Here is a 118,612-nt window from a genome sequence, read left to right as displayed (position 1 = left end):
GCTGTCCCTATTGGTGCTTTCAAACAGGGACGTGGCACGGCATCGCGACAAACCCATCGACCCAACCTGAACAACATACATGAGAAGAACAACAATCTCATATACTAACCTACAAACTGATCATTACCTAGTTTTTTAAAATCTCTATTCATGAGTAGACGAATGCATACAGTGGGAAATGTTATTGAAAACAATGTAATGTAACATAATGTTGTTTTCTGCATTTCTGCTACAGCTGAGAAAATATTGAGACCAGCCAATCGTGGCAAATCAGTGAAATCATTACAATAAAGTTTATAAGGCCTATTTAAAAATAAACAGTGATGAAAAATATGTATAAATATTGTTTTCATTTAGGCTATTGTAAAATACATATATCAAATATTCAAAGTCAGGCTTACTGCCTGTTTTATTACGGCATCTTTAATAACTTATTATGAGAGTGCCATTGGCAGAAGCCTGAATAACGTTGGATGAACTCTCCACTATGCACCGATTTCAGATCAGTTTGTATTTTTACACATTAGAAACAAGTTAGGTTTAAACTGATTCGGGGTCTGTCTTTACAGAACTGCTTGCCGTCGAGTTTTAAAACCCGGAAACCGTTGTGGCTAGATCCGGAAGTTTACCCCAAGTGAAAACAGAAAAACATGGCGGGGGACACTTTAACGGAGCTTCTTTTTCTGGATACGTTCAAACATCAAAGTGCAGAGGTAGTTAAATATGTTAATACCACTTGCTATTTTATCCCAGGAGTGTACTTTGCTGAGATTCCAGTTAGCTAGCTAACTACAGCTTCTGATCCCCCCGTTCCCCTAGGCTAATGCTAACACAGTGGCCACCTTGCATAATAACTAACTCGTCCTTCCAAACTAAGTGTGATGCATTGTTTCCTAACAAGGTATTACGTTTTTAAGTAGGTTACGGGTTCTTATATTCAGTGGTCTCTTCTACAGTTGCAGCGGGGATAGGGATACGCGAAACTAGCTAGCCATAACGGATAACGACAGTCGGCAACGGCGTGTACGCAGATTGTTTACCCGCTTGCTAGTCACACAGCTAACGTGTGTGTTTACTTGCTAGTTAGCGACTCACACTGTTTACGTTACACAGACAGTTTTCATACTGTTCATCTTTACAGATATAGCCTACAGTTACTGTCTGCAGATGTATACACGAAATTCCCAGTTGTCCCTTTTTGTTTTTGTATGGCACAAAAAGTGCTGACTGTTTCTGTTGTGCACTAACATGGTCTAAATAAAAATCTAATCACATTTTATTGTTCACATACGCTGAATACAACGGATGTGGTAGGCCTTACAGTGAAATTATTAAAATGTGTTCTGTCTGTAGCTGACCAATGTGGATGTGGTGCGGTTCCCGTATGGGGTCCTGATCACAGAGGTGCGCGTCATTCCCCCTGGAATTAAAGCACACACCAGCCTGCCAGACAACCGGGCATTCGGGTAAGAAACCATCATTCAAGGTGTATAAGGGAGAGCTAAATAAATATATACTACTAGCTATGTGACATCTGAGACTGGGATGTGTGTGAGGGGAACTTCAGGGGCCTCAAACAATCATGCATAGGCACAAATATGTGCGTAAACCATGCGTGGGATCATTTCCGCGCAAAGTGTGCGATTTATCAATATGAACATTTGCCATGACCGTGCTCACACAGTGCCAAGTGGTGGAATAATGCCTTGATTACACCTACAGCCTCATTGCGCAAAATGGTACGCAGCATCATCTGGATATGTGTTCAACGAAAGTTCAACATTCACCTTCTGCTACCATTAATGTCAAACCGTCTACCATACAATTTGATGCATAAATTCAATAAATCCAATGTATGCACCACATAGAACAAACTGTAACGCAATTCTGCAAGGCAAACACAGCGTTCCATTGGGAATGTACTTCTAGTGTACCAAACGCAGCGTTCCATTGGGAATGTACTTCTAGTGTACCAAATGCAGCGTTCCATTGGGAATGTACTTCTAGTGTACCAAATGCAGCGTTCCATTGGGAATGTACTTCTAGTGTACCAAATGCAGCGTTCCATTGGGAATGTACTTCTAGTGTACCAAACGCAGCATTCCATTTGGGAATGTACTTCTAGTGTACCAAATGCAGCGTTCCATTGGGAATGTACTTCTAGTGTACCAAACGCAGCATTCCATTGGGAATGTACTTCTAGTGTACCAAACGCAGCATTCCATTGGGAATGTACTTCTAGTGTACCAAATGCAGCATTCCATTGGGAATGTACTTCTAGTGTACCAAACGCAGCGTTCCATTGGGAATGTACTTCTAGTGTACCAAACGCAGCATTCCATTGGGAATGTACTTCTAGTGTACCAAACGCAGCGTTCCATTGGGAATGTACTTCTAGTGTACCAAACGCAGCGTTCCATTGAGAATGTACTTTCTAGTGTACCAAACGCAGCATTCCATTGGGAATGTACTTCTAGTGTACCAAACGCAGCGTTCCATTGGGAATGTACTTCTAGTGTACCAAACGCAGCGTTCCATTGAGAATGTACTTTCTAGTGTACCAAACGCAGCGTTCCATTGGGAATGTACTTCTAGTGTACCAAACGCAGCGTTCCATTGAGAATGTACTTTCTAGTGTACCAAACGCAGCGTTCCATTGGGAATGTACTTCTAGTGTACCAAATGCAGCATTCCATTGGGAATGTACTTCTAGTGTACCAAACGCAGCGTTCCATTGGGAATGTACTTCTAGTGTACCAAACGCAGCGTTCCATTGAGAATGTACTTTCTAGTGTACCAAACGCAGCATTCCATTGGGAATGTACTTCTAGTGTACCAAACGCAGAATTCCATTGGGAATGTACTTCTAGTGTACCAAACGCAGCATTCCATTTGGGAATGTACTTCTAGTGTACCAAACGCAGCATTCCATTTGGGAATGTACTTCTAGTGTACCAAACGCAGCGTTCCATTTGGGAATGTACTTCTAGTGTACCAAATGCAGCATTCCATTTGGGAATGTACTTCTAGTGTACCAAACGCAGCATTCCATTGGGAATGTACTTCTAGTGTACCAAACGCAGCATTCCATTGGGAATGTACTTCTAGTGTACCAAATGCAGCGTTCCATTGGGAATGTACTTCTAGTGTACCAAATGCAGCGTTCCATTGGGAATGTACTTCTAGTGTACCAAATGCAGCGTTCCATTGGGAATGTACTTCTAGTGTACCAAATGCAGTTTTCCATTGGGAATGTACTTCTAGTGTACCAAACGCAGCGTTCCATTTGGGAATGTACTTCTAGTGTACCAAATGCAGCATTCCATTTGGGAATGTACTTCTAGTGTACCAAACGCAGCATTCCATTGGGAATGTACTTCTAGTGTACCAAACGCAGCATTCCATTGGGAATGTACTTCTAGTGTACCAAATGCAGCGTTCCATTGGGAATGTACTTCTAGTGTACCAAATGCAGCATTCCATTTGGGAATGTACTTCTAGTGTACCAAACGCAGCATTCCATTGGGAATGTACTTCTAGTGTACCAAACGCAGCGTTCCATTTGGGAATGTACTTCTAGTGTACCAAATGCAGCATTCCATTTGGGAATGTACTTCTAGTGTACCAAACGCAGCATTCCATTGGGAATGTACTTCTAGTGTACCAAATGCAGCGTTCCATTTGGGAATGTACTTCTAGTGTACCAAATGCAGCGTTCCATTGGGAATGTACTTCTAGTGTACCAAATGCAGCATTCCATTGGGAATGTACTTCTAGTGTACCAAACGCAGCGTTCCATTGGGAATGTACTTCTAGTGTACCAAATGCAGCGTTCCATTTGGGAATGTACTTCTAGTGTACCAAACGTAATGACGCTGTCGGTGTGATCGAGGTGTAAGGGAACTGTCAAGCGTAGAATGGGGGGGAAATATATGTTGAAAATGTCTGAAATTGTGATGGAGTAATAATTCAATCATTTTTGATGTCATTGTATTTCCATTGTGAATTCATGCAACATATCTTGACAGGCATATCATTTGAGCACCAGTGCATTTGTTACTATAATAATTCACACAAAGTACAGTCATTTGTTATTTTTTTTCAATTTAAACTTTATTTAACTAGGCAAGTCAGTTAAGAACAAATTCTTATTTACAATGACGGCCTACCCCGGCCAAACCCAGACGATGCTGGGCCAATTGTGCGCCACCCTATGGGACGCCCAATCACGGCAGGATGTGATTCGAACCAGGGACTGTAGTGATGCCTCTTGTACTGAGATGCAGTGCCTTAGACGCTGCGCAACTCGGGAGCCCAAAGTTAGAGGCGCGTGTGAAAGTGAAACCATTGTTGAAATATGATAAAAGACTTGAGATAATGGGAAATTGAATGAGAGGTTGATCAAATTTTACACATATTTAACAGATGTTATTGCAGGTGTAGCGAAATGCTTGTGTTCGTAGCTCCAACAGTGCAGTAGTATCTGTGCAGTAGTAGGATCTTTCTCAGAAAGTAACGATTGGTTTTGGAAAATGATATGTGATGAGCCAAAGATTTCTGTGAGGACTTAAGACTTACTTTAAAAAGGCAACCACATGCCATTCCGGTGCACATCCAAGTGCTGTCCACCCTCAGGTTTTGGCATCGGGAGCTTGCCGATTGGCATCTCACAACTTCGATGAGACAGTGTGTTGGATGCAATCATCAGTAAAACAAACTGTAACGTACAATTTCCTTACACCGTCGCCCAACAGGTTGAAGTCAAGAGGGGTTTCTTTGCCATCAATGGGTTCCCAAATACGAACGGAGCAATAGACGGCACCCACATCGCCATAAAAGCATCATCCCAAAACGAGTTGAACTATGTGGACGTAAAAGGCTTCCACTCTTAATGTGCAGGTGATCATTTATGTGACGGGCAGAAGACGCTGCTGAATGTGGTGGCCAATGTTGGCCTATAGCCTACAGGAAGTAGCTGTTGAGGATGGATGGCTTATTCCTGACTGTTGTCTACTCATTTGAAGTAGATTTACCATTGCTAACGCAACTCATAGTCTTAATGGTTTTACTGGTCAAGCCACAACTGAGAGACAAATAAACCCTTTTGGTTGTACTCAATCTCTGACACTAGCACCTCCTATTTTCTTAGCTTTCTTTGGTTGCAACGTTGTATATCCTGGTACGGTGTGGTATATTCCCCACGGGCTTTAAAGGGATGATTTTGTATGATTAATTGGGGGCATTTCAAAATGCAAATAGCCAAGGTCGTGCACGAGCACTGGGGCTGAGAACATTTGGTATTTATCAACGATTATCTCCTACCGGTGTACGCATGAAGCTCGTAGGATTGTTTGATAAATCACACTTTTTCTATGTTTACGAACATTCTAAAATAACTATTTAATAGAAGTTTCTACACAATATTGATAAATGAGGCCCCAGAGCTGTAATGTTCAGTTTGGCCTCATTCTCACCGGGGTAGTTGGGTGATTTGTGAGGTAATCGTAGCCTGACAGACGGGATCTCTCATGTGGCTGAAAGGGGGGCTGAGTGGTGATGTCATATCCTGTTCCTGTCTGTGTTTCCAGGGAGACATCGCCTCATTCCTTCCAGCTGGAGCTTTTCTTCAACAACCTCACTAAACCCAGCAACGCCTGCTTCCACAGACTGGGCAGGTCAGTAACACTTTGTACCTTCTATTTGAATTGAATGTATTTGTGTAAAAGACATACACAACAGAAATTTACAATGTGGACCCAGAGGATAGCACTTAAAAGTATTAATTAAAGCACTTGTTTCCAAAGAGGGGTTCTCGAATATACCTCTACTTCTCTCAAGCTCTGTATCCATCTCTCTCTACCTCTTCCTCTCTCTGTCTGTATCCCTCTCTCTCTACCTCTTCCTCTCTCTGTCTGTATCCCTCTCTCTCTACCTCTTCCTCTCTCTGTCTGTATCCATCTCTCTCTACCTCTTCCTCTCTCTGTCTGTATCCATCTCTCTCTACCTCTTCCTCTCTCTGTCTGTATCCATCTCTCTCTACCTCTTCCTCTCTCTGTCTGTATCCCTCTCTCTCTACCTCTTCCTCTCTCTGTCTGTATCCCTCTCTCTCTACCTCTTCCTCTCTCTGTCTGTATCCCTCTCTCTCTACCTCTTCCTCTCTCTACCTCTTCCTCTCTCTGTCTGTATCCCTCTCTCTCTACCTCTTCCTCTCTCTGTCTGTATCCCTCTCTCTCTACCTCTTCCTCTGTCTCTCGCTGTCGCTCCTGCCCTCCCAGTATCTGTCTATTTCTCTCTCCCCGCCCCTCCCTTTTTTTCACTTCCCAGAATGTGTCTATAAAAGTATTTGAGAGCTCAAGTCTCACCTGTAGAACCTGTCAGGGCAGAGACCAATCTGTGACGACTGTCTTAGTCCTTGTTCACTCCGAGACGGGTCGCCAGAAACTTAGCCCTGTTGCTGCACCTGCAGAATCACACACAACAGAATGTAGAACCCAGAATGCCACATCGATCATTCCAACAGCGAACACAGGCACAACCTAATGTTAGTCAAGAGCTCACAGGCCGTTGTTGTTCACCTGAGAGAGAACTTGCAGTACATCAGCCCCTCTACTGTAGCCTGCTCCACTACTAATGGAAATGTGATAATTCTGTCTCTCTTTCTCTCGCTGTCTCGTCCTTACAGTTTTGAATATGACGAAAACAAGTCCATCGTTTTCAGGCCCAATGGAAAGGTAAAGACTCCTCCCCCTCTGTCTGTAGAAAGGTCACTGTTCTCTCTACAGGTGAACTGTGTTGTGTGTGTCGCTGTGTGTTTGTAATGGTGAGTGTGTGTGTTGTGTAGGTGAACACAGATGGACTGGTGCTGCGTGGATGGTACACCAGTCTGACGGTGGCGGTGTACGGTACAGCAGAAAGGTCACATGGTCACGACCGGGACTCTCCCCCACCTCCCCCTCCCCCACCCCCCCAACAACAGACTGGCCTCAAGAGGATCATCAAACAAGGTGGGTAAAGACTCATACTAGGGTTGCCAGGATACCACTATCACAATACTATCATACTTTCCATGGCAAAAGGGAAAACACAAGGTGGACTAAACTGTGTGTGTCTCAGAGTGGGATAAGGAGGAGCAGTATAATGTCAGTCCCCCCAGACCAGCTCCCAGAGGCCCCCGCACCCCTCCTGGACCGCCCCCACCAGATGATGATGATGAGGAGCCGGTTCCAGTGACCGGTAACACACATACACACACTTCTCTGCATCTCTATGTTCATCTCACAGGGACAGATTTCATACTGTATATTCAACTAGCTAACCTTGCCAAAAGAAACATTTCCATGTATTTGTGCAAGCTTGTATCCGTGTATACCTGATGCCCTCTTTGGTTGCCGTGATAACCGACTGTGGTGTCCATGGTGACTGTCCCAGTTGGAGTGGCCAAGGCGGAGCCGACTGAAAGAGGGGAGGACTACCTGGAGGCGGTCTCACCTGAGCGCAGCTCACTGCCTGCCGACGACCCCTACTCAGACGCCGAGCCTGAGGAAGAGGGGGAGGGGGAAGAGGATGAAGAGCCGGAAGAAGAGGACGATGCACGGACAGAGTGTAGCGCCCCTGAGGAGGAGGAAGAGGAGGAGGATGAGGGTGAGGAGGAGGAAGAGATGGAGGAAGGTAGGGGGGCTCCTGTGTGACGGCAGGACAGACAGTGTGTGTGTGCTCTGGCATGCTGTTCAGACCCCTCAACCCTACACCCTGCTCAGACCCCTCAACCCTACACCCTGCTCAGACCCCTACACCCTGCTCAGACCCCTCAACCCTAACCCTACACCCTGCTCAGACCCCTCAACCCTAACCCTACACCCTGCTCAGACCCCTCAATCCTACACCCTGCTCAGACCCCTCAATCCTATACCCTGCTCAGACCCCTCAACCCTACACCCTGCTCAGACCCCTCAATCCTATACCCTGCTCAGACCCCTCAACCCTACACCCTGCTCAGACCCCTCAACCCTACACCCTGCTCAGACCCCTCAACCCTACACCCTGCTCAGACCCCTCAACCCTAACCCTACACCCTGCTCAGACCCCTCAATCCTACACCCTGCTCAGACCCCTCAACCCTACACCCTGCTCAGACCCCTCAACCCTACACCCTGCTCAGACCCCTCAACCCTACACCCTGCTCAGACCCCTCCATCCTACACCCTGCTCAGACCCCTCAATCCTACACCCTGCTCAGACCCCTCAACCCTACACCCTGCTCAGACCCCTCCATCCTACACCGTGCTCAGACCCCTCAACCCTACACCCTGCTCAGACCCCTCAACCCTACACCCTGCTCAGACCCCTCAACCCTACACCCTGCTCAGACCCCTCAATCCTACACCCTGCTCAGACCCCTCAACCCTACACCCTGCTCAGACCCCTCAACCCTACACCCTGCTCAGACCCCTCAACCCTAACCCTACACCGTGCTCAGACCCCTCAACCCTACACCCTGCTCAGACCCATAAACCCTACACCCTGCTCAGACCCCTCAATCCTACACCCTGCTCAGACCCCTCCACCCTACACCCTGCTCAGACCCCTCCACCCTGCTCAGACCCCTCAACCCTACACCCTGCTCAGACCCCTCAACACTACACCCTGCTCAGACCCCTCAACCCTACACCCTGCTCAAACCTCCACCCAGCTCAGACCCCTCAACCCTACACCCTGTTCAGACCCCTCCACCCTAACCCTACACCCTGCTCAGACCCCTACACCCTGCTCAGACCCCTCAACCCTAACCCTACACCCTGCTCAGACCCATAAACCCTACACCCTGCTCAGACCCCTCAACCCTACACCCTGCTCAGACCCCTCAAACCTACACCCAGCTCAGACCCCTCAACCCTACACCCTGTTCAGACCCCTCCACCCTAACCCTACACCCTGCTCAGACCCCTCCACCCTACACCCTGCTCAGACCCCTCAACCCTAACCCTACACCCAGCTCAGACCCCTCAACCCTACACCCTGTTCAGACCCCTCCACCCTAACCCTACACCCTGCTCAGACCCCTCCACCCTACACCCTGCTCAGACCCCTCAACCCTAACCCTACACCCTGCTCAGACCCCTCCACCCTACACCCTGTTCAGACCCCTCCACCCTAACCCTACACCCTGCTCAGACCCCTCAACCCTAACCCTACACCCTGCTCAGACCCCTAAACCCTACACCCAGCTCAGACCCCTCAACCCTACACCCTGTTCAGACCCCTCCACCCTAACCCTACACCGTGCTCAGACCCCTCCACCCTACACCCTCCTCTGTGCTGTTATAACCAGCCTAACCAGTTGTAATAATAAGGCTTAGAGCCATGGCTGTTGCTGCTGTAGTATCAGATCCTCTTGCATGACAAACTAACTGTGCTGTGGTTCCCTAACATTCTTAACTCTTGGTTGAGTGAACTGTAATTTCATCATGTTATTAATGTTTTACAACTTATGAGAGTGTTGTGAGTGAGGCCTTTTCTTTTGCTGTGTTTGTGTTTTTGTTGTTTTACAATATTTCTCCCTCCTCACCCTCCCTCCTCACCCTCCCTCCTCTCTCCAGGTGATGGTTATGAGGAGATCAGTAGTGATGAGGATGACTTGGACAATGGGAGTTTTAAGCTGGCCAGTTTTGACATTGACTACACCCCTGAAGACCTGGCCTCTGTGCCCCCAGTCCAGTACGACCCCTACGAAAGAGAGCTACGCCCACTGCTCTACTTCACCCCTCCCTACAAGACCCGCTTCGACTCCCAGCTGGAGAGGGCTAGGGGGGCTGTGTGTGTTGGTCCAGAGGGGCCTGGAGGTGGAGAAGGGGCAGAGGCTGAGGTTGTTGCCCAGATGAGAGAGCTCCTGGCTGGGATAGGAGAGGACCGTGACTCCCGCTGGGTCACGGCCCTAGAGCAGGCATCAGGGCTGCTCGCTAGAGGGCTGGGCTTTCTGATTGGACAGGGGGAATGGGAGGGGCCTATTAGAGCTCTGGTCCAATGGGCTCTTCAGGGTCTTAGTATGGAGATAGCTCTGACCCAACCCATTGCTCTAAACCTCAGGCAGCTGAAAGCTGGAGCTAAGCTGGCTTCCTGCTTGGCCGAGTGCCCACAGGGCCTCACTGCGCTGCTGCACGAGGGAGCACTGGAGCTCCTACTAGAGCTGCTCCAGGTGGACCATGTGTCGTCCACGCTGAAGCTGTGTATCCTGAGGGCTCTGGATGCTCTGACCAGTGCCCCCGCTGGTGTGGAGGCCTTCCTACAGGAGGGGGAGATGGAGAGGAGTGGATACCAGGTGAGAGGGGCCATAGACATACATGAAGACCTTATAATAGAGAGGCTGCGTGTGTTTCTAACTGAGGTTGTGTGTATGTGTGTGTGTGTGTGTCGCCTGCAGCGGTTGGTGCAGCTGTTCCTGGGGGAGGAAACCGTGCGGGTGGTAACCGCGGGCAACGCCATTCTGCAGAAAAGCCACGCCTATGAGGTTATGACTGATCTGCAGAGGACAGCGGCAGCCTGGAGCGAACCTCTGCAGGTAAGCACACACTGACTGGAGATCTGCGTTTTAAGAACAGTTATTTGGGTCTGATAAAGTTTCCCATTTCATAACCAGTTCCCAGTTCAGTGTGGAACTCTGGGGTTTCTATGACTGAGGTTCTACTGTCCACATAATTACTACAGAATATCAGTATATAAGAATTATCAGTGTTATATTTCAGGATGAGGGGGAGGAGCCTGACATAGCCATGGAGGAGGAGACATCATTAGGCCCCTCCCCTGTCAGCGAGGCTGAGCTGGATAGGTTGGCTGGGGTTCTAGAAGAGTTACATCACCTTCTAGAGACCGCCCCCCACACCATGGTCCAGCCCCCTGGAAAGGCCTTCCCTACAACCGCACGCATTACGGGTCCACAGGAGAGAGACGACCCCTACCCTACACTGTACAGGTAGGTACAACACCAAACACACACACACACACACACACACACACACACACACACACACACACACACACAGTCATTTGTACTAATAACTCTTCCCCCCCACCCCACAGGTACATGCATGCATGTCACTTCCTGGAGAGCTCGGCGGTGGCGTTGTCAGCAGCAGTGGCGGCGGGGCATACAGGTGTCACTCACGCCGTCAGGGAAGTCCTGCACTTTCTGTCTCTCACCCAATCAGGACTGCTTTTCATGCTGGCCCAGCCCACGCCTACCAACCTGCTGCTCCGCCTCCTAGCAACCGTCGCCGAGGTTGAGGGAGAGGAGCCTATGGTCACTGGGGGCGACGGCGGGTTCTGGGGCCCCGGGTTGGGTGAAGAGGGTTTGGGGGTGTGGCTGATGCAGGCGCTGCATGCCCTCCAGAGCGTGTCTGAGCTGATGAGTCACGTGACTGCCGGGGGGGAGGGAGGGGTGGGGCTAGAGGAGGGGGACAGTGCAGAGGTACTGAGCATGCTCCATGCCCTCTACCTCATCACCTTCACACAGACTGGGAGGAGCGCTGTGGCCCACGTCTTCAGCCTGGAGAACAACCTCTCCTGTCTGGTTACGCTGCTGCAGCACCACAGCAAGGACGGACACGGGGAGGCCAAGGCCCGGAAGGCGGTGACCTATAACTATGCGTGTATGCTGGTGCTGATGGTGGTTCAGAACTCCAGTGATCTCCGTACCATGGAACAACACGCTGCTCCTCTACTCATCCTGGCCAAGGCTGATGACACCAACGCTAAACTACAGGGTGCGTAGCTCCTGACCCCTGACTATAACAATGCTAGGTTGGTATCCAACCTTAACCCCTAACCTCTGACCTATAACTCCAAACCAACCTTATCAACAGTGGGTGAACTAGTAGTCCCTTAACCTTCATCTTAAAAATACTTCTACACCCACCTCTATCATTGTAATGACATAGCCCTACCCATCACCCCTTAGAAATGTGTTGAAGGCCTCCCGAGTGGTGCAGCGGTCTATGGCACTGCATCGACGGATTCGATCCCAGGCTGTGTCACAGTCGGCCGTGACCGGGAGACCCATGAGGCGGCGCACAATTGGCCCAGCGTCGTCCGGGTTAGGGGAGGGTTTGGCCGGCTGGGATTTCCTTGTCCTATCGCGCTCTAGCGACTCCTTGTGGCGGGCCGGGTGCCTGCAAGCTGACTCCGGTCGCCAGCTGGACGGTGTTTCCTCCGACATGATGCGGCTGGCTTCCGGGTTAAGCGAGCGGTGTTTCAAGAAGCAGTGCGGCTTGGCGGGTCGTGTTTCGGAGGACACATGGCTCTCAACCTTCGCCTCTCCCGAGTCCGCAGGGGAGTTGCAGCGATCGGACAAGACTGTTACTATCAATTGGATATTACGAAATTGGGGAGAAAAGTACCCCCCAAAAAACAACAAAAAACATGTGTTAAACTATATTCAGAATTCCTTGCAAAGGTGAACTGCAACACTAAGTGATCCTCTCAGTGTTGGTGTTGTGTTCCAGAGCTGAGTCAGTGGCTGGAACCTCTGGACAAGGTGAAGTTGGAGATGGGCAGCATCCCCAGCCTCATAGACTACATCAAACAGGTGAGCCGTTACACTACATGTCCTCAAGGACTGATAACCTGTTGTTGCTGTTTGTTTAATCCTTCATAATGATGACTTGGCTGCAGGCCTTCAGCTCCCTACGCGCGCGCGCGCACGCACACGCACACACACCGACTTGCTTTGATATAACTTGCTGACTAAACTCCACTCCATGGTGAAGGAAGTTTCTGATGAAATCCACCAACGAGTGAAGCAGAGATTAGGCTTTGTGGAATTCAGCAGCGACTACATTGATTCGCCCAAGGTCTATACTTAAAAAAATATATATTATAATTATGAAACGCTTAACTTGTACCTGTGTTTGTCCTCTGTAGTTGCGTGCCTTTCTTTGTTAGCTGAAATCCATACTTTTTCAATAAACGTTATTCAAAAACATCCTGTTTCCTTGTTGAGATTCAATTGACAAATGCTAATTTGCGCTGAGTTGCCAACTTAGAGCAACAGCAACGGGCAAACTGTCGGAAAGAAAGGCACGCAACTAAAGAACAAACATAGGTACACGGTAAGCGTTTCATAATACATTTTATTCATATAGTCGGACCTGAATTCTACAAAGCATGGTCTCTGCACCACTCCTTTGGTGGATTTCAGCAGAGACGTCCTTCATCATGGAGTCAGCTAGTTTGATTTGAATTATTAGGATCTTCAATGGCGACAGCTAGTCTTACTGGGTGTGACTGGGGTCCAACTGGGGTTCCGACTGGGGTCTTACTGGGGTTCCAACTGGGGTCTTACTGGGGTTCCAACTGGGGTCTTACTGGGGTTCCAACTGGGGTCTTACTGGGGTTCCAACTGGGGTCTTACTGGGGTTCCAACTGGGGTCTTACTGGGGTTCCGACTGGGGTCTTACTGGGGTTCCGACTGGGGTCTTACTGGGGTTCCAACTGGGGTTCCGACTGGGGTCTTACTGGGTGTGACTGGGGTCCGACTGGGGTCTTACTGGGGTTCCAACTGGGGTCTTACTGGGGTTCCAACTGGGGTCTTACTGGGGTTCCGACTGGGGTCTTACTGGGGTTCCGACTGGGGTCTTACTGGGGTTCCAACTGGGGTTCCGACTGGGGTCTTACTGGGTGTGACTGGGGTCTTACTGGGGTTCCAACTGGGGTCTTACTGGGGTTCCAACTGGGGTCTTACTGGGGTTCCGACTGGGGTCTTACTGGGGTTCCGACTGGGGTCTTACTGGGTTCCGACTGGGGTCTTACTGGGGTTCCGACTGGGGTCTTACTGGGGTTCCGACTGGGGTCTTACTGGGGTTCCAACTGGGGTCTTACTGGGGTTCCGACTGGGGTCTTACTGGGGTTCCAACTGGGGTCTTACTGGGGTTCCGACTGGGGTCTTACTGGGGTTCCGACTGGGGTCTTACTGGGGTTCCAACTGGGTTCCAACTGGGGTCTTACTGGGGTTCCGACTGGGGTCTTACTTGTGTTCCGACTGGGGTTCCGACAGGTTTTACTGGGGTTCCGACTGGGGTCTTACTGGGATTTCGACTGGGGTTTCGACTGGGGTTTCGACTGGGGTTCCGACTGGGGTTCCGACTGAGGTCTGACTGGTGTCTGACTGGGGTCTGACTGGGGTACGACACATAACAAAAAATACATTTGAGACAAAAGACTTGACAATTTAAAAACATTAACGTGTCTGTGTGTGCGCACATCGATCGGTTATACATACATGTCAGTACATATGCACAACAAGTAGGTCACATGCGGGAGACGGTTATACATACATGTCAGTACATATGCACAACAAGTAGGTCACATGCGGGAGACGGTTATACATACATGTCAGTACATATGCACAACAAGTAGGTCACATGCGGGAGAGGCCTTGTGAGGTGTTGGTTTATTTGTTTTTTTAAACCAGGTTTGCGGTTCACTTGTGCTATATAAGATGGAAGGGAGTTCTATGCGGTTATGGCTCTGTATAATACTGTACACTTCCTTGAATTTGTTTTGGACCTGGGGACTGTGAAAAGACCCCTTGTGGCATGTCTGGTGGGGTGTGTGATTGTGTGTCTGTGTGTAAGTTGACTATGCAAACAATTTGGAATTTCCAACACATTGCGTCACTTCTTGTTTTTATAAGAAACAGTCAGTCTTTCCTCAACTCTTAGCCAAGAGAGACTGGCATGCATAGTGTTAATATTAGCCCTCTGATTACAATGAAGAGCAAGACGTGCCGCTCTGTTCTGGGCCAGCTGGAGCTTAACTAGGTCTTTCTTTGCAGCACTTGACCATATGACTGGACAATAATCAAGATAAGATACAACTAGAGCCTGTGGAGTGTGGTGTCAAAAAAGCATCTTTCCAACCATTGAATCTATATGTTTTGACCATGACAGTTTACAATCTAAGGTAACATCAAGTAATTTAGTCTCTTCAACTTGTTCAACAGCCACAACAGTCATTACCAGATTCAGCTGAGGTCTAGAACTTAGGGAATGATGTGTACCAAGTACAATGCTGTTAGTTTTAGAGATGTTCAGGACCAATTTATTACTGGCCACCCACTCCAATACAGACTGCAACTCTTTGTTAAGGATTCAGTGACTTCATTAGCTGTGGTTGCTGATGCGTATACGGTTTAATCATCAGCATACATGGACACACATGCTTTGTGTAATACCAGTGGCAGGTCATTGGTAAAAAAAGAAAACAGTAGAGGGCTTAGAGAGCTGCCCTGCGGTACATGCAAATAGTTGTGACAGTGGCTGACCCAGATCTTGGAGGGAGAGAGAGAGAGAGAGCGCGTGCGTCTTTGGAAAGTATTCAGACCCCTTGAATTTTTCTGCATTTTTTAAAACGTTACCGCCTTATTCATCCTGTTTCCATTGATCATCCTTGATGTTTCTACAACTTGATTGGAGTCCACCTGTGGTAAATTAAATTGATTGGACATGATTTGGAAAGGCCCACACCTGTCTATATAAGGTCCCACAGTTGACAGTGCATGTCAGAGCAAAAACCAAGCCATGAGGTCGAATAAATTATTCCTAGAGCTCCGAGACAAGACTGTGTTGAGGCACAGATCTGGGGAAGGGTACCAAAACATTTCTGCAGCAGTGAGGTCCCCAAGAACACAGTGGCCTCCATCATTCTTAAATGGAAGAAGTTTGGAACCACCAAGACTCTTCCTAGAGCTGGCCTCCCGGCCAAACTGAGCAATCGGGGAAGAAGGGCCTTGGTCAGGGAGGTAACCAAGAACCCGATGGTCACTCTGATAGAGCTCTGATAGAGCTACAGAGTTCTTCTGTGGAGATGGGAGAACCTTCCAGAAGGACAACCATCTCTGCAGCACTCCACCAATCAGTTCTTTATGGTAGAGTGGCCAGACGGAAGCCACTCCTCAGTAAAAGGCACATGACAGCCCGCTTGGAATTTGCCAATTTGACTCTCAGACCATGAGAAACAAGATTCTCTGCTCTAGATTAAACTCTGTGGCCTGAATGCCAAGCGTCACGTCTGGAGGAAACCTGGCACCATCTCTACTGTGAAGCATGGTGGTGGCGGCAGCATCATGCTGTGGGGATGTTTTTCAGCGACCGGGACTGAGAGACTAGTCAGGATCGAGGGAAAGATGAACAGAGCAAAGTACAGAGAGATCCTTGATGAAAACCTGCTCCAGAGCACTCAGGACCTCAGACTGTGGAGAAGGTTCACCTTCCTACATGACAACAACCCTAAGCACACAGCCAAGACAATGCAGGAGTGGCTTCGGGACAAGTCTCTGAATGTTCTTGAGTGGCCCAGCCAGAGTCCGGACGTGAACCCGATTGAACATCTCTGGAGAGACCGAAAAATAGCTGTGCAGCAATGCTCCCAATTCAACCTGCAGAGCTTGAGAGGATCTGCAGAGAAGAATGGGAGAAACTCTCCAAATACAGGTCTGCCAAGCTTGTAGTGTCATACCCAAGAAGATCCAAGGCTGTAATCTCTGCAAAAGGTGCCTCAATAAAGTATTGAATAAAGGGTCTGAATACTTATGTAAATGTGATATTTAATTAATATATTTTTTTATATATATTTGCAATGTTTATTTTTTTTAAACTGTTTTTGCTTCGTCATTATGGGTTATTGTGCATAGATAGAGGGGGGACAACAATTTAATACATTTTAGAATAAGGCTGTAAAGTAACAAATGTGGAAAAAGTCAAGGGGTCTGAATACTTTCCGAATGCACTGTGTGTGGCTGATGTAAATAAAATACTTACTGTATGTACATGTGTATTATTGGTCATATTACTAACAGAAAACCCATTCTGTCCTGTGTGTCCCGTGTGTGTCCCTGTAGAACGTCCAGAACGTGTTGACTCTAGAGGGAAGTGGACTGATGTCTGCTCTGAGGGTCCTCTGCCAGATCGCCTGTCCCCCTCCCGCCGTAGAGGCTCAGCAGAGAGATCTGAAGTGGAGTCTAGCGGGAGTGCAGTTGTTTTCTGGGGAGGGCTTGGACACGTGTGTTTGTGTGCTCCAGAAGCTGTGTAGCGTGCTGCTGCCTGCCTGGCGTGTGCACGGACACATGGGACCTACCCCACAGCGCTGTATGATCCTTGGCGTGTGCGCTAACACGCTAAGGCTGCTGCGGACCATGCTGACAGAGCTGCTGCGCAGCGGGGCCTTCCAGTTCAGGGACACACGTGTGGCGAGCACGTTGGTGACGCTACACATGGTCGTGTGTTCAGCCCCGTCCTCTGGACGTCTAGACTGGGAGGAGACCAAGGTTCAGGCCCTCATCGTAGATGTGCTGCTCACCTTCACACAGGGAGTCAGCGAACAGGTAGAGCTCTTTTCTGATTGACCTTTAACATAATGTTGTGTTGTGTGTGTGTGTTGCGTGCGTGCGTGTAATAAATTGGGTATCATTTCCCCTGTAGATGACCCACACAGAGGAGACTCTGCTCAGTAACACATGGTCTCTGATGCTGAAGGAGGTGTTGGGCTCTCTACTGAAAGCACCAGAGGGACTCTTCTCTGGCCTCACCCTGCTGTCTGAACTGCTGCCACTTCCCCTGCCCATGCAGAGCACGCAGGTACACACACACACGCCTGCTGCTTCTCATGTTGCTACAGCCATCATCAGCAACAGTCTGGAGGTCGTCGGATGGACACTTAACAAACTAATCAATTCATGAGGATTGAAAGCTGTAGGACTTTCATGTTGGAAACATCCAAACCGAAGGGAAACCGATTTCTAGTTGTGTGTTGTGCCGGTCCCCCTCCAGGTGATCTCTGTCCAGGACGTGGCTGTAGCGTTGAACACCAGGAAGTTGTGGAGCATGCACCTGCGGGTGCAGTGGGGTGTGTTTGCGGACGCCCTCGGGTGTGTGTGTGGAACTAGCTGTCCTCCGCTGCTGGCCATGCTGCGACGTGTGTGTGTCCAGCTGGCTGACCTCTCCTCTCCCACCGCCACCCTCATCATGAAGACCCTGCTGGAATTCCTGCTGGGGGAACTACAGCCGTAAGACAGTCGCAAACACACCCTTATGCACCTCTTGAACAAAGATGGCAAGCCAAATAAATCCCAAATTGGCTCTGTATATTATTTCACCACCATGCTACCTTCTCTGATGTGTATGTTTTTGATTTCGATATGTGTGGTTGGGTTTTTGATTTCGGTATGCGTGGTTGTGTTTTTGATTTCGGTATGCGTGGTTGGGTTTTTGATTTCGGTATGCGTGGTTGTGTTTTTGATTTCGATATGTGGTTGGGTTTTTGATTTCGGTATGTGTGGTTGGGTTTTTGATTTCGGTATGTGTGGTTGTGTTTTTGATTTCGGTATGTGTGGTTGTGTTTTTGATTTCGGTATGTGTGGTTGCGTTTTTGATTTCGGAATGTGTGGTTGTGTTTTTGATTTTAGTATGTGTGGTTGTGTTTTTGATTTCGGTATGTGTGGGTGTATTTTTGATTTCGGTATGTGTGGTTGTGTTTTTGATTTTGGTATGTGTGGTTGTGTTTTTGATTTCGGTATGTGTGGTTGTGTTTTTGATTTCGGAATGTGTGGTTGTGTTTTTGATTTTGGTATGTGTGGTTGTGTTTTTGATTTTGGTATGTGTGGTTGTGTTTTTGATTTTGGTATGTGTGGTTGTGTTTTTGATTTTGGTATGTGTGGTTGTGTTTTTGATTTTAGTATGTGTGGTTGTGTTTTTGATTTCGGAATGTGTGGTTGTGTTTTTGATTTCGGTATGTGTGGTTGTGTTTTTGATTTTGGTATGTGTGGTTGTGTTTTTGATTTCGGAATGTGTGGTTGTGTTTTTGATTTCGGTATGTGTGGTTGTGTTTTTGATTTCGGTATGTGTGGTTGTGTTTTTGATTTCGGTATGCGTAGTTGGGTTTTTGATTTCGGTATGCGTGGTTGTGTTTTTGATTTCGATATGTGGTTGGGTTTTTGATTTCGGTATGTGTGGTTGGGTTTTTGATTTCGGTATGTGTGGTTGTGTTTTTGATTTCGGTATGTGTGGTTGTGTTTTTGATTTCGGTATGTGTGGTTGTGTTTTTGATTTCGGTATGTGTGGTTGTGTTTTTGATTTCGGAATGTGTGGTTGTGTTTTTGATTTTAGTATGTGTGGTTGTGTTTTTGATTTCGATATGTGGTTGGGTTTTTGATTTCGGTATGTGTGGTTGGGTTTTTGATTTCGGTATGTGTGGTTGTGTTTTTGATTTCGGTATGTGTGGTTGTGTTTTTGATTTCGGTATGTGTGGTTGTGTTTTTGATTTCGGAATGTGTGGTTGTGTTTTTGATTTTAGTATGTGTGGTTGTGTTTTTGATTTCGGTATGTGTGGGTGTATTTTTGATTTCGGTATGTGTGGTTGTGTTTTTGATTTTGGTATGTGTGGTTGTGTTTTTGATTTCGGTATGTGTGGTTGTGTTTTTGATTTCGGAATGTGTGGTTGTGTTTTTGATTTTGGTATGTGTGGTTGTGTTTTTGATTTTGGTATGTGTGGTTGTGTTTTTGATTTTGGTATGTGTGGTTGTGTTTTTGATTTTGGTATGTGTGGTTGTGTTTTTGATTTTGGTATGTGTGGTTGTGTTTTTGATTTCGGTATGTGTGGTTGTGTTTTTGATTTCGGTATGTGTGGTTGTGTTTTTGATTTCGGTATGTGTGGTTGTGTTTTTCAGTGTTGAGGGTAAGAGTCCCGGTTGGGGGCAGGTCCTGCGTCTCCTCTCTCTATTCGACACCCTGGTTTCCCAGAGAGCCTGTAAGATCGCAACGTTACACCTGCTCTCTGGCTCCGCCCCTGGAGACGAGCCATTGGCTGATGTCTTCCCCCTGCTACTGTCCCTATTGGTTCCCGCTGCTGACCACGCCCTGCCACAACAGCACTGTGCAGAGCTGGTGGGAACTGTCCTGCAGTCACTGTGTGACCAGGTAACACACGAAGCACCTGGTATTGTATGAAGCTAATGCACTTCATCCACTAGCTGTTGTCTTTCCTCCAGCTATAACAATGGAGAGGTATGGGGTGAATTGGTGCGTGTTATGTTCATAGACATGTAGGTCTTTTTGGATGCTCTTTAGTCTGAACTATGTGTCAGACTAGCAGGGGGTCGTATATCAGGCTGAGCCAGGTAAGAGGGAGCGGTAGAGGGATAGAGAAAGGTGTTTAACCCCATCAGTCCCAAGACATGTATCTGACTTTCATTTATCTGCATGTCCAGCCGTTATATTTAGTTTCACAATGAAGTGTTTTACCATGTTCTTTTCAGGACAACCAGGGCTACAAGTAGAACACCTAACTATTTGACATAAACAGTTGCATTCATGAGTTTTATTGACAGAGCAAAAACCCGATAGAAATGTAGTTATAAGAATGCTCTAAGTACAGAAATGGTTTGCTCACTGGAAAATGAATATCTAACCTGTCAGTGACAACTGTTCAGAGTTTATAACAGCAACTATGTGAGCTTATCACAGTGTTATAGACACTATGTCCTGGGATTTACTATGGTCTTCTATGTAGAAGAACCCCTTACAGTGTTATAGACACTATGTGCTGGGATTTACTATGGTCTTCTATGTAGAAGAACCCCTTACAGTGTTATAGACACTATGTACTGGGATTTACTATGGTCTTCTATGTAGAAGAACCCCTTACCTTCTAACGATTCTTGTGTAGTTTATGAGCATCATAGAGACGAAACATGTTACGTGTTTGTGTTCCTGACAGTCAGCGTTTGCCAAGCATCTCAAATCATTCTGACTCTACAGACGTTTTTGTAAACGGTGGGACTCATTGGGTTAACTCTGCTGTGTGTGTGTTAGGACATCTCTCTGGTGGTGCCCCACCCAGCCGAGGGGTGTGTGTCAGAGGCCGAGCAACTGGCCAATGCCCTGCCAGGACGGGAAATGATCTCATCAGTGTGCGACTCTCTGATGGAGGTTTTGGGGAATGGAGAGAGCAGTGCCGCTCTGCTCCTCACCTGTCTCAGAACACTCATGTTCCTCACAGAACATGACTATGGACTCTACCACCTCAAAGGGTACACACACACTCCTCATTGCCAGGAGTTTAGATCAATGCAAGTGTAGCATGTGTATAGAGACAACAGTAGTGGTTAAAGCACTGAACCCTGTGGAACACCGAATTCAACTTTAGAGATGTGTGTTTTTAGGGCTCTGAAGAAGCACAGTGCCAGTGTGTGTGCTCTGTTGAAGAGACAGGTGTTCTCCTTCAGGAAAGACTCGGCTGAACTCCTCTCTGCTCTGCTGGACTTCCTACGACAGATCCTCAACACTGACCCTCTGGTAAAACCACAAACAAGTCCATATTAACATGATCAACCATTATCTGCCGATGTGAAGGCCGATCCGCCCGTATATCATTAATCATTGTCTCTGTCGCTCTCTCTTCTCATACCCAGGGTTGCTGTGGGGAGGAGAGTGGAGGGGAAGAGTCCGGGCTGGTCCCGCCCCCAAGGTCTGTGGCTCTGACTGGCTCAGAGATGAAGGCTCTGCTGCAGTGGGAGGAGACTGACACACACCCTCTAAACACACTAGAGAAACACATCACGGTACACACACACACACACACTTTGTGCATAGTAATGATTATAAATGCAAGTACAGATCTCCGGTCGGAAATAGTGGAAGTAACTGTCATGTGTGTGTGTTTGTAGAAGCTGTGCAAGGAGGAGGATTCATTGGAGACCCTGTTGGAAAATGTGATTGGTCTACGACAGACGCTGGAGACCACTATGGACGCATCTTCTCCCCCTGAGACGGAGCCCACTCTACCCAACCCTGACACGCTATTGGCCCAGTTCAACCACAGGTACCGCCCACTGACACTGTTGGCCCAATAGATACCGTTAAAGCTGCAATATGTAACTTTTTGTGCAAGTGGAACAAATTCACATAGAAATGTGAGTTATAGATCTGTCATTCTCACTGAACGCACGTCTAGAAGCGGTAGGTCTGTTATATGTGCGCTATTTTTATGCTTCCAGTTCTTAAATTTCATTTTTGCATCTTTTACTTTCTGTTTTGCACACCAGCTTCAAACAGCAGAAACAGTCATGGAAGATATATTTCACTTAAGCAATACGGCCCGAGGGGGTGTGCTATATGGCCAATATCAAATCAAAGTTTATTTGTCATGTGCGCCGAATACAACAGGCGTAGACCTTACAGTGAAATGCTTACTTAGGCTCTAACCAATAGTGTGTGTGTGTGTGTGTGTGTGTGTGTGTGTGTGTGTGTGTGTGTGTGTGTGTGTGTGTGTGTGTGTGTGTGTGTGTGTGTGTGTGTGTGTGTGTGTGTGTGTGTGTGTGGGTGGGTAAGTAAAGAAATAAAACAACAGTAAAAAGACATGAAAATAACAGTAGCAAGGCTATATACAGACACCGGTTAGTCAGGCTTATTGAGGTAGTATGTACATGTAGGTATGGTTAAAGTGACTATGCATATATGATGAACAGAGAGTAGCAGTAGCGTAAAAAAAGGGGTTGGCGGGTGGTGGGACACAATGCAGATAGCCCGGTTAGCCAATGTGCGGGAGCACTGGTTGGTCGGGTCAATTGAGGTAGTATGTACATGAATGTATAGTTAAAATGACTATGCATATATGATAAACAGAGTAGCAGCAGCGTAAAAGAGGGGTTGGTGGTGGGGGCCACACAAAGAAAATAGTCTGGGTAACCATTTGGTTTACCTGTTCAGGAGTCTTATGGTTTGGGGGTAAAAACTGTTGAGAATCCTTTTTGTCCTAGACTTGGCACTCCGGTACCGCTTGCCATGCGGTAGTAGAGAGAACAGTCTATGGCTGACGTCTTTGACAATTTTTAGGGCCTTCCTTTGACATCGCATGGTGTAGAGGTCCTGGATGGCAGGCAGCTTTGCCCCAGTGATGTACTGGGCCGTACGCACTACCCTCTGAAGTGCCTTGCGGTCGGAGGCCGAGCAATTGCCGTACCAGGCAGTGATGCAACCAGTCAGGATGCTCTCGATTTTGCAGCTGTAGAACCTTTTGAGGATCTCAGGACCCATGCCAAATCTTTTTAGTTTCCTGAGGGGGAATAGGCTTTGTCGTGCCCTCTTCACGACTGTCTTGGTGTGTTTGGACCATTCTAGTTTGTTGTTGATGTGGACACCAAGGTACTTGAAGCTCTCAACCTGCTCCACTACAGCCCCGTCGATGAGAAGGGGGGTGTGCTCGGTCCTCCTTTTCCTGTAGTCCACAATCATCTCCTTAGTCTTGGTTACGTTGAGGGATAGGTTGTTATTCTGGCACCACCCGGCCAGGTCTCTGACCTCCTCCCTATAGGCTGTCTCGTCGTTGTCGGTGATCAGGCCTACCACTGTTGTGTCGTATGCAAACTTAATGATGGTGTTGGAGTCGTGCCTGACCATGCAGTCGTGGGTGAACAGGGAGTACAGGAGGGGACTGAGCACGCACCCCTGGGGTGCTCCAGTGTTGAGGATCAGCGTGGCAGATGTGTTGCTACCTACCCTCACCACCTGGGGGCGGCCCGTCAGGAAGTCCAGGATCCAGTTGCAGAGGGAGGTGTTTAGTCCCAGGTTCCTTAGCTTAGTGATGAGCTTTGAGGGTACTATGGTGTTGAACGCTGAGCTGTAGTCAATGAATAGAATTCTCACATAGGTGTTCCTTTTGTCCAGGTGGGAAAGGGCAGTGTGGAGTGCAATAGAAATTGCATAATCTGTGGATCTGTTTGGGCGGTATGCAAATTGGAGTGGGTCTAGGGTTTCTGGGATAATGGTGTTGATGTGAAACATGTTGGTATTACAGACTCAATCAGGGACATGTTGAAAATGTCAGTGAAGACACCTGCCAGTTGGTCAGCACATGCCCGGAGCACACGTCCTGGTAATCCGTCTGGCCCCGCAGCCTTGTGTATGTTGACCTGTTTAAAGGTCTAACTCACGTCGGCTACGGAGAGCGTGATCACACAGTCGTCCGGAACAGCTGATGCTCTCATGCATGCCTCAGTGTTGCTTGCCTCGAAGCGAGCATAGACGTGATTTAGCTCGTCTGGTATGCTCGTGTCACTGGGTAGCTCGCGGCTGTGCTTCCCTTTGTAGTCTGTAATAGTTTGCAAGCCCTGCCACATCTGACGAGCGTCGGAACCGGTGTAGTATGATTCAATCTTAGCCCTGTATTGACGCTTTGCCTGTTTGATGGTTGGTCGCAGGGCATAGTGGGATTTCTTGTAAACTTCAGGGTTAGAGTCCCGCACCTTGAAAGCGGCAGCTCTACCCTTTAGCTCAGTGTGAATGTTGCCTGTAATCCATGGCTTCTGGTTGGGGTATGTACGTACAGTCACTGCGGGGATGACGTCCTCGATGCACTTATTGATAAAGCCAGTGACTGATGTGGTGTACTCCTCAATGCCATCGGAAGAATCCCGGAACATGTTCCAGTCTTTGATAGCAAAACAGTCCTGTACTTTAGAACGGCTAAGGGCTGTTCTTACGCACAACGCAACACGGATGCCGAGTGCCTGGACACAGCCCTTAGCCGTGGTATATTGGCCATATCACAAACCCCCGTGGTGCCTTATTGCTATTATAAACTGGTTACCAACGTAATTAGAGCAGTATAAATAAGTGTTTGTCATATTCTGATGTACTACGGCTGTCAGCCAATCAGCATTCAGGGCTCAAACCACCCAGTTTATAATGCGGTTTAGATCGTACAATGATTCTCTACACGATACTTGCCTGTTTTGTCACATAAACTGAAATTAGGCAAACTATTAGAATTTTATTAACCAGGAAATGACAGAGCGATTTCTGCATAGTGCACCTTTAACAAAAGTGCAATTTTATTCAACTGTTTTTTAAATTATGCGCCTGTATGAACTCAATCTGTTTGGGGAATTTGGCTTGTCTTGAATGCTATGGACCCAGTTTTGACTCGAAGCTGTGTGGGTCCTGTTCTGACTGTGTGTGTGTGTTCTCTCCTGCAGGACGGTGTTTGTGTTGTCGGAGGTGTTGGATGAGCAGCTGAAGGCTCTGTGGTTCTCCCCCTTCCACACTGATGACATGGAGGCTGAACTAGACATGGTGAGACACCTGTGTGTTGTTTGAATGTGTGTGTGTCTTTCTGTCAGTGTGTGTGTGTGTGAGTAAACCTCTCTGTCCCTAGGTGAAGGTGGACCTGCTAGGCCTGGCCCAGGAGTGTTGTCCAGAGTTGGACCTGAAGTCAGAGCTGGAACGCTCCTTCCTGTCTGAGCCCTTGTCTCCCAGTCATACCAAAACTAACAAGGGCTTCAGGCTGGGCAAGCACAAACACGAGACCTTCATCACCAGGTACACACACACACACACACTTTTATCACCTTCAGGTACATAATGTGATTGTATGTGACCCACATGTTAACAAAGATGCCTGTGTCGTCCTCTTCCTCCCTGCAGTGGTAAGTCAGACTACATCGAGCCAGCTAAGAGAGCCCACATGATGGCTGCTCCTCGCGGTCGAGGTAGAGGCGGCTTCGGGGGACAGCTCTGTCGCCCCCACGACATCTTCCGCCAGCGCAAACAGAACACTTCGCGCCCTCCCAGCATGCACGTGGATGACTTTGTGGCGGCGGAGTTTAAAGACGTTGGGACTCCCCTGGGCCTGTTGCCCCCCAAGCGACCCCCTAAGAGCTCCCCCAAACCCCCCACCAGAGGCCTGTTCACTGGGAACAGAGGCAGGGCTGCCTTCCACAGCCAGCAGACACGCTTTTTCACCCCACCGCAGCCTAAAGGAGTGCTGCTGTCTGGTATGTTGACACACACACACACACACACACACACACACACACACACACCGACATTGTTGTAAACTAACAAGTGGGTCTGTTGTCTTTCAAAGAACCTTTGACTAACATGTCTTCCCATCCCCCTCCCTTCTAGGTAACTATAATGCCCGCCGTGAGGGTGGGCGAGGTGGCACGTCGTGGAGTGGTCCGTTGCCACCGGTTACCCACAGAGGAACGTACAGTGATGCCAGGGGCGGGCAGAGCAACTTCACACGCGGCCCCCTGCCCTCACGCCAGCAGCCTGCAGGTACACACACACACACATACCCGTTTGCACACGTACATACTGTATAAACACACACACATACATATTCAGAGAACAACATGAATACAAGATAATACTTTCATGCACAATTACTGATGGTCACTGTTGTTCTTCTCGCTCCCTCTCCCTCTCTTCCAGGTGCATATCGCCTGGCTCCGCGGGACCGCGCCCCTCGAGGTCGTGGGGGTACAGGCCTGTCGTGGCTGAGTCAGGGAGGAGGAGGGGGGAGGGGGTCCCAGGGGGGGAAGTTTAGCGGTGGGGGAGGCAGCGGAGGGGGGAGGGGACGACACGTTCGCTCCTTCACCAGGTAAACAAACCTGGCCAATGACTGCAGCCCGTCACGGCTCTTAACGGACCAATCAGGAATAATGAGTACATAATCTCCATGGAAACGTGTCCTCTGTGTGATTCTATTGATGATGATGTGTGGAATTTGTTGTATTTTGTTTTAGTTCTTTTACATTGTTGTTCAGACTCAATAAAGTTCTGTGATTGAGAACGCTGTCTGGAGTAGTGTGTTAGTGTTCCTCACTGTGGTATGTTAGTATGGATGGATGGATGGTTGGATTGACAGACGGATCGATGCATGGGGTATATGCAATGTAAGAAATGCATGATGAGCTGTATATAATTCCAATCCATTAGAGTAGATGGAGTAAGACTATTGTACCTTAAGAGGACCAGATATCAGAGGTGTTTCAGCAGACTTTATTTAGGATCTCAGCAGGCTGGTTTTCTCTGAGTTGAAGCAATGTCACAGGTACCTGCCAATCATCAAGGGTGCGTTCAGGAGATGCCACACCAGATAAAAATGTTTTGAGACGGTTAAATGAAGGAATTGAGGAAGTTAATTAAAGCATTTTCTCTCATTTGCGCCTACTGAACATAACCCAGTGCTGAACATAACCCAGTAACATTAGGAATGGCCCCTCAGATGACGGTGACCTCTCTGCTCTTGATGCAGTCGAGGGTAAGGCTGCGGGGGCAGGCCTTTCGTGACCCCTCCCCTAGCTGTGGGGAGGTAGGCGGGTATAAGGCTGGAGTGGGCAAAGCCGAGGGTAGTGATTGGGTAGAAGCCTGTGTTGGCCCCGCCCTCAGCAGGCCCCTGGTTGGGTGTTCCACTTGATGCTGGCTACTAATTGTCACGTCTTCTTGATACAGTCCTCTGATTGGCTCGTCTCTGTTCCGCTGGCACCTGCATGGCTGCAGGCTCCGGAGCATCTCCAGTAGCTCCCTCTTCTCTAGCTCCGCTTCTGCCAGCTCCTGTCTCCGCAGGCGCTCTGCCCCCAAGAGAGCCCGCACATCACACACCACCCTCGACACCTGGCCCTACACACACACACACACACACACAGGGATGTGTCATAACACACACATTCCTATAGGTAGTACATATAAGTGTGTCACCTTGAGGTCCTCCACCTCGCTCTTCAGCAGAGACTCTTTCTGCACCATGTGTCTCCTCTGAGAGTCCAGCCTCGACTCCATCTCATGCCTCACCTCCTCCACCTTACCCAACATCTCTGCCCTGCAACACACACAAACACACACGTGTCACAATAAATCACAATATCCATTGTATAAAAGCAATGACGTTGCCCTTGAGGTTCTAGAATATTGTAAATATTGGCACAGCTTTGTCAAGGATTTGTTAGGAACGACACAGATATAACATCCTAATATATCTCAATCCATCACCTCAAACACACAAACCTGAGCAGCTCCAATTCTGTTCGTAGCTCTGCAACACAGTTGTGCTGTGATTGGTCTACAGAGAGGAGGGTGTGGCCACAGCCGCTAGGACACGCCCTGCTGCGGAACTCACACTCCAACAGGTGAGACTCTAGAGCCCTCCTCTCCACCTGCACCGGACAACCTGGGGAGGTGGAGAGAGGAAAGAGGAGTTAAGGAGAGGAGTACAAAAAGTAACAGAAAGACGAAGTTAGAGAGCAACACTTGAGACCTACTGAAAGTCTCTCACTGTCTTTCTCACCTTCAACCCCTTCCTCTACCTCGCCCCACCTTCCTCTACCTCGCTCCGCCTTCCTCTACCCCGCTCCGCCTTCCTCAACCCCTCTCCACCTTCCTCTACCCCTCTCCACCTTCCTCTACCCCGCTCCACCTTCCTCTACCCCGCTCCGCCTTCCTCAACCCCGCTCCGCCTTCCTCTACCCCTCTCCACCTTCCTCTACCCCTCTCCACCTTCCTCTACCCCGCTCCACCTTCCTCTACCCCTCTCCACCTTCCTCTACCCCTCTCCACCTTCCTCTACCCCTCTCCACCTTCCTCTACCCCGCTCCGCCTTCCTCTACCCCTCTCCACCTTCCTCTACCCCTTTCCGCCTTCCTCTACCCCGCTCCGCCTTCCTCTACCCCTCTCCACCTTCCTCTACCCCTTTCCGCCTTCCTCTACCCCTCTCCACCTTCCTCTACCCCTCTCCACCTTCCTCTACCCCTCTCCACCTTCCTCTACCCCGCTCCGCCTTCCTCTACCCCTCTCCACCTTCCTCTACCCCTTTCCGCCTTCCTCTACCCCTCTCCACCTTCCTCAACCCCTCTCCGCCTTCCTCTACCCCTCTCCACCTTCCTCTACCCCTCTCCGCCTTCCTCTACCCCGCTCCGCCTTCCTCTACCCCTCTCCGCCTTCCTCTACCCCGCTCCGCCTTCCTCTACCCCTCTCCACCTTCCTCTACCCCTCTCCACCTTCCTCTACCCCGCTCCGCCTTCCTCTACCCCTCTCCGCCTTCCTCTACCCCGCTCCACCTTCCTCTACCCCACTCCGCCTTCCTCTACCCCTCTCCGCCTTCCTCTACCCCTCTCCACCTTCCTCTACCCCGCTCCACCTTCCTCTACCCCGCTCCACCTTCCTCTACCCCGCTCCACCTTCCTCTACCCCGCTCCGCCTTCCTCAACCCCGCTCCACCTTCCTCTACCCCACTCCACTGCATTGCATGGCACTCAAGCACTCCCCCACTCAGAGATGCAGTAGCAAAAGGTCAAAGGAAAATTGAAGGATAAGAACTTGTGTTTTTAATCATGCAAATGCATGAAACACAATCCAATCCAATACCACACAAAAGCAAACACCCTGATACCTACCGCACTGGTAACATATGTAGTCTCCACCTGCCAACAACAGGTCACAGACACGTGAGAGTTCACCTAATACCCCCCCCCCCCCCCATCCATCCATCCATCTGTTGCATTGGCTCTCATCCTCTGGGGGATGTTTCTCATTAAAAATGTAGGTGGGATCCCTCCCTGAGGAGTTGGATGTTTCCCCAATACAGATCTAGGGTCTTTTATTTGCATTTCACCCATAATCGTAAAGGTTGGGATTTGGTTAAGGTAAGATGATCCTAGATCTGTACCTAAGAGCAACTGCTACCTGGAGCAAAGGTCATTGTTCATCCCAGCTGGGCTCTGTATGATGTCACCATGACAACTGGTCTACCACCTGCTCCCCTCACACAGGTGTCATATCACTTCTGCTCCGTCTAAACTAAACACACTTCCATGTAGTATACTATACATTTCTCTAATACACTTACACACACACTCTCTCTGTATTATAATACACTGTAATCAGTGGAGACTGCTGAGGGGAGGATGGAATGGAGTCAATGAAATGGTATCAACCACATGGAAACCACATGTTTGTTACCATTCCATTGAATCCATTCCAGGCATTATTATGAGCCATCCTCCCCTCAGCAGCCTCCACTGACTGTAATACACACAGAGCTGTAGTACCTGTGGAGGAGCAGGATATGAAGGTGAATGGACACTCGTCCTCGTGTGTGTGAAGTGTCTCCAGGCAGCAGACGGCATCACAACCCTGGCCAGAGTTAACACAACGGATCTGGAGCCTAGACAGGTTATTACGCATGTACCTAACACAGACCAGACAGTGGTTGTTGGAATAACCATATCATAGTGTGTGTGTGTGTATGTGAGTGTTTCTGTGTGAGTGTGTATGTGTCTGCGTGGGTGTTTCTGTGTGAGTGTTTCTGTGTGAGTGTGTGTTTGTGAGTGTGTGTACCTGTGCAGTGGTCTCAGAGTGCTGATGTCCAGTGGAAGTCTGTCCTCGGGACAGGAATGGTGGTGTATGAGCCAGGAGCTGATGCAGGCGTCACAGTATGCATGTTCACAAGGGGCCTGGAGGGGGCGCTCCAACACATCCCGACACACACAGCACAGAAGCCCCTCGTTCACGTACCCCACAAACCTCTCCAGGTCATAACCCATCCTACAGCACACACAGACACACAGATCCACGCAGAGCAAAAACAGCCAGACACCCATACAGCAGCATACAGCAGTGTTAACTTCCTCCTCAATGTTCCTGGTTTTCTCCGTTTTTGAGCCCCTATGACTCTCCATTCTACTGGCATTCTATTTTACAGAATACACTGACCCTTACCTGAGACTGACAGACTCTCCTTCTCTTCCCTCTCTTCCCTCAGTCCTTTCTTCCTCTTTGGACCTCTCTCCTCTCTCCACCTCTTCTTCTCTCTCCTGTCTCTGTAGTTTACCCTAGGTGAGGGTTTCTTCTGGCCCCTCCTCTATTTGCTCTCTCAGGGCCATGTCTCTGTGGTGAAGTCTCCCTAGCAACAGGGATCCTCTCCCCAGGCATCCAGCTGCTGGATGAGACCGCAGACAGACAGAGTTACACACACACACACACGTTAAGAGCAAGTGATGAAAGGAAGACTAGTTCTACTGTAAGTAATTCTGATGTATCTATTTGTTTTATTCAGACATTTTGGCGGGATACATCCCTTGGGATGAATCATTATGTTCTATAGGGGGTCCTGATGAAGCAACAAACATATTAAAGGCAGTTCCATTCAAACAGGAACATGGTGTATCTACAAACATGTTTTCTCCCTCATCCCTTTCCCTCTCTGTCTCTTTGGATGTGGGATTATCATGGATTACGCTCCCCTCTTCTCTGATTGGATTACAGACTCCATGACAACATCCCCACTGCACTCTTACCCCACAGCAGAAATCAAAAAGCAACCCCGAAAGAGTGAGTGAGAGAGAGAGAGAGAGAGACATAGAGAGAGAGAGAGAGAGACAGAGAGACAGAGAGACAGAGAGAGAGAGAGAGAGAGAGAGAGAGAGAGAGAGAGAGAGAGAGAGAGAGAGAGAGAGGGATAGAGAGAGGGATAGAGAGAGAGAGAGATATTGGAGACACATATTTCCCTCAGATTACACAGACCCACAAAGAATTCGAAAACAAATCCAATTTTGATAAACTCCTATATCTATTGGGTGAAATACCACAGTGTGCAATCACAGCAGCAAGACTTTTGTGACCTGTTGCCACAAGAAAAGGGCAACCAGTGAAGATCAAACATCATTGTAAATACAAACTATATTTATGTTTATTTATTTTCCTTTTTATACTTTAACTATTTTCACATCATTACAACACTGTATATATACATTATATGACATTTGAAATGTCTTCATTCTTTTGGAACTTTTGTGTAAGTGTAAGGTTTACTGTTATTTTTTTATTGTTTATTTCACTTTTGTTTATTATCTATTTCACTTGCTTTGGCAATGTAAGCATATCGTTCCCATGTCAATAAAGCCCTTCAATTGAATTGAAATTGAGAGACAAAGAGAGAGAGAGAGAGGGAGATGTCAACCAAACAGGCAATAAACAAAGAGATATCATAGTTATGATGATGAAATCGCCACCACATGTCAGCAAAGCCTAGCTCTCTAGCCTACAGCCCACTACTTATACCATGGCCATCGACTATGTGCTTTCAATATGCATTTTTAATATCATGCATTATGATAATATGGAAAATATAAACTCTAGTGTAACTCAATAGCAGTTTATGCATTTCAGTAAAACTTCTTTATTCTGCGATGTTGAATATCAATTCTGCATGCAGCAACCTTCTGACCAGTACCTGCTTTTTGCAGTGTGTGGGATTTAGCAGAAATGCTTGCCAGCATGTAATTTATTTGAACATTTTTTTTACTTTTATTTTCTAGAGTAGTTTACTTACCACCAGGGCTCAGTCCATGACAGATGACATCTCAATCGGAATCATCATTTAATTCCGCAAACTCCTTCAAATTGACGTGACATTTTATAACACAAATATCCATGCAATCAATATCGATCGGTTTCATAAATGAGTCTGAATGGATTACTGTAGGCCTGATGTAGGGCAGGCAGGCTATTGTCGTAAATCGGTGAAGTTAACCATAGCATCAACTGGCGAAAATCAGATTATTTAGAAAGACGACTGAACTAGAGCAAACGCCACCGTTTGGGGCCGCGGGAGTAGAAAACGAGTGCACTCACTAACACTGGACTCCGCCCCTCTACGTAACACGTAGCCAATAGCAGTTTACGCCACTTTAGCGGGAGAATTCGTCTCTGAAGAGTTGTGTATCATTGTTTTCTTGCAACTAACTGTCAAGCAGAGGCTTGCTTGACTAAACAGGTATGTATGAAACACACATTTATGCCTTATGTTATCTTTCCAACATATTGTCACAAGCTAGTTGGTTGTTATTGACGATGAGATGAAAATGTTGAAGCGTTCAAGGTAGCTGCACTAATTTGGGCTAACTAGCTACACTAACGTTAGCTAACAGTTAACGTAATGTATCTATCTGAACCAACAATGACGTGTATAAACTCATCATTGGTATAAACCCATACATCTCATTGATCTGAACTAACTATTCAAGGGCCATGTACACTGCATGGAAGTAATATATAGCTATGTTATGTAAATCTGTTATTTAACTAGCTGCCTTTTCCTAATCAGCTGCTTACTAGAACATTGATTAGCTAGTTAGCTAGCTGAATAAGGTGTTTCAGTAGGGAACAAAAGCCTGCATACCCAGGACCACTAGTACTTGTTCTCCAGGGGGCTCAGGGTTGGCCACCCCTACCCATAAGCCCTATTATAGATGTGAAATGATTTGATCAAATATTACAAACATCCCCTCACTCACAGACAGGATGCGTCGCTCAGGGGCCCCCAGCCAGGTCTTTGGTAACATGTCGAAGAAGCCCCGGTTCGTCCCTCCTGGAGCCTCACTGGCTGGTCCTCCTGATCCCCCTGTGGGTACCCTGCTTGAACCGGAGCCTCTGGCCCCTAAACTCACCCTGGGGAACGTGCTCAACAAGGTGAACACACGGTCCACTTCACTTTCATCCTTAGTCACAAATGTGACCCCTATTACTATTGTAGTAATTAAGTAACTAAGCATAGGAGTCATATTGGAGCTACTTCTCTCTCTAGCCGATGTGAGTAAGACCTTTAACAAATTAACATTCACAAGGCTGCAGGGCCAGACAGATTACCAGGACGTGTACTCAGAGCATGCACTGACCAGCTGGGAAGTATCTAAACTGACATTTTCAACCTCTTCCTGACCCAGTGTGTAATACCTACATGTTTCAAGCAGACCACCATAGACCCTGTGCCCAAGAACGCCAAGGTAACCTGTCTAAATGACTATTGCCATGTAGCATCTGTAGTCATGAAAGGCTATGAAAGGCTGGTCATGGCTCACATCAATACCATCATCCCAGACACCCTGGATCCACTCCAGTTCGCATACCTCCCCAACAGATCCACAGATGACACAATCTGTATTGCATTTCACACTGCCCTTACCCACTTGGACAAAAGGAACACCTACGTGAGAAGGCTGTTCATTGACTACATCTCAGCGTTCAACACCATAGTGCCCTCCATGCTCAGCACTAAAGTAAGGACCCTGGGACTGAACATCTCCCTCTGCAACTGGATCCTAGACTTCCTGTCAGGGCGCACCCAGGTGGTGAGGGTAGGCAACAACATCTGCCATGCTCACCCTTAATATGGGGGCCCCTCAGGGGTGCGTGCTTAGTCCACTCCTGTACTCCCTGTTCACCCACGACTGTATGGGTGCGCACGACTCCAACACCATTAAGTTTGCCGACGACATAACGGTGATAGGCCTGATCACCGACAACAATGAGACATCCTATAGGGAGGAGGTCAGAGACAACAACCTCTCCCTCAATGTCAGCAAGACAAAGGAGCTGATGGTAGACAACAGGAAACGGAGGGCCGAGCACACCCACGGTCACATCGACAGGGCAGTAGTGGAGGGGCTGCATCACCGCTTGGTATGGCAACTGCTTGGCATCCGACCGCATGGTACGACCCAGTACATCACTGGGGCCAAGCTCCCTGCCATCAAGGACCTCTATGCCAGGCGGTGCCAGAGGAAGGCCCTAAAAATGTTCAGACTCCAGCCACCCAAATTAGCAACTGTTCTCTCTGCTACCGTACGGCAAGCACTACCAATGCACCAACAGGACCCTGAACAGCTTCTAGCTCCAAGCCATAAGACTGCTAAATAGTTAGTTTTTAAAAAACTGTTCAATGGTTTACATTTACATTATAGTCATTTAGCAGACACACTTATCCAGAGCGACTTACAGTTAGTGCATTCATCTTCAGATATCTAGGTGGAACAACCACACATCTCAGTCATAGTAAGTACATTTTTCCTGAAAGTAGGTATCAGCAAAGTCAGAGCTAGTAAGGGGGTGTTAGTTAACGAAAGGCTTTTTTATTGTCAACTTCTCGTTACTCATTGTGTATCTATTATTTTATTATTACGTGTTTTTTCTATTATTTCTCTGTTGTGAAGTAAGTAAGCATTTCACTGTTAGTCCAGACCTGGTGTTTACGAAGCATATGACAAATAACATTTGAATTGATTTTTTCTTCATCCAAGACTGTGTAAAGGGTTTCACTCATACTGCGACATGTGGACCTTCTCAGACCTATCTAACAGTTCTCCTTCCTTGCAGGTCCAGAGGAGCCTCTCAGCCCCTGCACCGCCCCTTGCCCTGCCTGTGAGGGCCTTCAGCCTGGCTAAGAGCAGCCCCCAAGCCCCAGGCCTGTCCAGAGCTCTAGCCAGGGTGCTGGGTGCAGCAGACGGTAAGAAGAACGAGCTAGAGCCTGAAGACCCTTCCTTTACAGAGGAGAACACTGGAGACCCAGCTGGTGAGTCAGATGTGGGGTGGGTTGTGGTGGTGGCACAGTAAACGTTTGCCATTGAAACCAGGTATTCCTGGTGTAGATATAATGCATTTAAATGTGGAGCAGTACTTCTGGTAAGCTTTGGAATTACTCTCTCTGTATGTCAAAAGCAGAAGTCCTGGTGATGAAAATCACTGATTATAAAGCAACAAAGTTACTACTAACCAACGATGATGGTAAGAATAGTCAGGAACATTTTTTGTGCCATAAGCGAAATGCAGTATATTAACTATGTAGCATATATTGTTTACATTTCACTGCTGTTGCTAAAGATGTTCTGAAACATTGTTTGAGAGATGCTGGGACTTTGTATAGGTTAACGATTGAGTTTAAGACCCAAAAAGGTGAGACACGGGTAGAAACTGTATTTTGCCTAATAAAATAGGGATATTTTTTATTTAAGCAGGCAAGTCAATTAAGAACATACAGTGCCTTCAGAAAGTATTCAGACCCCTTGACTTTTTCCGCACTTTGTTACGTTACAGCCTTAATCTAAAATGGATTAAATAAAAACAAATCCTCAGCAATGTACACACAATACCCCATAATGACAAACCAAAAACTGGTTTTTCATTTTCTAAATGTATACAAAATTTAAAACCGATACCTTATTTACATAAGTATTCTGACCCTTTGCTATGAGACTCGAAATTGAGCTCAGGTGCATCCTGTTTCCATTGAGCATCCTTGAGATGTTTCTACAACTTGGAGTCCACCTGTGGTAAATTCAGTTGTTTGGACATGATTTAGAAAGGCACACACCTGTCTATGTAAGGTTCCACAGTCAAAGGAATTGTCCGTAGAGCTCCGAGACAGGATTGTGTCGAGGCACAGATCTAGAGAAGGGTACCAAAGCATTTCTGCAGCATTGAAGGTCCCCAAGTACACAGTGGCCTCCATCATTCTTAAATGGAAGAAGTTTGGAACCCTCAAAACTCTTCCTAGAGCTGGCCACCCGGCTAAACTGAGCAATCGGGGGAGAAGGGCCTTGGTCAAGGAGGTGACCAAGAACCCAAAGGTTACTCTGACAAAAGGCCAGAGTTCCTCTGTGGAGATGGGAGAACCTTCCAGAGGGACAACCATCTCTCAGGCCTTTATGGTAGAGTGGCCAGACGGAAGCCATTCCTCAGTAAAAGGCACATGACAGCCCGCTTGGAGTTTGCCAAAAGGCACCTAGAGATTCTCAGACCATGAGAAACAAGATTATCTGATCTGATGAAACCAAGATTGAACTCTTTGGCCTGAATGCCAAGTGTCACGTCTGGAGGATACCTGGCACCATCCCTACAGTGAGCATGGTGGTGGCAGCATCATTCTGTGGGGATGTTTTTCAGCGGCAGGGACTGGGAGACTAGTCAGGATCGAGGCAAAGGTGAACGGAGCAAAGTACAGAGAGGTCTTGTTGAAAACCTGCTCCAGAGCTCACAGGACGTCAGACGGGTGAAGGTTCACCTTCCAACAGGACAATGACCCTAAGCACACAGCCAAGACAACACATGAGTGGCTTCGGGACAAGTCTCTGAATGTTCTTGAGTGGCCCAGCCAGAGCCCGGACTTGAACCTGATCGAACATCTCTGGAGAGACCTGAAAATAGCTGTGTAGCAACACTCCCCATCCAACCTGACAGAGCTTGAGAGGATCTGCAGAGAAAAAATACAGGTGTGCCAAGCTTGTAGCGTCATACCCAAGAAGACTTGAGGCTGTAATTGCTGCCAAAGGTGCTTCAACAAAGTACTGAGTAAAGGGTCTGAATACTTATGTAAATGTAATATTTCAGTAAAAAAAAAATCGAAATTATCAAAAACCTGTTTTTGCTTTGTCATTATGGGGTGTTGTGATGTCATTATGGGGTATTGTGTGTAGATTGATGAGGAGAAAAAAAGTGATTTAATCAATTTTACATTAAGGCTGTAACATAACAAAATGTGGAAAAAGTCAAGGGGTCTGAATACTTTCCGAAGGTACTGTATACTTATTTACAATGACGGCCTAGCAAGAGGCAAAAAGGCTAAACTTTCCAGTTTGAGTGTGTTTTGCAGCTTGTTCCAGTCGCTAGCTGGAGCGAACTGAAAAGAGCAACGACCCAGGGATGTGTGTGCTTTGGGGACCGTTAACAGAATGTGACTGGCAGAACGGGTGCTATATATATATTTGTATTGTTTTATTTAACCTTTATTTAACTAGTCAGTTAAGAACAAATTCATATTTTACAATGATGGTCAACCCCGGACAAACCCTCCCCTAACCCAGACGTCAGTGGACCAATTTGTGCGCCGCCCTATGGGATTCCCGATCACGGCCGGTTGTGATACAGCCCGGGATCGAACCAGGGTCTGTAGTGACGTCTCTAGCACTGAGATGCAGTACCTTAGACCGCTGCACCACTCGGTAGGGTTGCAGTAGGTATCTCAGATAGGGGGGAGTGAGGGCTAAGAGGGTTTTATAAATAAGCATCAACCAGTGGGCCTAGCACCGGATATACAGAGACGGCCAGTTTACAGAGTGCCGTGATGTGTCCTATAAGGAGCATTGTTGGCAAATCTGAAGGCCGACTGGTAAAGAACATCTAGCTGCTCGAGAGTACCCTTACCTGCCGATCTATACATTTCATCTCCGTAATTTAGCATGGGTAGGATGGTCGTCTGAATCAGGGTTAGTTTGGCAGCTGGGTGAAAGATGAGTGATTACGATAGTGATTACGATAAATCTAGACTTCTTAAATCTAGAAGTCTAGATTTAACCTTTGGGTTATTTCCAATGTGGTCCTTGATGTAAAAGACAGGAAAAGATGCTACGACCTCCGACAAGACATCAAACATGCAAAAGGACAATATAGGAGGAAGGTGGAATCCTATTACATCGGCTCCGACGCTCGTCGTATTTGGCAGGGCTTGCACACGATAACGGATTACCTAGGGAAACAGCCATGAGTTGCCTAGCGATGCAGAACTCCCAAACAAGCTCCATGCCTTCCGTGAAAGCCCCTGTTTTTACAGATGACTGTGATCTCGCTCTCCGTAGCCGATGTGAGTAAAACATTTAAACAGGTTCACAATCACAAGGCCGGAATACCAGAGCGTGTTCATCAAAGCATGCGTTGACCAGCTGGCAAGTGTCTTAACAGAAATGTTCAATCTCTCCTTGTCCCAGACTGGAATGCCAACATGTTTCAACGCACCACCATTGTCCCTGTTCCCGAGATCTCCAAGGTAACCTGCCTAAATGACTGTAGTCATGTGGCACTCACATCTGTAGTTATGAAGTCCAAGGCTGGTCATGACACACATCAACACCATCATCCCAGACACCCTAAATCCACTCCAATTCACATACCATCCCAACAGATCCACAGATGACGCAATCTTGCACTTCCACCTGGAGGGGAAATAACTGTCAATGCTGTTGATAGACTACAGCTCAGTGTTCAACACCATAGTCCCCTCCAAGCTCCTCACCAAGCTAGTGACCCTGGGACTGAACCCCTCCCTCTGCAACTTAACCACAAAGCACTACAGAGGTTGGTGCGGCAACCCAGTGCATCACTGGGGCCATGCTCCCTACCATCCAGGACCTCTATATCAGGCGGTATCAGAGGAAGACTCCAGCCACCCAAGCCATAGACTGTTTACTCTGCTACCGTCTGGCAAACGCTATTGGAGCACCAGCTCTCAGACCAACAGGCTCAGTTAAAAATATGATCATTTATGTCAGCCTGATTTAGGCCTTAGCTGATACTCGTTGGTGTATTTTAATTATGACTACAAATTAAAGGATTTTTAATTTGCAAACCCTCACGTGTGCCTGGACTTGGAATTTTTAATGCCACTTAACACCTATTTGTGGTTATAATTTTTCCTTGAAACCAAGGTCATGTATATGCTGCTTTAGAAAGGAAATGCAGCAAACCAATATCGCCTTTCTAAGGTGAGCGACACTTAGTCTATCCATTTAGGACTGACAGGGATTTATTTAATGCTCTGGCTTGTGCTTCAGTGAAACAAACACACACTGAATGAAGCCTAGCCAACTGTAACAAGCCTATGTTTTAATGACAGCAGGTCCAGCATTATGCAAATGAGCGTGGGTAGTGCAGCGGCAGCGCGAGGCAGATTAGAGCTGTGCCTGGGATCAGTGAGCACACGCGCTCTGTCCCCCTCCCTCTCAGAGCAACTAGTGCCTCTGTCTGTCTTCTCTCCTTTCTCTGCTTTTCCTCTCTCTTTAGCTTTTCACTAGTTTTCCCTCATTCTGTTGTTCCCGTCGGCGGATGATTCGTGTGTTTCTCTTTGAGAAGCAGCTTTGATTTTCCTTTGTGTGAAGAAAAGAAAACGCGCATTCGCACGGACTCGCGCTGCGCGCACACCTCTCCGGTTAAACCAGCGACGTTTCCTCTTTTCTAGTTAAACGGAAATAAGAATAAAGAAAATGCATCTTTACAATTTCATCGGTATTTCCCCATGTAAGCACACACATTCCCCCCGTATGTTAGTATTTGGTGTATAGCAGTTAGAACGAGCGCTGATTTGAGGTTTAGAGAGACCGGGCTGTAAGTAGGTCGGGCTGGGTTTAAGCGGCTTTAGCCTGCGTCAGCCTAAGCTGGGAGGAATTCACCCAAAGCCCTCCGCGGTAGGCGGGGGCCTAAACGAGGCTGGCCTAGTTAAGCCTGATTCTTATTGTTGCCGTGTGTGTTGTGTAACACAGAGCAGAGAAGACCTCGGATGAGAGAGAGTACATGCGTTAGACAGAGACTGTTTGATTGAGAATCCATGAAGGGGGAGAAAGAAGAGGGACAAGGAAGAGAGTGAGTGAGAGTTAAACCAGTATTAGCCTGAGCCTCATCACAGAACAGAAAGAAAAGGGAGGTAGAGAACCAGACCAAATCTCAAAAGAAGCGAGATATTGTGTTGAGTTAGTGCTGGTGTCTAGGCCTGGCTCGGTCCAGTCTGGTTCCCTGGGCTATGTTCTAAGATGGCGTCTGGGTCCGTCTACATGTCGTCCAGTATGGTGGGTAAGGCTCGCTCGTCCAACTTCACCCTGTCTGAGAAACTGGACCTGCTGAAGCTGGTCCGCCCACACATTCTCATCCTGGAGGAGCACACCAACAAGCACGCTGTCATCGTGGACAAGAACAAGTGCTGGGACACAGTGTCTGAGCAGTACAACGTCCTGGGGGGGGACAGGCCCCCCCGCACTGCCCAGGGCCTACGCACCCTCTACAAGAGGCTGAAGGAGTCGGCCAAACAGGAAGTGATGCAACGGAGACACGCCCAGCCAGAGTACAGAGGAAGTATATCTGAACCAACCAGGAGAGTGATGGAGATGATACCTCACCTTTTCCATCACGGAGCTATCCACCATGATAAAGACCCAGCAACGATGCACAGGTGAGACACACACACACACACACACACACACACACACACACACACACACACACAGGCTGCTCTGTACAGCTCTCCGAGAGGGGAGGGGCTGCTCTACTAGTAATTAGAGGGGAGGGGCTGCTCTGTAGAGCTCTACTAGTAACTAGAGGGGAGGGGCTGCTCTGTAGAGCTCTACTATGGAGGGGCTGCTCTACTAGAAACTAAAGGAGAGGGGAGGGGCTGCTCTGTAGAGCTCTGCTAGTAACTAGAGGGGAGGGGCTGCTCTGTAGAGCTCTACTATGGAGGGGCTGCTCTGTAGAGCTCTACTAGAAACTAAAGGAGAGGGGAGGGGCTGCTCTGTAGAGCTCTGCTAGTAACTAGAGGGGAGGGGCTGCTCTGTAGAGCTCTACTAGTAACTAGAGGAGAGGGGCGGGGCTGCTCTACTAGAGGGGAGGGGCTGCTCTACTAGAGGGGAGGGGTTGCTCTGTAGAGCTCTACTGGTAACTAGAGAGGGGAGGGGCTGCTCTACTAGAGGGGAGGGGAGGGGCTGCTCTACTAGAGAGGGGAGGGGCTGCTCTGTAGAACTGAACACAGAGCTAACCTCAATCAGTTTACACATGCACACATGCACACATACACACTCCTCAGGCTCACACTCTTGACCTCAGAACAGCCTCAATTTGTCAGGGCATGGATTCTACAAGGTGTTCCACAGGGATTATGGACCATAGTTGTGTCTGGTTGACTGGATGTCCTTTGGGTGGTGGACCATTATTGATACACACGGGAAACTGTTGAGTGTGAAAAACCCAGCAGCATTGCAGTTCTTGACACGTACAGGTGCACCTGGTACCTACTACCATAACCCGTTCAAAGGTTCTTACATTTTATGTCTTGCCCATTCATCCTATGAATGGCACACATTCTCAATTGTCTCAAGGCTTTAAAATCCCCCTTTTAACCTGTCTCCCCCTTTCATCTACACTGATTTCAGGTCGATTTAAAAAATGACATCAATAAGGGATCATAGTTTTCACCTAGATTCACCTGGTTAGTCTGTCATGGAAAGAGCATTTGTTCTTAATGTTTTGTATACTCAGTGTATAATTTATTATTAGATGATAGTTCCAGCTTTAACTGAGACAACAAGCAAAATATGAGTTTACAGTGCCTTACACGTGATGTTTACAGCGCCTTACACGTCATGTTTACAGCGCCCTTACACGTCATGTCTACAGCGCCCTTACACGTCATGTCTACAGCGCCTTACACGTCATGTTTACAGCGCCTTACACGTCATGTTTACAGCGCCCTTACACGTCATGTTTACAGCGCCCTTACACGTCATGTCTACAGCGCCCTTACACGTCATGTTTACAGCGCCCTTACACGTCATGTTTACAGCGCCTTACACGTCATGTTTACAGCGCCCTTACACGTCATGTCTACAGCGCCCTTACACGTCATGTCTACAGCGCCTTACACGTCATGTTTACAGCGCCCTTACACGTCATGTCTACAGCGCCCTTACACGTCATGTTTACAGCGCCCTTACACGTCATGTCTACAGCGCCCTTACACGTCATGTTTACAGCGCCCTTACACGTCATGTCTACAGCGCCCTTACACGTCATGTTTACAGCGCCCTTACACGTCATGTCTACAGCGCCCTTACACGTCATGTCTACAGCGCCCTTACACGTCATGTTTACAGCGCCCTTACACGTCATGTTTACAGAGCCCTTACACGTCATGTTTACAGCGCCCTTACACGTCATGTTTACAGCGCCCTTACACGTCATGTTTACAGCGCCCTTACACGTCATGTTTACAGCGCCCTTACACGTCATGTTTACAGCGCCCTTACACGTCATGTTTACAGCGCCCTTACACGTCATGTTTACAGCGCCCTTACACGTCATGTTTACAGCGCCCTTACACGTCATGTTTACAGCGCCCTTACACGTCATGTTTACAGCGCCCTTACACGTCATGTCTACAGCGCCTTACACGTCATGTTTACAGCGCCCTTACACGTCATGTCTACAGCGCCTTACACGTCATGTTTACAGCGCCCTTACACGTCATGTCTACAGCGCCCTTACACGTCATGTTTACAGCGCCCTTACACGTCATGTTTACAGAGCCCTTACACGTCATGTTTACAGCGCCCTTACACGTCATGTTTACAGCGCCCTTACACGTCATGTTTACAGCGCCCTTACACGTCATGTTTACAGCGCCCTTACACGTCATGTTTACAGCGCCCTTACACGTCATGTTTACAGCGCCCTTACACGTCATGTTTACAGCGCCCTTACACGTCATGTTTACAGCGCCCTTACACGTCATGTCTACAGCGCCTTACACGTCATGTTTACAGCGCCCTTACACGTCATGTTTACAGCGCCCTTACACGTCATGTCTACAGCGCCTTACACGTCATGTTTACAGCGCCCTTACACGTCATGTCTACAGCGCCCTTACACGTCATGTTTACAGCGCCCTTACACGTCATGTTTACAGCGCCCTTACACGTCATGTTTACAGCGCCCTTACACGTCATGTCTACAGCGCCTTACACGTCATGTTTACAGCGCCCTTACACGTCATGTCTACAGCGCCCTTACACGTCATGTTTACAGCGCCCTTACACGTCATGTTTACAGCGCCTTACACGTCATGTTTACAGCGCCCTTACACGTCATGTTTACAGCGCCCTTACACGTCATGTTTACAGCGCCCTTACACGTCATGTTTACAGCACCTTACACGTCATGTCTACAGCGCCCTTACACGTCATGTCTACAGCGCCTTACACGTCATGTTTACAGCGCCCTTACACGTCATGTCTACAGCGCCCTTACACGTCATGTTTACAGCGCCCTTACACGTCATGTTTACAGCGCCCTTACACGTCATGTTTACAGCGCCTTACACGTCATGTTTACAGCGCCCTTACACGTCATGTTTACAGCGCCCTTACACGTCATGTTTACAGCGCCCTTACACGTCATGTTTACAGCACCCTTACACGTCATGTCTACAGCGCCCTTACACGTCATGTCTACAGCGCCCTTAAAAGGCCTTGTCTACAGCGCCCTTACACGTCATGTTTACAGCACCCTACACGTCATGTTTACAGCGCCCTTACACGTCATGTCTACAGCGCCCTTACACGTCATGTTTACAGCACCTTACACGTCATGTCTACAGCGCCCTTACACGTCATGTTTACAGCGCCCTTACACGTCATGTTTACAGCGCCCTTACACGTCATGTCTACAGCGCCCTTACACGTCATGTCTACAGCGCCCTTACACGTCATGTTTACAGCACCTTACACGTCATGTCTACAGCACCTTACACGTCATGTCTACAGCGCCTTACACGTCATGTTTACAGCACCTTACACGTCATGTCTACAGCACCCTTACACGTCATGTTTACAGCACCCTTACACGTCATGTCTACACACATATCATCCCATTCATTCTGTCCAGTTCAAAATATATTTGAGTTGTGGAGACGAGTCTATCAAACCCGCTTTTCAAGAGGCAGAAAGTCAACAATCTGGTCAATTCACATTTTAAACGTAGGAGAGGTATTAGCCCACAGTAGCAGAATGCATTCTTTAGCAAAGTATGAGATGGTCATGAAAAGGGTTTTAAGAAGAATGTTTTTGACCTTCCCGAAGACCGGTTGTATTTCTACACAGCCGGTCTTCTACACCTGCATTTCTTGCTGTTTGTGGTTTTATGCTGGGTTTCTGTACATCACTTTGTGACATCGGCTGATGTAAAAAGGGCTTTATAAATACATTTGATTGATTGAATACTCTCAATACCCCCACCTAGTGCCACTTATACATGTATGGCTGTAGTAATAAAGCTGTATTCTATTCCATATTGTCTCTGCTGGGTGATGTATAATGATACAGTAATAAAGCTGTATTATTCTGTTTATCTGCAGGGTGATCTATAATGATACAGTAATAAAGCTGTATTATTCTGTTTATCTGCAGGGTGATGTATAATGATACAGTAATAAAGCTGTATTATACTGTTAATCTGCAGGATGATCTATAATGATACAGTAATGAAGCTGTATTATTCTGTTTATCTGCAGGGTGATCTATAATGATACAGTAATAAAGCTTTATTATTCTGTTTATCTGCAGGATGATGTATAATGATACAGTAATAAAGCTTTATTATTCTGTTTATCTGCAGGATGATGTATAATGATACAGTAATAAAGCTGTATTATTCTGTTTATCTGCAGGATGATGTATAAGCATGACTCTCCCATGGAGCAACCTGGCAGCAGCTCCTCCCTCCCAGACTACCCATCAAACCCCGTCACACACCACCTGGACCAGGATGTGGTCAGGCTGGACCAGGATGTGGTCAGGCTGGACCAGGATGTGGTCAGGCTGGACCAGGATGTGGACGTGAAGCCTCCGCCAGACCTGACCATCCTCTCCACGCGTGTGGGGGTGGTGCTAGGAGGAGAGGGGGCAGAGGAGGAAGATGAGGAGTTGGGCAGTGTCCATGGTTATGACGGCTCCCTCTCTCCCTGCCCATCCTCCGTCGTCCTGCCCCTCTCCACCTCACCCGTTCCACTGCAACGTGACCTTTACCCTCATGACCACTACCCCCGCCGTGACCCTGACAGGCTCCGTCCCCTTCAGCTGGCCAAGGAGGAGCACGAGCAGGTCATGACCAATCACAGAAAGATGGGCGTATACCTGGAGGAGAAGAGGGAGGGGCTAAAGAGGAAGCAGGAACTGGAGGAGGAGCTTCTGAGAGCAAAAATCAAAGTAGAGAAACTGAGGGCAGCCAGGCTGAGACATGGACTACCACTGCCCCTATAACTAACACACTCATTGCCTGATTGGACTGACCATTTGGCACTCAGGAGGATGCTCTGAATTGTTTGTATTTCTGTGTTGAATGTTTAGCGTGTGGAAGAGGGGTTTGGCTTGAGAAATAATGTTTGTGTGATGAACAGTGAGTTTGAGGCAGGATTTAAAGGTCCAATGCAGCCTTCTCTATCTCAATATCAAATCATTTCTGGGTAACAATGAATTACCTTACTGTGATTGTTTTCCATTAAAATGATCAAAAAGAGACAAAAATAGATTCTTAGCAAAGTTCAATTTCTCAAGTAAGATTTTTGCTAGGATTCTCTGCGAGTGGTCTGAGTGGGGAGGGGAAAACTGAAAACAAACTGTTATTGGCAGAACAGTTTGGAACTCTCTTTCTTATTGGTCTATTAACACATTTATGGTGATGTCACCAGGCAGGCCAAAACTCCATCCCATCAGAACAGGCTGAAATTTCAGCCGATATTTTTAAACATCTCTTACGCTAAAAAGGCATTATCATTAATTTCACCATTTCACAGTATTCCAATCTCATAGTGTGGAAATATACAGTACCAGTCAAAAGCTTGGACACATCTACTAATTCAATTGTACTATTTTCTACATTGTAGAATAATAGTGAAGACATCAAAACTATGAAATAACACATATTGAATAAAAAACAAACACATATTGCACCAAAAAAGTGTTCAACAAATCAAAATATATTTAATATTCTTCGAAGTAGCCACCCGTTTGTCTTGATGACATCTTTGCACTCTCTTGGCATTTTCTCAACCAGCTTCATGAGGAATGTTTTTCCAACAGTCTTGAAGGAGTTCCCACAAATGCTGACCACTTGTTGGCTGCTTTTCCTCCACTCTGCAGTCCAACTCATCCCAAACCATCTCAATTGGGTTGAGGTCGGGTGATTGTGGAGGCCAGGTCAGCTGATGCTGCACCATCTCTCTCCTTCTTGGTCAAATAGCCCTTACACAGCCTGGAGGTGTGTTTTAGGTCATTGTCCTGTTGATATATTAATGATAGTCCCACTAAGCGTAAACCAGATGGGATGGCGTATCGCTGCAGAATGCTGTGGTAACTATGCTGGTTAAGTGTGCCTTGAATTCTAAATAAATCACAGATAGTGTCATGAACAAAGCACCATCACACCTCCTCCATGCTTCACGGTGGGAACCACACATGCGGAGATTATCCGTTCACCTACTCTGTGTTTCACAAAGACATGGCGGTTGGAACCAAAAATCTCACATTTGGACTCATCAGACCAAAGGACATATTTCCAACGATCTGATGTCCATTGCTCGTGTTTCTTGGCCCCAAAAAGTATTTTCTTATTGGTGTCCTTTAGTAGTGGTTTCTTTGCAGCAATTAGACCATGAAGGCCTGATTCAAGCAGTCTCCTCTGAACAGTTGATGTTGAGATGTCTGTTACTTGAACTCTGAAGCATTTATTTGGGCTGTTATTTCTGAGACTGGTAACTCTAATGAACTTATCCTCTGCAGCAGAGGTAACTCTGGGTCTTTCTTTCCTGTGGCAGTCTTAATGAGAGCCAGTTTCATTATAGTGCTTGATTTTTGTGACTGCAGTTGAAGAAACTTTAAAAGTTCTTAATGTTCCCTATTGACTGACCTTCATGTCTTTAAGTAATGATGGACTGTTGTTTCTCTTTGCTTATTTGAGCTGTTCTTGCCATAATATGGACTTGGTCTTTTACCAAATAGGGCTATCTTCTGTATACCAACCCTACCTTGTCACAACACAACTGATTGGCTCAAACGCAATAAGAAGGAAATAAATGTTTTAACATGGCACACCTGTTAATGGAAATGCTTTCAAGGTGACTACCTCATGAAGCTGGTTGAGAGAATGCCAAGAGTGTGCGAAGCTGTCATCAAGGCAAAGGGTGGCTACTTTTGAAGAATCAAAAATATATTTGAGCTATGACTCTGGAGCAAAAGACAATACAGATCTCTGCTTTTGTCAGACGAGAGGCGCTACTATCACTGGTTTTAAAACTGGTACTATTTTGACTGGTTTCATTTGGTTCAAAACCATGTGTTGCTTTACCATCCCATTAGGAGGGAAGATGTTAAGTGATGGGGAGGGAGGAGGGGTTTAGAAGGGGCTGTTACAGTGGTGTGATGTTCAGTGTTTGTTGTTCAGATCTTCTGTGGTTTCATTGTTTTCTATTAAAATAGTTTTTCTAATTTGGTTTTGTGCTTTATCACCTCTTCCCTTCTCCAACCTCCCCTTCTCTATCCCTCTCTCCTCCCCTCTTCTTTACCCCCACGCCCCCACCGTACCTTCTCCGCTATGCAATCTAGTTTCAGAGCTGGTCATGGGTGCACCTCAGCCACGCTCAGAGTCCTAAACAACATCATAACCGCCATCGATAAGAGACATTACTGCGCAGCCGTATTCACCGACCTGGCCAAGGCTTTCGACTCTGTCAATCACCACATTCTTATTGGCAGACTCGACAGCCTTGGTTTCTCAAATGATTGCCTCGCCTGGTTTACCAACTACTTCTCTGATAGAGTTCAGTGTGTCAAATCGGAGGGCCTGTTGTCCGGACCTCTGGCAGTCTTTATGGGGGTGCCACAGGGTTCAATCCTCGGGCCGACTTATCTCTGTATACATCAATGATGTTGCTCTTCTGCTGGTGATTCTCTGATACACCTCTACGCAGACGACACCATTCTGTATACTTCTGGCCCTTCTTTGGACACTGTGTTAACTAACCTCCAGACAAGCTTCAATGCCATACAACTCTCCTTCCGTGGCCTCCAACTGCTCTTAAACGCAAGTAAAACTAAATGCATGCTATTCAACCGATCACTGCCCGCACCTACTCGCCCGTCCAGCATCACTACTCTGGACGGCTCTGACTTAGAATACGTGGATAACTACAAATACCTAGGTGTCTGGTTAGACGGTAAACTCTTCTTCCAGACTCACATTAAGCATCTCCAATCCAAAATTAAATCTAGAATTGGCTTCCTATATCGCAACAAAGCATCCTTCACTCATGCTGCCAAACATACCCTCGTAAAACTGACCATCTTACCGATCCTCGACTTCGGTGATGTCATCTATAAAATAGCATCCAACACTCTACTCAACAAACTGAAACTGGATGCAGTCTATCACAATGCCATCCGTTTTGTCACCAAAGCCCCATACACTACCCACCATTGTGACCTGTATGCTCTTGTTGGTTGGCCCTCGCTTCATACTCGTCGCCAAACCCACTGGCTACAGGTTATCTACAAGTCTCTGCTAGGTAAAGCCCCGCCTTATCTCAGCTCACTGGTCACCATAGCAGCACCCACTCGTAGCACGCGCTCCAGCAGGTATATCTCACTGGTCACCCCCAAAGCCAATTCCTCCTTTGGTCGTCTTTCCTTCCAGTTCTCTGCTGCCAATGACTGGAACGAACTGCAAAAATCTCTGAAGCTGGAAACACTTATCTCCCTCACTAGCTTTAAGCACCTGCTGTCAGAGCAGCTCACAGATTACTGCACCTGTACATAGACCATCTATAATTTAGCCCAAACAACTACCTCTTCCCCTACTGTATTTATTTTATTTATTTTGCTCCTTTGCCCCCCATTATTTCTATTTCTACTTTGCACATTCATCCACTGCAAATCTACCATTCCAGTGTTTTACTTGCTATATTGTATTTTCCTCGCCACCATGGCCTTTTTTTTGCCTTTACCTCCCTCATCTCACCTCACTTGCTCACATTGTATATAGACTAATTTTTCTACTGTATTATTGACTGTATGTTTTGTTTATTCCACGTGTAACTCTGTGTTGTTGTATGTGTCAAATTGCTATGCTTTATCTTGTCCAGGTCGCAGTTGCAAATGAGAACTTGTTCTCAACTAGCCTACCTGGTTAAATCAAATATAAAATATATCTCCTCACCTCTCCTCTTTGGTCTGGCCTCAATATGAGGTTATCTTCACTGTAAGCCTGCTACCTGTAAGAGTGAATGTGTAATTCAGACCCTGCCTGCAGGTAACTTTTACACTTCACTAGTGAAGAAGTGAGGTAAAGCACGGATGCAGTGATGCTTAACAACTACAGTGACTATACAGTCCTAATATGGTAATTTTAGAGGAAACTGGATTGAATGTTTCTCTGTAAGGCAAGGGAGACCCTCTATAGAGATAAATATAGTGAAATGGCTTGGACAGCCTCTTGCGGCCCAGGGCTAATGTCTCATCCTGGGCAATGCACTGTAGGAAAGTCCCAGGCTGCAAGTAGAGTGGAGGCCTCAGTGAAGTAGCAACCTCTGCTGGTGAACATGTGAATACACTCAGCAGATCTTGCATAAAACCTTAGTGAATAATAATTTGACATTTGTGTACACACGCAATTCACACTTTTCAAAATTGTATGTTGCTGCTGTCAATAACAGAATTGAAAACAAATGTTTTTTAAAGAGCAATTCAAAGCCTTGGTTCAGGGTGTAGTATTTTATTATTAGGAGCCCCATTAGCTACTGCTGAAACAGCAGCTACTCTTTCTGGTGTCCACACAAAACATGAAACATGACATAATACAGAAAAATTATGGACAGAACTACATACATTTAAAATAGGAATTCACGCTTTCATACCTTCCTGCTTTAGCTTATATAAAAGACCAATCAGGATCTTGTAGTGAAAAAGAGTTGAGCTACTTGTGTCCACTGGTGTGTTCCAGTATATTTACAGTTTTCTGGCTGCTGTTTGTGTGAGCAGTAATGTGTGTGTTAATGCTCTGATTATTAGTGTTGATGTTTTTTGGGTTTCAGACTTCAGATGTTCCTCACAGAGTCCGGCAGGAGGGTGTGGTCCAGGTGTGGTCGGGGCAGGTAGCGGTGCTGGTTCTGACGGGCCGCGGTACTTCAGTGTGATGTGGTGTAAGGCCAGTGGGAGGAAACACAAACGCTGGCAGGGAGACGCTGTCCTGGTGACACAAGGGCGCACTGCCACGCTTAAAGACATGGAGGGCAAGGACATCGGCAAGGGTGAGTGTGTGCACATTTTAGGTTTCCCCCAACACAGATTAAACATAGTCCTTGACTAAAAATCATGCTCAATGGAGAATTCAGATTTGAAAGTGGTTTTAGTCCAGAACTAGGGCTACTCTGTGGCCAGGAGACCGGCCCTGAGGGTTATTTTCCGAGTGCATCGGAGAGTGATTCAGATTGTGTGTGTAGGTAGTGGCTATAAGGTATCAGAGCTGGCATCGCTGGGTGAAGGAGAGACCTTGATGATAGGAGCTAAACAGGTGGAGGTGATGGGACTCATATCAGAGCTGGACTACAATAAGGGCCGCTGTTTCCTTGACGTCCATGTGGAGAAGGAGGAGCCTAAGATATCAGCTCCTCCCCCCTCACGACGCCCAGCTTCCAAACCGTTCTGCCGTCCGACGCTATTGGGCGGAGAGACTGATAGGGGAGTGGCCAAGCCTCAGGAGGAGGGGCCATGTAAACCACGCCATGACCCTCTAGCACCAGGTAAATACACAGACATACAGTACACTCTCTCTCTCTCATCACACACACACATGAAGTTACACATTCTCACACACTTCAAACACACCACACACATCATCTCTCTAATGGTGTGTGTAGGAGCCATTGTCATGCCCCGGCCCTCAACCAATCACCAGTGGGCGTATAACAAGGCAGGCCTCCCACTGGTGGATGTGGTGGTTGACCCCTACTTGACCGCTCACCTCCGACCCCACCAGCGAGACGGTCTGCTGTTCCTCTACGAGTGTGTCATGGGGATGAGGTAATGGGAGATGATGAATGATGAATCCTCTGATCACTACAAAATGTATGTTGTGTTCCACAAGGCTCTGTGCTGGGGCTGCTATTTATTTACTTTGATTGATTATGTGTGTGGGGTGTGTGTGTGTGTCAGGGCTACATGTAGGTACGGTGCTATCCTGGCAGATGAGATGGGTCTGGGTAAGACCCTCCAGAGCGTGGCTTTGACGTGGACGCTGCTAAAGCAGGGCCCATACGGCGGGAAGCCGGTTGCTAAGCTTGTGCTGGTGGTTGCCCCCGGCAGCCTGGTGCAGAACTGGGGGGCGGAGTTTAAGAAGTGGCTTGGCAGTGAGAGGATCAACGTCTACACTGTTAACCAGGTAGGGGTGTGTTTGATCAGTGTCTACACTGTTAACCAGGTCGGGGTGTGTTTGATCAGTGTCTACACTGTTAACCAGGTCGGGGTGTGTTTGATCAGTGTCTACACTGTTAACCAGGTAGGGGTGTGTTTGATCAGTGTCTACACTGTTAACCAGGTAGGGGTGTGTTTGATCAGTGTCTACACTGTTAACCAGGTCGGGGTGTGTTTGATCAGTGTCTACACTGTTAACCAGGTAGGGGTGTGTTTGATCAGTGTCTACACTGTTAACCAGGTCGGGGTGTGTTTGATCAGTGTCTACACTGTTAACCAGGTAGGGGTGTGTTTGATCAGTGTCTACACTGTTAACCAGGTAGGGGTGTGTTTGATCAGTGTCTACACTGTTAACCAGGTAGGGGTGTGTTTGATCAGTGTCTACACTGTTAACCAGGTAGGAGTGTGTTTGATCAGTGTCTACACTGTTAACCAGGTCGGGGTGTGTTTGATCAGTGTCTACACTGTTAACCAGGTAGGGGTGTGTTTGATCAGTGTCTACACTGTTAACCAGGTAGGGGTGTGTTTGATCAGTGTCTACACTGTTAACCAGGTAGGGGTGTGTTTGATCAGTGTCTACACTGTTAACCAGGTCGGGGTGTGTTTGATCAGTGTCTACACTGTTAACCAGGTAGGGGTGTGTTTGATCAGTGTCTACACTGTTAACCAGGTCGGGGTGTGTTTGATCAGTGTCTACACTGTTAACCAGGTCGGGGTGTGTTTGATCAGTGTCTACACTGTTAACCAGGTCGGGGTGTGTGATCAGTGTCTACACTGTTAACCAGGTAGGGGTGTGTTTGATCAGTGTCTACACTGTTAACCAGGTAGGGGTGTGTTTGATCAGTGTCTACACTGTTAACCAGGTAGGGGTGTGTTTGATCAGTGTCTACACTGTTAACCAGGTCGGGGTGTGTTTGATCAGTGTCTACACTGTTAACCAGGTAGGGGTGTGTTTGATCAGTGTCTACACTGTTAACCAGGTCGGGGTGTGTTTGATCAGTGTCTACACTGTTAACCAGGTCGGGGTGTGTTTGATCAGTGTCTACACTGTTAACCAGGTAGGGGTGTGTTTGGAGAAAGAGAGGAAGAGTGTGTTTCCCTGTAGTGCTGTTTCTGATCCATATGGTGATGTGTGTTCCGCGTTGTTCATTAGGACCACAGGGTGGAGCTGTTTGCAGCGTCTCCTCTCCACAGTGTATTAGTGATCAGCTATGAGATGCTGCTACGCTCTCTGGAAGTGGTGAGTTGGTTCACAGCAGCTTATCTAACAGGGGTGGGAAGTACCAGTGTTACAACACTGTTGAATTACACCTCAACTCCTAAATGACACAGATTAGGAGTACGATGGATGATACACTCATGGGACATCATAAAGGTGTGTGTGTGTGTCTAGGTACAGAAGCTGGAGTTTGAGCTGGTGATCTGTGATGAGGGTCACAGGTTGAAGAACAGCAGCATCAAGACTTCCTCTGCCCTCAGTGGTCTCAGCTGTACACGCAGAGTTATTCTGACAGGTACACACACAGCCCTCTGTTTTATTGACCTTTTACTTTCTCCTAGTGTTTTCTGATATATTGTGTGTGCTGTACTGTAGGAACTCCTGTCCAGAATGACCTGCAGGAGTTCTATGCCATCATAGAGTTTGTGAACCCGGGCATTCTGGGGTCGTCTGCTGCCTACAGGAAGGTGTACGAGGAGCCAATCCTCCGCTCCCGACAGCCCTTCTGCACTGAGGTACATTACACATCTACACTCTCTTTCTCTATACCTCTACACTATCTCTCTATTGTACGCTCACAACAGCCCTCCTGCACTGAGGTACTGTCCCCATCTCTATACCTCTACACTATCTCTCTATTGTACTCTCACAACAGCCCTCCTGCACTGAGGTACTGTCCCCATCTCTGTCTCTATACCTCTACACTATCTCTCTATTGTACGCTCACAACAGCCCTCCTGCACTGAGGTACTGTCCCCATCTCTTTCTCTGTCTCTATACCTCTACACTATCTCTCTATTGTACTCTCACAACAGCCCTCCTGCACTGAGGTACTGTCCCCATCTCTGTCTCTATACCTCTACACTTTCTCTCTATTGTACTCTCACAACAGCCCTCCTGCACTGAGGTACTGTCCCCATCTCTTTCTCTATACCTCTACACTATCTCTCTATTGTACGCTCACAACAGCCCTCCTGCACTGAGGTACTGTCCCCATCTCTATCTCTGTCTCTATACCTCTACACTATCTCTCTATTGTACGCTCACAACAGCCCTCCTGCACTGAGGTACTGTCCCCATCTCTTTCTCTGTCTCTATACCTCTACACTATCTCTCTATTGTACTCTCACAACAGCCCTCCTGCACTGAGGTACTGTCCCCATCTCTGTCTCTATACCTCTACACTTTCTCTCTATTGTACTCTCACAACAGCCCTCCTGCACTGAGGTACTGTCCCCATCTCTTTCTCTATACCTCTACACTATCTCTCTATTGTACGCTCACAACAGCCCTCCTGCACTGAGGTACTGTCCCCATCTCTATCTCTATACCTCTACTCTATCTCTCTATTGTACTCTCACAACAGCCCTCCTGCACTGAGGTACTGTCCCCATCTCTTTCTCTATACCTCTACACGTTCTCTCTATTGTACGCTCACAACAGCCCTCCTGCACTGAGGTACTGTCCCCATCTCTTTCTCTATACCTCTACACGTTCTCTCTATTGTACGCTCACAACAGCCCTCCTGCACTGAGGTACTGTCCCCATCTCTATCTCTATACCTCTACACTATCTCTCTATTGTACGCTCACAACAGCCCTCCTGCACTGAGGTACTGTCCCCATCTCTATCTCTATACCTCTACACTTTCTCTCTATTGTACGCTCACAACAGCCCTCCTGCACTGAGGTACTGTCCCCATCTCTATCTCTATACCTCTACACTTTCTCTCTATTGTACGCTCACAACAGCCCTCCTGCACTGAGGTACTGTTCCCATCTCTATCTCTGTCTCTATACCTCTACATTTTCTCTCTATTGTACACTCACAACAGCCCTCCTGCACTGAGGTACTGTCCCCATCTCTGTCTCTATACCTCTACACTATCTCTCTATTGTACTCTCACAACAGCCCTCCTGCACTGAGGTACTGTCCCCATCTCTTTCTCTATACCTCTACACTATCTCTCTATTGTACGCTCACAACAGCCCTCCTGCACTGAGGTACTGTCCCCATCTCTTTCTCTGTCTCTATACCTCTACACTATCTCTCTATTGTACTCTCACAACAGCCCTCCTGCACTGAGGTACTGTCCCCATCTCTGTCTCTATACCTCTACACTTTCTCTCTATTGTACTCTCACAACAGCCCTCCTGCACTGAGGTACTGTCCCCATCTCTTTCTCTGTCTCTATACCTCTACACTATCTCTCTATTGTACTCTCACAACAGCCCTCCTGCACTGAGGTACTGTCCCCATCTCTGTCTCTATACCTCTACACTTTCTCTCTATTGTACTCTCACAACAGCCCTCCTGCACTGAGGTACTGTCCCCATCTCTATACCTCTACACTATCTCTCTATTGTACGCTCACAACAGCCCTCCTGCACTGAGGTACTGTCCCCATCTCTTTCTCTATACCTCTACACTATCTCTCTATTGTACTCTCACAACAGCCCTCCTGCACTGAGGTACTGTCCCCATCTCTTTCTCTATACCTCTACACTATCTCTCTATTGTACGCTCACAACAGCCCTCCTGCACTGAGGTACTGTCCCCATCTCTATACCTCTACACTTTCTCTCTATTGTACTCTCACAACAGCCCTCCTGCACTGAGGTACTGTCCCCATCTCTATCTCTGTCTCTATACCTCTACACTATCTCTCTATTGTACGCTCACAACAGCCCTCCTGCACTGAGGTACTGTCCCCATCTCTGTCTCTCCCTTCATTCCTTCTCTATATCTCTCCCTGTAGGAGGAGAGAGTTTTGGGGGAGGAGCGAGCGGCTGAGCTCTCTCGTCTGACTGGTCTGTTTATTCTGAGGCGGACCCAAGAGATCATCAACCGCTACCTGCCACCTCGTCATGATTGGACAGTGTTCTGTAGCCCCTCCCCCTTGCAGCGGGAGCTGTACCAGGCTCTCCTCTCGCACCGTGTCATCCGAGCCTGTCTACAGGGGTCGACACAGACTCACACACACCTCGCCTGCATCACCGCCCTGAAAAAGCTCTGCAACCACCCAGGACTGCTCTACTCCACTGTACAGGTATGACACATAAAGACACGCTGATGATGATGGTGATGATGATGATGATGATGATTGTGTGTGTGTTCCAGGAGCGTTCTGATGGCGGCTCAGCAGAGGGTTCTCTGTATGAAGGGCTAAGAGGTGTCTTTCCAGAGTCTTACTCTTCTGGGGGCTTCAGTACAGCTGATTCAGGGAAACTACTGGTCCTGTCTGACCTACTGACCACTATTCGCCACCTCAGCCCTACTGACAGGTAGGTGTGCGTGTGTGTCTGTGCGTGTGTGTCTGTGTGTGCGTGTTAGTATGAAGTGTGTCAAGGGATCCGGGCACACTGGCATTGGTTTGTTGACACCATACGGATCCTATTAAATAACTAGATGGGCTGTCATAAACCCTCAAAGTTCCAGAATGGGGTGAAAATGGCAGCCATATTGGCCAGGGAGAAATCCAAACCTGTCTAATTGGAATGAATGGCAGTAGAGGCAGAATCCAGATGTTTCTTATAGAGGAAAATAAAAGCAAAGCATGTGATATCAGAAATTGTGTAATAGAATTATTGTCAACCTAAAATATTTTCATATTATTATAAATAAAATTTATATGGATTTTATACACATTTTCTTTATAAATAGCCTTTGAAATATATGTAAACAGACCATAAATATCAACATTTTAGTTTTCTTGGAAAGGTGTGAGTTATATGATACACTATCAGTACTTGTTACATTTACAACTTGTCTCAGTCCTATCGTCAACTGATGAATGTTGGCATATTGGCAGTTAATTAGAAACATTTGTAGAATCATTCCTCTAAAACTGGCTGGCTAACAAACACAGTGCAGATAAATTCTTCAAATGCATTACTTTATACAATATCATATCACAGCACTGGCTAACCATGGTTGTCCAACTCCCTGACCAACATGGCTGACCTTTAGACCATCATAAGAAGCTTCATGTCCAGTCTAGTATTCTAATTCTATGGTTGACACACTCATACTCTGGCACATAACTGTGAGATGATCTTGACCATCTTGATCGTGTGTGTGTGTGTGTGTGTGTGTGTGTGTGTGTGTGTGTGTGTGTGTGTGTGTGTGTGTGTGTGTACAGGGTGGTGTTGGTGTCCAACTACACTCAGACGTTAGACCTACTCCAGGACCTGTGTGTCCACCTGGACTACACCTACTGTCGCCTGGACGGCAACACCCCCACCATCCAGAGGCAGCGATTGGTGGACAACTTCAACAGCCCTCACTCCGCCCACTTCCTTTTCCTCCTGAGTTCTAAAGCCGGAGGGGTGGGGCTTAACCTGATCGGCGCCTCCCACCTGGTCCTATACGACATCGACTGGAACCCTGCCAACGATATACAGGTACACACACACTCACACACACACTCTCACTCACCACCATTAGTGTATGTTTCGTTCACATCTGAAACACACATGTACACGTTACTGGTCAGTCAGTACCTGCTATGCTCTTGGAGGAGTGAGGATGAGGAAGAGGCCTTCCTCCTAATGTGATAGTTGGGCTGATGTGTGTGTGTGTCTGTCTGTGTGTCTGTCTGTCTGTGTGTTTGTCCCCCTCCAGGCAATGGCACGAGTGTGGAGAGACGGACAGAAGAAGACTGTTCACATCTACCGCCTGCTCACTGCAGGTACCATAGAGGAGCGTATCTTCCAGAGGCAGGTGTCCAAACAGGGGCTTTCTGGGACAGTGGTGGACTTGGGGAAAGGGGCGGAGCACACCAGCTTCTCCTCCAATGAGCTGCGAGATCTCTTCAGCCTGACAGACACACCCTGTCTCACTCACGACCTGCTACACTGCAGCTGCAGTATGGACGGATCAGCCCCGGGTAATATATATATATATCTATATATTCACACCCGTTGTCTGCTTGTGTTTTTATTTAATGTGTTTCTTGTGTGTATTATAGAAGAAGGAGAGGATGAGGAGCCTGCGTCTGATAGGCCGTGCCAGCTGGGTCGTCAAGGTGACCGTGGTGGGGCGGGGCAGAAGCATCTGAGCATGTCAGAGCTGATGCAGTGGAGACACTTCGCAGGGGACACGCACACCTTCAGAGATGCTTACCTGGACCACGCACGAAACCACATCTCCTTCGCCTTCCAGTCCACCATCTCACACACCACTCAGTAACACACACACACACACACACACTCACACTCACACACCACACACACCTTCAGAGATGCTTACCTGGACCACGCACGAAACCACATCTCCTTCGCCTTCCAGTCCACCATCTCACACACCACTCAGTAACACACACACACACACACACACACACACACACACACACACACACACACACACACACACACACACACACACACACACACACACACACACACACACACACACACACCACACAGGCTTTCCACAAATGACCTCATGCAGAGACCTAAGAAGTGTTCCTTTCTGAGAAACATTGGACTATGTTATTCTTTCTTTATATTCTCTACTGTTTTTACAGTTTGATAGAAGAGAAAGTGTAAATTATGGAATAAACTGCTAAGTTATACTGCGTATTCCATCTGTCTTTTTTCTGTTGCAGAAATAACAAGATGAATCAAACAATGAAGATGAATCATACACTGAAGATGAATCAAACACTGAAGATGAATCATACACTGCAGATGAATCATACACTGCAGATGAATCATACACTGTAGATGAATCATACACTGTAGATGAATCAAACATTGTAGATGAATCAAACACTAGATGAATCATACACTGAAGATGAATCATACACTGTAGATGAATCAAACATTGTAGATGAATCAAACATTGTAGATGAATCATACACTGCAGATGAATCATACACTGAAGATGAATCATACACTGAAGATCAAATCAAATGTTATTTGTGACATGCGCCAAATACAACAGGTGTAGACCTGACCGTGAAATGCTTACTTACATGAATCAAACGCTGCAAATTAATCTAATCAAATTGTATTGGTCACATACACATGTTTAGCAGATGTTATTGCAGGTGTAGTGAAATGCTTGTGTTCCTAGCTCCAACAGTGCAGTAGTATCTAAACACTGCAAATGTATCAAACACTGCAGATGAACTAAACACTCTCTATTAGAACCTGTGTTTGACTTTTAGGGATGGAGAAGTGGAAATGCTGGAATGAGAGGAATCCAGCTGAATGAGTGTGTCCATGTCAACTGTTTCATTCTTGGCAAAGTGTGTGTTTCCACTGTCTTCAACTGTTTCATAAAGGTTTATATTATCTGAGTTGTAGTCCAGGACCACACACACAGCAAGGCTGGCATGAAGGGAATGTGTACACACACCACCACCCTGGGAGAGCCTCAGTACTGTAGTTACTACTGGTAGAGATGGAGAGCCTCAGTACTGTAGTTACTACTGGTAGAGATGGAGAGCCTCAGTACTGTAGTTACTACTGGTAGAGATGGAGAGCCTCAGTACTGTAGTTACTACTGGTAGAGATGGAGAGCCTCAGTACTGTAGTTACTACTGGTAGAGATAGAGAGCCTCAGTACTGTAGTTACTACTGGTAGAGATGGAGAGCCTCAGTACTGTAGTTACTACTGGTAGAGATGGAGAGCCTCAGTACTGTAGTTACTACTGGTAGAGATGGAGAGCCTCAGTCATGTAGTTACTACTGGTAGAGATGGAGTAACTCAGTACTGTTGTTACTACTGGTAGAGATGGAGAGCCTCAGTACTGTAGTTACTACTGGTAGAGATAGAGAGCCCCAGTACTGTTGTTACTACTGGTAGAGATAGAGAGCCTCAGTACTGTTGTTACTACTGGTAGAGATAGAGAGCCTCAGTACTGTAGTTACTACTGGTAGAGATGGAGAGCCTCAGTACTGTAGTTACTACTGGTAGAGATAGAGAGCCTCAGTACTGTAGTTACTACTGGTAGAGATGGAGAGCCTCAGTACTGTAGTTACTACTGGTAGAGATGGAGAGCCTCAGTACTGTAGTTACTACTGGTAGAGATGGAGAGCCTCAGTACTGTAGTTACTACTGGTAGAGATGGAGAGCCTCAGTGCTTTTGTTACTACTGGTAGAGATAGAGAGCCTCAGTACTGTAGTTACTACTGGTAGAGATAGAGAGCCTCAGTACTGTTGTTACTACTGGTAGAGATGGAGAGCCTCAGTACTGTAGTTACTACTGGTAGAGATGGAGAGCCTCAGTACTGTAGTTACTACTGGTAGAGATGGAGCCTCAGTACTGTAGTTACTACTGGTAGAGATGGAGAGCCTCAGTACTGTAGTTACTACTGGTAGAGATGGAGAGCCTCAGTACTGTAGTTACTGCTGGTAGAGATGGAGAACCTCAGTACTGTAGTTACTACTGGTAGAGATGGAGAGCCTCAGTACTGTAGTTACTACTGGTAGAGATGGAGAGCCTCAGTACTGTAGTTACTACTGGTAGAGATGGAGAGCCTCAGTACTGTAGTTACTACTGGTAGAGATGGAGAGCCTCAGTACTGTAGTTACTACTGGTAGAGATGGAGAGCCTCAGTACTGTAGTTACTACTGGTAGAGATGGAGAACCTCAGTACTGTTGTTACTACTGGTAGAGATGGAGAGCCTCAGTACTGTAGTTACTACTGGTAGAGATGGAGAGCCCCAGTACTGTTGTTACTACCGGTAGAGATAGAGAGCCTCAGTACTGTTGTTACTACCGGTAGAAATAGAGAGCCTCAGTACTGTAGTTACTACTGGTAGAGATAGAGAGCCTCAGTACTGTTGTTACTACTGGTAGAGATGGAGAGCCTCAGTACTGTAGTTACTACTGGTAGAGATGGAGAGCCTCAGTACTGTAGTTACTACTGGTAGAGATGGAGAGCCTCAGTACTGTAGTTACTACTGGTAGAGATGGAGAGCCTCAGTACTGTAGTTACTACTGGTAGAGATGGAGAGCCTCAGTCATGTAGTTACTACTGGTAGAGATGGAGTAACTCAGTACTGTTGTTACTACTGGTAGAGATGGAGAGCCTCAGTACTGTAGTTACTACTGGTAGAGATGGAGAGCCTCAGTACTGTAGTTACTACTGGTAGAGATAGAGAGCCCCAGTACTGTTGTTACTACTGGTAGAGATAGAGAGCCTCAGTACTGTTGTTACTACTGGTAGAGATAGAGAGCCTCAGTACTGTAGTTACTACTGGTAGAGATGGAGAGCCTCAGTACTGTAGTTACTACTGGTAGAGATAGAGAGCCTCAGTACTGTAGTTACTACTGGTAGAGATGGAGAGCCTCAGTACTGTAGTTACTACTGGTAGAGATGGAGAGCCTCAGTACTGTAGTTACTACTGGTAGAGATGGAGAGCCTCAGTACTGTAGTTACTACTGGTAGAGATGGAGAGCCTCAGTGCTTTTGTTACTACTGGTAGAGATAGAGAGCCTCAGTACTGTAGTTACTACTGGTAGAGATAGAGAGCCTCAGTACTGTTGTTACTACTGGTAGAGATGGAGAGCCTCAGTACTGTAGTTACTACTGGTAGAGATGGAGAGCCTCAGTACTGTAGTTACTACTGGTAGAGATGGAGCCTCAGTACTGTAGTTACTACTGGTAGAGATGGAGAGCCTCAGTACTGTAGTTACTACTGGTAGAGATGGAGAGCCTCAGTACTGTAGTTACTGCTGGTAGAGATGGAGAACCTCAGTACTGTAGTTACTACTGGTAGAGATGGAGAGCCTCAGTACTGTAGTTACTACTGGTAGAGATGGAGAGCCTCAGTCATGTAGTTACTACTGGTAGAGATGGAGTAACTCAGTACTGTTGTTACTACTGGTAGAGATGGAGAGCCTCAGTACTGTAGTTACTACTGGTAGAGATGGAGAGCCTCAGTACTGTAGTTACTACTGGTAGAGATAGAGAGCCCCAGTACTGTTGTTACTACTGGTAGAGATAGAGAGCCTCAGTACTGTTGTTACTACTGGTAGAGATAGAGAGCCTCAGTACTGTAGTTACTACTGGTAGAGATGGAGAGCCTCAGTACTGTAGTTACTACTGGTAGAGATAGAGAGCCTCAGTACTGTAGTTACTACTGGTAGAGATGGAGAGCCTCAGTACTGTAGTTACTACTGGTAGAGATGGAGAGCCTCAGTACTGTAGTTACTACTGGTAGAGATGGAGAGCCTCAGTACTGTAGTTACTACTGGTAGAGATGGAGAGCCTCAGTACTGTAGTTACTACTGGTAGAGATGGAGAGCCTCAGTACTGTAGTTACTACTGGTAGAGATGGAGAGCCTCAGTGCTTTTGTTACTACTGGTAGAGATAGAGAGCCTCAGTACTGTAGTTACTACTGGTAGAGATAGAGAGCCTCAGTACTGTTGTTACTACTGGTAGAGATGGAGAGCCTCAGTACTGTAGTTACTACTGGTAGAGATGGAGAGCCTCAGTACTGTAGTTACTACTGGTAGAGATGGAGCCTCAGTACTGTAGTTACTACTGGTAGAGATGGAGAGCCTCAGTACTGTAGTTACTACTGGTAGAGATGGAGAGCCTCAGTACTGTAGTTACTGCTGGTAGAGATGGAGAACCTCAGTACTGTAGTTACTACTGGTAGAGATGGAGAGCCTCAGTACTGTAGTTACTACTGGTAGAGATGGAGAGCCTCAGTCATGTAGTTACTACTGGTAGAGATGGAGTAACTCAGTACTGTTGTTACTACTGGTAGAGATGGAGAGCCTCAGTACTGTAGTTACTACTGGTAGAGATGGAGAGCCTCAGTACTGTAGTTACTACTGGTAGAGATAGAGAGCCCCAGTACTGTTGTTACTACTGGTAGAGATAGAGAGCCTCAGTACTGTTGTTACTACTGGTAGAGATAGAGAGCCTCAGTACTGTAGTTACTACTGGTAGAGATGGAGAGCCTCAGTACTGTAGTTACTACTGGTAGAGATAGAGAGCCTCAGTACTGTAGTTACTACTGGTAGAGATGGAGAGCCTCAGTACTGTAGTTACTACTGGTAGAGATGGAGAGCCTCAGTACTGTAGTTACTACTGGTAGAGATGGAGAGCCTCAGTACTGTAGTTACTACTGGTAGAGATGGAGAGCCTCAGTACTGTAGTTACTACTGGTAGAGATGGAGAGCCTCAGTACTGTAGTTACTACTGGTAGAGATGGAGAGCCTCAGTGCTTTTGTTACTACTGGTAGAGATAGAGAGCCTCAGTACTGTAGTTACTACTGGTAGAGATAGAGAGCCTCAGTACTGTTGTTACTACTGGTAGAGATGGAGAGCCTCAGTACTGTAGTTACTACTGGTAGAGATGGAGAGCCTCAGTACTGTAGTTACTACTGGTAGAGATGGAGCCTCAGTACTGTAGTTACTACTGGTAGAGATGGAGAGCCTCAGTACTGTAGTTACTACTGGTAGAGATGGAGAGCCTCAGTACTGTAGTTACTGCTGGTAGAGATGGAGAACCTCAGTACTGTAGTTACTACTGGTAGAGATGGAGAGCCTCAGTACTGTAGTTACTACTGGTAGAGATGGAGAGCCTCAGTCATGTAGTTACTACTGGTAGAGATGGAGTAACTCAGTACTGTTGTTACTACTGGTAGAGATGGAGAGCCTCAGTACTGTAGTTACTACTGGTAGAGATGGAGAGCCTCAGTACTGTAGTTACTACTGGTAGAGATAGAGAGCCCCAGTACTGTTGTTACTACTGGTAGAGATAGAGAGCCTCAGTACTGTTGTTACTACTGGTAGAGATAGAGAGCCTCAGTACTGTAGTTACTACTGGTAGAGATGGAGAGCCTCAGTACTGTAGTTACTACTGGTAGAGATAGAGAGCCTCAGTACTGTAGTTACTACTGGTAGAGATGGAGAGCCTCAGTACTGTAGTTACTACTGGTAGAGATGGAGAGCCTCAGTACTGTAGTTACTACTGGTAGAGATGGAGAGCCTCAGTACTGTAGTTACTACTGGTAGAGATGGAGAGCCTCAGTACTGTAGTTACTACTGGTAGAGATGGAGAGCCTCAGTACTGTAGTTACTACTGGTAGAGATGGAGAGCCTCAGTGCTTTTGTTACTACTGGTAGAGATAGAGAGCCTCAGTACTGTAGTTACTACTGGTAGAGATAGAGAGCCTCAGTACTGTTGTTACTACTGGTAGAGATGGAGAGCCTCAGTACTGTAGTTACTACTGGTAGAGATGGAGAGCCTCAGTACTGTAGTTACTACTGGTAGAGATGGAGCCTCAGTACTGTAGTTACTACTGGTAGAGATGGAGAGCCTCAGTACTGTAGTTACTACTGGTAGAGATGGAGAGCCTCAGTACTGTAGTTACTGCTGGTAGAGATGGAGAACCTCAGTACTGTAGTTACTACTGGTAGAGATGGAGAGCCTCAGTACTGTAGTTACTACTGGTAGAGATGGAGAGCCTCAGTACTGTAGTTACTACTGGTAGAGATGGAGAGCCTCAGTACTGTAGTTACTACTGGTAGAGATGGAGAGCCTCAGTACTGTAGTTACTACTGGTAGAGATGGAGAGCCTCAGTACTGTAGTTACTACTGGTAGAGATGGAGAGCCTCAGTACTGTAGTTACTACTGGTAGAGATGGAGAGCCTCAGTACTGTAGTTACTACTGGTAGAGATGGAGAGCCTCAGTACTGTAGTTACTACTGGTAGAGATGGAGAGCCTCAGTACTGTAGTTACTACTGGTAGAGATGGAGAGCCTCAGTGCTTTTGTTACTACTGGTAGAGATAGAGAGCCTCAGTACTGTAGTTACTACTGGTAGAGATAGAGAGCCTCAGTACTGTTGTTACTACTGGTAGAGATGGAGAGCCTCAGTACTGTAGTTACTACTGGTAGAGATGGAGAGCCTCAGTACTGTAGTTACTACTGGTAGAGATGGAGCCTCAGTACTGTAGTTACTACTGGTAGAGATGGAGAGCCTCAGTACTGTAGTTACTACTGGTAGAGATGGAGAGCCTCAGTACTGTAGTTACTGCTGGTAGAGATGGAGAACCTCAGTACTGTAGTTACTACTGGTAGAGATGGAGAGCCTCAGTACTGTAGTTACTACTGGTAGAGATGGAGAGCCTCAGTACTGTAGTTACTACTGGTAGAGATGGAGAGCCTCAGTACTGTAGTTACTACTGGTAGAGATGGAGAGCCTCAGTACTGTAGTTACTACTGGTAGAGATGGAGAGCCTCAGTACTGTAGTTACTACTGGTAGAGATGGAGAGCCTCAGTACTGTAGTTACTACTGGTAGAGATGGAGAGCCTCAGTACTGTAGTTACTACTGGTAGAGATGGAGAGCCTCAGTACTGTAGTTACTACTGGTAGAGATGGAGAGCCTCAGTACTGTAGTTACTACTGGTAGAGATGGAGAGCCTCAGTGCTTTTGTTACTACTGGTAGAGATAGAGAGCCTCAGTACTGTAGTTACTACTGGTAGAGATGGAGAACCTCAGTACTGTAGTTACTACTGGTAGAGATGGAGAGCCTCAGTACTGTAGTTACTACTGGTGGAGATGGAGAGCCTCAGTACTGTAGTTACTACTGGTAGAGATGGAGAGCCTCAGTGCTGTTGTTACTACTGGTAGAGATAGAGAGCCTCAGTACTGTAGTTACTACTGGTAGAGATGGAGAGCCTCAGTACTGTAGTTACTACTGGTAGAGATAGAGAGCCTCAGTACTGTTGTTACTACTGGTAGAGATGGAGAGCCTCAGTACTGTAGTTACTACTGGTAGAGATGGAGAGCCTCAGTACTGTAGTTACTACTGGTAGAGATGGAGAGCCTCAGTACTGTAGTTACTACTGGTAGAGATGGAGAGCCTCAGTACTGTAGTTACTACTGGTAGAGATGGAGAGCCTCAGTCATGTAGTTACTACTGGTAGAGATGGAGTAACTCAGTACTGTTGTTACTACTGGTAGAGATGGAGAGCCTCAGTACTGTAGTTACTACTGGTAGAGATGGAGAGCCTCAGTACTGTAGTTACTACTGGTAGAGATAGAGAGCCCCAGTACTGTTGTTACTACTGGTAGAGATAGAGAGCCTCAGTACTGTTGTTACTACTGGTAGAGATAGAGAGCCTCAGTACTGTAGTTACTACTGGTAGAGATGGAGAGCCTCAGTACTGTAGTTACTACTGGTAGAGATAGAGAGCCTCAGTACTGTAGTTACTACTGGTAGAGATGGAGAGCCTCAGTACTGTAGTTACTACTGGTAGAGATGGAGAGCCTCAGTACTGTAGTTACTACTGGTAGAGATGGAGAGCCTCAGTACTGTAGTTACTACTGGTAGAGATGGAGAGCCTCAGTACTGTAGTTACTACTGGTAGAGATGGAGAGCCTCAGTACTGTAGTTACTACTGGTAGAGATGGAGAGCCTCAGTGCTTTTGTTACTACTGGTAGAGATAGAGAGCCTCAGTACTGTAGTTACTACTGGTAGAGATAGAGAGCCTCAGTACTGTTGTTACTACTGGTAGAGATGGAGAGCCTCAGTACTGTAGTTACTACTGGTAGAGATGGAGAGCCTCAGTACTGTAGTTACTACTGGTAGAGATGGAGCCTCAGTACTGTAGTTACTACTGGTAGAGATGGAGAGCCTCAGTACTGTAGTTACTACTGGTAGAGATGGAGAGCCTCAGTACTGTAGTTACTGCTGGTAGAGATGGAGAACCTCAGTACTGTAGTTACTACTGGTAGAGATGGAGAGCCTCAGTACTGTAGTTACTACTGGTAGAGATGGAGAGCCTCAGTACTGTAGTTACTACTGGTAGAGATGGAGAGCCTCAGTACTGTAGTTACTACTGGTAGAGATGGAGAGCCTCAGTACTGTAGTTACTACTGGTAGAGATGGAGAGCCTCAGTACTGTAGTTACTACTGGTAGAGATGGAGAACCTCAGTACTGTTGTTACTACTGGTAGAGATGGAGAGCCTCAGTACTGTAGTTACTACTGGTAGAGATGGAGAGCCCCAGTACTGTTGTTACTACCGGTAGAGATAGAGAGCCTCAGTACTGTTGTTACTACCGGTAGAAATAGAGAGCCTCAGTACTGTAGTTACTACTGGTAGAGATGGAGAGCCTCAGTACTGTAGTTACTACTGGTAGAGATGGAGAGCCTCAGTCATGTAGTTACTACTGGTAGAGATGGAGTAACTCAGTACTGTTGTTACTACTGGTAGAGATGGAGAGCCTCAGTACTGTAGTTACTACTGGTAGAGATGGAGAGCGCCAGTACTGTTGTTACTACTGGTAGAGATAGAGAGCCTCAGTACTGTTGTTACTACTGGTAGAGATAGAGAGCCTCAGTACTGTAGTTACTACTGGTAGAGATGGAGATCCTCAGTACTGTAGTTACTACTGGTAGAGATAGAGAGCCTCAGTACTGTAGTTACTACTGGTAGAGATGGAGAGCCTCAGTACTGTAGTTACTACTGGTAGAGATGGAGAGCCTCAGTACTGTAGTTACTACTGGTAGAGATGGAGAGCCTCAGTACTGTAGTTACTACTGGTAGAGATGGAGAGCCTCAGTACTGTAGTTACTACTGGTAGAGATGGAGAGCCTCAGTACTGTAGTTACTACTGGTAGAGATGGAGAGCCTCAGTGCTTTTGTTACTACTGGTAGAGATAGAGAGCCTCAGTACTGTAGTTACTACTGGTAGAGATAGAGAGCCTCAGTACTGTTGTTACTACTGGTAGAGATGGAGAGCCTCAGTACTGTAGTTACTACTGGTAGAGATGGAGAGCCTCAGTACTGTAGTTACTACTGGTAGAGATGGAGGCTCAGTACTGTAGTTACTACTGGTAGAGATGGAGAGCCTCAGTACTGTAGTTACTACTGGTAGAGATGGAGCGCCTCAGTACTGTAGTTACTACTGGTAGAGATGGAGAACCTCAGTACTGTAGTTACTACTGGTAGAGATGGAGAGCCTCAGTACTGTAGTTACTACTGGTAGAGATGGAGAGCCTCAGTACTGTAGTTACTACTGGTAGAGATGGAGAGCCTCAGTACTGTAGTTACTACTGGTAGAGATGGAGAGCCTCAGTACTGTAGTTACTACTGGTAGAGATGGAGAACCTCAGTCATGTAGTTACTACTGGTAGAGATGGAGTAACTCAGTACTGTTGTTACTACTGGTAGAGATGGAGAGCCTCAGTACTGTAGTTACTACTGGTAGAGATGGAGAGCCCCAGTACTGTTGTTACTACTGGTAGAGATAGAGAGCCTCAGTACTGTTGTTACTACTGGTAGAGATAGAGAGCCTCAGTACTGTAGTTACTACTGGTAGAGATGGAGAGCCTCAGTACTGTAGTTACTACTGGTAGAGATAGAGAGCCTCAGTACTGTAGTTACTACTGGTAGAGATGGAGAGCCTCAGTACCGTAGTTACTACTGGTAGAGATGGAGAGCCTCAGTACTGTAGTTACTACTGGTAGAGATGGAGAGCCTCAGTACTGTAGTTACTACTGGTAGAGATGGAGAGCCTCAGTACTGTAGTTACTACTGGTAGAGATGGAGAGCCTCAGTACTGTAGTTACTACTGGTAGAGATGGAGAGCCTCAGTACTGTAGTTACTACTGGTAGAGATGGAGAGCCTCAGTACTGTAGTTACTACTGGTAGAGATAGAGAGCCTCAGTACTGTAGTTACTACTGGTAGAGATGGAGCCCCAGTACTGTAGTTACTACTGGTAGAGATGGAAAGCCTCAGTACTGTTGTTACTACTGGTAGAGATAGAGAGCCTCAGTACTGTAGTTACTACTGGTAGAGATGGAGAACCTCAGTACTGTAGTTACTACTGGTAGAGATGGAGCCTCAGTACTGTAGTTACTACTGGTAGAGATGGAGAACCTCAGTCATGTAGTTACTACTGGTAGAGATGGAGAGCCTCAGTGCTGTAGTTACTACTGGTAGAGATGGAGAGCCTCAGTACTGTAGTTACTACTGGTAGAGATAGAGAGCCTCAGTACTGTAGTTACTACTGGTAGAGATGGAGAACCTCAGTACTGTAGTTACTACTGGTAGAGATGGAGAACCTCAGTACTGTAGTTACTACTGGTAGAGATAGAGAGCCTCAGTACTGTAGTTACTACTGGTAGAGATGGAGAGCCTCAGTACTGTAATTACTACTGGTAGAGATGGAGAACCTCAGTACTGTAGTTACTACTGGTAGAGATAGAGAGCCTCAGTACTGTAGTTACTACTGGTAGAGATAGAGAGCCTCAGTACTGTAGTTACTACTGGTAGAGATGGAGAGCCTCAGTACTGTAGTTACTACTGGTAGAGATGGAGAGCCTCAGTACTGTAGTTACTACTGGTAGAGATAGAGAGCCTCAGTACTGTAGTTACTACTGGTAGAGATGGAGAGCCTCAGTACTGTAGTTACTACTGGTAGAGATGGAGAGCCTCAGTGCTGTTGTTACTACTGGTAGAGATAGAGAGCCTCAGTACTGTAGTTACTACTGGTAGAGATGGAGCCTCAGTACTGTAGTTACTACTGGTAGAGATAGAGAGCCTCAGTACTGTTGTTACTACTGGTAGAGATGGAGAGCCTCAGTACTGTAGTTACTACTGGTAGAGATGGAGAGCCTCAGTACTGTAGTTACTACTGGTAGAGATGGAGCCTCAGTACTGTAGTTACTACTGGTAGAGATGGAGAGCCTCAGTACTGTAGTTACTACTGGTAGAGATGGAGAGCCTCAGTACTGTAGTTACTACTGGTAGAGATGGAGAGCCTCAGTCATGTAGTTACTACTGGTAGAGATGGAGTAACTCAGTACTGTTGTTACTACTGGTAGAGATGGAGAGCCTCAGTACTGTAGTTACTACTGGTAGAGATGGAGAGCCTCAGTACTGTAGTTACTACTGGTAGAGATAGAGAGCCCCAGTACTGTAGTTACTACTGGTAGAGATGGAGAGCCTCAGTACTGTAGTTACTACTGGTAGAGATAGAGAGCCTCAGTACTGTAGTTACTACTGGTAGAGATGGAGAGCCTCAGTACTGTAGTTACTACTGGTAGAGATAGAGAGCCTCAGTACTGTAGTTACTACTGGTAGAGATGGAGAGCCTCAGTACTGTAGTTACTACTGGTAGAGATGGAGAGCCTCAGTACTGTAGTTACTACTGGTAGAGATGGAGAGCCTCAGTACTGTAGTTACTACTGGTAGAGATGGAGAGCCTCTGTACTGTAGTTACTACTGGTAGAGATGGAGAGCCTCAGTACTGTAGTTACTACTGGTAGAGATGGAGAGCCTCAGTGCTTTTGTTACTACTGGTAGACATAGAGAGCCTCAGTACTGTAGTTACTACTGGTAGAGATGGAGAACCTCAGTACTGTAGTTACTACTGGTAGAGATGGAGAGCCTCAGTACTGTAGTTACTACTGGTGGAGATGGAGAGCCTCAGTACTGTAGTTACTACTGGTAGAGATGGAGAGCCTCAGTGCTGTTGTTACTACTGGTAGAGATAGAGAGCCTCAGTACTGTAGTTACTACTGGTAGAGATGGAGCCTCAGTACTGTAGTTACTACTGGTAGAGATAGAGAGCCTCAGTACTGTTGTTACTACTGGTAGAGATGGAGAGCCTCAGTACTGTAGTTACTACTGGTAGAGATGGAGAGCCTCAGTACTGTAGTTACTACTGGTAGAGATGGAGAGCCTCAGTACTGTAGTTACTACTGGTAGAGATGGAGAGCCTCAGTGCTGTTGTTACTACTGGTAGAGATAGAGAGCCTCAGTACTGTAGTTACTACTGGTAGAGATGGAGCCTCAGTACTGTAGTTACTACTGGTAGAGATAGAGAGCCTCAGTACTGTTGTTACTACTGGTAGAGATGGAGAGCCTCAGTACTGTAGTTACTACTGGTAGAGATGGAGCCTCAGTACTGTAGTTACTACTGGTAGAGATGGAGAGCCTCAGTACTGTAGTTACTACTGGTAGAGATGGAGCCTCAGTACTGTAGTTACTACTGGTAGAGATGGAGAGCCTCAGTACTGTAGTTACTACTGGTAGAGATGGAGAGCCTCAGTACTGTAGTTACTACTGGTAGAGATGGAGAGCCTCAGTCATGTAGTTACTACTGGTAGAGATGGAGTAACTCAGTACTGTTGTTACTACTGGTAGAGATGGAGAGCCTCAGTACTGTAGTTACTACTGGTAGAGATGGAGAGCCTCAGTACTGTAGTTACTACTGGTAGAGATAGAGAGCCCCAGTACTGTTGTTACTACTGGTAGAGATAGAGAGCCTCAGTACTTTTGTTACTACTGGTAGAGATAGAGAGCCTCAGTACTGTAGTTACTACTGGTAGAGATGGAGAGCCTCAGTACTGTAGTTACTACTGGTAGAGATAGAGAGCCTCAGTACTGTAGTTACTACTGGTAGAGATGGAGAGCCTCAGTACTGTAGTTACTACTGGTAGAGATGGAGAGCCTCAGTACTGTAGTTACTACTGGTAGAGATGGAGAGCCTCAGTACTGTAGTTACTACTGGTAGAGATGGAGAGCCTCAGTACTGTAGTTACTACTGGTAGAGATGGAGAGCCTCAGTACTGTAGTTACTACTGGTAGAGATGGAGAGCCTCAGTGCTTTTGTTACTACTGGTAGACATAGAGAGCCTCAGTACTGTAGTTACTACTGGTAGAGATGGAGAACCTCAGTACTGTAGTTACTACTGGTAGAGATGGAGAGCCTCAGTACTGTAGTTACTACTGGTGGAGATGGAGAGCCTCAGTACTGTAGTTACTACTGGTAGAGATGGAGAGCCTCAGTGCTGTTGTTACTACTGGTAGAGATAGAGAGCCTCAGTACTGTAGTTACTACTGGTAGAGATGGAGCCTCAGTACTGTAGTTACTACTGGTAGAGATAGAGCCTCAGTACTGTAGTTACTACTGGTAGAGATGGAGAGCCTCAGTGCTGTTGTTACTACTGGTAGAGATAGAGAGCCTCAGTACTGTAGTTACTACTGGTAGAGATGGAGCCTCAGTACTGTAGTTACTACTGGTAGAGATAGAGAGCCTCAGTACTGTTGTTACTACTGGTAGAGATGGAGAGCCTCAGTACTGTAGTTACTACTGGTAGAGATGGAGAGCCTCAGTACTGTAGTTACTACTGGTAGAGATGGAGAGCCTCAGTGCTGTTGTTACTACTGGTAGAGATAGAGAGCCTCAGTACTGTAGTTACTACTGGTAGAGATGGAGCCTCAGTACTGTAGTTACTACTGGTAGAGATAGAGAGCCTCAGTACTGTTGTTACTACTGGTAGAGATGGAGAGCCTCAGTACTGTAGTTACTACTGGTAGAGATGGAGAGCCTCAGTACTGTAGTTACTACTGGTAGAGATGGAGAACCTCAGTCATGTAGTTAATACTGGTAGAGATGGAGTAACTCAGTACTGTTGTTACTACTGGTAGAGATGGAGAGCCTCAGTACTGTAGTTACTACTGGTAGAGATGGAGAGCCTCAGTCATGTAGTTAATACTGGTAGAGATGGAGTAACTCAGTACTGTTGTTACTACTGGTAGAGATGGAGAGCCTCAGTACTGTAGTTACTACTGGTAGAGATGGAGAGCCTCAGTACTGTAGTTACTACTGGTAGAGATAGAGAGCCCCAGTACTGTTGTTACTACTGGTAGAGATAGAGAGCCTCAGTACTGTTGTTACTACTGGTAGAGATAGAGAGCCTCAGTACTGTAGTTACTACTGGTAGAGATGGAGAGCCTCAGTACTGTAGTTACTACTGGTAGAGATAGAGAGCCTCAGTACTGTAGTTACTACTGGTAGAGATGGAGAGCCTCAGTACTGTAGTTACTACTGGTAGAGATGGAGAGCCTCAGTACTGTAGTTACTACTGGTAGAGATGGAGAGCCTCAGTACTGTAGTTACTACTGGTAGAGATAGAGAGCCTCAGTACTGTTGTTACTACTGGTAGAGATGGAGAGCCTCAGTACTGTAGTTACTACTGGTAGAGATGGAGAGCCTCAGTACTGTAGTTACTACTGGTAGAGATGGAGCCTCAGTACTGTAGTTACTACTGGTAGAGATGGAGAGCCTCAGTACTGTAGTTACTACTGGTAGAGATGGAGAGCCTCAGTACTGTAGTTACTACTGGTAGAGATGGAGAGCCTCAGTCATGTAGTTACTACTGGTAGAGATGGAGTAACTCAGTACTGTTGTTACTACTGGTAGAGATGGAGAGCCTCAGTACTGTAGTTACTACTGGTAGAGATGGAGAGCCTCAGTACTGTAGTTACTACTGGTAGAGATAGAGAGCCCCAGTACTGTTGTTACTACTGGTAGAGATAGAGAGCCTCAGTACTGTTGTTACTACTGGTAGAGATAGAGAGCCTCAGTACTGTAGTTACTACTGGTAGAGATGGAGAGCCTCAGTACTGTAGTTACTACTGGTAGAGATGGAGCCTCAGTACTGTAGTTACTACTGGTAGAGATGGAGAGCCTCAGTACTGTAGTTACTACTGGTAGAGATGGAGAGCCTCAGTACTGTAGTTACTACTGGTAGAGATGGAGAACCTCAGTACTGTAGTTACTACTGGTAGAGATGGAGAGCCTCAGTACTGTAGTTACTACTGGTAGAGATGGAGAGCCTCAGTACTGTAGTTACTACTGGTAGAGATGGAGAGCCTCAGTACTGTAGTTACTACTGGTAGAGATGGAGAGCCTCAGTACTGTAGTTACTACTGGTAGAGATGGAGAGCCTCAGTACTGTAGTTACTACTGGTAGAGATGGAGAACCTCAGTACTGTTGTTACTACTGGTAGAGATGGAGAGCCTCAGTACTGTAGTTACTACTGGTAGAGATGGAGAGCCCCAGTACTGTTGTTACTACCGGTAGAGATAGAGAGCCTCAGTACTGTTGTTACTACCGGTAGAGATAGAGAGCCTCAGTACTGTAGTTACTACTGGTAGAGATGGAGAGCCTCAGTACGGTAGTTACTACTGGTAGAGATGGAGAGCCTCAGTCATGTAGTTACTACTGGTAGAGATGGAGTAACTCAGTACTGTTGTTACTACTGGTAGAGATGGAGAGCCTCAGTACTGTAGTTACTACTGGTAGAGATGGAGAGCCCCAGTACTGTTGTTACTACTGGTAGAGATAGAGAGCCTCAGTACTGTTGTTACTACTGGTAGAGATAGAGAGCCTCAGTACTGTAGTTACTACTGGTAGAGATGGAGAGCCTCAGTACTGTAGTTACTACTGGTAGAGATAGAGAGCCTCAGTACTGTAGTTACTACTGGTAGAGATGGAGAGCCTCAGTACTGTAGTTACTACTGGTAGAGATGGAGAGCCTCAGTACTGTAGTTACTACTGGTAGAGATGGAGAGCCTCAGTACTGTAGTTACTACTGGTAGAGATGGAGAGCCTCAGTACTGTAGTTACTACTGGTAGAGATGGAGAGCCTCAGTACTGTAGTTACTACTGGTAGAGATGGAGAGCCTCAGTGCTTTTGTTACTACTGGTAGAGATAGAGAGCCTCAGTACTGTAGTTACTACTGGTAGAGATAGAGAGCCTCAGTACTGTTGTTACTACTGGTAGAGATGGAGAGCCTCAGTACTGTAGTTACTACTGGTAGAGATGGAGAGCCTCAGTACTGTAGTTACTACTGGTAGAGATGGAGCCTCAGTACTGTAGTTACTACTGGTAGAGATGGAGAGCCTCAGTACTGTAGTTACTACTGGTAGAGATGGAGAGCCTCAGTACTGTAGTTACTACTGGTAGAGATGGAGAACCTCAGTACTGTAGTTACTACTGGTAGAGATGGAGAGCCTCAGTACTGTAGTTACTACTGGTAGAGATGGAGAGCCTCAGTACTGTAGTTACTACTGGTAGAGATGGAGAGCCTCAGTACTGTAGTTACTACTGGTAGAGATGGAGAGCCTCAGTACTGTAGTTACTACTGGTAGAGATGGAGAACCTCAGTCATGTAGTTACTACTGGTAGAGATGGAGTAACTCAGTACTGTTGTTACTACTGGTAGAGATGGAGAGCCTCAGTACTGTAGTTACTACTGGTAGAGATGGAGAGCCTCAGTACTGTAGTTACTACTGGTAGAGATGGAGAGCCTCAGTACTGTAGTTACTACTGGTAGAGATGGAGAGCCTCAGTACTGTAGTTACTACTGGTAGAGATGGAGTAACTCAGTCATGTAGTTACTACTGGTAGAGATGGAGTAACTCAGTACTGTTGTTACTACTGGTAGAGATGGAGAGCCTCAGTACTGTAGTTACTACTGGTAGAGATGGAGAGCCTCAGTACTGTAGTTACTACTGGTAGAGATGGAGAGCCTCAGTACTGTAGTTACTACTGGTAGAGATGGAGAGCCTCAGTACTGTAGTTACTACTGGTAGAGATGGAGAGCCTCAGTACTGTAGTTACTACTGGTAGAGATGGAGAGCCTCAGTACTGTAGTTACTACTGGTAGAGATGGAGAGCCTCAGTACTGTAGTTACTACTGGTAGAGATGGAGAGCCTCAGTACTGTAGTTACTACTGGTAGAGATGGAGAGCCTCAGTACTGTAGTTACTACTGGTAGAGATGGAGAGCCTCAGTACTGTAGTTACTACTGGTAGAGATGGAGAACCTCAGTCATGTAGTTACTACTGGTAGAGATGGAGTAACTCAGTACTGTTGTTACTACTGGTAGAGATGGAGAGCCTCAGTACTGTAGTTACTACTGGTAGAGATGGAGAGCCTCAGTACTGTAGTTACTACTGGTAGAGATGGAGAGCCTCAGTACTGTAGTTACTACTGGTAGAGATGGAGAGCCTCAGTACTGTAGTTACTACTGGTAGAGATGGAGCCTCAGTACTGTAGTTACTACTGGTAGAGATGGAGAGCCTCAGTACTGTAGTTACTACTGGTAGAGATAGAGAGCCTCAGTACTGTAGTTACTACTGGTAGAGATGGAGTAACTCAGTCATGTAGTTACTACTGGTAGAGATGGAGAGCCTCAGTACTGTAGTTACTACTGGTAGAGATGGAGAGCCTCAGTACTGTAGTTACTACTGGTAGAGATGGAGAGCCTCAGTACTGTAGTTACTACTGGTAGAGATGGAGAGCCTCAGTACTGTAGTTACTACTGGTAGAGATGGAGAGCCTCAGTACTGTAGTTACTACTGGTAGAGATGGAGAGCCTCAGTACTGTAGTTACTACTGGTAGAGATGGAGAGCCTCTTATTTCCTGCTGCTAGATGTCTGCACATTTGAATTGTGTGTCCTTTGGTGTGTGTGTGTAGTCAGTTGTATGTTATGTAGGACAGTCTCAGGCTGTCCGTATCGGTATATGCATGAGATTCGAGTCTTCATGGCACAGGCAAGATGACTCATCATACGAACGCAGTTTCCCAAACCACTTCCTCTACATCTGCGTCCATACAGAGAGAAGAGACAGTTAAAGTACTACCTAGAGTTCTTTGCAAAATGGCATCACCATAGCAACCATCTCTATATAACTCATGATCGCATTCAGCCTCGCACTCCCGCTTAGAGCACGTCATGGTGCCGTGAGACGCATCTCGCCTCAGACACAGTGCATTGTGGGTTCTATAGACCATGTTGTTTTTCACGTGTCCAGCAGACAAAAGAGTCAAACAGTCACTCTCTATCCAGACAGTGATCTTTGTTGAGGACATGACACACACTAATGGAAAGATGTTAGAAACGCTCCTGTGTGTCTAACACGCACGCACAAGGACACACACACACACACACACACACACACACACACACACACACACACACACACACACACACACACACACACACACACACACACACAGACAAGTAGACTGTGTGTGAGTCCAGGCTTATTGTTAAAGGTATGAATAGAGATGTGGTATTAACCTTATAGGTCACTGTAATAGTGTATTAGTGCATATCCATTCACTAGGCTTTAATCCAGGGCCCACAGACTCACCGTTTTACTGTCGTGTCTATTCATCAAAAATATATTAATAGCAAACAACAAGCATTAGCAGCAGATGATAAAAGGGCATGTTTGGGACTGGACTGGCTGTTCTGACTCTGACTGGACCGGCTGCTCTGACTCTGACTGGACCGGCTGCTCTGACTGACTGGACCGGCTGCTCTGACTGGACTGGCTGCTCTGACTCTGACTGACTGGACCAGCTGCTCTGACTCTGACTAGACCGGCTGCTCTGACTCTGATTGGACTGGCTGCTCTGACTCTGATTGGACTGGCTGCTCTGACTCTGACTGGACTGGCTGCTCTGACTCTGATTGGACTGGCTGCTCTGACTCTGACTGGACCGGCTGCTCTGACTCTGACTGGACCGGCTGCTCTGACTCTGACCGGCTGCTCTGACTCTGACTGGCTGCTCTGACTCTGACTGGCTGCTCTGACTGGCTGCTCTGACTCTGACTGGACTGGCTGCTCTGGCTGATTGGACTGGCTGCTCTGACTGGACTGGCTGCTCTGACTCTGACTGGGCTGGCTGCTCTGACTGGACTGGCTGCTCTGACTGGACTGGCTGCTCTGACTCTGACTGGACTGGCTGTTCTGACTGACTGACTGGCCTGGCTGCTCTGACTCTGACTGGACTGGCTGCTCTGACTGGACTGGCTGCTCTGACTCTGATTGGACTGGCTGCTCTGACTGGACTGGCTGCTCTGACTCTGACTGGACTGGCTGCTCTGACTGATTGCTCTGACTCTGATTGGACTGGCTGCTCTGACTCTGATTGGACTGGCTGCTCTGACTGGACTGGCTGCTCTGATTGGACTGGCTGCTCTGACTGGACTGGCTGCTCTGATTGGACTGGCTGCTCTGACTGGACTGGCTGCTCTGACTCTGATTGGACTGGCTGCTCTGACTGGACTGGCTGCTCTGACTCTGACTGGACTGGCTGCTCTGACTGATTGCTCTGACTCTGATTGGACTGGCTGCTCTGACTCTGATTGGACTGGCTGCTCTGACTGGACTGGCTGCTCTGATTGGACTGGCTGCTCTGACTGGACTGGCTGCTCTGACTGGACTGGCTGCTCTGACTGGACTGGCTGCTCTGACTCTGACTGAACTGGCTGCTCTGACTCTGATTGGACTGGCTGCTCTGACTGGACTGGCTGCTCAGAGGCTCTGAATCTCTAGAGGCCATTGGACACATGGAAACCCACCCAGGAGACGATAATCCAGGGGTCAGAGAATAATATAGTGTGGATATAGTCACTGAAAGTTGTTGTCACCCAGGCAAGAGAGAGAGGAGATTTGTTGTTTTGGTCCAAGTTCAAGAACAAGACTTGCAGTCCTACCTTGGCCCTCGGCTGTCTCGGGAGCTGAACAGCCAGGACTCCAACAGCAGCTACACCCCCCCCCCCCCCCCCCCCCCTCCTGTCCTCTCAGCCATCGGTCCAGCCGATGAGATCAGATGAGATCAGCAGGGTTTAATACACAGCAGCCTCTCCTCTCTGACCAGGACCTGATACCACAGCAGCCTCTCTGACCAGGACCCGATACCACAGCAGCCTCTCTGACCAGGACCCGATACCACAGCAGCCTCTCTGACCAGGACCCGATACCACAGCAGCCTCTCCTCTCTGACCAGGACCTGATACCACAGCAGCCTCTCCTCTCTGACCAGGACCTGATACCACAGCAGCCTCTCTGACCAGGACCCGATACCACAGCAGCCTCTCTGACCAGGACCCGATACCACAGCAGCCTCTCCTCTCTGACCAGGACCTGATACCACAGCAGCCTCTCTGACCAGGACCTGATACCACAGCAGCCTCTCTGACCAGGACCCGATACCACAGCAGCCTCTCTGACCAGGACCCGATACCACAGCAGCCTCTCCTCTCTGACCAGGACCTGATACCACAGCAGCCTCTCCTCTCTGACCAGGACCCGATACCACAGCAGCCTCTCCTCTCTGACTAGGACCCGATACCACAGCAGCCTCTCTGACCAGGACCCGATACCACAGCAGCCTCTCCTCTCTGACCAGGACCTGATACTACAGCAGCCTCTCCTCTCTGACCAGGACCTGATACCACAGCAGCCTCTCCTCTCTGACCAGGACCTGACACCACAGCAGTGGACATGAGAGTGCCAGTGTACAGGGCAGGACTGGGGGACCAAGTGTACAGGGCCAAGCACCTGGGGTCTGGTGCATCTGCTGGGCTTATGACATAACGCTATGAATGTCCAACGTAGCATTCACTAGGTCAGACCAGCCCATTATACCTGTTGCACCACCCAGACGTAACATCCAGGCATGTCCTTCCTTCTGCTACACCCGGGTCTAGATCCTACACTCGGTGAACAGGCATAGGTTTGAAACTCAGCGCCATCCTTCATTGTCTACAGCAGTGTGTGTGTGAGCGCTCCTCATCTCTGCTCTCTGCCTGCCTGTCGGTCTGGCTGTCCTCAGGTGAATCTGATTGATCCTGACCCCAAGTTAGAACAGCTCCAGATTACAGTGTTAGGATCAGTGAGCCAACCAACCTTCATGCTGTTACCTGAGGAGACCTGGGGATGTGACAACCGTTTGGACTACTGCACGGTTTCCCAAACTAGGTCCACATGGGTGCACATTTAGTTTTTTGCCCCAGCACTACACAGCTGACTCAAATAATCAAAGCTTGGTGATGAGTTGGTTATTTGAATCAGCTGTGTAGTGCCTGGGGCAAAAACCTAAATGTGCACCCAGGGGGGGGGGGGCTGGAACCCTGGACTACTGCACCTTATAGACATGTGAAATGAAACCTGGACTACTGCACCTTATAGACATGTAGGAGACAAATAATCTCAACTGTTTGAATAAAAATAGAATTTAAGTTACCTGTGATGAATGTTGAAAACAAAAACTTTAATTTCTATATGCAGGAAATCCTATTTTAATAATGGGCATGGTAAAAATTGACAACCAAAGTGCGAGTCATAATTCCCATGACACCTAGCAAAATCTGAAAAGCGGTTCCTTCATTTATTCCATAGGATATTTTTAGATTCACTTAAAATAAGGTCTGTGTTTCGTGTAGGCTTACATCACCGTGCCAATTTTATAACTGTGTAGCTATCCATAGGACAAGGTAACTCTGATCAATATTGGCTAAATATAAGCGAAGATAAAAAAAATTGTAGAGTGGATTTATGAAAATATGTTGACAAACGTTACCTTATCCTAGTGAGATTTACACGGGTATCAAAACGTCGAGGCAGTTTAAGCCTGCACGAAACACAGACCTTATTTGAAGTTGATCAAGACATTCTCTATGGAAGACATGAACGGTAAAATAACGAAGGAACCCCTTTCAAATTCAGCCGCAAGTTATTACAGGAATTATAACGCGTCGACTATTTCTCTCTAAACCATATACCTTTGACTAATCCGGAAACTATCACCTCGAAAACAAAACGTTTATTCCATTCCGTATTTTATCTAACGGGTGGCATCCATGAGTCTAAATATTCCTGTTACATTGCACAACCTTCAATGTTGTCATAATTACGTAAAGAGCCAGGCGGCCCAAACTGTTGCATATACCCTGACTCTGCGTGCAATGAACGCAAGAGAAATGACACAATTTCAACTGGTTAATATTGCCTGCTAACCTGGATTTCTTTTAGCTAAATATGCAGGTTTAAAAATATATACTTGTGTTTTGATTTTAAGAAAGGCATTGATGTTTATGGTTAAGTACACATTGGAGCAATGACAGTCTTTGATTGATTGTTTTTTATAAGATAAGTTTAATGCTAGCTAGCAACTTACCTTAGCTTACTGCATTCGCTAACAGGCAGGCTCCTCGTGGAGTGCAATGTAATCAATGCAAGATTGGATCACCCGAGCTGACAAGGTTAAAAATCTGTCGTACTAACGTTCCTAGGCCGTCATTGAAAATAAGAATGTGTTCTTAACTGACTTGCCTAGTTAAATAAAGATTAAATAAAGGTGTAAATCGGCGCTCAAAAATACCGATTTCCGATTGTTATGAAAACTTGAAATCGGCCCCGATTAATCGCCCATTCCGATTAATCGGTCGACCTCTAGTGAGGACATCAGAGGACTGTGTGACTCGTGATGTAACTCCTGGCCCAGTGTGACTCGTGGTTTTACTCCTGGCCCAGTGTGACTTGTGGTGTAACTCCTGGCCCAGTGTGACTCATGGTTTTACTCCTGGCCCAGTGTGACTGTTACTCATTGGCGGTATTAATCGAGGTCTTCCGTAAGCCTACGGCATTAAGGCGGCCTCTAAATCTATCTGTTCATTCAGCTTCTTTACCAGTCAGAGGTTAATGGAGACATAGACCTGCTTCAAGAGGAAATGTGATAATGATATCGTAAATGCATTCTGATGCCCTATATACCTCATCTAGAGGCAGGGGGCACAAAGTACCTGGGGATGGGGGGGGCACTAAAGAAACAAATTATTCTTTGCTAAAATCTGGGTAAAAGATTCAAAGGAATGTGAGTACTATTCACTACGTTTAGTAATGTCTTTCTTTTCTAAAGTCTACCAACCTTGCCAGCAGGCTTGTTAGTTAGACAAGCTACAGTGCATTCGGAAAGTGTTCAGACCCCTTGACTTTTTCCACATTTTGTTACATTTCAGCCTTATTCTAAAGTGGATTAAATAATGTTTTTACCTCATCAGTCTACACACAGTACCCCATAATGACAAATGAAAACAGTTTTTTAGACATTTTTGCAACTTTATTCAAAATGAAAAACAGAAATACCTTATTTACAGAAGTATTCAGACATTTTGCTATGAGTCTCAAAATTGAGCTCAGGTGCATCCTGTTTCCATTGATCATCCTTGAGATGTTTCTACAACTTGACTTGAGTCCACCTGTGGTAAATTCAATTGATTGTACATGATTTGGAAATGCACACACCTGTGCCTTTTCTGGTCCCACAGTTGACAGTGCATGTCAGATCAAAAACCAAGTCAAGAGGTCGAAGGGTTTGTTCGTAGAGCTCCTAGACAGCATTGAAGGTCCCCAAGAACACAGTGGCCTCCATCATTCTTAAATGGAAGAAGTTTGGATTCTTCCTAGAGCTGGCCCCCCGGCCAAACTGAACAATCGGGGGAGAATGGCCTTGGTCAGGGAGGTGACCAAGAACCCGAAAGTCACTCTAACAGAGCTCCAGAGTTCCTCTGTGGAGATGGGAGAACCTTCCAGAGGGACAACCATCTCTCAGGCCTTTATGGTAGAGTGGCCAGACGGAAGCCTCAGTAAAGCCACAAGACAGCCTGCTTGGAGTTTGCCAAAAGGCACCTAAAGGACTCTCAAACCATGAGAAACAAGATTCTCTGGTCTGACGAAACCAAGATTGAACTCTTTGGCCTGAATGCCAAGTGTCACGTCTGGAGGAAACCTGGCACCATCCCTACAGTCAAGCATGGTGGTGGCAGCATCATGCTGTGGGAATGTTTTTCAGCGGCAAGGGGACTAGTCAGGATCGAGGCAAAGATGAACGGAGCAAAGTACAGAGACATCCTTGGCAAAACCTGCTGCAGAGCGCTCAGGACCTCAGACTGGGGCGAAGGTTCACCTTCCAACAGGACAACAACCCTAAGCACACAGCCAAGAAAACACATGAGTGGCTTCGGGACAAGTCTCTGAATGTTCTTGAGTGGCCCAGCCAGAGCCCGGACTTGAACCCAATCGAAGATCTCTGGAGAGACCTGAAAATAGCTGCGCAGCGACACTCCCCATCTAACCTGACAGATTTTGAGAGGATCTGCAGAGAAGAATGTGAGAAACTTCCCAAATACAGGTGTGCCAAGCTTGTAGCGTCATACCCAAGAAGACTTGAGGCTGTAATCGCTGCCAAACGTGCTTCAGCAAAGTACTGAGTAAAGGGTCTGAATACTTACGTAAATGGACGTTTTATTTTTATTTTTATACATTTGCAAACATTTCTATAAACCTGTTTTTGCTTTGTCATTATGGGGCATTGTGTGTAGATTGGTGAGGGGGAAAACAATGTAATCAATTTTATAATAAGGCTGTAACGTAATAAAATGTGGAAAAAGTCAAGGGGTCTGAATACTTTCCAAATGCACTGTAGCTACTCTAACTTGATAGCCTGAAATGGCTCTTGGTAGCTAGTTATGAGGCTAGCTAAAGCCAACTTCATAAAATTGCTATGTGGCTAGTAGTATTACAGAGAAACAACAACTTATTATTCCTATTTTTAAAACAGGACACATCTGAGGGGGCCACTCCAGGACCTTGAAATGCTTCTTACGAAACTACTGTTTCTTCGCCCGGGCGGTGTGTTTGGGATCATTGTCATGCTGAAAGACCCAGCCACGTTTCATCTTCAATGCCCTTGCTGATGGAAGGAGGTTTTCACTCAAAATCTCACGATACATGGCCCCATTCATTCTTTCCTTTACACGGATCAGTCGTCCTGGTCCCTTTGCAGAAAAACAGCCCCAAAGCATGATGTTTCCACCCCCATGCTTCACAGTAGGTATGGTGTTCTTTGGATGCAACTCAGCATTCTTTGTCCTCCAAACACGACGAGTTGAGTTTTTACCAAAAAGTTATATTTTGGTTTCATCTGACCATATGACATTCTCCCAATCTTCTTCTGGATCATCCAAATGCTCTCTAGCAAACTTCAGACGGGCCTGGACATGTACTGGCTTAAGCAGGGGGACACGTCTGGCACTGCAGGATTTGAGTCCCTGGCGGCATAGTGTGTTACTGATGGTAGGCTTTGTTACTTTGGTCCCAGCTCTCTGCAGGTCATTCACTAGGTCCCCCCGTGTGGTTCTGGGATTTTTGCTCACCGTTCTTGTGATCATTTTGACCCCACGGGGTGAGATCTTGCGTGGAGCCCCAGATCGAGGGAGATTATCAGTGGTCTTGTATGTCTTCCATTTCCTAATAATTGCTCCCACAGTTGATTTCTTCAAACCAAGCTGCTTACCTATTGCAGATTCAGTCTTCCCAGCCTGGTGCAGGTCTACAATTTTGTTTCTGGTGTCCTTTGACAGCTCTTTGGTCTTGGCCATAGTGGAGTTTGGAGTGTGACTGTTTGAGGTTGTGGACAGGTGTCTTTTATACTGACAACAAGTTCAAACAGGTGCCATTAATACAGGTAACGAGTGGAGGACAGAGGAGCCTCTTAAAGAAGAAGTTACAGGTCTGTGAGAGCCAGAAATCTTGCTTGTTTGTAGGTGACCAAATACTTATTTTCCACCATAATTTGCAAATAAATTCATTACAAATCCTACAATGTGATTTTCTGGATTTTTTCCCCTCATTTTGTCTGTCATAGTTGAAGTGTACCTATGATGAAAATTACAGGCCTCTCTCATCTTTTTAAGTGGGAGAACTTGCACAATTGGTGGCTGACTAAATACTTTTTTGCCCCACTGTATCATACTACTGCTATACTAATTTGGTATCCCGGAATTACGTTTACTATGTTATGTCTAGTCTATGAAACCAGGCTGTTGTGATATGTCCCTGCTCAGCCTCAACAGTATCAGAAACATTGGCAGGGATACAGTAGCCTACACATGTGGAAACACACATCTCCACTTATCCACTGCTGCCTCTGGGTGGGAGGGCCAGACCCCCTCAACACCACTGGTCCCGAGCCGTGAGAACGCACAAGGGTGAGGGAGGAGACACAGACTTGACGTCAAGGAAACCCTATCTCGCGCTGAGCCCTTCTTTATATAAATCTCGCCGCAGAAGAAATCCCATTATAACATTAGAGAGAGACCGATTTACGGGATTACACGCGCTCACAGTGTTCAGAGACCTCAACAACCAAACAGCCTCTTTCTTTCCCATCTCGAGAATTTAACTGTCTACCTGCACTGATGCGTGACTTCCACTGATGTGGGACAACTTCTGACGTTTGCTCGTAGCTCTTGATGAACTCTTATTCCTGAGTTTGGACATTCGGTTGTATCCAGTCTCAATCCATTTCACTCAATTATGGACTTGTAGGATTTATTTTACTTTCTGAGAATACTTTGGAGATTCTCATCTGTTTCAAAAAAAAAAATTATAGTCCAGGGGTGTTTTTCAGCGCACCTTTATTTTAAAGGGCGAGTTTTATTAGTTTGATTTATTTTATTATCTTATCATCATGCTGTTGAGCATGCGACGACACAGTCTGCGGCTGCAGCACCAACTCCATCGGTGGAGCATCAGTGATACCGGGAGCCACCTATCAGACAACCTCGCGTCTCCAGCGTGCATGTCCCGCTCCAAATCCTGTACGAACTCCGCCGGGGAATCGGATGGGAGCCGCGACAGCTGGGCCTCTTTAGACTCGACAGACTCCGTCATCTCCACTGGGTCTACCGGGAATACCGGCGGCAGCTCGAGACCGTTTCGCGTGGTGCTGCTGGGCGCCAGGGGGGTCGGTAAATCCGCGATTGCCAGCATCTTCGCTGGAGCGGCAGACAGCATGGACAGTGACGAGTGCGAGCTCTATGGAGGTGAATGAATTACAATGCGCTTGATAATAAGGAAAATATGTTTTATAGCGTAGGCCAATATTATGACTTTGTGATGGATGTATTTAATGCTTTTGTGCGTAATGGGCACATAGGGAAACATCCACTTTGGCTCCTTTTTACGCATCCATCTTACATCAATATAAAAGTAAGATGCCTGAACAATTCTATTTGTATGAATCTAAATGTTGGTTGTAAATGTGGTTCTTAACACAGTGATTGGTTTGTTCTTCAGATGAGGTGTGTGAGCAGACCATCACAGTGGATGGAGAGAAAGCCACAGTCACTCTAGTGGACAACTGGGACTCAGAGGTAAGAGAGAAACTTCTAATGGTTACTTGATGAAACTCTAGTCTAGGCTTAGTCTCAACTCTGTCTTGCTGTGTGTGTGTTTTTGCCATACTCTAACAGTTTGTTTACATATCACAGCTCTAACATAGTCTCTATTTGTGTTCCCTTCAGGATGAGGGAGGGTCGTCTCAGGACCAGTGTATACAGACAGGCGATGCTTACCTGCTGGTCTACTCTATAACTGACCGGTCCTCCTTCCTGCAAGCCTCAGAGCTACGTATATCCCTCCGCCAACACCGCCCTGCCCACCACACGCCAATCATCCTGGTGGGAAACAAGTGTGACTTGGTCCGCCGCAGAGAGGTGTCAGTTACCGGTGAGAATAGAGGCACAGGTTTGGTGTGTGTGTGTGTGTGTGTGTGTGTGTGTGTGTGTGTGTGTGTGTGTGTGTGTGTGTGTGTGTGTGTGTGTGTGTGTGTGTGTGTGTGTGTGTGTGTGTGTGTGTGTGTGTGTGTGTGTGTGTGTGTGTGTGTGTGTGTGTGTGTGTGTGTGTGTGTGTGTGTGTGTGTGTGTGTGTGTGTGTGTGTGTGTGTGTGTGTGTGTGTGTGCATGCGTGGACATGTGTATACAGTTGAAGTCAGAAGTTTACATACACTTAGGTTGGAGTCATTAAAACTTGTTTTTCAACGACTCCACAAATTTCTTGTTAACAAACTATAGTTTTGGCAAGTCGGTTAGGACATCTACTTCGTGCATGACACAAGTAATTTTTCCAACAATTGTTTACAGACAGATTATTTCACTTATAATTCACTGTATCACAATTTCAGTCGGTCAGAAATTTACATACATTAAGTTGACTGTGCCTTTAAACAGCTTGGAACATTCCAGAAAATTATGTCATGGCTTTAGAAGCTTCTGATAGGCTAATTGACATCATTTGAGTCAATTGGAGGTGTACCTGTGGATGTATTTCAAGGCCTACCTTCAAACTCAGTGCCCCTTTGTTTGACATCATGCGAAAATCAAAAGAAATCAGCCAAGACCAAGAAAATTGTAGACCTCCACAAGTCTGGTTCATCCTTGGGAGCAATTTCCAAACGCCTGAAGGTACCATGTTCATCTGTACAAACAATAGTACGCAAGTATAAACACCATGGGCCCACGCAGCGTCATACTGCTCAAAAAGGATATCCTAGAGATGAACGTACTTGGGTGCGAAAAGTGCAACTCAATCCTAGAACAACAGCAAAGGACCTTGTGAAGATGCTGGAGGAAACAGGTACAAAAGTTTCTATATCCACAGTAAAACAAGTCCTATATCAACATAACGTGAAAGGCTGCTCAGCAAGGAAGAAGCCACTGTTCCAAAACCCCCATAAAAAGCCAGACTACGGTTTGCAACTGCACATGGGTACAAAGATCGTACTTTTTGGAGAAATGTCCTTTGGTCTGATGAAACAAAAATAGAACTATTTGGCCATAATGACCATCGTTATGTCTGCAGGAAAAAGGGGGAGGCTTGCACGCCGATGAACACCATCCCAACAGTGAAGCACGGGGGTGGCAGCATCATGTTGTGGGGGTGCTTTGCTGCAGGAGGGACTGGTGCACTTCACAAAATAGATGGCATCATGAGGGAGGAAAATTATGTGGATATATTGCAGCAACAATTCCAGACATCAGTCAGGAAGTTAAAGCTTGGTCACAAATGGGTCTTCCAAATGGACAATGACCCCAAGCATACTTCCAAAGATGTGGCAAAATGGCTTAAGGACAACAAAGTCAAGGTATTGGAGTGGCCATCTCAAAGCTCTGACCTCAATCCTATAGAACATTTGTGGGCAGAACTGAAAAAGCGTGTGCGAGCAAGGAGGCCTACAAACCTGACTCAGTTCCACCAGCTCTGTCAGGAGGAATGGGCCACAAATTCACCCAACTTATTGTGGGAAGCTTGTGGAAGGCTACTCAAAACGTTTGACCCAAGTTAAACAATTTAAAGGCAATGTTACCAAATACTAATTGAGTGTATGTAAACTTCTGACCCACTGGGAATGTGATGAAAGAAATTAAAGCTGAAATCAATCATTCTCTCTACTATTATTCTGACATTTCACATTCTTAAAATAAAGGGGTGATCCTAACTGACCTAAGACAGGGATTTGTTTTACTAGGATTAAATGTCAGGAATTGTGAAAAACTTCCGACTTCAACTGTATGTTACTGAAGGCTGTGGATGATAGTGTGTTTATGAGTTTCTCAGCAGCGATCTGACTGTGACTGTTATTCTCTCCAGAGGGCCGTGCGTGTGCTGCAGTGTTTGACTGTAAGTTCATCGAGACGTCAGCAGCAATGCAACACAACATCTGGCCAGCCTTCCATGGCATTGTACAGCAGCTACGACTACGCAGAGACACCAAGGAGAACAACGACCGCCGCAGACACACACACTCACACACACGCCGCGACAGCATACCCAAGAAGGCCAAACGCTTCCTGGACAAGATGGTGGCCAAGAACAATGCCAACGTCGCATTCCGTCTGAAGTCCAAATCCTGCCATGACCTTTCAGTGCTCTAAGACCCAGGACACACACACAACCCCACCCCTACTGCAGTCTACATTAGACTGACCCCTCAAAACTGTCACCCCATTCACCAGCCTCTGTGACGGTCTGGAGAATCAACCAATGGACATGCAGTGTTCTGACAATCTCAACCGACAGAAAGATTGAAATAGGAAAAGAGAGAGAGGTGCGAGATAATTAGTGATCTCTAATCCTTTTAGGGTCATGAGAGAGATGTTAATTCCTGTCCTTTTTTCATCCCTCACTGAGACTCTCTCCTCTCTCTCTATCATCCCTCGTTCTCTCTCCCAAGTGCTTTACCTAGGTTACCTAGGTTACCCGGACAATTTGAAGCCTGATAACAAGGTGTTTGTATGTCCATGGTTTTGTACATAGTCCTATCTGTCCGATTGAGATAACTGACAATCTGCACTGCTCATCTTGTGTATGTTCTGCTGTGTGTGGATATTTACCGTTGGTTTTGTTTAGCAGTGGAATAAAATCCATATTTTCTTTCAAATGTAATTTCGTTCACTTGTTGTATTTGTCTAGCTAGACTCCAATAACATCACACACACAAACATGCTATTGGAACATGACTCAATAGGTGACACAGAGCAGTTATCCTCCCCTCAGAGGTAACTCCAGTGTGTGTGTGTGTGTGTGTGTGTGTGTGTGTGTGTGTGTGTGTGTGTGTGTGTGTGTGTGTGTGTGTGTGTGTGTGTGTGTGTGTGTGTGTGTGTGTGTGTGTGTGTGTGTGTGTGTGTGTGTGTGTGTGTGTGTGTGTGTGTGTGTGTGTGTTCCCACCAGGATGATTGGCACTGACCCCCTAGAGACCTAGGATTGGGGCCAGGGCAGTAGCGTGTGTGAGAGAGGGATAATTAGGCTACCTTCAGCCAGAGTGTGTTTGGGGTCCAGTTAAGTCTGTTACGAGATTGAAGCCAGCGGGGAATGAGAGAGCCATGTCTGGATTAATGACTGACTGGAGAGGGCTGCCTTTAGAAACACTCCTTCAATTGATGAAGGGAAACTGGACACACAGACACGTCTTGTACAGTGGCATCTCAGATTGTGTGAAGTGAGTGAGTTGTCAAGGTAACATCCTGGAGGAGGAGTCAAGAACCAGGAAGTGGTTAGATAGAAGCCTGATTAAATTGTGTTTGTCTGTCTGTGTGTGTGTCAGGGGCATAGGCATGGGTGGGCTGGGGTGGACACAGGCCCATCCACTGGGGAGACAGGCCCTGCCAGGTCCACCCAATTAGATTGAGCAAAAACAAAAAAATGCAGGCCTACCCACAAACTAATTTCTGGCTATTCCCCTGGTGTATGTGTATGTGTGCATGCGTGTGTATTTGCGTTCCTTATCTCAGAGGCAAGGTAGATTAGGTTGATATCCTAATCTTGTTTCAGTACTTCAACACTGATTGATCAAAGTAGATAATTATCGATTATGGATCACCTATTGAACGAGTCAGCAGGGAGATGAATACCTTCATCCTCATCATCATCATTGAAGGGTTTGCAGGATGGCAGCACTATTACTGACCAACCTTTCACGGAGGGACAGAGAACTACAGAGACATGGGTTTGTGCTTATACATTTGCGTAATTCTCAAATAACCACATGGTACCTTTAGATTAGACCAGTGGTTTTTAACTTTTTGGTTTATTTTTTATTTTACCTTTATTTAACTAGGCAAGTCAGTTAAGAACAAATTCTTATTTACAATGACGGCCTACCCCGGCCAAACCCAGACGACGCTGGGTCGATTGTGCTCCGCCCTGTGGGACTCCCAATCACGGAGGTGATGCAGCCTGGAGCCTTTTGAATCTTCTTGTGATGCTAAGTGCACAACACCAAGTCAGCAACTGTAAATACGACCAGATCACCTGGTCTGTCTGACTATTTGGGATACAGTTCCTTATTCCACCAATCAGCACACTGTATCTGTTCATCATTACAGGGGACCTGTCAGAGGTGTGTGTGTCTGTGTGAGAAGCAGTCATATCTGTGTCTCAGCTAAGCTCCTCTAAACAGCTTACTACTAGACATTCTCAGACAGGAAGCAGTTCATAAAGTCAAAGGTTAAAGTCCTCTTTGAGTGAGAAACTTTTCCAGTCCTTTGTAATCCCCACCTCCACCCTTACAGATTGTTCAGTCTGCCTGCTGGTTCTGACTGTGTGGTGTTGAGTCCAGTAGCCAGTTGTATGGTTCTACAGAGATGAGCCTTTAGCTTGTAGTAACAGTAAGAACTCTAATAGGGGCTTAGCACTGAATATTCATACATACATTACAACCTACAGTACTTTGGTTCCTGTGTCCTGTTCATGGTTGCCATTCTGTGACGATCATGTTATATTATACTATAATAATGTTATATTAATTTATTACATCCCTTAGTTACACTCACTTCTCCTGTCCCCCTGTTTCTCTATTGGCTCGGCCTGTTGTAGGGGCGGGGAGATTAGACAATGAATAGGTTCAATAAAGTATTGCGTGTTAATGTTGAGTTAACGTTTGACCAGGCTGGATGGGGCAGTAGTGATCACACTACAGTCCAAGGAGTGAAACGGGAACTCTTTTAAGCAAGGTATGTCTCTCCCTCTTCCTCGCTCACTCTTTCTCTCCCTATCTCTCTTTCTCTCTCTCTCTGTCTTTTTCTGTGTCTGAATGTTGAGTTGAAGCCTGTATCTATATGTTGGTTACTTCTGTTTTCTATATGCGTGTTTAATATTGAGCATTTTCCATTAGGGGATTTCTTTTGGGTGTGTGTTGTGATCTTGACTTGACTTTGCCAGGGCCTGTGTGTATATATGGCATCTTGAAGTCTGTGTTATTGAGCACCACTGTCCTGGAGCCTCTGGGCTCTGGTTTCTGGGTCAGACACAGGAGCCTGGGTTTGATCAGTCTGTTCTGGTCTGGTCTTGGGGGCAGAAAGACACTAAAGGTCACTCAGTGTCGGCCTTCTAGAGACAGGCCTACATCAGGCCTCACACAAAGTTTGAAAAATGCATTCTACAGGTTGAGAGGAATCTGTTTTATAAGGGAGACATGTCCCAACATGTCAGACTAGTGTGTTTCCTTTAGTCCTCCATCTGGTGCTTGTCTGGGAGTGCCGGTTTGCTGTGTTCTGATCCCCATGTGTTGTGCATGATTAGTTATTGCGATTCTGGCGTGTGTCAGTCATCCAACCAGTCAGTCAGTCAGCCAGTCAGCAGGGACAGAACTCCTGGAGACACAGAGAGTGCAGAGAGCCAGCAGGAGAGAGATGTAACAGGTGACTAACAGAAGACAATTTGTGTTTTAGGAGAAGGTTGTAGAAAAGGTCATAGCAGTAGGTAGATAGTGAGACAGGTAATGGAAGTTCTATGTAGGCACCACAGGCGGCTGGTGGCACCTTAGTTGGGGAGGACAGGCTCCTAGTAATGGCTGGCATGGAATAAATGGAATGGTATCGAACACATCAAAAACATGGTTTCTATGTGTTTGATTCCATTCACTCCATTCCAGCCATTATTATGAGTCATCCTCCCCTCAGCAGCCATCTGTGGTAGGGAACATGGAGTGTAAATGGAGTGTCAGGTGGAGCGTATCGTGCTGTGAGGAAAGCAAAGGTCGTCTGCAGCGGCAAGCCTCAAAGTCACATTCACACTCTTAATATCTCCCTATCACCTCTCTCTGCCCTCTGCAAGACTGGTCATACACATAGACTCACATATACTGGACACACTATAGACTCACATATACTGGACACACTATAGACTCACATGTACTTGACACACTATAGACTCACATGTACTGGACACACTATAGACTCACCTGTACTGGACACACTATAGACTCACATGTACTGGACACACTATAGACTCACATGTACTGGACACACTATAGACTCACATGTACTGGACACACTATAGACTCACACACACTGGACACACTATAGACTCACACGCACTGGACACACTATAGACTCACATGTACTGGACACACTATAGACTCACATGTACTGGACACACTATAGACTCACATGTACTGGACACACTATAGACTCACATGTACTGGACACACTACAGACTCACATGTACTGGACACACTATAGACTCACATGTACTGGACACACTATAGACTCACATGTATTGGACACACTATAGACTCACACGCACTGGACACACTATAGACTCACATGTACTGGACACACTATAGACTCACACGCACTGGACACACTATAGACTCACATGTACTGGACACACTATAGACTCACATGTACTGGACACACTATAGACTCACATGTACTGGACACTCTATAGACTCACATGTACTGGACACACTATAGACTCACATGTACTGGACACACTATAGACTCACATGTACTGGACACACTATAGACTCACATGTACTGGACACACTATAGACTCACACGCACTGGACACACTATAGACTCACATGTAATGGACACACTATAGACTCACATGTAGTGGACACACTATAGACTCACATGTAGTGGACATATTATAGACTCATGTACTGGACACACTATGTACTGGACACACTATAGACTCACATGTACTGGACACACTATAGACTCACATGTACTGGCCACACTATAGACTCCCATGTACTGGACACACTATAGACTCACATGTACTGGACACACTATAGACTCACATGTACTGGACACACTATAGACTCACATGTACTGGACACACTATAGACTCACATGTACTGGACACACTATAGACTCACATGTACTGGACACACTATAGACTCACATGTACTGGACACACTATAGACTCACACGTACTGGACACACTATAGACTCACATGTACTGGACACACTATAGACTCACATGTAGTGGACATATTATAGACTCATGTACTGGACACACTATGTACTGGACACACTATAGACTCACATGTACTGGACACACTATAGACTCACATGTACTGGACACACTGACACAGATAGAGAAACAGGTAAAACACACTGACACAGACAGAGAAACAGGTAAAACACACTGTACAGACAGAGAAACAGGTAACAGACACTGTACAGATGCACATCCTGTTGAGGTGTATTCTATCTAGTCTGTTGTTGTTGTACATAACAGAATGTCCTGTAGCCTGAAATGGAGACGTGTACATAACAGAATGTCCTGTAGCCTGTCATGAAGACGTGTACATAACAGAATGTCCTGTTGCTTGAAATGGAGACGTGTACATAACAGAATGTCCTGTAGTCTGTCATGGAGACGTGTACATAACAGAATGTCCTGTAGTCTGTCATGGAGACATGTACATAACAGAATGTCCTGTAGCCTGAAATGGAGACGTGTACATAACAGAATGTCCTGTAGTCTGTCATGGAGACGTGTACATAACAGAATGTCCTGTAGCCTGAAATGGAGACGGTTACATTTACATTTACATTTAAGTCATTTAGCAGACGCTCTTATCCAGAGCGACTTACAAGTAAGTATTCAGACTCATTGACTTTTTCCACATTTTGTTACGTTACAGCCTTATTCTAAAATGGATTAAATAAATGTTTTTCCTCATCAATCTACACACAATACCCCATAATGACAAAACAAAAACAGGTTTTAGAAATGTTTGCACATGTATAAAAAAATAAAAACAGACATACCTTATTTACATAAGTATTCAGACCCTTTGCTATGAGACTTGAATTGAAGCATCCTGTTTTCATTGATCAGCTTTGAGATGTTTCCACAACTTGATTTGAGTCCACTTGTGGTAAATTACATTGATTTGACCTGATTTGGAAAGGCACACACCTGTCTATAAAAGTTCCCACAGTTGACAGTGCATGTCAGAGCAAAAACCAAGCCATGAGGTCGAAAGAATTGTCCGAAGAGCTCTGAGACAGGATTGTGTCGAGGCACAGATCTGGGGAAGGGTACCAAAAAATGTCTGCAGCATTGAAGGTCCCCAATAACACAGTGGCCTCAATCATTCTTAAATGGAAGAAGTTTAGAACCACAAAGACTCTTCCTAGAGCTGGTCACCTGGCCAAACTGAGCAATCGGGGGAGAAGGGCCTTGGTCAGGGAGGTGACCAAGAATCCGATGGTCACTCTCGCAGAGCTCTAGAGTTCCTCTGTGGAGATGGGAGGAACTTCCAGAAGGACAACCATCTCTGCAGCACTCCACCAATCAGGCCTTTATGGTAGAGAGGCCAAGCAGATGCCACTCCTCAGTAAAAGGCACAAGACAGCCTGCTTGGAGTTTGTCAAAAGGCACCTAAAGACTCTCAGACCATGAGAAACAAGATTCTCTGGTCTGATGAAACCAAGATTTGGCCTAAATGCCAAGCGTCACGTCTGGAAGAAACCTGGCATAATCCCTACGGTGAAGCATGGCGGTGGCAGCATCATGCTCTGGGGATGTTTTTCAGCGGCAGGGACTGGGAGACTAGCCAGGATCGAGGCAAAGATGAATGGAGCAAAGTACAGAGAGATCCTTGATGAAAACCTTCTCCAGAGCTTTCAGGACCTCAGACTGGGGGCGAAGGTTCACCTTCCAACAGGACAACAACCCTAAGCACACAGCCAAGACAACGCAGGAGTGGCTTCAGGACAAGTCTCTGAATGTCCTTGAGTGGCCCAGCCAGAGTCCGAACTTGAACCCGATTGAACTTCTCTTGAGAGACCTGAAAATAGCTGTGTAGCGACACTCCCCATCCAACCTGACAGAGCTTGAGAGGATCTGCAGAGAAGAATGGGAGAAACTCCCAAAATACAGGTGTGCAAAGCTTGTAGCGTCATACCCAAGAAGAGTAGAGGCTGTAATCGTTGCCAAAGTTGCTTCAACAAAGTACTGAGTAAAGGGTCTGAATACTTATGTAAATGTGATATTTCAGTTTTATGTTTGTAGTAAATTAGCAAAATGTTCTAAAAACCTGTTTTTGCTTTGTCATTATGGGTGTTGTGATGTCATTATTGGGTATTGTGTGTAGATTGATGAGGGTGGAAAAAACGATTTAATCAATTTTAGAATAAGGCTGTAACATAACAAAATGTGGAAAAAGTCAAGGGGTCTGAATACTTTCTGAAGGCACTGTATATATATTTGTAAGGTTGACAGGTGTGTGTTGTGAATCCTCATGAGTGTTTATAGTGAAGGAGTGTCAGTAGAGATAAGACTTGGCTCTCAGTAGATGTATTCTGTTCCTCATATCTGTCTCTGTATGACTGTGCTGCTGTTGGGGCAAGGAGGAGCTCACAGACGGACACTATTTCAATCTACAGTAATACACACACACCTTTAGGGTGGTTTTACGCTCTCTGTTCCCCCGCCCTAAGCTGTTATATCAGGCTCTGAGGTCAATGTCAGGTCATGGGGGGTCGCACACCTGAGAGACCTTTCACTAACGAATGAGTCATGTCTGGAGGGGGAGGGGGGTGGTGGTCATCCAGTCATCTTCAAAAGGGAATACTTCCTCTAGATAGCCTAGCTACCTCTCCCCTCTCTGCCCCTAGAGCTTAAAACTCCCATGTATGGTCAGTCATGGCTGCCGCTGGCTCAAACTTTCTGTTTCTAACCAGGGGGCGAGGCTTTCTGGTTGAGTGGGAGGAGTCCTGCACATGAAGGCCATTGACTTCCCCATCAGCTCAAAGTCTGTCTGATAGAGAGAGAGATAGTGTGGCCCTGGCAGGGGACAGTTGGACTACAGTAACACTCCCTTAGTGGATCCCTGTTAGTGATACTAAGAGAGAGAGATAGTGTGGCCCTGGCAGGGGACAGTTGGACTACAGTAACACTCCCTTAGTGGATCCCTGTTAGTGATACTAAGAGAGAGAGCTAGTGTGGCCCTGGCAGGGGACAGTTGGACTACAGTAACACTCCCTTAGTGGATCCCTGTTAGTGATACTAAGAGAGAGAGATAGTGTGGCCCTGGCAGGGAACAGTTGGACTACAGTAACACTCCCTTAGTGGATCCCTGTTAGTGATACTAAGAGAGAGAGATAGTGTGGCCCTGGCAGGGAACAGTTGGACTACAGTAACACTCCCTTAGTGGATCCCTGTTAGTGATACTAAGAGAGAGAGATAGTGTGGCCCTGGCAGGGAACAGTTGGACTACAGTAACACTCCCTTAGTGGATCCCTGTTAGTGATACTAAGAGAGAGAGATAGTGTGGCCCTGGCAGGGGACAGTTGGACTACAGTAACACCCCCTTAGTGGATCCCTGTTAGTGATACTAAGAGAGAGAGATAGTGTGGCCCTGGCAGGGAACAGTTGGACTACAGTAACACTCCCTTAGTGGATCCCTGTTAGTGATACTAAGAGAGAGAGATAGTGTGGCCCTGGCAGGGAACAGTTGGACTACAGTAACACTCCCTTAGTGGATCCCTGTTAGTGATACTAAGAGAGAGAGATAGTGTGGCCCTGGCAGGGAACAGTTGGACTACAGTAACACTCCCTTAGTGGATCCCTGTTAGTGATACTAAGAGAGAGAGATAGTGTGGCCCTGGCAGGGAACAGTTGGACTACAGTAACACTCCCTTAGTGGATCCCTGTTAGTGATACTAAGAGAGAGAGATAGTGTGGCCCTGGCAGGGGACAGTTGGACTACAGTAACACTCCCTTAGTGGATCCCTGTTAGTGATACTAAGAGAGAGAGATAGTGTGGCCCTGGCAGGGAACAGTTGGACTACAGTAACACCCCCTTAGTGGATCCCTGTTAGTGATACTAAGAGAGAGAGATAGTGTGGCCCTGGCAGGGAACAGTTGGACTACAGTAACACTCCCTTAGTGGATCCCTGTTAGTGATACTAAGAGAGAGAGATAGTGTGGCCCTGGCAGGGGACAGTTGGACTACAGTAACACCCCCTTAGTGGATCCCTGTTAGTGATACTAAGAGAGAGAGATAGTGTGGCCCTGGCAGGGAACAGTTGGACTACAGTAACACTCCCTTAGTGGATCCCTGTTAGTGATACTAAGAGAGAGAGATAGTGTGGCCCTGGCAGGGAACAGTTGGACTACAGTAACACTCCCTTAGTGGATCCCTGTTAGTGATACTAAGAGAGAGAGATAGTGTGGCCCTGGCAGGGAACAGTTGGACTACAGTAACACTCCCTTAGTGGATCCCTGTTAGTGATACTAAGAGAGAGAGATAGTGTGGCCCTGGCAGGGAACAGTTGGACTACAGTAACACTCCCTTAGTGGATCCATGTTAGTGATACTAAGAGAGAGAGATAGTGTGGCCCTGGCAGGGGACAGTTGGACTACAGTAACACTCCCTTAGTGGATCCCTGTTAGTGATACTAAGAGAGAGAGATAGTGTGGCCCTGGCAGGGGACAGTTGGACTACAGTAACACTCCCTTAGTGGATCCCTGTTAGTGATACTAAGAGAGAGAGATAGTGTGGCCCTGGCAGGGGACAGTTGGACTACAGTAACACCCCCTTAGTGGATCCCTGTTAGTGATACTAAGAGAGAGAGATAGTGTGGCCCTGGCAGGGGACAGTTGGACTACAGTAACACTCCCTTAGTGGATCCCTGTTAGTGATACTAAGAGAGAGCCTGTTTGCCCTTGACTCTAGTCCTTCAGGTGAATTAGTAACAAACTCTACTACCAGCTCCTGTACCAAAGGGAATGTGCTGAAAAACGAACCACTTCTCACCACTGGTGGACTACTACACACACACACACACACACACACACACACACACACACACACACACACACACACACACACACACACACACACACACACACACACACACACACACACACACACACACACACACACACACACACACACACACACACCTAGACCAGGGTTTCCCTAACTCGGTCCTGGGCCACCCCCTGGGTGCACATTTTGGTTTTTGACATAGCACTACACAGCTGATTCAAATAACCAACTCATCATCAAGCTTTGATGATGTTTCCCAAACTCTCATCTTCACATGACAATGTTACACAAACACAGGACCAACCCTATTCAGGAACCAAATCCTAGAGGATGGGTTGGTGCACTGTAGTCAGAGTGCTAGGGAGGAAAAACAAAACGTGCACCGGGGGGCAGGGGCAGGGGGAGGCCCAGGGGGGGGGGCCGAGGGACGAGTTTGGGAAGCCCTGACCTACACAACCTCTCATTGACAAAGGGTTTATTACAGTCTACCTCTGTGTATTCTAATCCTCCTCCTCCACCCCCTCCTCTCCCTCTCCTCTCAGAGTCTCATCCCTGAAGCTCATCATGGCACATCCCACAATGCACCTGCTGCTGCTCAGCCTCCTCATCGCCACCGTGAGTTCACTCCGACCTCAAATATTTTAAGTTATACTCTATTACTCTACATACATGAACTCTTACGTTGATATTTGATTGTCACTGAGGAGTGAGACTTCTCTGGGTTCTGTTCCGGTTTGTTTCTGCTAGGTGAGCTTTGGCTCTGGTTGGCTTGGAAACGAGCCACAGGGCGTTGTGCCGCCCTCTGTGACTTATTAGCGTTACTGAAAGACTGAATGAAGGACAGACGCACAGGCTCACACAGGCCAGACAGTCTCCTTCAGTGGAAATCTGTAGAGTCGGTCAATGAGTAACTGTCCTTCTGCAAGGAGAGAGAGAACGTCTACCGCATGCTGTAGTGTTTTGTCCTTGAGAACACCAAGGGTTTTACATTTTCATTACAGCCCAATACTGGCACATCGGATTCAACTAATCAAGGTGTTCATTTATAGTTGAGTGATTGAATCAGGAGTGCAAGTACTGGGCTGGTGCAAAAATGTGCAACTCTGGAGTTTTTCAACGACTGGAGTCCAGGAACACTGGTCTACTGTATATTCATCACATGTGTTGTGATAGGCTGCTGGGAAAGGCCTGGAGAAGGGACCACTGGAGAACAAGGTTCTAGACGTACCAGAGGGGACACCTGTACCTTACGCCCTCTACCAGGTAACACACACACACACACACACACACACACACACACACACACACACACACACACACACACACACACACACACACACACACACACACACACACACACACACACACACACACTGTCCCCTTAATTTCTGGTCTTTGTATTAATACATTCTCTCTCCGTCTGCAGTTCCAAGCGTCCCACCTCGAGGTTGATGGGTTCAGATTGACAGGAGAGACTGAAGGAAAGATCAGCATCTCAGAGGACGGCTGGCTCTACCTGGAACAGACCCTGGACTGGGCCCACACACAGACACATACTCTGGAGGTGACACACACACACACACACACACACACACACACACACACACACACACACACACACACACACACACTGTAGAAGTTAACACACACTGTAGAAGTTAACACACACTGTAGAAGTTAATACACACACACACACACACACACTGTAGAAGTTAACACACACACACACTGTAGAAGTTAACACACACACACACACACACACTGTAGAAGATAACACACACACACACACACACACACACACACACACACACACACACACACACACACACACACACACACACACACACACACACACACACACACACACACACACACACACACACACACACACACACACACACACACACACACTATAGAAGTTAACACACACTGTAGAAGATTACACACACACACCCACTGTAGAAGTTAACACACACACTGTAGAAGATAACACACACACACACACACACACACTGTAGAAGTTAACACACACTGTAGAAGTTAACACACACACACTGTCGAAGATTACACACACTGTAGAAGTTAACACTCACAGACACACACTGTAGAAGTTAACACACACTGTAGAAGTTAACACACACTGTAGAAGTTAACACACACAGACACACACTGTAGAAGTTCACACACACACACACACACACACACTGTAGAAGTTAACACTCACAGACACACACTGTAGAAGTTCACACACACACACTGTAGAAGTTAAAAACTTCTTCAGGATCGGTGGGTCCCCCTCGGTACGGTTGAGCTAACGTAGGCTAATGCGATTAGCATGAGGTTGTAAGTAACAAGAACATTTCCCAGGACATAGACATATCTGATATTGGCTTACATTTTTGTTAAACTAACTGCACTGTCCAATTTACAGTAGCTATTACAGTGAAATAATACCATGCTATTGTTTGAGAGTGCACAGTTTTGAACATGAAAAGTGATTAATAAACCAATTAGGCACATTTGGGCAGTCTTGATACAAAATGTTGAACAGAAATGCAATGGCTCATTGGATCAGTCTAAAACTTTGCACATACACTTCTGTCATCTAGTGGCCAAAATCTAAATTGCAGCTGGAATAAAACATGATGGCCTTTCTCTTGCATTTCAAAGGTGATGGTAAAAAGAAAATACAAAAGAACGGTTGTTTTTTTCTTTGTATTATCTTTTACCGGATCTATTGTGTTGTATTCCACAAACTTCAAAGTGTTTCCATTCAAATGGTATCAAGAATATGCATATCCTTGCTTCAGGGCCTGAGTTACAGGCAGATAGATTTGGGTATGTCATTTTAGGCGAAAATTTTAAAAATGGGTCCGATCCTGAAGAGGTTTTAAACACACACAGACAAACACTATAGTAGTTAACATACACAGACCACACAATGTAGTTAACATACACGTGATACAAGTTAGTATTTGATGTCCATCCATGTCATGGATGTGGATAGACAGGAGATGATGTGGAAACTGCCCACTAGGGGCAACAGTGAGTGATGTTACCTTCAAGTAGGTTTTGGCATTGTGGACGGGGATGGTGGATGGGCATAAGCATCTGCCTCTGATTCAAATCAAATCAAATCAGATCAAAGTTTATTTGTCACGTGCGCCGAATACAACAGGTGTAGATAGACCTTACAGTGAAATGCTTACTAACCAATAGTGCGAAAAAAAGTTATGTGTGTGTGTATGTAAAGAAATAAAACAACAGTAAAAAGACATTTGAAAATAACAGTAGCAAGGCTATATTCAGACACCGGTTAGTCAGGCTTATTGAGGTAGTATGTACATGTAGGTATGGTTAAAGTGACTATGCATATATGATGAACAGAGAGTAGCAGTAGCGTAAAAAGAAGGGTTGGCTGGTGGCGGGACACAATGCAGTTCTCCTCTTCTCCTCTTAGCCAATGTGCGGGAGCACTGGTTGGTCCGGCCAATTGAGGTAGTATGTACATGAATGTATAGTTAAAATGACTATGCATATAAAATAAACAGAGAGTAGCAGCAGAGTAAAAGAGGGGTTGGGGGGCACACAATGCAAATAGTCCGGGCAACCATTTGGTTACCTGTTCAGGAGACTTATGGCTTGGGGGTAAAAACTGTTGAGAAGCCTTTTTGTCCTGGACTTGGCACTCCGGTACCACTTGCCATGCGGTAGTAGAGAGAACAGTCTATGACTGGGGTGGCTAGGGTCTTTGACAATTTTTAGGGCCTTCCTCTGACACCGCCTGGTGTAGAGGTCCTGGATGGCAGGCAGCTTTGCCTCAGTGATGTACTGGGCTGTTCGCACTACCCTCTGAAGTGCCTTGCGGTCAGAGGCCGAGCAATTGCCGTACCAGGCAGTGATGCAACCGGTCAGGATGCTCTCGATGTTGCAGCTGTAGAACCTTTTGAGGATCTCAGGACCTATGCCAAATCTTTTTAGTTTCCTGAGGGGGAATAGGCTTTGTCGTGCCCTCTTCACGACTGTCTTGGTGTGTTTGGACCATTCTAGTTTGTTGTTGATGTGGACACCAAGGAATTTGAAGCTCTCAACCTGCTCCACTACAGCCCCGTCGATGAGAATGGGGACGTGCTCGGTGCTCCTTTTCCTGTAGTCCACAATCATCTCCTTAGTCTTGGTTATGTTGAGGGATAGGTTGTTATTCTGGCACCACCCGGCCAGGTCTCTGACCTCCTCCCTATAGGCTGCCTCGTCGTTGTCGGTGATCAGGCCTACCACTGTTGTGTCATCTGCAAACTTAATGATGGTGTTGGAGTCGTGCCTGGCCATGCAGTCGTGGGTGAACAGGGAGTACAGGAGGGGACTGAGCACACACCCCTGGGGAGCTCCAGTGTTGAGGATCAACGTGGCAGATGTGTTGCTACCTACCCTCACCACCTGGGGGGCGGCCCGTCAGGAAGTCCAGGATCCAGTTGCAGAGGGAGGTGTTTAGTCCCAGGTTCCCTAGATTAGTGATGAGCTTTGAGGGTACTATGGTGTTGAACGCTGGGAAAGGACAGTGTGGAGTGCAATAGGTGGGAAAGGACAGTGTGGAGTGCAATAGAGATTGCATCATCATTCCAAAGGTTGCATGTTCAAATCCAGCAATAGAAAGTTGTTTCCGATTTTTTTTAAATTAAGCCTATGCCAAATCTTAACCCTTACCTTAACCATTCAGAGTTAATGTCTAACCTTAAGAATTTGGAGTTAATGCCTAAGCTTAACCTTAACAATTCTGACTTAATACCTAAATTTAACCTTAAACACTTCCAAATTTGACATTTGGAACAACTTTAAAATGTGACGTTTGAGAAACATGGATGAACGTCTAATTTTGACGTGAGACTGTGAGAGCTGGTAGGACACACACACAGACATACACACACCGTCGATTCACAGATCTGACAAGTATCTGCATGCACACACATACACAATGACATTTAGTATAGACCCACACACACATCCCAGCTTCATGTTGTTGTTGTTGTTGTTGTAGCTGGAGGCCTTAGTGGGTTCAGAACCAGTAGAAGGTCCAGTCAGCATCACCATCAACGTGTTGGATGTCAACAACCACGCCCCCTCCTTCAACCAGACAGACTACATCGGCATCGTCAAGGAACGTACCCCCGCAGGTCTGTCTGTCTGTCACTCTGTCTGACTGACTGTCTGTCTATCCGTCTGTTTGTCTGTCTGTGTGTGTGTTCATTATGTGTGTGTGTGTTGCAGGTGTTCCATTTGCGCGTGTGTTTGCTACTGACCTGGACGACCCAGAGTCTCCCAACGCCCAACTGAGTTACACCCTGGTCTCCCAGATCCCCAACAGAGACAACACCCTGTTCTTCCAGATCAACAGCAACACAGGAGAGATTTCTACTACTGCCGAGGGTAACACACACACACACACACACAAACGCATGCACACAGGCGCACACACACACACACACACACACTCCCGGAGAGCCCCAAAGTGCACACTCATAGATCATCCCAGATGTTGTGGTCTCTAATCTCATCATGTATGAGTGCTAATCTGTGAGTTCTGCATCCTTTAATCTCACACCAGCCAGGATTACCACAACACAACTCTCGTGCTCCAGATTAACACATGCTTGGTGTCAGATTGACCACATGTACCACGTGATTATATTACTGATTACAGCTCTGTGTGTGTGTGTGTGTGTGTGTGTGTGTGTGTGTGTGTGTGTGTGTGTGTGTGTGTGTGTGTGTGTGTGTGTGTGTGTGTGTGTGTGTGTGTGTGTGTGTGTGTGTGTGTGTGTGTGTGTGTGTGTGTTCCTGAAGGAGAGCGTCTGCTGAAGGCCAGAGAAAGTGTTATTCATTCCAGAGGAGGGGACTTCAGTGATTCTCTGAAGAAGAGGTTTGATGACTACTGCACCCCCACAAAGGACATCCCTTATGAACTCAACCCCTTCTACAGCTGTGTGCAGAGAGCAGGTCTGTGTGTACTTCACTATATTTACTTGTAGTTTAAGATGAAACCATAAAATCACTATTGTCAGGTAAGCCTGACCAAGATGGTCCAAATAGATAGATGATTGAGCCCATAGCAGACCACAAGGGGGGCGGATAAAGAGAAAAAGAGGAGGGCATTTCAGAGAGGAAGCAAATAGAGCAGAGCACATGCAGACACTTGGAAACATGTCAGGCAGAGAGAGGGGGGGGGGGGGTTGTAAAGAGAGAGATAGGGATAGAGAGAGCGAGAAGGATAGAGAGAGTGAGAGGGATGGAGACAGAGGCATAGAGAGCGAGGGATAGATAGATTAATTCTAGTGATTAAGGCTGATTAAGAGGTTTGGTGTGATTGAGAGGCTGCTGAACAGAACCTCCTCTACATAATGTTGTTGAGTTCAGCTGTGGCCACTGGCCAGAGCAGCCTGACCTCTCACCTCTGACCCCTGTGTTATCACACAGAGAGCCCCGAGGTCACGCTCAGATATTCCCACATAGTACACTACTACTAGTACACTACTTTTGTCCAGGGCCCTACGTTTGGCCAGTTCATCCATAGACATACAGGGCGACAGTCAAACACAGTGTGCCATATGGGAAATAGGGCATCATTTGGGCCTGTCTTCTTCGGTGGTGCCTGTGTATTGACTGTGAATGGTCCTGTTTCTTCCTCTGTGGTTGTAGAGTCTCGGAGGCTGAACCCTCTGGAAGACCCAGACTTCACGCTGATTGTTCGTGTGGAGGACATGGGCGGGGAGTCGGTGAACGCTCTCAACGGTAACGCGAGGGTTAAAATTGTCGTGCAGGAGAACCTGTGGGTCAATCCTGGACCGATCAACCTCAGAGAACAGTTGAAAGGGATATACCCCATGCACATCGGCAAGGTACGGCAGGGGTGGAAATCACACTCACACAATCACTATAGGTGCCCCAGTACCTAACTAAGGAAACTGTTTAGAAAACACTAAGGACCTAAGGAGGCTGTTTAGAAAACACAAATGACCTAATTAGGCTGTTTAGAAAATACTAAGGACCTAAAGAGACTGTTTAGAAAACACCAAGGACCTAAAGAGACTCTTTAGAAAACACTAAGGACCTAAAGAGACTGTTTAGAAAACACTAAGGACCTAAAGAGACTGTTTAGAAAATACTAAGGACCTAAAGAGACTGTTTAGAAAACACTAAGGACCTAAAGAGACTCTCTAGAAAACACTAAGGACCTAAAGAGACTGTTTAGAAAACACTAAGGACCTAAAGAGACTGTTTAGAAAACACTAAGGACCTAAAGAGACTCTTTAGAAAACACCAAGGACCTAAAGAGACTCTTTAGAAAACACTAAGGACCTAAAGAGACTGTTTAGAAAACACTAAGGACCTAAAGAGACTGTTTAGAAAATACTAAGGACCTAAAGAGACTGTTTAGAAAACACTAAGGACCTAAAGAGACTCTCTAGAAAACACTAAGGACCTAAAGAGACTGTTTAGAAAACACTAAGGACATAAAGAGACTCTTTAGAAAACACCAAGGACCTAAAGAGACTGTTTAGAAAACACTAAGGACCTAAAGAGACTGTTTAGAAAACACCAAGGACCTAAAGAGACTCTCTAGAAAACACCAAGGACCTAAAGAGACTGTTTAGAAAACACTAAGGACATAAAGAGACTCTTTAGAAAACACTAAGGACCTAAAGAGACTCTCTAGAAAACACCAAGGACCTAAAGAGACTGTTTAGAAAACACTAAGGACCTAAAGAGACTCTCTAGAAAACACCAAGGACCTAAAGAGACTCTTTAGAAAACACCAAGGACCTAAAGAGACTGTTTAGAAAACACTAAGGACCTAAAGAGACTCTCTAGAAAACACCAAGGACCTAAAGAGACTCTTTAGAAAACACTAAGGACCTAAAGAGACTCTCTAGAAAACACATAATCAGCATGCAGACCTTAAATTTGATCTCCTATTGACATCACTGCATGATTAAAGGAAAATGTTACATATAAAGCAGTTAAGATACAGTACATGTCTAAAGCTGTCTGTCTGTCTGTCTGTCTGTCTGTCTGTCTGTCTGTCTGTCTGTCTGTCTTTCCGTCCGTCCGTCCGTCCGTCCGTCTGTCTGATGTCTCCCTGCAGGTCCAGTCTAATGATCCCAGTGCCTTCTACAGGCTGGTACAGAAAGAGCGGGAGCTGACGTTCCCCTTCAATGTCACAGAGGAAGGAGACATTCTGCTGACTGAGGAGCTGGACAGAGAGGACAAGGCCATGGTAACCAGCTAGTCCTCCTCATCACAATCACTATCTAACACTCTGGTCCCAAGCAGCATTATTTAATGGAGTACTGTCCATCACTGGATAGTTCACATAAAAATAAATGTCATTGTGTGTGTGTTCCAGTACATCCTGGTGGTGTTCGCTGAGGATAGCTATGGTAACCAGGTAGACCCTCCCCTGGAGGTGCAGGTGGTGGTGGACGATGTGAATGATAACGCTCCAATCTGTGAGGAGGAACTCAGTGTGTTTGAAGTGCAGGAGAACGAACCCACAGGTAACTAACTACTGGATGTGTGTGTGTGTGTGATAGGTTGGAGATGTGTGATACACTACACAGCCAAAAGTATATGGACACCCCTTTAAATTAGTGGATTCGGCCATTTCAGCCAGAGCAGCAAAGGGGGGACCAACTCCATATTAATGCCCATGATTTTGGAATGAGATGTTTGACGAGCTGGTGTCCACATGCTTACTTTTACATTTCATTGACCCTGATGTACATTCCATAAATGTGTGAAAAGTCTCGTATCTTGTGACTTTGATGTTAGGACTGATGTTAGGACTGTGTTGAGACTGATGTTAGGACTGTGTTGAGACTGATGTTAGGACTGTGTTGTGACTGATGTTAGGACTGTGTTGAGACTGGTGTTAGGACTGTGTTGTGACTGATGTTAGGACTGTGTTGTGACTGATGTTAGGACTGTGTTGTGACTGATGTTAGGACTGTGTTGAGACTGGTGTTAGGACTGTGTTGTGACTGATGTTAGGACTGTGTTGTGACTGGTGTTAGGACTGTGTTGTGACTGATGTTAGGACTGTGTTGAGACTGGTGTTAGGACTGTGTTGTGACTGATGTTAGGACTGTGTTGTGACTGGTGTTAGGACTGTGTTGTGACTGATGTTAGGACTGTGTTGAGACTGATGTTAGGACTGTGTTGTGACTGGTGTTAGGACTGTGTTGTGACTGATGTTAGGACTGTGTTGAGACTGATGTTAGGACTGTGTTGTGACTGGTGTTAGGACTGTGTTGTGACTGATGTTAGGACTGGTGTTAGGACTGTGTTGTGACTGATGTTAAGACTGTGTTGTGACTGATGTTAGAACTGTGTTGTGACTGATGTTAGGACTGTGTTGAGACTGATGTTAGGACTGTGTTGTGACTGATGTTAGGACTGTGTTGAGACTGGTGTTAGGACTGTGTTGTGACTGATGTTAGGACTGTGTTGTGACTGATGTTAGGACTGTGTTGTGACTGATGTTAGGACTGTGTTGAGACTGGTGTTAGGACTGTGTTGTGACTGATGTTAGGACTGTGTTGAGACTGATGTTAGGTCTGATGTTAGGACTGTGTTGTGACTGGTGTTAGGACTGTGTTGTGACTGGTGTTAGGAGTGTTGAGACTGGTGTTAGGACTGTGTTGTGACTGATGTTAGGACTGTGTTGTGACTGATGTTAGGACTGTGTTGTGACTGATGTTAGGTCTGATGTTAGGACTGTGTTGTGACTGATGTTAGGACTGTGTTGAGACTGATGTTAGGACTGTGTTGAGACTGACGTTAGGCCTGATGTTAGGACTGTGTTGTGACTGATGTTAGGACTGTGTTGTGACTGATGTTAGGACTGTGTTGAGACTGATGTTAGGACTGTGTTGAGACTGATGTTAGGACTGTGTTGAGACTGATATTAGGTCTGATGTTAGGACTGTGTTGTGACTGATGTTAGAACTGTGTTGTGACTGATGTTAGGACTGTGTTGTGACTGATGTTAGGACTGTGTTGTTATATTAAAGGTATGTGTGTTCAGAGCTGAAGCATTCTAATAGTAACTCATATAACTTGTGTGATTGGTTCCTCTGGGTTCCAGGCAGCCCAGTTGGACATCTGATGGTGCATGATGCTGATGATGACAACACACCCAACGCGCTGCTCTCCTATTCGCTGGTGTCCCAAACCCCTTCCTCCGTCTTTACCATCGATGGCATCAGCGGCCGCATCCAGGCCAAGCAGATGCTCCAACGCAGAGACGCAACAGAGTACCACCTCACTGTCAGAGTAAACGACCCAGGTACATGCACACACACACTTGACCTTTGTCTAAAAGTTGGAACAGCACAGACACGTGTTTGCTTCAATGGGTCCTCACATACTGTTGTGTGTCTTCGTCAGGTTTCAGCACAGAATGTAAGGTCCTCATCAAGGTTATCGACATCAACAATGAGCTGCCCATCTTCGAGATGAATGACGTGAGACATACCTGAGACACACACCTGAGACAATTGAGTTTCATATATGCTTTAGTTGGTATGGGTTGTTGACCTGTGACCTTTAATACTGTCTCTGTCTCTCTCTCTCTCTTTCTCGCTCACATTCTCTCTCCCTCTATCTGTCTCTCTCGCTCTCTGTCTCTCTTTGTCTCTCTCTCACTTTCTCCATCTCCCTCCCTCTCCCTCTCTCTCTCCCTCTCTCTGTCTCTCTCTCCCTTCCTCTCTCTCCCTCTCTCTCTCTCTTTCTCTCTCTCTCCATCTCTCTCTCTGTCTCTCTCTCTCTCCCTCTGTCTCTCTCTCTGTCTCTCTCTGTCTCTCTGTAGTATGGTAGTCACAACCTGTCTGAAGACACAGCTCTAGGCCACACCCTCCTGACAGTAAAAGCCACAGATGCTGACGACCCTGGGACAGGAAGCTCCCGCATCGAGTTCCACATAACCGCTGGCAACGAAGACGGAGTTTTCGCCATGGAGACAGACGACAATGGGGAGGGCAGGCTTGTTGTTGCTAAGGTAACTTCATACTGGAAGACACCTACGGAAGGTCAGATTTTGATAGGTGATGATAAAGATGGTAAGCTGATCCTAGATCTATGGTTGTATTGATTATTAAAGGAAACGTCCACCAGCAGCCTGAAACAAACCCACACAAACGCTTCCATTTTGCTCCAGAATGCTCACAGATCTCTCTCCCTTCCTCCCCATCTGCCTCCCTCTCCCTCCCTCTCTTTTCCTTCCTCTCCCCACTCTCCCTTCCTCCCCCTCTCTCTCCCTTCCTCCCCCCCTCTCTCCCTTTATCCCCCCTCGATCTCCCTTCCTCCCCCCTCTCTCTTCCTCGCTCCCCTCTCTCCCCCTCTTTCTCCAGCCTCTGAACTATGAGACTGCTTCCTCCTATAAGCTGCAGATTGATGCTCGTAACCCAGAGCCGCTGGTGAGCGGTCTCGAGTACGGCGCTGAGTCGTCCGCCGTGGTCTCGGTGGCGATCAGTGACGTTGATGAGGCTCCAGTGTTTGACATGGACATTCTGGATGTCACGGTGCCAGAGGACACCAAGGAGGGATCTACGCTGCTCAAAATAGACGCCAAGGACCCAGAGGGCAAAGAGATACTGTAATCACATTATGAGAGGGACTGATGTTGTGTGTGTGTTATGGCTCTGATAGTGTATGTTTTGTGCTAACTGTGTGTGTATTGTAGGTTCAAGATGGAGGGAGACACTAAGGGTTGGTTGGAGATTGATCCTGCTACTGGAGAGATAAAGATAAAGAATAAAGCTGTGCTGGACAGAGAGACGGTGGAGGCCTTCCACTTTACTGTTGTCGCCTTCGAGAAAGGTGAAGAACACACATATGTATATTTCGGATACTTTTTAGACCCACACACTGCCAGTTTGAGTCCAGGTTAGAGAATATCCATAATTAATAATATCTCTCCACCCTCAGCCAATCCAGAGCTGTCCTCAGAGCGCGAGGTGTCTGTGAGGCTGCTGGATGTGAATGACAATGTCCCCAAGCTGACAGAGAACCAGGCCTTCATCTGTGTGAAGAAGCCCCAGCCTATAGTGCTGACGGCCCTGGACGCAGACGCAGACCCCTTCGGAGCACCTTTCACATTCAGCCTGGCCCAGGGCAAGAAGTCCCCCAACTGGGACCTAAGCGCTGTGGACGGTACACATTTGTTAGACAAGACTACATCTCCTAGAGATCCTGTCTATTAATGTGCTCCCGTGCTGATGTGGGATTGTGTCTCTTCCCTTGGTTTCCTGTAGGTACGTCTGCTAAACTGACCCTGAAGAAATCTCCCAGCGAGGACAAAACCTTCCTAATCCCCATCAACATCAAAGACAACGCTGGCATGGGCATCACACAGAAGTTTGAGGGTGAGTGGTTACAGCCAGCTTTGTGTGATAACACACATCACACACAAGACCATGTAGCTGTGAGTGGGTGTCTTTTACCAATGTGTATTTGTCTCTGATGTGTGTGTTCTCCCTACAGTGCGAGTGTGTAACTGCACAGAGCTGGGATACTGTTTCACCGAGCCAGGCGTTCATGCAGGGGTGTTAGGAATGCCCACCACCATCGGAATCCTGGCTGGAACTGTCGGATTCATCGGTAAATACAGGCGCTGTTGTTCACTGGTGTTGTTGCTATGCACTTTAAGGGAAGAGGGCGGAATGGTACAATCGAGGAACTAAGACCTAACTGTAGCATAAAACGTATTGTTGTTGATAGTTATTGTTGTTCTTTTTGACTAATGGACAGACTAATCGAGTATCTAACGCAATTACGCAGGATTTTAGTTCTGGGTTTCCGATATTATTTTTGACTGTTATTTTTTTTATTTTTTTATTTCACCTTTATTTAACCAGATAGGCAAGTTGAGAACAAGTTCTCATTTACAACTGCGACCTGGCCAAGATAAAGCAAAGCAGTTCGACACATACAACAACACAGAGTTACACATGGAGTAAAACAAACATACAGTCAATAATACAGTAGAAAAATAAGTCTATATACAATGTGAGCAAATGAGGTGAGATAAGGGAGGTAAAGGCAAAAAAAAGGCCATGGTGGCGAAGTAAATACAATATAGCAAGTAAAACACTGGAATGGTAGATTTGCAGTGGAAGAATGTGCAAAGTAGAGATAGAAATAATGGGGTGCAAAGGAGCAAAATAAATAAATAAATAAATACAGTAGGGGAAGAGGTAGTTGTTTGGGCTAAATTATAGACGGGCTATGTACAGGTGCAGTAATCTGTGAGCTGCTCTGACAGCTGGTGCTTAAAGCTAGTGAGGGAGATAAGTGTTTCCAGTTTCAGAGATTGTTGTAGTTCGTTCCAGTCATTGGCAGCAAAGAACTGGAAGGAGAGGCGACCAAAGGAAGAATTGGTTTTGGGGGTGACCAGAGAGATATACCTGCTGGAGCGCGTGCTACAGGTGGGTTCTGCTATGGTGACCTATATTGATGGGTGATGTCACTTCCTCCCTAGCCCTGGTCCTGATCATCGCTTTCCATCGTATAAAGAAGGACAACCAGAAGAAAGCCTTGCTGGGAGAAACGGACGCCATTCTCTAGAAACACATGAGATAGTATGTGTTTGTTTAATTGTTATATTTCTGAAGAACAGATCTACTTTGATTGGTTGTATGCATATGTTATAAATACTACCTGGTTTCGTCATAATCATGCACTCATGCAGCTCAATAACTTATTTCCCTTGTCAGTGAATTTTGGCTGTATTTAGAATTTAGACTGTCCATTCTCAGCTGGTGTGTCTTGACTGGCTGTGCACTGTGTGATGGTTCAAACACTCCATTTCAAGCTGCTTGCTGTAATTGTGTAGACTGTTGCTCAGAGACTTCAGTTCACCGTTTGCCTCTGACTGTTTTTTGTGGTTGATACTGTCTTTATACTGATACTCCATGATGTTTTTTTAATGAGGCCTGATATTAGTGAAGATGCTAGCTAGCTGAGGGTTAAATTAGGATGGTTCCACCACTTTAGAATGGGAGAAAGACTGCATACAGTAAAGAGTAGAAATGACCATGGAAAAACAACCGATGTTGAAGACAGTTCCAACACCTAAACATCCCTCAGTTTAACCCTTGGTGTTAACTGTTTGACAAGCCCAGTGTAAATGAGTGCCTGGTGAATGTCTGAGTGTGTACCAAGGTTATTATAGTTTTGTGATTTTCTATTAAATTTGATTTCTATTACTTTTTACTAATTCTGTTCAGTTTCCATTCGGTTTCAGACTTGATTTACTAGTTTTTATTCTGTTTCAGTACGATAAAAAACATATTTTGTTTTTATATTATTCAGTTGTAGTTTCAGTTTGTTGTATTTTTTGTGTGAGGGACAGAAGGTAGCCTCACGTGTCCTTATGCTAGGGGCCATGTATGTGTTGTAGGACTATAGCAGGGGTACTCAAGTACTATTTGAGATGGTCCGGTCACACACATTTCCTAGGTGGCAAAAGTCCTGATGGATATTTCCATTTATCAGCGTAGTAACAAACCCGGCAATTTTACATATTATCCACGTCTTATGCGTGTTCACATGATACTGGGAGTCGAATCCTCAGCGAATTACAAAAAATAAAACAATAGCTATCTCCCCATCTTTATCCTGAAATTCTTTGTGGGTGCTGTACAGATGAACTTTGAGGTTGTGGGATGTAGGGTGGTAGTGGGATGCAGGGTGGGATGCAGCAGCGGGATGCAGGGTGGTATGCTGCCAGCCAGCAGCATACCACTCTAGATCCCACTGCTGGCTTGCCTCTGAAACTAAGCCGGGTCAGTCCCTGGATGGGAGACCAGATGCTGCTGGAAGTGGTGTTGGAGGGCCAGTAGGGGGCACTTTTGCCTCTGGTCTAAGGAGATCCCCAGGGCAGTGAAGGGGACATTGCCTTGTGTAGGGTGCTGTCTTTTGGATGGGATGTTAAACGGATGTCCTGACTCTGTGGTCATTAAAAAGCCCATTACTTATCATAAGAGTAAGGGTATTAACACTGGTGTCATGACAAAATTCCCAAACTGGTACCATTCCCATCAGGAACACCTAATCACCCCCCCCCCCCCCTCATTATAATTGGCATATATCACTTAGCTGATGTATGGTGAGTATTCTGGCACAAAAATAGTTGCCGTGCATCACCCAGGTGGGTGCTACACATTGGAGGTGAGTTTCCCCCTACAATGTAAAGCGCTTGGAGTACCTCAGTTGGTAGAATAGTGCCATATAAATCCAATAAATTGTTATTAGCTTCTGACACTACAATACATTTGCTTTTGTCCTTTCCAGCAATGTACTCCAAATAATCCCATACATGGTTTTGTCTTTTGCAACCAACCACTGCTGTGTTGTGTTTGCTGCTGCCATTGTTCACGCTCATGCTTCGTGCTCGTCCTCAGATTTCTTCCGTTAGCTAGCGATGCAGCGATGCACCAGCTAGGCCTATTTGAAACATCGCCATCTACTGGCAGCATTTACCCTCCAGATTCAGAAGTTCGAAAACCCCATTAGAGAAAAAAGCTTCAAAACCCCATTCGATTTTTGTCCAAAGTTTAGAAGGAAAAAAACAACTGAACATAATTCATGATGGTTTTAATTTAGTTTGTTTTGCAGTTGTTTTTCCAATTTTTGTTTTTATTTAATTTTCATTTCAGTTTTTGTTTACTATTATAACCTTGGTGTGTGCAACACAGTAATGGAGAGAGGAATGGAGAAAATGTCTATCTGAATAAAGGCTATCTGGACCTACTGCTTTTGAGTAAAATTGTGTGCTTTGGGCTGAGAGAGGAAAGTAATATTATGTGTATGTGTGTGTGCTTTGGGCTGAGAGAGGAAAGTAATATTATGTGCATGTGTGTGTGCTTTGGGTTGAGAGAGGAATGTAATATTATGTGCATGTGTGTGTGCTTTGGGCTGAGAGAGGAATGTAATATTATGTGCATGTGTGTGTGCTTTGGGCTGAGAGAGGAATGTAATATTATGTGCATGTGTGTGTGCTTTGGGCTGAGAGAGGAAAGTAATATTATGTGCATGTGTGTGTGCTTTGGGTTGAGAGAGGAATGTAATAGTATGTGCATGTGTGTGTGCTTTGGGCTGAGAGAGGAATGTAATATTATGTGCATGTGTGTGTGCTTTGGGCTGAGAGAGGAATGTAATATTATGTGCATGTGTGTGTGCTTTGGGCTGAGAGAGGAAAGTAATATTATGTGCATGTGTGTGTGCTTTGGGCTGAGAGAGGAAAGTAATATTATGTGCATGTGTGTGTGCTTTGGGCTGAGAGAGGAAAGTAATATTATGTGCATGTGTGTGTGCTTTGGGCTGAGAGAGGAAAGTAATATTATGTGCATGTGTGTGTGCTTTGGGCTGAGAGAGGAAAGTAATATTATGTGCATGTGTGTGTGCTTTGGGCTGAGAGAGGAATGTAATATTATGTGCATGTGTGTGTGCTTTGGGCTGAGAGAGGAAAGTAATATTATGTGCATGTGTGTGTGCTTTGGGCTGAGAGAGGAAAGTAATATTATGTGCATGTGTGTGTGCTTTGGGCTGAGAGAGGAATGTAATATTATGTGCATGTGTGTGTGCTTTGGGCTGAGAGAGGAATGTAATATTATGTGCATGTGTGTGTGCTTTGGGCTGAGAGAGGAATGTAGGTGCGTGCTTGTGTATGTTTCTGAAAGGTGAGTGATGAGGTAACTGTAATAACCAGTTAAACTCCTCTACTCTGGTCATAACTGCAGAGAACAGTCTGTCACGTTGATTGTACAGCAGCAGCTTTTTATACCTCTGTGAAAAGGCTTCTGATGAGGAAAACTCATTATAGGTGGTATTTAAGTGGTATAACACCTGAGAATTAATACATTAGTTTCTGTAGGTCTTTCTCTCTCTGCCTGTTTTTATGTCTACCTGTCATTCTGTCCTCAACGCTACTGAACTGAATGACTCGTCTCAGGGACTCGTCTCAGGGAGAGAGAGAGAAAGAGAAATAAAGAGAGAAAGAGAGAGGGGGATAGAGAAGAACTGAAGAGTTTTCTTAAAGGTACTGGGAGAATGAAAGCAAATTATCTCTCCGCAAGTTATTTCACAGCTACTCTTTCAAAATAATATGTATTTATTGTAAGACACATACTGATGTAATCAGTTAATGGCAGCACCTGTCAATGATTTTAGAGGTTGGAATAATTCTGATTTAAAATGATTTCTTTGTCCAGATCTGTATACACTTGTAAGATATCCAGACACAATGTGTGTCTGACTACCTCCGGAGGTGGGCAGGATGATCTGATCACAATCTGATCATAATGTGCCTTTTGACTGTCTAAAAATGTGGGCACAATCAGAATGTGGACAAGATCAGGACAAAAGACGCAGGTTAGAACCATGCAGGTATAAACGGGCCTAGTGTGTGTGTAGACAGAGGCAGAGTGGAGTTTAGGTTTCAGAGCTCATAAAGTGCATCTAAGCATCAGACAACTTTTATTGTTTACGCCTGGGTCCACTCTGCTCTTGTAACCTGGTAACGCATTCCACAACAACAGACCCAAACACACCCACCAGAGAGACACCGAGACAGAAGAGATGAAGTGATAGGATGTCGTTACTGTCACAAAACACAAATGTGTGCAGGTCAGTGTGTGTCATCACAGCTTCTCATGACCATCAACTGACCTCTGATCTCTCCGCCCATGCAACACATATCACCAGAACGGTCCTTACAGGGGTGTCCTTTAACTGTGTGGTGTGTGTGCATGTGCGTGTGTGCATTTGTTTGCCAGTTTGTGTGTGTGTGTTACAAATTCCTATTCAACTTTAAAAATCGAATGTAACACCATCAACACACTGTTCAGCAAGACACAAAATACTGTTTTGTGAGGAAATTAAGGTATTTTAACATTGACAATAGAGTCTACATGTTTGTTTTGTATATGTTTCACAAGAGTTTAGTTTTTCAGAACAAAAACACAACACGTAGCTACCAGGGTAAAACTGCACCTGCAAGATGTCCTCATGTAACTGTGACACGGCCAGAGGAATTCCTGTAAAGACATTACGAACACAAGTGACAAGCAGTGTGTGTGTGCAGAGGGGTGAGCCAGGGGACAAGGATGTGACATAACAGGAAGAGCCTCCTCCACCCCGTCACCATCGCTGTTCCACAGGGAGATAGCAGGATAACGCAGGTCTCATGAGAGACTCACGCACACGGAAACAAGATGATGTTTACTATTAGTTAAGCACGAAGAGGTGTCAGAGCGTGGAGTCTGGGCTGTGTAGACACAAACCTTAAGGTAAACTCTGATCTGTGATCAGTAAATAACCTCCCAGTGGTGCGTTAGTGAGTGATGGTGGAGCGTTCTCCTTCAAGTGTTCCCGTAGCAACACCCACTCCTCCACTCCTGACAGGAAGTAGTGATGCGTGAGCGTTCCAGAGTGGAGCATCTGTTTCTGTGACTCAGTCCTTCTCACACACTCACACTGCAGGGCCACAGTCCAGAATCACATTGGATCCCAGCAGGGAAGTTCTGGAACAGTAACACAGGGGTCAACACTGCCTTCTACTACTGGGCCTATTCTTGTCCGCCAGCCGCCTCTATGTCTGATCTACTGTTGACGCCATTGTTATTTACCTGGGGACAAGGTCACTTTATGCCAGACTCGTGCGATGACTGAAGCTCTGAATGAGTGTTGATTACTATCAACTCAATAAATAAACATCACAACAACAAATCAAATTGTATTTGTCACATGCGTCATAAGCAACAGGTGTAGACTAACAGTGAAATGCTTACTTACGGTTCCTTTTCTAACAATGCAGTTAAATAACTTTTTTTATAGAAATAGTGACACGAGGAATAAATGAAAAACATGGCTCTATACAGGGATTACCAGTACAGAGTCGATGTGCAGGAGTAGATACAGTTGAAGTCGGAAGTTTACATACACTTAGGTTGGAGTCATTAAAACTCGTTTTTCAACCACTCCACAAATTTCTTGTTAACAAACTATAGTTTTGGCAAGTCGGTTAGGACATCTACTTTGTGCATGACAAGTAATTTTTCCAACAATTGTTTACAGACAGATTATTTCACTTATAATTCACTGTATCACAATTTCAGTCGGTCAGAAATTTACATACATTAAGTTGACTGTGCCTTTAAACAGCTTGGAACATTCCAGAAAATTATGTCATGGCTTTAGAAGCTTCTGATAGGCTAATTGACATCATTTGAGACAATTGGAGGTGTACCTGTGGATGTATTTCAAGGCCTACCTTCAAACTCAGTGCTTCTCTGCTTGACATCATGGAAAAATCAAAAGAAATCAGCCAAGACCTCAGAAAAATATTGTAGACCTCTAAGTCTGGTTCATCCTTGGGAGCAATTTCCAAACGCCTGAAGTTCCCACGTTCATCTGTACAAACAATAGTACGCAAGTATAAACACCATGGGACCACGCAGCCGTCATACCGCTCAGGAAGGACGCGTTCTGTCTCCTAGAGATGAACGTACTTTGGTATGCAAATGTGCAAATCAAGCCCAGAACAACAGCAAAGGACCTTGTGAAGATGCTGGAGGAAACAGGTACAAAAGTATCTATATCCACAGTAAAACAAGTCCTATATCCACATAACCTGAAAGGCCGCTCAGCAAGGAAGAAGCCACTTCTCCAAATGCCACCATAAAAAGCCAGACTACAGTTTGCAACTGCACATGGGGACAAAGATCGTACTTTTTGGAGAAATGTCCTCTGGTCTGATGAAACAAAAATAGAACTGTTCGGCCATAATGACCATCGTTATGTTTGGAGGAAAAAGGGGGAGGCTTGCAAGCCGAAGAACACCATCCCAACAGTGAAGCACGGGGGTGGCAGCATCATGTTGTGGGGGTGCTTTGCTGCAGGAGGGACTGGTGCACTTCACAAAATAGATGGCACTATGAGGGAGGAAAATTATGTGGATATATAGAAGCAACATCAGTTAGGAAGTTAAAGCTTGGTCACAAATGGGTCTTCCAAATGGACAATGACCCCAAGCATACTTCCAAAGCAAATTGCCTTAAAGACAACAAAGTCAAGGTATTGGAGTGGCCATCAAAATGCCCTGACCTCAAACCCATAGAAAAAAATGTGGGCAGAACTGAAAAAGCATGTGCGAGCAAGGAGGCCTACAAACCTGACTCGGTTACACCAGCTCTGTCAGGAGGAATGGGCCACAAATTGCGCAAATTGTTAACAAAGAGACACACCGCTACGCCCTTCGTCTTACCCGAGTCAGCCGTCCGGTCTTGACGATGAATAGAACAACCAGCAAGATGTATATTATCATGTTCTCGTTCAGCCACGACACGGAGAAACACCAAATATTAAAAATTTTCAGGTCCGTTTATAGCATAGCCTTGAACGGAGCTCATCCAGTTTGTTTTCCAGTGACTGCACGTTCGCCAATAGAACTGAGGGCAACGGTGGTCTATTTGCTCTCCACCGTAGTCTCGTCAGGATGCCGCCTGCCTCTCCTTGGGCCTGGTCCGGAGGAAGCACAACATCCAGAGATGCCTACTCGTTGAAGTAGAAATGCTGATCCAGCTGGAGGTTAGTGATCGCTGTTCTGATGTCCAGAAGATGTTTTCGGTAATAGGAATGATGGCGGGGACATTATGTACAAAAAGACCACATAGGTCAGGAGCCCGTA

General features: G+C 46.3%; 6 protein-coding genes across 10 annotated transcripts; 5 read left to right on the top strand and 1 right to left on the bottom strand.

Annotated features, from left to right (window-relative positions):
- The first annotated feature begins 594 nt into the window (after positions 1 to 594).
- LOC139572708 (protein virilizer homolog) lies at positions 595 to 26,619 on the top strand. 3 transcript variants are annotated; one of them, XM_071395408.1, is made up of 25 exons: positions 595 to 713; positions 1,354 to 1,466; positions 5,589 to 5,675; positions 6,683 to 6,731; positions 6,842 to 7,004; positions 7,114 to 7,233; positions 7,429 to 7,641; positions 9,597 to 10,315; positions 10,418 to 10,555; positions 10,740 to 10,966; positions 11,074 to 11,756; positions 12,495 to 12,577; positions 16,889 to 17,371; positions 17,469 to 17,624; positions 17,817 to 18,052; positions 19,712 to 19,961; positions 20,856 to 21,073; positions 21,206 to 21,338; positions 21,455 to 21,604; positions 21,710 to 21,864; positions 25,019 to 25,115; positions 25,198 to 25,361; positions 25,467 to 25,816; positions 25,950 to 26,102; positions 26,259 to 26,619. In XM_071395408.1, the coding sequence occupies exons 1-25, from the start codon at positions 651 to 653 to the stop codon at positions 26,429 to 26,431; spliced, it is 5,376 nt and encodes a 1,791-aa protein (XP_071251509.1). In that variant the 5' UTR covers positions 595 to 650; the 3' UTR covers positions 26,432 to 26,619. The 3 variants fall into 3 exon arrangements, with proteins under 3 accessions (XP_071251509.1, XP_071251508.1, XP_071251507.1); XM_071395407.1 differs by having other exon boundaries at positions 7,429 to 7,668; positions 21,713 to 21,864; XM_071395406.1 differs by having other exon boundaries at positions 7,429 to 7,668.
- A 193-nt stretch (positions 26,620 to 26,812) lies between these two features.
- LOC139572710 (RING finger protein 151-like) lies at positions 26,813 to 32,430 on the bottom strand. 2 transcript variants are annotated; one of them, XM_071395412.1, is made up of 7 exons: positions 32,155 to 32,430; positions 30,543 to 30,762; positions 30,162 to 30,368; positions 29,873 to 30,012; positions 27,834 to 27,996; positions 27,528 to 27,648; positions 26,813 to 27,449 (listed from the first exon to the last, which is right to left on the bottom strand). In XM_071395412.1, exons 3-7 carry the CDS (start codon positions 30,365 to 30,367, stop codon positions 27,051 to 27,053), a joined length of 1,029 nt encoding a protein of 342 aa, XP_071251513.1. In that variant the 5' UTR covers position 30,368; positions 30,543 to 30,762; positions 32,155 to 32,430; the 3' UTR covers positions 26,813 to 27,050. The 2 variants fall into 2 exon arrangements, with proteins under 2 accessions (XP_071251513.1, XP_071251514.1); XM_071395413.1 differs by having other exon boundaries at positions 27,543 to 27,648.
- Positions 32,431 to 32,454: 24 nt separating this feature from the next.
- LOC139572709 (DNA repair and recombination protein RAD54B-like) lies at positions 32,455 to 58,440 on the top strand. 2 transcript variants are annotated; one of them, XM_071395410.1, is made up of 15 exons: positions 32,455 to 32,598; positions 33,121 to 33,293; positions 34,977 to 35,172; positions 50,269 to 50,484; positions 50,677 to 50,976; positions 51,094 to 51,256; positions 51,389 to 51,614; positions 52,800 to 52,886; positions 53,040 to 53,160; positions 53,241 to 53,380; positions 55,624 to 55,914; positions 55,986 to 56,149; positions 57,007 to 57,268; positions 57,489 to 57,753; positions 57,835 to 58,440. In XM_071395410.1, the coding sequence occupies exons 2-15, from the start codon at positions 33,126 to 33,128 to the stop codon at positions 58,053 to 58,055; spliced, it is 2,820 nt and encodes a 939-aa protein (XP_071251511.1). In that variant the 5' UTR covers positions 32,455 to 32,598; positions 33,121 to 33,125; the 3' UTR covers positions 58,056 to 58,440. The 2 variants fall into 2 exon arrangements, with proteins under 2 accessions (XP_071251511.1, XP_071251512.1); XM_071395411.1 differs by lacking the exon at positions 33,121 to 33,293 and having other exon boundaries at positions 32,501 to 32,598.
- LOC139572711 (fibrinogen silencer-binding protein-like) lies at positions 39,281 to 49,393 on the top strand. The gene is made up of 2 exons (XM_071395414.1): positions 39,281 to 40,590; positions 44,854 to 49,393. The coding sequence occupies exons 1-2, from the start codon at positions 40,175 to 40,177 to the stop codon at positions 45,443 to 45,445; spliced, it is 1,008 nt and encodes a 335-aa protein (XP_071251515.1). The 5' UTR covers positions 39,281 to 40,174; the 3' UTR covers positions 45,446 to 49,393.
- Positions 58,441 to 84,494: 26,054 nt separating the features above from the next.
- On the top strand, positions 84,495 to 88,724 carry LOC139572707 (GTP-binding protein GEM-like). The gene is made up of 4 exons (XM_071395405.1): positions 84,495 to 85,339; positions 85,593 to 85,669; positions 85,820 to 86,024; positions 87,945 to 88,724. The coding sequence occupies exons 1-4, from the start codon at positions 84,985 to 84,987 to the stop codon at positions 88,226 to 88,228; spliced, it is 921 nt and encodes a 306-aa protein (XP_071251506.1). The 5' UTR covers positions 84,495 to 84,984; the 3' UTR covers positions 88,229 to 88,724.
- Positions 88,725 to 90,698: 1,974 nt separating this feature from the next.
- On the top strand, positions 90,699 to 113,677 carry LOC139572704 (cadherin-17-like). The gene is made up of 19 exons (XM_071395404.1): positions 90,699 to 90,805; positions 98,415 to 98,487; positions 99,046 to 99,135; positions 99,299 to 99,436; positions 102,908 to 103,043; positions 103,138 to 103,296; positions 103,711 to 103,863; positions 104,563 to 104,762; positions 106,010 to 106,141; positions 106,271 to 106,421; positions 108,011 to 108,211; positions 108,313 to 108,389; positions 108,734 to 108,922; positions 109,275 to 109,519; positions 109,607 to 109,743; positions 109,852 to 110,076; positions 110,178 to 110,288; positions 110,407 to 110,523; positions 111,404 to 113,677. The coding sequence occupies exons 2-19, from the start codon at positions 98,437 to 98,439 to the stop codon at positions 111,487 to 111,489; spliced, it is 2,598 nt and encodes an 865-aa protein (XP_071251505.1). The 5' UTR covers positions 90,699 to 90,805; positions 98,415 to 98,436; the 3' UTR covers positions 111,490 to 113,677.
- Positions 113,678 to 118,612: the final 4,935 nt, after the last annotated feature.

This window comes from Salvelinus alpinus, chromosome 4 (assembly GCF_045679555.1).
Source record: "Salvelinus alpinus chromosome 4, SLU_Salpinus.1, whole genome shotgun sequence".
NCBI classification, from domain to species: domain Eukaryota; kingdom Metazoa; phylum Chordata; class Actinopteri; order Salmoniformes; family Salmonidae; genus Salvelinus; species Salvelinus alpinus.
Note: the sequence above shows the minus strand (reverse complement) of the source record. Positions and strands in the feature narration are given on the sequence as shown.

What these genes read in the sequence shown, in the direction of transcription:
- LOC139572708 (XM_071395406.1), top strand. Translation starts at nt 651, where the DNA reads ATGGCGGGGGACACTTTAACGGAGCTTCTTTTTCTGGATACGTTCAAA. An exon ending in TCAAACATCAAAGTGCAGAG is followed by an intron (nt 714 to 1,353) that starts GTAGTTAAATAT and finishes TTCTGTCTGTAG; the next exon opens with CTGACCAATGTGGATGTGGT. An exon ending in TGGAGAGGAGTGGATACCAG is followed by an intron (nt 10,316 to 10,417) that starts GTGAGAGGGGCC and finishes TGTCGCCTGCAG; the next exon opens with CGGTTGGTGCAGCTGTTCCT.
- LOC139572710 (XM_071395412.1), bottom strand. Translation starts at nt 30,367, where the DNA reads ATGGGTTATGACCTGGAGAGGTTTGTGGGGTACGTGAACGAGGGGCTT. An exon ending in CATATCCTGCTCCTCCACAG is followed by an intron (nt 27,997 to 29,872) that starts GTACTACAGCTC and finishes CCACCTCCCCAG; the next exon opens with GTTGTCCGGTGCAGGTGGAG. An exon ending in ACAGAATTGGAGCTGCTCAG is followed by an intron (nt 27,649 to 27,833) that starts GTTTGTGTGTTT and finishes TGTGTGTTGCAG; the next exon opens with GGCAGAGATGTTGGGTAAGG.
- LOC139572709 (XM_071395410.1), top strand. Translation starts at nt 33,126, where the DNA reads ATGCGTCGCTCAGGGGCCCCCAGCCAGGTCTTTGGTAACATGTCGAAG. An exon ending in GACAGCCCTTCTGCACTGAG is followed by an intron (nt 53,381 to 55,623) that starts GTACATTACACA and finishes CTCTCCCTGTAG; the next exon opens with GAGGAGAGAGTTTTGGGGGA. An exon ending in ACCCTGCCAACGATATACAG is followed by an intron (nt 57,269 to 57,488) that starts GTACACACACAC and finishes GTCCCCCTCCAG; the next exon opens with GCAATGGCACGAGTGTGGAG.
- LOC139572711 (XM_071395414.1), top strand. Translation starts at nt 40,175, where the DNA reads ATGGCGTCTGGGTCCGTCTACATGTCGTCCAGTATGGTGGGTAAGGCT. An exon ending in GACCCAGCAACGATGCACAG is followed by an intron (nt 40,591 to 44,853) that starts GTGAGACACACA and finishes GTTTATCTGCAG; the next exon opens with GATGATGTATAAGCATGACT.
- LOC139572707 (XM_071395405.1), top strand. Translation starts at nt 84,985, where the DNA reads ATGCTGTTGAGCATGCGACGACACAGTCTGCGGCTGCAGCACCAACTC. An exon ending in TGGACAACTGGGACTCAGAG is followed by an intron (nt 85,670 to 85,819) that starts GTAAGAGAGAAA and finishes TGTTCCCTTCAG; the next exon opens with GATGAGGGAGGGTCGTCTCA. An exon ending in CAGAGAGGTGTCAGTTACCG is followed by an intron (nt 86,025 to 87,944) that starts GTGAGAATAGAG and finishes TATTCTCTCCAG; the next exon opens with AGGGCCGTGCGTGTGCTGCA.
- LOC139572704 (XM_071395404.1), top strand. Translation starts at nt 98,437, where the DNA reads ATGGCACATCCCACAATGCACCTGCTGCTGCTCAGCCTCCTCATCGCC. An exon ending in TCAGCCTCCTCATCGCCACC is followed by an intron (nt 98,488 to 99,045) that starts GTGAGTTCACTC and finishes GTGTTGTGATAG; the next exon opens with GCTGCTGGGAAAGGCCTGGA. An exon ending in GATTTCTACTACTGCCGAGG is followed by an intron (nt 103,297 to 103,710) that starts GTAACACACACA and finishes GTGTTCCTGAAG; the next exon opens with GAGAGCGTCTGCTGAAGGCC.